General features: G+C 39.3%; 1 protein-coding gene, 1 non-coding gene and 1 pseudogene across 3 annotated transcripts; all 3 read left to right on the top strand.

The window, feature by feature from the left end:
• The first annotated feature begins 15,354 nt into the window (after window positions 1–15,354).
• On the top strand, window positions 15,355–113,475 carry IFT81 (intraflagellar transport 81). Of its 2 annotated transcripts, none has more exons than XM_068989927.1 (19): window positions 15,355–15,404; window positions 20,522–20,686; window positions 21,214–21,317; window positions 21,848–22,028; window positions 26,731–26,820; window positions 29,414–29,479; window positions 29,794–29,904; window positions 30,939–31,023; window positions 38,117–38,280; window positions 39,540–39,635; window positions 51,147–51,293; window positions 79,752–79,901; window positions 86,987–87,115; window positions 88,088–88,177; window positions 104,950–105,036; window positions 106,059–106,130; window positions 106,216–106,301; window positions 109,955–110,000; window positions 113,249–113,475. In XM_068989927.1, the coding sequence occupies exons 2-19, from the start codon at window positions 20,543–20,545 to the stop codon at window positions 113,429–113,431; spliced, it is 2,031 nt and encodes a 676-aa protein (XP_068846028.1). In that variant the 5' UTR covers window positions 15,355–15,404; window positions 20,522–20,542; the 3' UTR covers window positions 113,432–113,475. The 2 variants fall into 2 exon arrangements, with proteins under 2 accessions (XP_068846028.1, XP_068846029.1); XM_068989928.1 differs by having other exon boundaries at window positions 104,953–105,036.
• LOC138093975 (large ribosomal subunit protein uL6 pseudogene) lies at window positions 101,027–101,605 on the top strand (annotated as a pseudogene).
• Window positions 113,476–122,221: 8,746 nt separating the features above from the next.
• On the top strand, window positions 122,222–122,294 carry TRNAD-GUC (transfer RNA aspartic acid (anticodon GUC)). Its single transcript has one exon. It is a non-coding gene; the product is annotated as a tRNA-Asp (tRNA).
• Window positions 122,295–143,997: the final 21,703 nt, after the last annotated feature.

Consider the following 143,997-nt stretch of genomic DNA (forward strand, 5'->3'; position numbering starts at 1 on the left):
TCCGTGAACATCTGTTGAATCCTCACATGAACCTTATGAGATAAGGCAAGTTAATTCTATTACGCAGATGGGGAAACTGAGGCTCAGAGAGTGCTCACATCCATAGACTACAAAGTGGAACCTCAAGGCTGCACTCTTTACCTCTTCACTGATGGTACCCAAGTTGGGGCTGACTTCGAAGCTCAAGACATTGCAGGGAAAAAGGAACCCTTTTGCTTCAAGGATGCCCAGCTGGCATTGTTACCCACTGCATCTCCAGCGCCTTTTCAATCTCCTGTCTTAAGGAGAATGTAGCTACTGGGCAGCATTTCTCTGATGACGTGCCAGCCATGGAGTGCACTGCTCAGAGCTCCTTCAGGAGAGCTCTGCTTCGAAGAGCATGGTTGACCGACAGCACTAGTTATCCCTCTGGATCCACCAGGTTCATGCCAAGGTCATACCTCCCTGGGGCTGCTCCCAGCTAATGACAGTGCTAGTGAAGCCTCACGGCTTCCTGACCTGGAATCCCTCTTCCTGACTATGGCTGGGGAACTCCCGTTGAGCATGGCCAAAACTTTCTTAGAACCGTGCTGCTGTCCAAGGCTCTTCCTACCCTATCCTCCTGTCCCCTTCTCCTGCCAAAGGTATCAGACCAGCCTCACAATCTGAACAGTCTCTTGCCTTCCCTCCCTCCCTTCCCCTCTATCCTTCATAGGCATAAATAAATAAATCCTCAGTACGTCTCTTGCAAATCTATGCCCATCTTAGCACCTGCTTCTCAGGGGATCTGCACACAGATGACTTCCATTTTGTGAAATGAGCCAGTGACGTCTACAATCATACAAATCCAGAGTCATCTGTTAGAACAAGGAAATAGGATTTCGCACTGTAATGTTTAGGCCCATGGGCTTTGGAATCAGAATGATCAGGGTGTAAGCCCTACTCTCCAGTGGTATGACTTTAAGGAAGTTTTATAACCCACGCTGAGTCTCTACTTCCTCATTTGTTGAAAAAAGTGATTCTCAAAAAAAAAAAAAAAAAAGTGATTCTCAACCAGAAGTCATTTGTCCTCCAGGAATATCTGACAATGTCTAGAGGTATTTTTTGGTTGTTACAACTGGAGGAACTGGAGGTGGGTGAGTATTGATAATGACGTCTATTGGGTAGAGGCCATGCTAAGTCGCTTCAGTTGTGTCCAACTCTGTGCGACCCCATGGACTGCAGCCTGTCAGCTCCTCCATCCATAGGATTCTCCAGGCTAGAATACTGCATTGGGTTGCTATGCCCACCTCCAGGGGAATCCTCCTGACCAGTGTCTCCTACATCTCCTACACTGGCAGGCAGGTTCTTCACCACTAGCGCCACCTGGAAAACCCTGGGTAGAGGCCAGGGATGTTGGTAAGTATCCTACAGTGTGCAGAGCAGTCTCCCCAACACACACACAGCAAAGAATAATCCAACCCAAAATGTCCATAGCTCTGAGGCTGAAAACCCTGTATACAATGGAGATGGTAATGGTAGCTAATTCTAAAAGCTGTTGTAAGGATCCAGTGGGATCATATGTTCAATATCTGTCATTTCTGTTCCCCCACTCCCTTGTACACTCCACAATGGCAGGGACCGGATGATTTAAGATCAACATTCGGTATCACTAATGACTAGAACATGGAAGGTACTAAGTAAATTATTATGAATTAAAATGCTTATCAGATGAGTGCAGATCAACAAATGGTAACTGTTATTATTATTGATGTTGTTATTTTTACAATTATCATCATCATCAACACTGTCTTTTCAGACCCTGGCTCAATGCATGGGGCATAACTGGTCCTCAGTATTTGTTGAATGAGTGAATGAATGAATGCATGAGAAGTGAAGGGGTATTTACTCATTAACTGCTAATTTATGTGTTTTGGAGTGATATTGGAAACTCTTGGGAAACAAGCCCAGTCTTTTTTTTTTCCCCAAAGAGGAATTTCTGTTCGTCAAAGAAATTACTTGAGAGGACTGAGACCACAGCCAGCCAGAGTCACGGGCCTGACTCAAAGTCATGTAGAGTTTAGGACGCACATCTTGCTTGGCTTAGGCAAAAAAGGAAAACGGGCCAGGTTTTGTGCGAACTCGCTGTGAAACAAGAGCTGTTTTCAGGGCTCAGGAACACGCTCTGTCCCATGTTTAATTTCTTCCATCTGTCTGGTATCTGACCTCTGCTGCCCTCTAAGCCATTGCCACACATTGTCTGCGCACGTTCCCATATAAGGTGATCTCTCTATTTCTTTCTCTTCCTCTCTTCCCCTCGCCCTCTCTTTCTCAGGGTTGGGCTGCCGCAGCACTTCCTCCACCCTGCTCTCTCTCGGCCTTCCCTGGCAAGCTCTGCAGTGAGGATGGATGGCTGGAGAGCGGGAAGGGGCAGGGGGCTGCCAAGGAATGTGGCAGGTTTATTTTTGTTCGGGATGCATTCTTTGCCAGGCCTGCAGTCCCCAGCCACTTGGGGATGTCACATGCTGATAAGACAGTGGGGGGTGACTGAGACCTGCGGCTCAAATCTGCAACACCCCAGGTGTGAGACATCGTCACGGAATGGGGAGGGCAGGGAGTGGGGTAGGCAGGGACTCTGAGGTCATGGGACTTGCCTCTTCCCACTGCCCTGCGCCTGATTCCGGGAAAGAAGTCTAATCCTTCAGAGAAGCAATTGCAGGAGTTGAGATCTGTAACCACGTAGGGCCATCTCTGGGCAAAACCCAACATCTGTGGCTGAGTGGAGAAGAGCCAGGTGTCAGGGTGAAATTATTAGCTGTGTGACCTTGGGTAAACTGACTGACTTCTCTGACTCTCAGTTTCCTTATCTGTCAAAACAATATCAACAAATCTACTCGATAGTATTCTAGCATCATAGTGTAATATAAACTTCATGTGGCAGCAATTATTATCCTGTTCACTGTTGTTTCACCAGCACACAATAGGAGCTCAAGTGTATTAAACAAATTAAGTGACATAGTTCTTTTAAATGCTCAGCACCCAGTAAATGATAACTTATTATTATTCAACAACAGATGCTTCTTAAGCACCTGTCTAGACCCAGGGCCTGATAGGTACTGGGGATATAATGGTGAACAAGACAGACAAGGTCCCTGCCCTCAGAGAACTTATATTCTAATGGGAGAGATATGTAGTAAAGTAAATTAAATTCTGAGAGTACAAAGTGCTATAGAAGATATTAAAAAAACGAATGTGGAAGAATGTGGAGTTTTAAAATACATATATTTATTTACCTGGCTGTGTCAGATCTTAGTTGTGGCATGAGGGCTTCTCTCTAGTTGTGGGGCATGTGTTCCAGAGTAGGTGGGCTCAGTAGTTGCCGTATGCAGGCCTCGTTGCTCCACGGCATGAGGGATCTTAGTTCCCTGACCAGGGATCGAACCCAAGTCGCCTGCACTGGAAGGCGGATTCTTAACCACTGGACCACCAGGGAAGTCCCAGAGTGTGTTTTTTAAAACCTTTTGACTGTGACTCACAGTAAGAAATATGTTTATTCTGTGACTCAGTGAACACACGTGTACGTTTACTAAGCTGAAATAAAACTTTCACATAAATTGTGGTAGATTGTCTGTGAAGATGTCTACCAGGAATCTGGCGAACATCATTCCTGGTATGCACATGCCACTCCTGAGTCAAGAGGTGGAGTCGAGAATTCCCTGGTAGTCCAGTGGTCAGGACTCTGCACCTAATAGGGTCATGTGACTTCCTTTGACCAATAGAATGTGATGGAAATGACACTGTACTTGTTCTGGGCCTCAGCTTTAAGAGGCCTGGTGGCTTTCACTTTATTCCCCTTCTATACAGCTGCCATGTAAAGAAGCCCAGGTTAGACCACTGAATGATGAGGGACCACAAGGAGAAAGAGAAAGTCCACTTGAGGGAGAAATGGTAGCCAGTACTGAGGCCCCAGAAGGAATGGAAACCATCTTGGATGTTCCAGCCACCTCTCAGCCGAACTCAGTAACATGGTAACCCCAGGAGATACTACATGGAGCAGAACTGCCCAGCTGAGCCCAGCTGACCCACAGACTTGTTGGGAAAGGTGTTGTTTTTAAGCCAATAAATTTGGACTGGTTTGTTATGCAGCAAATAATATTTCTGACCAAAGAAGCATTTACCCTTATTCTGTGTGATATTTTCTATTCCGCTTCATTTCAGTTTTTTTAAATTTTAACCAAGACCCATTAACCCGGGTTTACCTGGTGGTCCAGTGGTTAAGAATCTGCCTCGCCATGCAGGGGACACCCATTCCACCCCTGGTCAGGTAAGATACCACATGCCCTGGGGCAGCTAAGCCCATGTGCAACAACTACTGAGCCTATGCGCTTGAGCCCAGGAACTGCAACTACTGAGCCTGTGTGCGGCAACTACTGAAGCCCACATGCCCTAGTGCCCATGCTTTGCAACAGGAGAAGCCACTGTAATGAGAAGCCCGCTCACTGCAACTAGAGAGTAGCTCTCTGCTCTCCACAACTAGAGAAAGCCCGCACAGCCGCAAAGACCCAGCGAGGACAAAAATAAATAATTTTTTTTTTTTTTATAAAGAGCTGGGCATCCCCCTTTCTTTAAAAGAAAAAAAAGACCCATTAAAGTGATTTCAATACCCACTAGTAATGGGCCATAACCGACAGTCTGAAAAACACAGTGAAAGAAAATGACCCATAGATGTATCACTTTAAGTAATGGCATCAGAAGAGGCCTCCCTGAAAAATCTAACATCTGAGCTGTGATCTGGATTGGGAGAAGGAGCCAGGCTGGTGAAGATCTGGGGAAAGAACAGCCAGGCGCAAAGGTCTTGAGACGGGGACAGGTTTGGTGTGTCTGAGCAACTGAACGGAAACCAATGGTCAGAAGAGCAGAGAAAGAAGGGAAATCTAGTGAAATCAGACCTTTAACCAGGCAGCACCTGAGACTTCAGCCATTGAGCGCAAACAGCTTGGAAGATGTAGGGTGACCTCCTAAGGGCCTGACTGCCCATCATTTTCTTTAAAAAATTGAAGTGAGATCCATGTAACATAAAACTAACCTTTTTAAAGGGAAAATGCAGTGGCATTGGGTACATTCACAATATTATGCAACCACTACCCTGGTCTGTTTCCAGATTTCTATCACTCCCAAAGGATATCCTGTCCCCAAGAAGCATTTGCTCCACAGTCTCTCTAGTTCCCAGCCCCTGGTGATCACCAGCCTGCATAGTGTCTCTACAGGTTTGCCTTCTCTAGATATTTCATATAAATGGAGTCATACAATAGGTGGCCTTTGGTGTCTCTAGCTTCTTTCACTGAAAGTGTTTTCAGGGTTCATCCCTGTTGCAACCTGTATCCATACTTCATTTCTTTTTGTAGCTGAATAATATTCAGCTGTGTGGTTATACCACACAGCTTTAGCCATCCATCCATTTGCCTGTCATTTTGATTCTATAATTCCATCTGTAGCACTCTTATAGACCTTGATTTGACGTCATCAGCCCAGAAAGGAGAAAAGGTCCTGGCAACATGAAGAGGCTTCATGCCCTGCTGCTCCTGGCCTTTTCTTGTCCCTCCCATCAACGTTTTCCTGCAAGATTCTGAGCTTTCTGATGGCCCAAAATGCAGCTTCACTGCTGGTTACCCTTAAATACTCCCCCTGAATTCTATAAATACACCAACACTCAGCTGGGAAAAAAAGAACTTGAAAGGCATCTGAAATGAAAATATACTTTTTTCCCATCATCAGCCAAGCATTTTCTCTCCATCTTCTCTCTCTCTTTGATTCCAGGATAAGTGCTTAGATTTCAAACCATTAGCCCTACCTGAGAAAGAAAAGAACTTCCTTGGCAAAGCCCTCGTAGGCAGAGAAAGCCAGACAGCATGTTAACCCTGGCCCTCCCATACAGAAAATCCCTTTGCCTCACACAGAAAATCATTTTGCCTCAACAGTGTGATTTATGGTCCTTCTTCCTGACTCCATTGATCTGGTTTTGAGCCAGTTTAGCCAGGCTGGTAACAATGGCTTTGGGATCAAGTAGACTGGTGTTTGAATCTTGGCTCGGCCAGCTGCTAGCTGTGTGACCTTGGGCCTTCTATTAACTCTCCAGGACTCAATTTCCTTCGTTACATGGAAAAAGCAATACTGTCCTTGCAAATCTATCGTGAAGGTTAAATGAGATGATGTGGGTGTGGGCAGTGTGCAGGAATGAAATTAGACCTAACTCAAGGAGATGCCTGGAACTTCAGCTGGAGAATCAGGGCAGCTTGGCCATGTGGGGGTGATTTGGTTGACCTGACAAGGCCTTTCTGCCCATCATTTTGATTGTATAATTTGCTTTATAATTCAGTCCATCTGCCCCTCCAGATCTCCACCCTGCCATTTTCTCCCTTGGAAGGCCAGTCTGCATGGATAATCTCAAGTGGTTGCCTGCTCCTTTGGTTCCCTGTCAGGTTTAGCCAACAGGCCAAACAGAAGATCAGAGGGTGGGAGGAGACTGAGGCCAAGACTAGCTGCACCTACAGGCTCCTCTTGAGCAACCTTCCCCCAACAGGGGCTGTGTTGGGCTTCTGGTACCTGGTCCCTTCTCTCGCTGCTTCAGGCTTAGGGACGCATGACTGCCTTTGTTGCTGGATGCTTGTTTGCCAGGGGCCAGCGTGAGGAACTCCGCCCATGGCAAAGGTCATGAGGAAGGAGGCTTGGCATACTCAAAGGCGTGATCAAGCCTCAGGAAACCCCCTGTTCCCGAGCATCTACCCCAAAACCAGAGTCTGTTTTATGCTCTCACCTACACCTCTGACTTTACGGGGGGCTCTCCCCCATAACCGTTTCTCTCGGAGGAGTAAACGTGTAGCTCCAAGGCAATAAAAATTCCTGGGTGTGACAAGAGTGTTTCAGCTTACGGACTCCTCTGAAGGTTATCTAGCCCACCAGTATAGGTTCATCCGGCCACATGTGATTGTTTACAGCCTCCCAATCTGAGAGGCATGAGATGATTTAGACTTACTAAAGGCAAATTCTTTTGGGGAGTTGGAAATTATTAGTATAGTGGGTTGGTTAGGAATTATATTGGTGAAGGGTTTTTCATTTGTTGTGTCAATAATTGCTGCTAATTCCCTCCTCTGGGTGGGACAAGGATGTCTCAGGTCAAACCTCTCTGCTGACAGACTAGCTTGTGTGACAGGATTATCCATACTCCTGCCACATGATTGTTTACTACCTCTTAACCATAAACAGCACAGAGAGTTTTGGAGTATTTTGAGAGTCTTAATTAGCATAGGGCTTTTTCTTTGTGTTGAGTCAATGATTGCTGCCAGGCCTCCATATCCTTAGGCACGTGGGAATATATTAATCAATGTATTTGGAATATAGTAAAGGAAATATAGTAGTTTTTGATGTTAGCAATACTAGACTTTTTGAGTTAATGGATCTTCTCTTTTGTTACAGATCACTGTGCTTTGTTATAAATCACTGTGTCCTTGTTATGTAAATATGTAACTTTATCACTATCTTAAGACTAAATAGATCTTAAGGGGAGCATTGGTGAAAGGATTTTCATTTGTTGGGCTGATGTTTGCTGCTAAATCTCCATGTTCCCTACCCTTATAATGAATATAACTAGCATATAGGAAGAAGTAAGTATTAACATTTAAGTATATAGGAGAAATAAGTATTAACCTTTAAGATTAATCATGTTAACCTTGGGTTAAATAAATTCCTTTCTTGATTGTAACTCACTACACCCTCACCCTATAGGAATGTAACTTTATTTGGAGGGTGGTGCCTGGTTTAAGAAAAAACACCCTTGGAAGAAATAAGTTTTTTGGTTATCAGAAAGAAAGGATCATAAAATCCCTAAGACCTTTTTATGTGAAGCACCTGATTTTGATAAAGGTCAGGACTGCTGACCCCCGTGTGACTCTGTATTCATCCCTATGTGTAACAAAAGGTATATAAGCAAACCCCAAAATAAAGAAATCGGATCAGTTTCCGGAAAGACTGATTCCCCCATGTCGCTTCTTTCTTCCTCCCGTTTCTCTGGCTGAATTCCCCTCTGGATTCAGCCTCCTTTTCTCCACTACACTATCTCCTACTACACTATCCGTTTCTAATCTCTCTATATATCTGTAATTAAATATGTATTTTTCCAAAGACGCCGACGCCGTCCCCCCACCTTCGAATCACCCTGGATTCACTGGGGCTGGACCCCAGCACTTGTTGGTTTCCCTAAACCCTGCCCACACCTTTATAAATAGTCCTTTGTTAAGCTCTCCGCCATTGCCCAGAATGTGCCATCTTTATCCTGCCAGGGAACTGACTGATACAGAAGTCACCCATTTTAGTTCATGTCTCAGGTTTGCCAGAGGAAGTATATTGTTTGATAATCAACTGAAATCCAACTCTGAGCCCCTGTTCTGTCAGTGGTGAGTTTCTCTCCCTCACACAGTTCCTGGGGGATGCCAGGGTTCTGGGTTCTTTCGCCATGACAAAAGCCTCAGAGAATCACTCATAGTCTTTTGTCAATGGCCCATCCTGGTGACTGACTGTGAGGTCACCCACCCATCATCCTGGGGTGCCTGGTCCTTTTAGGTTCAATGGAATTGATGCTTCCATGTGAGACCTGGGACAAGGTAAGCTTAGGTCACACTGGAAGCCACCAGATGGATGATGTGGCCTCCTTGGGGGTATTTCCACCTTCTTAAGAGCTACCCCAAACTTACCACCTGTGATGCTTTCCCAGTCTTCTCAGCATCTCGCTTCTCTGTTCTTACTCTGAACTTGCCTGTCCGCACTCACCCTGAGGACAACCATTATAAGCTCCCCTAAAGACTTCAGACCTTTACAAAAGATGTAAGGGCAACTTCTAATTTTGGCCTGTAAAACTCAAGGTGATGCAGATTGTTTCAAGAAGAGGGGAAACAGAAGGAGTACACACATAAATTAATATTTTAATAAATTCTGACACATACATGAATTATTTAACAAAGCTCCTAACATACAGTAAGCACTCAATAAGTGATGCTATACTTATTTTTTGAGCCCAGTAAGAATGTTAGGTGCATTCTATATTTCAAGCCATAATTATAATGAAGGAATTAATATGAATTACATATTATTTTGGCTTCTCTGCATTCCCTATTAATCTCACAAAACCCATTTTAAAAAACCACGTGACAAAAATGTCATACCAGGCATGCATTTAATAAGATCTCTGGAATCTCATCCATTCGGTTTAATGTTTCACATATGATTTACCTTTTAACCTTTCAGGAAAGCACATTCTGCTACTAAACATACCCACAAGATTAAATTGCCAGAGCAGAGACAATTTAGCCTCTCTGCAAAACTGAATAGGTTTCCATTTAAATTTAATTTCTTTCATCTCCAAATAACCTAGATGGCAAAGGCATTAAATGGATAACATTAATGGATAACAGAATACCCCACTTCCGAATTTGTTCCTGTGTCTGGGTCATTTTTCTCTGGTTTAAGAGAATGAGATAAAGTGGGCAGTATGCAGAGTAGCCCCGGATGGGATAGCATCTTGAAAACTGGCATTCACTGAATACTCATGAAGAATCCAGAAATATCTCATGGTCAGAATGAAAGGTCTAAATTTAATACCCAAAACAGAAAATTGGCTTGGCTTCCCTGTGCTCTGCACAGGAAAGTTCTTGTTGGAAAGTTCTGAAATGAGAAGGGGCTGGAGACATTAAGTTCATAGCATTGTCAGATTTTTATGGGGATGTTGAGGGTCTGCTGTTATTCCAAGATCTCATTTGGCCCATGCTGGAAGCCTGCATTGAAGGAAGATAATTTGTTGGAAGGAAATCAGGGAGAAGGTTTACACTGATACACAAACACCCCACAATAAGTACAGACTCATTTCTTCCTCTTCTGGTTGTGCTTACCTAGCTTTTAAGATTTAACCACCTTCCCAGACCACCTGAACAGGACATCTGTTGTTCTTGTATGCACAGTATTTATACCTCTGGTAAGAAAATCCAGCCCTTTCTTTTGGGAAACTGCCCTTACTGTTTATCAGAGCCATAACAATTGATTCAAGAATGATCAGGCACACTTAAGACCATTGAGAGTTTGCCCTGGGCATTTGCTGGAACCATGAAAGCAAAGATCCTCTTTTTTTTTTTTTTTTTTACCCCTGCCACACTGTGTGACTTGTAGGGGAATGGTTTGAGGGATTTTAGTTCGCCAACCAGAGATCAAATCTGGGCCCTTGGCAATGAGAAGACCAGGGAATTCCCCTAAAGATTCTTTTATTGAGGTTGCTAGATTTGAAGAATGTAAGCCTCTTGCTACTAACAGCCCATTCAGGGAAAAGTGGGAATGAGAGACAGTTAAGACGGAGTGAGAAAGAAAGTTAAGATGACATCATTGAGCTCCTAGATCAAGCCATACCTGATGGTAGTAATTTCCTTGGACTTCACAATTACATGAAATAATGACCAATCTCCTTATTTTTAATTTAATATTAAACTCAGTCTTGGAAAGGCACTTGACTAGGAGTGATTTTTTTCCCCTCTGAATAACCAGAGCAGAGGTGCATAACTGTTGATGGTCCTTATAGTATCTTCAAGGTAAAATAAGGGAGCTAGAAGGGCAGCTTCCAGTTTCTCTCTCATCTCCTCCACACTTCTTCCCATCTTCTCCTCCACTGGAGGCTGGTGATAATGCCAAATAATAGCATTTTCTTATCAGAGGACTTTGAGAAGCAGATTGGGAATTTTAGTGCTTTGATACCAAGGGAAGAGTAGGTTTCAACAACAGTCTGTTTTACAACCAAAAACTCTAAGGAATGTACAGCTTGGGTCCTATGGTGTGCGACCACAAGCAACCAAGAGGCCAAAATTAACAATAATTGAAAGGAAAAGACAAATCCAAAAAAGGGCACCCCTCCATTAACCCATGTCCCTGATGTGCATACCCTGCTTACCTGATTTAGCCAATGGAAGTGCTTTATCCTTGAGAGTGGAGGTATGTATATGCATGTTCATAGCAACACTGTTTATTGTAGCCAAAAAGTGGAAACAATCCAAATGTCTATTAATAGATAAACAGATGAACAAAAATCCATACCATGAAATGTTATTCTGCCATAGAATGGTAGTACTGATATATGCTGCAATATGAATGAACTTTGAAAATACTGCAACTAAGTGAAAGAAACCAGACACAAAGAACCACATACTTTACGGTTCCATTTATATGAAATGTCCAGAAAAGACAAATCCATAGAGAAGGAAAGCAGATTAATGGTTTCCAGGGGCTGAGAAGTGGTAGGTTTTTTTTTTTAATTGCAAACTGGGAGATAATGGCTAAAGAGAATTGATTTGATAGGGACAGTGAAAATGTTTTGGGGTTGGATAGTGGTAATGGTTGCACAACTTTGCAAATATGGTAAAAGCAATGGAATCATACACTTAAGTGAGTGAATTGTATGTATGTGGACTTTATCTTAATAAGATATTAAAAAAAGAGAGAGAGGGTCAGGGTAGGAGCAGGAATCTTTCAGAGAGGCTGTCTTGTGACTGAAACTTCCTTTCACCTATTAAAAATGTCAACTATAGTTCAGCCAAGTGGCATCTTCTTTACAGGGAAGACTCAATAGAGAACCTAAGGGAAAAAAAGAATACGTGTGGGTGGCTTAACTTGGGATATAATCAGCAATGCCTTCATGGTTGTGAAATTGTTGCTGATAGTTTCTTCTTGGATCCCTCAGTGAATCTTTTTATCTTAAATGTATCAAGGGTTGGTTGCAAAATCTTCCTTTGTCTTGTGTGTGGACCTGATAGATAGGCGGGGACCCAACATGTGCAAGGCTGCTCTATGCCTGTCTTCTTTGCTTCTAGTTGGAATATAAACTTCTCAGTATATGGATCCCAGGCAGCATGCAGACTGGCTTCAAATTCTTTCCTGTTTTTCAAAGCAATCACATTAAGCATAAAATCAATTCAAATTTGAGTACAAAGAGTAGATTCCATTGCTCACTTGAATTTATACAGGATTGCATTCTTGTTAATATAACTTTATTTATTTATTTATTGGCTGGATTTTGTTGCCACGTGGGCTTTTCTCGAGTTGTGGCAAGCCTGGTATGATGGCTTCTCATGGGGGTGGCTTCTCCTGTTGCGAAGCACGGGCTCTAGGACCTGTTGGCTTCAGTAGTTACGGTCTCTGGGCTCTGGAGCACAGGTTCAATAGTTGTGGCACACAAGTTTACTTGCCCTGCAGCATGTGGGATCTTCCTGGACCAGGGACCAAACCCGTATCTCCTGCATTGGCAGGCAAGATTCGTTACCACTGAGGCACCAGGGAAGCCCAGGATTGCATTCTTATAACTGAAATGTATAGTGTTTTCATAAGAGCAGCAATAGGCAGAGAAGGAACTAAAAACTACTGGAAAAGTCACTCATCTTTGTATAGCCTACGTCTGTAGACTATAGAAGGAGCAAATCTAACTATATCTTTTATTTATTTATTTATTTTAATTTTTAAAAAATTTATTTATTTTAATTGGAGGCTTACTTTACAATATTGTAGTGGTTTTGCCATACATTGACATGAATCTGCCACGGGTGTACATGTGTTCCCCATCCTGAACCCCCCTCCCACCTCCCTCCCCATCCCATCCCTCTAGGTCATCCCAGTGCACCAGCCCCGAGCACCCTGTATCATGCATCGAACCCGGACTGGCGATTTGTTTCACATATGATAATATACATGTTTCAATGCCATTCTCCCAAACCATCCCACCCTCGCCCTCTCCCACAGAGTCCAAAAGACTGTTCTATACATCTGTGTCTCTTTTGCTGTCTCGCATATAGAGTATCTTAAAAAAAAAAAAAAGTGGGGAGGGGGGAAGGTAAGATGTCCTTGTCTTGGGCTTCCCAGGTGGCACAGTGGTAAAGAATCCACCTGTCAGTGTAGGAACCTCAAGTTCGACCTCTGGGTTGGAAAGATCCAACCCAGAAGGAAATGGCAATCCACTCCAGTATTCTTGCCGGGATAATCCCATGGACAGAGGAGCCTGGTAGGCTACAGTCCATGGGGTTGCAAAGAGTAGGACACGACTGAGCAACTGAGCATGCTTGCATGTACTTATCTCTTCTAATATCAGGCACTGTTCTAATCTCAAAACCCATATCAACTCACTTAATCTTCACATCAACCCTTTTAGGAAAGAATTATATCACCACATTTTATAGATGAGGAAATGAAATCTCAAGTGAAGCCAAACAATGGCAATCCAAGCTCCAAATTCAGGTAGTCAGGAAAATCTAACATACCCAATAGGGTCAAGTAATTACATCATCCCTTGTATTCATCTTTTGGGCTTCGCAGGTGGTGCAGTGGTAAAAGAATCTACCTGCCAGTGCAGGAGGTGCAAGAGACATGGGTTCGATCCCTGGGTTGGAAAGATCCTCTGGAGAAGGAAATGGCAACCCGCTCCAGTATTCTTGCCTGGGAAATCTCACGGACAGAGGAGCCTGGAGGGCTATAGTCTGTGGGGTAGCAAAGACATGACAATGGCATGCATCTTTTATTGTTGTTTAGCCATCCAGAGTTAACTTTTCAAGGTTAACTGTCCAGAGTTAACTTTTAAGGTTTTCAGCGTTGCCTTCTTCAACTAGTCTTGAGCATCTGTGAGCTGGGACCTGTCTTAATTTCTCTCCAAGCGCCCTGCAGCCAGTGATGTACCCATCTTGGAATGTTCTGTTCCCTCTGCCCAAAAAAACCTCTCCCCTTTCTTGTTTGGCTACTTTTTACTGACCTTTAAACATCTTTTTTTCTGATGGAACCTCTCCTGACAGTACAATCCCTTCAGCTCCAAATAAACTTGAGACCCTTCATCTGGACTCTCCCATCATTGGATCCTTCTTTATAGCATTTATTCTTGTTGTAATGGTGTTGCCCATTCAGCTGTCACTCTTCCTGCAGACTGTCAGCTCCATGAAGTCAGGGGCCAGGTAATTCCCTGCCCTCCACTGCATTCCCAGAAGCCAGCACAAAGCAGGGCATACAGGAGATGCCTAATATGGAACTTGTTTTGTTTTGCTTTACTTTGTAAGTCTGATGCTAAATCCATAGTTGGTTTCTTCCAAGGTGTTTGAGCAGGCTACTAAGTTTTCAGAGTGTAAGGACTTTCATTTTTTTTTCTTCTTCTTCTCATTTCTTCACTGCTAGCTGACATCACGAAGTACAGTGGTGTCCACTCTGATAGGGGCAGTTCAAAATACCATTCACCGACTAAGTTCTCTCCTTACACCAGTTAGTAAAATCCTAGGGTTCTGCTTCTGTAGACTTCCTGGCCTCCTCTGTAATCTGGGCATTAAGATCTCCTCTCCCCTATCTCATAGAATGTGAACTCCTTGGAAAGGTAAGGAGGACTTTATTCATTTCTGCACGTACCTAAAAATAGGATTTCAGAAACCAAAGAGCCTTAGGCCATTTACTTTTTTTTTTTTTGGTCTCTCTCCATATTAAAGAAATTCTGGAAGAAAAAAATTAATTCCCAATACAGGCTATGTGGCCCAATAATGTGACAAAGAAGCAGAGATCTCTATGATGAATGTGTCTTTTGTTAATCCCACCGGGGACTCTACAATTATTCCATGTATAACCCAATTCGGAGATATTTATGTCAAAAACCTAAATTTGAAGCCCAGGCCAAAAGCTTCCTCAACCCAAATCCTGCTGGCCTTGCCTCAAAGAAGTCATCACCAGATGTTTGGTGAAGGAAGGAGGGAAGGCAGGAAAGAGGGAAAGGGCACAGGAATTTAAAATAGGTTAATAATGAAGAGAGGCTTCCCTGATGCTTCAGGGATAAAGACCCTGCCTGCCAATGAGGAGCGCTGGTTCGATCCCTGGGTCGGGAAGATATCGTGGAGAAGGCGATGGCAACCCACTCCAGGATTCTTGTCTGGGAAATGCCATGGACAGAGCCTGTCCATAGGGTCGCAGTCCATAGGGTTGCAGAGTCCGCAAGACTTATGGACTAAACAACATAATAATAATGAAAAGAGTATTTCGTAAACTGCAAACCGCAGAACATTTGCGAAACTTTATTGCCACCGTTCAGTTCAGTCGCTCAGTCGTGTCCGACTCTTTGCGACCCCATGAATCACCGTAACAACCCCCAATTCTCTAGGCTGTCTGCAGTGGCTCAGAACCTGCGAAACACTTTGAACTTGGGCCCCGCACTCTCCTCCTTTCGCATCCAGAACTTCGGCTTCACTGCGCGCGCCCGCCAAGGGCCTCGCGGAAACGCGCCAACCCTCTCCTCCGGAAGTGACGTGTCCACGGCCTAGCAACCGTTGCCAAGGAGCTCGTCTCTAGGAACCCACTAGAGCCTGGATGCCTCGTGTGGGGGTAAAGTGGTTTCGTGAGGAGAATTTGAGGTAACGGCGCCAAGTCGCGGTCGGAAACTCCCCTGAACCCCGGAATAGGAGAGAACTCCCTCCCCCTTCCCTTCCGCTTTCCAGTGCGGCACCTCCAGAGTGGAGGGGTCGCAGCAGTTAAATCCCCCACTTCGGGGGTCAGCTCCCGCAGTGATCCAGGCGGCTTCCCAGCAAGGTGAACCGTAGGGGAGCCCAGAATAGCCCTCGCGAGGTGCCTGGGTCAGACGTGGGGTCCTCTGTCCCCTCTCCCGACCCCAGGGGCGGGAAGCGGCGGGGGAACTATTTTGGGGAATCTTAGGAGGCTCTTGCCAGCCTGGGACCCGGACAGCGCTGTTTCTGTCCCGAGTTGTGCTAGATAAACGCACGTCCTGGTTTTAATTCTCCCCCACCCTCTCGGGTTCTTAAATGGGTGAGTGCTTGTGAATTAGTGAGGCGGCTTTCCGCTGGAACAGGGAGAGTAATTGCTTTTGCTAATTTTAGAGCGGAGAACCCACTGGGCATAGACAACCTACCTATTCAGTATATCTTTGTCCTTAGTGGGTGACCATCTGAAAGCTGGTGGGCAGCTAGGAGTGAAAATCAACTGGTTTTTTTTCCTCTCCTAGTAACGTTTTATGCGTTTATCCTAGTATTTTGGGTTTTGGAAGGGGAAAAAAAGAATATATGTGTGTATGTGTTATGTTTTATATACTTACAATTTTTACATATATATAATTTCTAAAGAATGAAAAATTGAGTATATCTATGTATGAAGGTTGTGACGTGAACTTTTACTTAAAATACTTTACACAGTGGAAAATTTGCATCTCCAGTGTGGATTTTTATTTCTCTAAAGGTTTTCCTTTTATAGCTTAAAGGAAACCTTAAAATTTTAAACCACATTGTTTTGTTTTTTTTTTTACCATCTTTTGGCTTATTTTTCAAAAATAATATAATCATTTACTCATAATTTTATCATAATTATGAGAAAATGATGACACTTTTATATTTTGATGTTTTCTAAGTATCCAACTCTACCTACCCAATTTAAAAAATCTGTTTCAGAGCAAGATGCATGCAGCTCCAACTAATGTCTTAAGTAAATTAGCATCTCTTCATTTCATGGTTAAAAACCATTAGGGAACACTGAAATATCTTTTTCCTTATTTCTTTTTTTTGGCAGTTCACTGTTAAATTCATTTTTTAAAACTGCTACTCTAAAAAACTGCCAGTCAGCAAATTTCTACCACTTTCCCCCATACTAAGCACATGATGTCTGCATGCAAGAAACACTAGGAGCCATGGTTAAGTTGTTTCAGCCATTAAATAATCAGATAATCAATTTTAAAAAGTTATAATCTTCCTCACTGCCACCTTGTTTAGGCTTATGCTAATTTTCTGGCATTGGGCCTGTGAACAAATTCATTCTAGTGGAAGAAGTCGCTGTTTTATATGCGATATTCAAAGATAGAATTAGGCACAGATCTGTCCTCAGGTGGGCTTCCTGGTGGCTCAGAGGTAAAGAATCAATCTGCCAGTGCAGGAGACTTGAATTTGATCTCTGGGTTGGGAAGATCCCCTGGAGAAGAAAATGTCAACCCACTCTAGTATTCTTGCCTGGGCTTGAACAGGGCTTGAAAAATGGTAAGGTTTTGCACCTCTGGAGATGAGGGAAAGGAAAAACAGCCCTAGGCAGAAAAAGCAGCATTAACTGAAGGCAAAGATGGAAAAACTATGTAGGGAGTAGTGCTTATTTCAGTCAGCTGAAGATTGAAAAGATGCAAGGAAAAGAAATGCAAAAAAGCAAAATGGCTGTCTGAGGAGGCCTTACAAATAGCTGTGAGAAGAAGAGAAGTGAAAAGCAAAGCAGAAAAGGAAAGATATAAACGTCTGAATGCAGGGTTCCAAAGAATAGCAAGGAGAGATAAGAAAGCCTTCCTCAGTGATCAATGCAAAGAAATAGAGAAAAATAACAGAATGGGAAAGACTAGAGATCTCTTCAAGAAAATCAGAGATACCAAGGGAACATTTCATGCAAAGATGGGCTTGATAGAGGACAGAAATGGTATGGACCTAACAGAAGCAGAAGATATTAAGAAGAGGTGGCAAGAATACACGGAAGAACTGTACAAAAAAGATCTTCACGACCAACTTAATCATGATGGTGTGATCACTCATCTAGAGCCAGATATCCTGGAATGTGAAGTCAAGTGGGCCTTAGAAAGCATCACTATGAACAAAGCTAGTGGAGGTGATGGAATTCCAGTTGAGCTATTTCAGATCCTGAAAGATGATGCTGTGAAAGTGCTGCACTCAATATGCCAGCAAACTTAGAAAACTCAGCAGTGGCCACAGGACTGGAAAAGGTCAGTTTTCATTCCAATCCCAAAGAAAGGCAATGCCAAAGAATGCTCAAAATACAGCACAGTTGCACTCATCTCACACTCTAGTAAAGTAATGCTCAAGATTTTCCAAGCCAGGCTTCAGCAGTACATGAACTGTGAACTTTCAGATGTTCAAGCTGGTTTTAGAAAAGGCAGAAGAACCAGAGATCAAATTGCCAACATCTGCTGGATCATGGAAAAAGCAAGAGAGTTCCAGAAAAACATCTATTTCTGCTTTATTGATGATGCCAAAGCCTCTGACTGTGTGGATCACAATAAACTGTGGAAAATTCTGAAAGAGACGGGAATACCAGACCACCTGACCTGCCTCTTGAGAAACCTGTATCCAGGTCAGGAAGCAACAGTTAGAACTGGACATGGAACAACAGACTGGTTCCAAATAGGAAAAGGAGTACATCAAGGCTGTATATTGTCACCCTACTTATTTAACTTCTATGCAGAGTACATCATGAGAAACGCTGGGCTGGAAGAACCACAAGCTGGAATCAAGATTGCTAGGAGAAATATCAATAACCTCAGATATGCAGATGACACCACCCTTATGGCAGAAGGTGAAGAGGAACTCAAAAGCCTCTTGATGAAAGTGAAAGAGGAGAGTGAAAAAGTTGGCTTAAAGCTCAACATTCAGAAAACGAAGATCATGGCATCTGGTCCCATCACTTCATGGGAAATAGATGGGGAAACAGTGTCAGGTTTTATTTTTGGGGGCTCCAAAATCACTGCAGATGGTGATTGCAGCTATGAAATTAAAAGACGCTTACTCCTTGGAAGGAAAGTTATGACCAACCCAGATAGCATATTCAAAAGCAGAGACATTACTTGGCCAGCAAAGGTCTGTCTAGTCAAGGCTATGGTTTTTCCAGTGGTCGTGCATGAATGTGAGAGTTGGACTGTGAAGAAAGCTGAGCACCGAAGAATTGATGCTTTTGTGGTGTTGGAGAAGACTTGCGAGTCCCTTGGACTGCAAGGAGATCCAACCAGTCCATTCTAAAGGAGATCAGCCCTGGGTGTTCTTTGGAAGGACTGATGCTAAAGCTGAAACTCCAATATTTTGGCCACCTCATGCGAAGAGTTGACTCATTGGAAAAGACCCCGATGCTGGGAGGGATTGGGGGCAGGAGGAGAAGGGGACGACAGAGGATGAGATGGCTGGATGGCATCACCGACTCGATGGACATGAGTTTGTGTGGACTCTGGGAGTTGGTGATGGACAGGGAGGCCTGGAGTGCTGCAATTCATAGGGTCGCAAAGAGTCGGACATGACTGAGCTACTGAACTGAACTGAACTGAACTGAAGGTAACAATTTGGAAACAAAACTGAGGAACACTAAATTGAGCTTGGGTTTCCCAGGTGGTGCTAGTGGCAAAGAACCTGCATGTCAGTGCTGGAGAGGAAAGAGATGTAGGTTTGATCCCTGGGTCAGGAGGAACAGAGGAAGGCATGGCAACCCATTCCAGTATACTTGCCTAGAGAATTCCATGGATGGAGGATCCTGGTGGGCTACAGTCCAGAGGATAGCAAAGAGTTGGACACAACTGAAGTGACTTCAGTCAGTTCAGGTCAGTCGCTCAGTTGTGCCCAACTCTTTGCGACCCCATGGATCGCAGGATGCCAGGCTTCCCTGTTCATCAAACTCTCTGAAGCTTGCTCAAACTCATGTCCATCGAGTCAGTGATGCCATCCAACCATCTCATTTTCTGTTGTCCCCTTCTCCTGCCTTCAATCTTTCCCAGCATCAGGGTCTTTTCCAGTGAGTCAATTCTTTACTTCAGGTGGCCCAAGTATTGCAGTTTTAGCATCAGCATCAGTCCTTCCAGTATGTGAAGAGCACATATTGTTTAGTCCCTAAGTCATGTGTGACTCTTTCATGACCCTATGGACCATAGCCCTCTAGGCTCCTCTGTCCATGGGATTTCCCAGGCAAGAAGACTGGAGTGGGTAGCCATTTCCTTCTCCAGGTGATTTTCCCGACCCGGGGATTGAGCCCACATCTCTTGCATTGGCAGGTGGATTCTTTACCACTGAGCTACCTGGGAAGCTCAAAGAAGGCATACCTAAGGCTGAAGTTTGCAACCTCTACCCAGCTTCCCTTGTGGCTTAGCTGGTAAAGAATCCACCTGCAATGCAGGAGACCTGGGTTTGATCCCTGGGTTGGGAAAATCCCCTGGAGAAGGGAAAGGCTACCCACTCCAGTATTCTGGCCTGGAGAATTCCATGGACTATGGAAAGAGTTGGACATGACTGAGCAACTTTCACCCACTCACCCAGCTTCAGTTGGTTGTGGCCATATAGTGGGTCCAGGGTTCCCAGATCTGATTATCTAGAGAATTTGGAAACTTGGATGAATGTGGGATGCTAATTAAAAAAAAAAAGTTGAAGCATGTCTACAGGCTGAGTTTTACCCCTGAGTAAAAGTTGTAGAGCTGAATGGAAGAAATGCTAATGTGGGTGGATTTTATATTCACTTGTCCATGTTAATTCAGATGATTGCTATCAGATGCATATACAAAAACGTGTCATTGAATATTATCAATATGTACTGTAGCATTCCTAATAAAGTCCGCACACTCAACAAAATAACTCTTTTTCACAGCATTTTGTATTCCATGTAGAATACATTCCATGCCTACTTCCTATGAACTTAATACTGACCTTCTGGTGACTGTATTTTGTTAATACAGAATTTTTGTTTCCAACATTGAGGAATTTTTTCCTGTATTTTTACATTGTAGTTTAAATTATAAGACCTAATTATGAGTGATCAAATCAAATTCATCGTGGACAATCTCAATAAGGAACCTTTTAGGAAGAACTATAATTTAATCACATTTGATTCCCTGGAGCCAATGCAACTGTTACAAGTTCTCAATGATGTTCTGGCTGAGATTGACCCAAAGGTAAGAGTTTTCTTTTTCTCTGTGATGAAAAGGGTGGCAAGAAAGCAAGTTTCTGCCACTAAATATCTGTGACTTCGGGGCAAATTATTTAACCTCTCTGGGCCTAGTTTTTCATTCCTATAAAGTGATAGTAGATGATCTTTAAGATTTCTCTACTAGCTCAAAAATTAAATTACCTCCTTGTACCTTACTTAGAAATTATTTGTGCAGTTCCAAACATAAATAGATTTGGTCCCGGAATGAAAATGCTTTTACAAAAGGTTTTATTGTGTTGCAAGTTAGCTCATGTCTCATATACACTGGTCTTTTCCACTGGAGACTTTCTTAAGCTTGGCATTCTTAGTATGAATCCTGATCTAGCTTGTATGTACCCTCCCTTGGAATCTGGAAGCCTCCATACTTAATCTGTTTTATGAAGAGACCATTGTGACTGTTATGTTCTAGTAGGACAATTTTGTCAGTGAGTTTCAATATTGTACTTTGCTATATTTGCATAATAACATTTTTTCAATTTCTTTATTTATTAGCAAGTTGTTGATATCAGAGAGGAGATGCCAGAGCAAACAGCCAAAAGGATGTTGAGCCTTCTTGGTATTCTTAAATACAAACCTCCAGGAAATGCCGCAGACATGTAAGAAGCTGACCAAGTGTTGCTTTCTTAGAGCTGTACTTTAATATCTAAACCTTCATAGTCAGTCTTTCTGGCAATATTTGTTTTCCCTAAGACAGTGGCCTCATGAAATCACTGAATTTCAAAATAATCTTGGTTTTTAATGTTATTTTGTCATGTAGGAGTCTTAAGTGAGTCAGTTCTTTTTCTTAATCAAAAAAGTCAGGCAAATCCATGTTTCTATTTAATCATTTATCTGCCATCCTATACAAAAGCTATAATTTAAACCTGTCCAGTCAGTGAAGTGAAGTATTAGGGCTGACCGGTTAATGGTTCCAAAATAACCTCCTCATATATTCCAGTGATGTATTAAGGGACTAATTTTATGATTATTGTCAATGTGCAGACTTACTTTAGAATAGCCTTGGTTTTATCTTTTTAAAATAGTTATGGAAAAGTGTAAATTGGATTTGAGCAAATGTTAACTCTTTTTAAGGTTTACTTTTAAGCCTCTGTGTGTGTGTGTGTGTGTGTTTATTTTCTTTTTATAGGAGTACCTTTCGTCAGGGTCTGGTGATTGGAAGTAAACCTGTAATTTACCCAGTGCTCCACTGGCTTCTTCAGAGAACTAATGAACTGAAGAAAAGGGCATATTTAGCTCGTTTTTTAATAAAACTTGAGGTACCAAGTGAGTTTCTCCAGGATGAAACTGTGGCTGATACCAATAAACAGGTATACAATATATAAATGGTATTTTTAAGCTATATGTAATGGGTTTCAAATATATATTAATCTCACTTTAGTTTATTTGCTGTTTCTGTATTTACATTGGAACCAAAAGGATAAATTGTTATCAATAATTTTCGCCTGTAATCACTCTATGAAAATATTGACTTCTGAACGCCAGTACCTTTTTGGTGATAGAGTATGTGGATAGAAAAAATCCTGAAATTAGGATTTTAAAGTAATTTATTACTTAGGAATTGTGCATAGTTAAATGAACTTTTTGACCAACTCAGTACCATGAGGGTGGGGGTTCAATAAAGGGCATGTGGACTTTCTTTGTACTGTTTCTTACAACTGAATCTGCCATTACCTCAAAAATTTAACGGAATTTTTAAAATGTCCTTGAACGAGTAAACACATGTGGATTTTTTAAAAAAAGAATTGTGGGTAGATAGGATCCTGGGCTTGGAACTGCGGAATACTTTGTTAATTAGTTAGATGACTATATAATTTGTCATCCAAATTAGAGAGGAGGGTGGTTATCATAATAATTACACCAGAGCAAAAGGTATAAATTGGCACTATACCAGGTGAATTGGGACTTGTGAGCACCTTCAAAAATTGTGTGTAGGCAAAGAAGCCAGGGTTATGATCTCAAAGGATGTCCTAATCAGGCAGAAGGTAGAGAAAGAACCAGGAATTTGCAATTTCAGTGTACTTTCCTCACCAGAGTTTTGATGTGATATTGGGTTTCTGGCCTTAAGACATTAAAGCTCTTAACTATACAGGATTTTGGCTGGTCTGGCTCCTGGTCCTGGGATTTCAAAGCATGTTGCTGATTGAAGACTGTCTAAACCACTCTATGGAAATAGACTATGGAAGTTAGAGAATTTAGGCTTGAGATTGCAGAGAACTTTGATTTAAAAGAAAAAATTTGCTTCTCTTTAGCATTTGTATTTTGTTTTATAGTAGGTTTTTAGACCAATTTGTGCCAGTTTGTTGTGAATTTTAATAGTTTGTCAATCTGTCTCTTCCAGTAGATTTATGAGATCTCTAAGGACAGGTATCATGTCTTATCCATCTTTGTTTTCCTCCAGGATTTTGTAGGGTTGCTTCTGTATGATATGGCTCAAAATTTGGTTAAATTGAAACAATCTACTAAATGTTTTTTATCCATATATTTTGTTATTTTGGGTAGCCATGACAGTAACTCAAAATAGAGTCAGTATTGATCTCTTAAGACATTTCAAGGGTTGAAAGTTTTATGCACATAATTATGTCAAATAATACAGTAGACACCTTGAGAAAGCACAGCACCATTGCAGCCCCTACCTTTGAAGGCTTTACGCAATGTAAGTAGTAGACAGTGTACACGTGAACTATTTTCTCCTCCCTACACTCCGCTATCAATAAATTTGATAGAAACTAATTCCTCTGAAGGAAGTTTATTAATAGTTTTTATCAAACATGCCAAACTAATTATTAATGGAAGAATTAATAATACTAAAGACATATTTGTTCTTGAAGCATGTTTGAAGTATATATATGAAATGATTTACATGTTTAGCCAGTCTTTTAGCGGAGAACCTAATAAAAAATTCACATTGTCTTTCTAAATGAAGAGTTTTAGAACAATTGATTTATAGACTTGCAGAATATATGTCAAGAAAAAAATATTAATTTTGTCATTATCCACAAAAAAAAACCTATTTTAAAAAATTTTGGGGTAAAAGATGTGACATTTTTCATTCCTTTAACTGCTTTTTTATTGAACACCTGTATCGGTTAAGTACTATGCTAGGCCCTAGGGATATAGAAGCCTCCACAAGTAATATGATTCTTGTCCTCCTGACTGTCAGTGTCCAAAGGTGGAGACAGATAGTTCAGTTGCTCAGCTGTGTCCAACTCTTTGCGACCCCATGAATCGCAGCACGCCAGGCCTCCCTGTCCATCACCAACTCGCGGAGTTCACCCAAACTCATGTCCATTGAGTCGGTGATGCCATCTAGCCATTCACCCTCTGTCATCCCCTTCTCCTCCTGCCCTCAATCCCTCCCAGCATCAGGGTCTTTTCCAGTGAGTCAACTCTGCATGAGGTGGCCAAGTACTGGAGTTTCAGCTTTAGCATCATTCCTTCTAAAGAACACCCAGGGCTGATCTCCTTTAGAATGGACTGGTTGGATCTCCTTGCAGTCCAAGGGACTCGCAAGAGTCTTCTCCAACACCACAGTTCAAAAGCATCAATTCTTCGGTCCTCAGCTTTCTTCACAGTCCAACTCTCACATCCATACATGACCACTGGAAAAACCATAGCCTTGACTAGACGGACCTTTGTTGGCCAAGTAATGTCTCTGCTTTTGAATATGCTGTCTAGATTGGTCATAACTTTCCTTCCAAGGAGTAAGCGTCTTTTAATTTCATAGCTGCAATCACCATCTGCAGTGATTTTGGAGCCCCCAAAAATAAAACCTGACACTGTTTCCCCATCTATTTCCCATGAAGTGATGGGACCAGATGCCATGATCTTCGTTTTCTGAATGTTGAGCTTTAAGCCAACTTTTTCACTCTCCTCTTTCACTTTCATCAAGAGGCTTTTGAGTTCCTCTTCACCTTCTGCCATAAGGGTGGTGTCATCTGCATATCTGAGGTTATTGATATTTCTCCTAGCAATCTTGATTCCAGCTTGTGGTTCTTCCAGCCCAGCGTTTCTCATGATGTACTCTGCATAGAAGTTAAATAAGTAGGGTGACAATATACAGCCTTGATGTACTCCTTTTCCTATTTGGAACCAGTCTGTTGTTCCATGTCCAGTTCTAACTGTTGCTTCCTGACCTGGATACAGGTTTCTCAAGAGGCAGGTCAGGTGGTCTGGTATTCCCATCTCTTTCAGAATTTTCCACAGTTTGTTGTGATCCACACAGTCAGAGGCTTTGGCATCATCAATAAAGCAGAAATAGATGTTTTTCTGGAACTCTCTTGCTTTTTCCATGATCCAGCAGATGTTGGCAATTTGATCTCTGGTTCCTCTGCCTTTTCTAAGACCAGCTTGAACATCAGTAAGTTCATGGGTCACATATTGCTGAAGCCTGGCTTGGAAAATCTTGAGCATTACTTTACTAGAGTGTGAGATGAGTGCAACTGTGCTGTATTTTGAGCATTCTTTGGCATTGCCTTTCTTTGGGATTGGAATGAAAACTGACCTTTTCCAGTCCTGTGGCCACTGCTGAGTTTTCTAAATTTGCTGGCATATTGAGTGCAGCACTTTCACAGCATCATCTTTCAGGATCTGAAATAGCTCAACTGGAATTCCATCACCTCCACTAGCTTTGTTCATAGTGATGCTTTCTAAGGCCCACTTGACTTCACATTCCAGGATGTCTGGCTCTAGGTGAGTGATCACAATAACGTGATTATCTTGGTCGTGAAGATCTTTTTTGTACAGTTCTTCTGTGTATTCTTGCCACCTCTTCTTAATATCTTCTGCTTCTGTTAGGTCCATACCATTTCTGTCCTCTATTGAGTCCATCTTTGCATGAAATGTTCCCTTGGTGTCTCTAATTGTCTTGAAGAGATCTCTAGTCTTTCCCATTCTGTTGTTTTCCTCTATTTCTTTGCATTGATCATCGAGGAAGGCTTTCTTATCTCTCCTTGCTATTCTTTGGAACCCTGCATTCAGATGCTTATATCTTTCCTTTTCTCCTTTGCTTTTTGCTTCTCTTCTTCTCACAGCTATTTGTAAGGCCTCCTCAGACAGCCATTTTGCTTTTTTGCATTTCTTTTCCATGGGGATGGTCTTGATCCCTGTCTCCTGTATAATGTCACGAACCTCCGTCCATAGTTCATCAGGCACTCTATCTATCAAATCTAGTCCCTTAAATCTGTTTCTCACTTCCACTGTATGAAGTGAAGTGAAGTCGCTCAGTTGTGTCTGACTCTTTGTGACCCCGTGGGCTGTAGCCTGCCAGGCTCCTCTGTCCATGGGATTCTCCAGGCAAGAATACTGAAGTGGGTTGCCATTTCCTTCTCCAGGGAATCTTCCCAACCCAGGGATCGAACCCAGGTCTCCTGCATTGCAGGCAGACACTTTATCCTCTGAGCCACCAGGGAAGATACCCCTCCACTGTATAATCATAAGGAATTTGATTTATGTCATATTTGAATGGTCTAGTGGTTTTCCCTACTTTCTTCAATTTAAGTCTGAATAAGGAGTTCATGATCTGAACCATAATCAAATCAGATAAGTAACTAGCAATTACAAGTTTATATGATATTTACTCTGATATCATGGTACTCATATAGAATAGGTACAGGGCTAAAGAAGGCTTCTTTGGGGACACTGAGATCTGAAGGATGAGTAAGTTATCCAGGAAAGGGATGATGGAGTCATAGAGTATTGTTCTCAGACAGAATAAGGTGTGTAAAGTGAAGGTGGATGGAATAGGGTGTGTAAAGTGAAAGTGGACTATACCAGGAATTTAAAGAAGGTCAACATAGCTGGCATATGGAGTGTTGGTTAGGAAAGTAATCAGGGAAGTCTTTAGAGGGCAGATTATATACACCAACATTTTTGTGTCCTGTATGAATATTTAAGGATATATTTTAATGGTGTTCTATACTGATTAAATAATGACTATAAGTTAATAGATGACCTGATTAAGGAAACCTACTGGATCTAGTCAGTTTATAATTTTTTAACTTGTTCTTTTAGTATGAAGATTTGATGGAAGCCTTTAAAACTTTGCATAAAGAATGTGAGCAGCTCAAGACATCTGGATTTTCTACAGCAGAAATAAGAAGGGTAAAGAAAAAACAATAATGATTTTGGTGGGGATTTGAATTAAATTCAGAATGTCTTAAGACTATAGAAACTAATGATAGCAAATGGCAAATTTTCTTTTGTAGGACCTTTGCTGATTCTTTGCTGATTCTTTACCGAAGAAATTAATGAGGCCAGGGTTAACTCACAGTTAATTCTTATGTACTGTTGTTATATAGAGCACTTTGTTGTTGTTCAGTCACTAAGTCATGTCCGACTTTTTTGCAACCCCATGGACCAGAGCCCACCAGGCTCCTCTGTGCATGGGATTTCCCAGGCAAGAATACTGGAGTGGATTACCATGTCCTCTTCCTGGGGATCTTCCCGATCCACAGATCAAACCCAAGTCTCCTGCATTGGCAGGCAGATTCTTTACTACTGAGCCACCAGGGAAGCCTGTATAGATCACTACCATGGATTAAAAGTAATTATGTTTTGGGTCTTCATCTAATATATATGTGTACACACACACACACATATATATATAAAGTCTATGTCATAGAAAAAAGAAAAACAGAAGGAAAAAAATCTAATTGTTAACATTTGTTGCACTATATCCTTTCAGATTTTGTGTATGTGTGTGTGTGTGTATGTATGTATGTATTTGGGATCACACTATACATAATTATTTGTATCTTGTTTTTTTAATCATTGCATTGTGAATATATTCCCATTGTTATCTTTCTACAATGTGATTTTCAATGAGTAAATAGTATTCTATTTACTATATTCTATTCTATATTCTAAAACTATGGATAGTTTTACAGTTTTTGGTGTTTTCATAATTTGCTATTATAGATAATGCTATAATTATCTTCTACATAAATTTATTTGGGGCTATCTGTGATTGTTTCCTTAGAATAAATTTCTAGAAGTAGAAAGCATATAAGGATTTTTGTGTCTTTCTTGATGCATGTTATTTAGTGTTCTCCAAAAAATATTTTTGAACTCTCACCAGACATATAAGTTCTTTCTCTAAAAAATTGCTAATTCTCGCTTTCTTGAATTTTATATTTTTAGAAATAACATCTTTATTTTCTCAAACAAGAATCATTAGAAGTTGCTTCCTCAGGGAGGCCCTTCCCTGATTCTCTAGATGGATTAGTTCACCTCAATTCTTTTTGTTTTGTAACACTCATTGTACTTACAATTATTTTAATGTCTGTCTTTCCAGACATTTTAAACTCTGTGAGGGCGAGGACCATGTCTATATATCTTATTTACCACAATATCCCCAGTGTCTATCCCCAGTCCCCTGCATGTAATAGGTCTCCAATAAGAGTTTATTGAATGTATTAGAAATGAAAGATGAAGTCACATCTAATAGAAAAGAAAGACCCATAAGTAGATACTTATCACAAAGTATGGAATAAGGGTGATAGATACCCATCTACTGTTCCTCCATTATGCCATGTTAGTAACCAGAAATGATAAAATAACCTAGAGTCTGTGATTTTAATTTTATTAATTATTACCGGAGTGTTTTTGAATATATTCTTTGTAAGGAAATACAATTAAGCAAAAAATAGAAACTAATTCACTTAAAATCCCCTGCTCTTGTGGTAACTTTTACTGCTATTTTAGTGAATATATGTAAATCTTTTTCTTGGTATTGTATTATATATAAAGGTCATAGTCTGCTTTCGAGTAATGCTGTATCATGACTTCTTCTCATGTTATCCAACATTCTTCTGAATAATTTTTAGTAACTTTCATTGTGTTGTGCCATAATTCACTTAATAATCCTTAGACATTTGGGTCAGTTCCAAATTTTAGATACAATTAGCATCTATGAGAATCCTTATAGATTCCCATGGGTAAAATTACTGATCCAGAAGGTATGCACATTTATTTTAAGACTTTTGAAATTATTCTTCTGTACAATACCACCAATAGTAACAGTCCCTGTTTCCCCAGATCCTGGCAATACTGACCACCATGTGTATTTTTCCTTTCATTATTACTGTGAGAGTTAGCCTGTTAGTTTTTGGGGTTTAGCAAGGATTTTTTTGCTTGTTTTGTTTTCACTAGAAAATATTGTGGAGCTGGTGGAAAAATTTTTTTGAGATCTTTTATTTTTAGAAAGGAAATTGGTTAATTGGCAAAACCAGACACAAATTTATATATTGAAAACACCATAGCCTTAAAAATAATTTTACTGGAAAACTGACAGAATATAAAGTTTGGTGTTTAACAGAGCAGGTGGGATGTCAGCAGCTGTTCACGTTTTTAGACCTGCACACTATCCATTATAAAAGATTTTTGAAAAATCGTGTGTCCATATTGGAATTAGAACACAAATGGGCTGCTTGGCAGCTTCACCTTACTATTTTATAACCTGTTGCCTTTCTAAATGAATACCAAGCTACCAAATAAATTACTCTGGATAAAGAACCCTGGAGAGGAAGGTTGGGTGGTAGATAGAAATGCACTTCTTCCAAAAGAGGATCTTTGTTTCTTAATGCTCTGGTTATAAGTGATGGAAGTGCTAAATGTGTAGTCATATAAAAACCTTATCTGAATTCTACAGACAAAGAATATTTTTCCTTATAATGTCTTCTTGACTGCTTTTTAGGATATCAGTGCAATGGAGGAAGAAAAGGATCAGCTTATTAAGAGAGTTGAACGTTTGAAGAAAAGGGTAAGGCAAGAATTAGCACTGTAAAACTTTGACCCTCAGTCCCAAGAACTTGCAAAGAATTAGGAATTGCAAGTAAAGATTAAGCAAGGCATAAGTGTACATCTGAAGAGGGAGTCAAATAATATGAACAGAAAGGGAATCTCCCTAGGCAGCAGCCCAAGGCTTTCAAGGACCTGGAGTGTGAAACTTTAGTGTCATCTCTAGGGAATGCTGTTTACCAAAAGGAAATGATAAGTGAATGTCTGAGTCACGTGACATGCTAATGTCTCTCTTAAATCTGACAGTAACATATACTACTTATTCCCTTACTGTAGGTGGAGACAGTTCAGAATCATCAGAGGATGCTGAAAATAGCAAGGCAACTTCGAGTTGAGAAAGAGAGAGAAGAATTTCTTGCACAACAGAAACAGGAACAAAAAAATCAGGTACCCACATGCAAGTTTATATGGTCATGATGAAAGAAATAGTTCCTTCTGACCATTCAGCTGTTACGAGGAAGATTTTTAGAATTGAGGATGTTCATGTTTCCCTTTGTTAACATAATGAAATACTCTTTTTAAGAGTATTGCGTGGTACCAACAGCAAAAACAAAACCATGTTTTGGGTTTCTATTCTTCATGCATATCTATGCACTGTCTCTTGGGCCGTGCTTAACTCATGTTGTTCCAGCATTACAGAATATCCATTGTAATGTAAAGCGGTAAGATTAACTGTTAATAGAACTTCTAGAATCTCTAAAAGGTGTCTTTAAGATTCAGACTGTATGAGAATGTCTATTTTATTCCACGAATCATGGTATTTTTTATGTTTTACTCCAGTGGCAAATAAGCAAATCATGAAAAGACTCAAAAATCACACATACTCCACATTTTTAGATTTTGCCTTAAAGAAAAAAATAATTTGGCCAGAAAGTATTTCTTTTATTTTATTAAAAATCTATCTTAAAACTGAGTGGACTTGTGTATTAGAATGATATTTCAAATCAGCGTCATTTCCTACTAAATGGGCAGTTTAGGTTTTTGGCTCTTCTGGAACTTGGCTTGGCTTCATAATATTAGTGCAGTAAGCTGCATTTGCCCGTGCCCTGAATGGTTACTTAGCTTCACTTTCTGATTCTCAAACATCATTTCTGAGAATGTTAGCATTTCTTGGAATTAAGAAAACCATGTTTTAACAGAAAAGCCTAGTACAAATATTTCTTTAACATGCATTTTTCCTTGATCACCAAATTCAACAAATAACTAAAGAAAACATTTCCGAAAGCTTTTTTTTTTTTAAAGTTTTACTTGAAAATGTATTGAGCAAACCAGTTACATTTTTGGCTTAGCTTAGTAATTTCTTAGTTATTATTTATTTCCTTTATAAGAATTATGTAGAACTTGTATTTTTCATTGCTTGTCTATATAAATGGTAGGTTTCAGCAGAATAAGCAAGTGATAGATGTAATTGTATTTTAAAGCTATTTCATGCAGTGCAGAGACTGCAAAGAATACAAAACCAGCTGAAAAGTATGCGACATGCAGCAGCAGATGCGACACCTGAAAGTAAGTGGAAATTGCTGTGTGATATAGGTGATCATATTAGTGAGAATATTAGTTTAAATCAGTAGTCTTCCTTACTAATGGGAACTGATGATTGTCAAGCAATAGGTCAGCATTTTGGGGCATCATTTCCTAGCTAGTAAGTGACAGCCTGGTGAAGACATCCTGAAGTGTTCACCTATGGTCTTTTAATTCCCTTTCAGTGTTTTGTCAGAGAGGGAAGGTAGTGGAAACCATGGTGGAGGGAGGTTCTCTGGTGTGTGAATGTGTAAAATACTTAGAATGGACGCTATGAAAAAGTTGGACAGAAAAAGTGTAAATATCATTTTACTGCCAGGGCTATAAAGAAAAAGAATAAAATGCTAGATCCTTAAAACTGAGTGCTTTTCGTATTTTGGGTTGTGCCAATGAAATGGCTATCTCTGGCTCTGTTATCACATTAGCTTTACATAGAGGATGGATGGCAGGAGAAGGAGGGGGCAACAGAGGATGAAATGGGTGGATGGCATCATCGACTTAATGAACATGATGAGACTGAGCAAACTCTGGGAGATAGTGAAGGACAGGGAAGCCTGGCGTGCTGCAGTCCATGGGGTTGCAAAGAGTTGGACATGACAGCGACTGAACAGCAATCCCAGATTATACCCCCAGCCCATCCTAGGCATTTTTAAGATGTTTTTGTTCATCAGAAGGGAGATGATGTAAACTGAAAGAGCAGTAAAAAATTCTCATTTGTACTGGAGAAATATTTCAATGTAAATATCCAGCTCTTGGAGGATATTTTTCAAGTGTTCTAGGAAACATTATACTCTAATATATAATACATAGAATGACTATAATAAAAAAGACAGTCAATAACAAGTGTTGACAAGGTTGTGAAAAAATTGGAACCTGCATATAGTGCTGGTAGAAATGTAAAATGATTCATCTACTTTGGGAAACAGTTCAGCAGTTCCTCGAAATGTTAAACCTAGAGTTACCATATGATTCAGCAATTTTATTCCTGGATATCTACCCAAAAGAGTAGAAAACATGTCCACAGAAAAACTTGTACACGCATGTTCATAGCAGCATTGTTTATAATGTTGCTAAGTCATGTCTGACTCTTTGCAGCTCTGTGGGCTGCAGCACACCAGGCTTCCCTGTCCTTTGCTTTCTCCCGGAGTTTGCTTGAATTCATATCCATTGAATCAGTGATGCTCTCTAACCGTCTCATCCTCTGCTGCTCTTCCTTCTCCTCTTGCCTTCAATCTTTGCCAGCATCAGGGTCTTTTCATAATAGCCAAAATATAAAGACAATATCAATGTCCCTAAACTGATGAATGAATAAACAAATTATAGCATAACCATACAGTGGAATTTTATTCAACAATAAAAGGAATGAAGTATTGATACATGCTACGATATGGATGAACTCCCAAATCATCCTAAGTGAAACAAAGACAACTTATTATGTGATCCCATTTGTATGAGATTTCCAGAATAAGCAAATACATAGAGACAGAAATCAATGATGAGTGCCTAGGGTTGGGAAATTATAGGCGAGGACAACTGTGTTGGTTGGTGGGTGAGTGATGGGGGATAGGAGACTGCTAGTGGGTATAGAGGCTTCTTTTGAAACTTGATTAAAATGGTATAAAATTGATTGTGGTAGTCATACAGTTCTGTGAATATACTAAAAGCCATTGAACCGTATGCTTTAAGTAGATGAATTTTATGGCTATATGGTAAATTATATCTCAATAAATCTGTTAAAGAGATAATACAGTACTTCCTTGATTCTAGACACATGATCTTTAACATTTTAATTGTTTTTGCAGTTGGGGTATATCTTGCACTTTATGTGTACATTTCATATGGTATTTGTTAATTTAGTTGATGTCTTATAATTAATAGCATCTTAAAATCAAAGAAATATGACACATTTAATTAATATTTAAGAAACCACAATAGTATTCCCCATAAAATGTATGGTTAATACATGTGAATTAATGACTTTCCATAGAATCTCTTGGGCTTCCTTGGTAGCTCAGATGGTAAAGAATCTGCCTGTAATACAGGAGTTTTGATCCCTGGATCCCTGGATTGGGAAGATCACCAGGAGAAGGCAGTGGCTACCCACTCCAATATTATTGTCTGGAGAATTCCATGGACAGAGGAGCCTGGTGGGCTACAGTCCATGGGGTTGCAAAGAGTCAGACACCACTGAGTTGTTTAACTGTATGAAATCTCTCACTCCTCTCAGTCATAAATTCAGCTTCAAGCAATACCTGGAAGTTGCTGTGCATGTAGTTGTTGGCATCATTTGATTCTTTATTCACTAGGTTTTCACTTTTTAGGAGAATGTTTAAGACAAAAGAAAATAATTTTTAGTGCTTTTTTACTCCTTAGTAGAATATACAGTATAACTTTTTAGTATATGTTCTCTGGATTTGATGTAGGTTCCTTCACATCTTTAGTGTAAAAAATTAAGGTAAATCTTCAAAAGAAATTCATTAAATTATACACATTTAAAAATGAATATCAACAAGAAATTTGTTTGCATAGGTCTATCTTTGCTAAGAAATTCTTAGAACTTACCATTAATAGTGAATTTTTGAAAATGAAAGTAATGTGTAGAAGAATTGAAAGATTTAGTAAGCAGAAAAATAACTTATTGATCAGCACAGTTTACTACAATTTAAAATGTTAGCCTGAACATGTGTTTCTTCAGTGTCTGTTATCCTCAATTTTATTAGGTTAAATATTTCTTGCTATTATGGCTTCATTCTGGTAACTAAGAATATCCAAAGGTATTTATAGTGTTAGTAATATTTCATTTTTTATTTAAGCAGATAGACTTTATTTTGCTTTGGCTTTATAGACTAAATAGAATTTTGAGGTCAGGAAATACATATTTAGTAATAAAATGGACAAATAAAATTTGTTCTCTTTGAGGCATCTCTTGAGATGGTTTAGTAGATCCTGCTAAATAATAAAATCAGTTGTATTGCTAAGTAGTAATAGAAATAATTGGCTCAGAACCAGTCCATTAATTCAGTGTTTATTGAACATCTGCTCCATGTCAGGTACTGTGCTAAGTACTGGGAATAGAAAGGAAAGCTATTTCTATTAAAGTGCTCACAGGCTAATGGTGAAATGACAAGCAGTAGACAGTGATAATGCAGCATGACAAATAAACTGATGGACCCCAGCTTCGATGAAAACAAAGAGGCAAAGAGCACCAAACTCCAGCACATTTGTTAGTTGCTCAGTCATGCCCGACTCTTTGCAACCGCATGGACTGTAACCCGCCAGGCTCCTCTGTTCATGGAATTGTCTGGACAAGAATACTGGCATGGGTTGCCATGCCCTCCTCCAGGGGATCTTCCCAACCCAGGGATTGAACCTGGGTCTCCCGCATTGCAGGCATTGCAGACAGATTCTTTACCGTCTGAGCTACTCTAACACAGTCAAATGGCTTCCTGGAGGTGTGGTGATTGAGTAACTTAATGCTGCAGAGGTGGAGGAATGGAAGACATTCCATGCTAAAGCACAGTGACTGAAAGAACAATGCACTGGGCTGAGCAGATGATGGAGGAAGTAGAGATAAAAGGTCAGGCTTCTTCTGACTGCTTGTCTTTGGAAAGAAGGCAAGGGAGGGAGTGTGGGAATGATTGAGAAATCTAGGCATAGACTGAGGGATGGTAGTGGTGTAGTGGTGTTTACTGAAGAGTCAGTCAGACCAAGGAAGATGTGAAGATTCGGGAGGAAAAGGTGAGAACTGGTAGCAATCTTTCCTGTGTGCTCCCATTGTATCCCAGCTATTTCACTGAATGTTCTACAGCAGTTACCATAACATGTTAATTGTTGGCATACCTGACTAGCTAACTCCGGGCTAGTCATGAAGTCATAATTATTCTATTTTCAGGCCTTAGCACACAGATTTGCACAGTAAGGATTTAGTAAATAATCTTAAACAGTTGGGAGGAGGAAGTAGAGACCCTAACCCTGCATAGGAAGAAAATTATCTTTTCCACAGGTAGCAGGGGAATCAAAGAAGAAAAAACTGCTAAAAATACTGAAATAAGGTATTATTTGTGCAGTATGTGTTTTTTGTGGGTTGACAGGGAATGGGGAGCAGGAAGTTCAGTCCCTGCTTTGTTGACATTGTTCTGGGAAGCAGAGTCTTAAGGATTATATTCAGCAGACTAGGAAAAGAGTAAATTAAACAGATGTTCAATTGCTTCAGGTATTTAGTTTAATAAGGTCCATCTAAATATTTTAGTAACAAAAAAATGGCTTACAAAAAAATTCTATTTGCGTAAATAACATGAAAGTATTTTTAGTGTCAGTGTAATTTGTATTTTTTCTGAGTAACAGCCATATTATAAAACATTCACTGAAGTTTTAATTTATCTTTATATTCTACATATTCCTGAGATTTGTTATATAAAAGAAGCTTCTTATTCAGTTGTAGTAGGATCAGCAGGATGTTTTCAGAGGGTTTTTAATCACAATGTTTGCTGAGATCTTAGTGACCTTATATTTATCTCATCAGCATGTTTTTATCAAACTTTTTGTTTTGTATTGGGGTATAGTCAATTAACAATGTTGTGGTAGTTTCAGGTGAACAGTGAAGGGACCCAGCCATACATATACATGTTCACCAGGATTTTGAAAGATAATCTTTTTTAAAAACTGCATAGAAATATGTCCACTTTTCAAAGTATAAGTTAAATTTTTTAAGAGAACGATTTTAAAATGTGACAGAAACTGTTTTTTGTTGACCTTATCTCAGCTTTACTGAGGTTAAATGGACATATGCTACTAAGTCACTTCAGTCGTGTCCGACTCTGTGCGACCCCATAGACGGCAGCCCACCAGGCTCCCCCGTCCCTGGGATTCTCCAGGCAAGAGCACTGGAGTGGGTTGCCATTTCCTTCTCCAACGCATGAAAGTGAAAAGTGAAAGGAAGTCGCTTAGTCGTGTTCGACTCTTAGCGACCCCGTGGGCTGCAGCCTACCAGGCTCCTCTGTCCGTGAGATTTTCCAGGCAAGAATACTGGAGTGGGGTGCCATTGCCTTCTCCAAAATGGATATATAATAAACTGCAAATGTTTAAAGTATACACTTGTTAAGTATTGACATATGTGTACCCTGATGAAACTATCACCTTAATCAAAATATAAATATTGCTATATCCATCACTGTAAAACATTTCCTTTGTAATATCTCATTTCTGTCCCTCTCACCCTCCTCAGACAACCATTGACCTGCTTTCTGTTACTATAGATTAGTTTGTATTTTCTAGAATTAGGAACTTTTTTAAACAGGCAAAATAATATTTAAGAATTTAAAATCTTTAAAAAACATTTTAGACTTTATTTCTTGCATCTCTGGGTTATATGCGGTATGTTTTAAGAACTTTCAGATGGAAAAACTGGTCATCTAACAGCCAAAGAAGCCAGGGTGTAGAGTTAATTGGAAACCATATAAGAATGATTGCCTAATTATAGTGATTCATGAAACACTCTCTTCACTTCCATTCTCCAGTCCCTAAAAAAGAGATGGGAAATTGTAGGGATGAATGGAAAACTTATGAATTTCCCATTAATAAATTTTTACTCATTAATACATGGTTAGCTCAGGAAAACTAAAAATAATTTTAAGGCTTTGGTCCAAATTTATTATGCAATCTACGTACGTAGATTACTTAAACCGGAAATCCGGTGTTTTAAAAAGTCCAGCCAGAATTTGTAGATGTGTAATGGAAAGATCCGAAATAAACTTTTTAAATCTCTCGAGGCTGGGAATTTATAACAAAATCATTATTCACTGAAAATCTGTGTATGTGTACAATTGTGCTCTCTGCCAGAATAAGAAAACTATCAAATCTTAAAAATATAATTTAAGTTGTCACTTAACTGTAAACTTAATACTTTGTAAAATCAAAACTACCAAATGTGGAAAACTGAAAATGTTTATGAATGTAGATAATTTCTCTTTTTCAGAATTTAACTTGTACCTTTAGTAATGTCTTCATTAGTTTAAACCTAAAAATTACAATGTATTATTACTGTTGTGAAGTATTAGAATAGAAATATAAATTGCATGCTGCTGCTGCTGCTAAGTCACTTCAGTCGTGTCCAACTCTGTGCAACCCCATAGACGGTAGCCCACTAGGCTCCTCCGTCCCTGGGATTCTCCAGGCAAGAATATTGGAGTGAGTGGGTTGCCATTTCCTTCTCCAGTGCATGAAAGTGAAAAGTGAAAGTGAAGTTGCTCAGTCATGCCCGACTCTTAGCGACCCCATGGACTGCAGCCTACCAGGCTCCTCCATCCATGGGATTTTCCAGTCAAGAGTACTGGAGTGGGTTGCCATTGCCTTCTCCGATATAAATTGCATAAGTACTGCAAAAGAAAAAGAATAAATGACTACTTACAGAGGAAGTAACCTGGATTAGATTTCATTTGTGTTGTCATTTGGTTCATGGGTTCCTTAAATACATAGAAGACAAAATATGATCCAGCAATATATTTGGCTCTGTAAATGTTATTTTTGCATAATGTGGAGTATAAAAGAATTAGATGGTAATTTGGGAATATCATAATATTACTTTTTCTGTAATTTAAATATTCTTCTATGTAAATTAAGACTTCCCTGGTGGCTCAGATGGTAAAGCATCTGTCTACAATATGGGATACCTGGGTTCGATCCCTGGGTTGGGAAGATCCCCTGGAGAAGGAAATGGCAATCCACTCCAGGACTATTGCCTGGAAAATCCCACGGACAGAGGAGCCTGGTAGGCTACAGTCCACGGGGTCGCAAAGAGTCGGACACTGAGCGACTTCAACTATAGTCTATGTAAATTGTCCTTTATTATCATTCTGATTAACCTCAAAAAGTTTCAGTGGCCAATCCTTTATTGTTCTGTAATGACAGCCCACTGCAGTATTCTTGCCTGGAAAATTCCATTGACAGAGGAGCCTGTGGGCTACAGTCCATGGGGTCACAGAGTCAGACCTACGCTCTCCAGGTTGTATATTTTAAAATGTAGAAAGCATCACTGTACCTACTCTATTGGGCTGAATAATCACTTATTTAATTTTCATAGGTTTAATGAAGAGGCTAGAGGAGGAGATAAAATTTAATTCATATATGGTAACTGAAAAATTTCCTAAAGAATTAGAGAACAAGAAAAAAGAATTACATTTTTTACAAAAAGTGGTCTCGGAGCCTGCTATGGGCCATTCTGATCTTCTTGAACTTGAATCTAAAGTAAGTAACAATCACCTTTTTTTTAATAAGCTCCCAATTTTATCTCATCTCCAGTCCCATGAAAATTATGTGAACTGCTTCTATAGTGTTCTGCTCTTGACTCTGAAATTAACCTGTGCTGAGTTGACAGCTCTTATAAGGAATTGTTCTTTATGAGATTATAACACATTATGTTGTTTCTTAATCCACAACTGATTAGAAAACTGGGTAACTTGGAGAAATAAATTAATGCATATGGTTGACTCATAGATTTATGTGTTTATAATATAATCATTTAGATAACAAAATTTAAAAAATATTTTAAATGATTACTTTTTATTTCCAAAAATAATATAGCAATTTTGTACTTAAAGCTAATGTTTTTTATTAGCTTTTTATGCCTGCTTTGGAATTATTAAACTTTCTTGTAATGTTCATTGAAACCTAATATCATAGCATTTTTGTTTCTTAAAAATAAAATACTAATCAAGTGTTTATTTCTTTAAATAATTAAATATCATGAAAATTGATTGAAGGATTTTGACATTAATAGGCTTAATAGCCACTACAATTAAATACATAATTCTTTTAATTTATGTATAGAAATTAGTTGTCCAACTCAGATTTGGCTTAAATTTAATGTCATAGGATTAGCAGGAAAATTCTAGTCTTTTCAAAGGATAGTTATACTGAAAGTCATATAATTTTTAAAAAAACTTATAGGACTGTATGCTTCTATTGCCTTTATTCAGTTTTATTACGTTTGAGAAAAGTTTAGATGAATGAATGGGATAAATGACAGCTATCTTAGAATCACAGATCATTCACTCGAACAGAAAGGGTTTTTAGATGGCATTCATGTCAACTCTCAGCTGGGTTTGTAAATTCCTTGTACTAAATCCCTGGGTAATATTAGTCCAGATCTGCTTTATCACTTAATTACTTGAAAAGTCACAGCCTAGGTAAAGGGGTAACTTCAGATTTTTAGAAATTGTCTTTTAAAATAATTTAAATACTTCATGTAGAATAGGATAATTTAGACATGGATGGTTAAATCCATGTAACTAATCCAATTCTGTACATACGTAGCATGAACCACGAAATGCAGATTGTCTCAAAGTAATTGTAACAACCCATCAATGGTATTAATAGGACTGATCCTCCTATCAAAATCACTGATAATAACAACTGTCAATTCAAAGCTTTGTTTGACCAGATGTCCCTTAATTTAGGTAATCACAGCCATAGTTTTAACCTTTTTTATTTTCATACTGTTTTAGATAAATGAAATAAACACACAGATCAATCAGCTGATTGAAAAGAAAATGATGAGAAATGAACCAATTGAAGGCAAACTGTCACTATATAGGCAACAGGTAAGACCTCTCTTTTTGGCTCACAAACCCACGTCTCCTGCATTGCAGGCGGATTCTTGATTGTCTGAGCTATGAGGGAAGCCCAGCAACACACTTAAGTGAAGTCGCTCAGTTGTGTCCAACTCTATGCGACCCGGTGGACTGTAGCCTACCAGGCTTCTCCGTCCATGGGATTCTCCATTTCCTTCTCCAGGGGATCTTCCTGACCTAGGAATCTAACCCAGGTCTCCCGCATTGGAGGCAGACACTTTAACCTCTGAGCCACCAGGGAAGCAAACACACTTAAGACCACTCTTTTTGGCTCACATACTTTGACCTGTAATCTTGTTGGTGAATATCTTTATAAACACCATGGTCTGTGTTATCGATAGTCTTAAAGTGAGAAGGAAATAAAGAAGAAATGTTCTTCTGTCATTGTTAATCTCCAGATTAAATCAGAGAATTTCTGGAAAAGCCACAAAGATACATGTTCAAGTCTGAAATCTGATATATCCGATAATGCTCAGCTTCCTCAATATCTGCCAAATGTGGTGATAGAGCTCTTTGTGTTTATATCTGAGTGTGAAATTTGATTTTTTTATGTGAATGCTTACCTCAAGTGATAAAAATAAATATTTATAATCTTTTTTTTTTAATATTTATAATCTTTAATGAACTAAAGTCAAAGTGTTAGCAGCTCAGTCATGTCCAACTCTGCAATCCCATGGACTGTAGCCCGCCAGGCTCCTCTGTCCAGGGAATTCTCCAGGCAAGAATACTGGAGTGAGTACCCATGCCTTTCTCCAGGAATCTTCCCGATCCAGGGATTGAACCTAGGTGTCTCCTACAATGTAGGCAGATTCTTTACTGTTTGAGCCAGAAGGGAAGTCCTAATGAACTAAAGGCAATATACTTTTTCAGGTTTAAAGTTGGCTTGAAAAAATACAGAATTACATTAAATTTTAGGGCTAAGGCATTTATTATTTTATACAGAAGTATTAAATCATCAGGATATATATATGTTGTTATGTATTGCTAAACAGCAGATTCAAATGATAGCCAATTTGAAAATATTGAGCTACATAACAGAGCATTATTTAAGGATGCTAGAATTTTTGGAAAACCTTTTTATAATGGAAAAATTTGACCATATACAAAGGTAGAGAAAATAGTCCAAATAAATCCTTGTGTGTCCTTTAGCTATAGCTATCATGGCCATTTTTATTTCATGTATAGCCCCCAGCTGCATCTGGATTATTTGAAGTAAATCTAAGATTTCATATTATTTCACATGTACATATTTCAGAATGTATCTCTAAAAAATAAAAGCTTTTAAAAAGCTTAACAACATACCATATTTAAAATTAATACTGGCAATTATCCAATCAATGTTCAGATTTCCTGATCTCTTTTTCTTTTTTTTTTTAGTTGCTTTGTTTTAATTAGGATCCCTTTGGATTTATACATTGGATTTGTTTGATGTTTCAGTTCAGTTCAGTTCAGTCACTCAGTCGTGTCCAACTCTTTGCAACCCCATGAATCGCAGCACGGCAGGCCTCCCTGTCCATCACCATCTCCCAGAGTTCACTCAGACTCACATCCATCAAGTCAGTGATGCCATCCAGCCATCTCATCCTCTGTCATCCCCTTCTCCTCCTGCCCCCAATCCCTCCCAGCATCAGAATCTTTTCCAATGAGTCAACTCTTCGCATGAGGTGGCCAAAGTACTGGAGTTTCAGCTTCAGCATCATTCCTTCCAAAGAAATCCCAGGGCTGATCTCCTTCAGAATGGACTGGTTGGAGCTCCTTGCAGTCCAAGGGACTCTCAAGAGTCTTCTCCAACACCACAGTTCAAAAGCATCAATTCTTCAGTGCTCAGCCTTCTTCACAGTCCAACTCTCACATCCATACATGACCACTGGAAAAACCATAGCCTTGACTAGACGGACCTTTGTTGGCAAAGTAATGTCTCTGCTTTTTAATATACTATCTAGGTTGGTCATAACTTTTCTTCCAAGGAGTAAGCGTCTTTTAATTTCATAGCTGCAATCACCATCTGCAGTGATTTTGGAGCCCCAAAAAATAAAGTCTGACACTGTTTCCCCATCTATTTCCCATGAAGTGATGGGACCGGATGCCATGATCTTAGTTTCTGAATGTTGAGCTTTAAGCCAACTTTTTTGCTCTCCTCTTTCACTTTCATCAAGAGGCTTTTTAGCTCCCCTTCACTTTCTGTCCTAAGGGTGGTGTCATCTACATATCTGAGGTTATTGATATTTCTCCCGGCAGTCTTGATTCCAGCTTGTGTTTCTTCCAGTCCAGCGTTTCTCATGATGTACTCTGCATATAAGTTAAATAAGCAGGGTGACAGCATACAGCCTTGACATACTCCTTTTCCTATTTGGAACCAGTCTGTTGTTCCATGTCCAGTTCTAACTATTGCTTCCTGACCTGCATACAGATTTCTCAAGAGGCAGGTCAGGTGGTCTGGTATTCCCATCTCTTTCAGAATTTTCCACAGTTTATTGTGATCCACACAGTCATAGGCTTTGGCATAGTCAATAAAACAGAAATAGATGTTTTTCTGGAACTCTCTTGCTTTTTCCATGATCCAGCAGATGTTGGCAATTTGATCTCTGATTCCTCTGCCTTTTCTAAAACCAGCTTGAACATCAGGGAGTTCATGGTTCACGTACTGCTGAAGCCTGGCTTGGAGAATTTTGAGCATTACTTTACTAGCGTGTGAGATGAGTGCAATTGTGTGGTAGTTTGAGCACTCTTTGGCATTGCCTTTCTTTGGGACTGGAATGAAAACTGACCTTTTCCAGTCTTGTGGCCACTGCTGAGTTTTCTAAGTTTGCTGGCATATTGAGTGCAGCACTTTCATAGCATCATCTTTCAGGATTTGAAACAGCTCTACTGGAATTCCATCACCTCCACTAGCTTTGTTCGTAGTGATGCTTTCTAAGGCCCACTTCACTTCACATTCCAAGATGTCTGGCTCTAGATTAGTGATCACATCATCATGATTATCTGGGTCGCAAAGATCTTTTTTGTACAGTTCTTCCGTGTATTCTTGCCACCTCTTCTTAATATCTTCTGCTTCTGTTAGGTCCATACCATTTCTGTCCTCTATTGAGCCCATCTTTGCATGAAATGTTCCCTTGGTATCTCTAATTGTCTTGAAGAGATCTCTAGTCTTTCCCATTCTGATGTTTTCCTCGATTTCTTTGCCTTGATCGCTGAAGAAGGCTTTTTTATCTCTTCTTGGTATTCTTTGGATCTCTGCATTCAGATGCTTATATCTTTCCTTTTCTCCTTTACTTTTCGCCTCTCTTCTTTTCACAGCTATTTGTAAGGCCTGCCCAGACAGCCATTTTGCTTTTTTGCATTTCTTTTCCGTGGGGATGGTCTTGATCCCTGTCTCCTGTACAATGTCACGAACCTCCATCCATAGTTCATCAGGCACTCTATCAGATCTAGTCCCTTAAGTCTATTTCTCACTTCCACTGTATAATCATAAGGGATTTGATTTAAGTCATACCTGAATGCTGTAGCGGTTTTCCCTACTTTCTTCAATTTGAGTCTGAATTTGGTAATAAGGAGTTCATGATCTGAGCCACAGTCAGCTCCTGGTCTTGTTTTTGTTTGGTTTTGTTTTGTTTGATGTTTAAATCTCACTTAATCTATAGACTCTCTTCCTTACTTATTTATCCATTTATTTAATAATTTTTTGTGATTTTTTTTATTGAAGAAATTTATTTTTCCTATAGCATTTCCCATGGTTGATGTTTTGCTGATTGCAACTGAATGGTGTCCTTTTAAAATGTTCCTCTGTGTCCTGTATTTCCTATATATTAGAAACTTGAAACAACTAGAAACTTGAACAGGCTTTTTTTTTTTTTTTAAGAATACTTTCTAGTTGGTATTTTGCCATTCCCTGGAGTATAGAGGAGTTGAAGTTAGGCCAACTTCTTTTTTATCTTTACTTTGCTGTCAGACAGGGCCATTCTGTCCAATATTTGTTTATAGAAAAGGAGTCTTGCTCAGTTATTTATGGCGAGCAGTCTTTTTGATATAGTTTCTCTGAATAAGACTAAATTCCACAATATTCATTCCTGCTGAGTAGATGGCCTCATATCAGAGCAGAGAAGCACGGCTCATGATTGGAGTAAGACATTGGCTCCTCAGAGAACAACTTTAGAGTGAAAGAAAGATGTAGAAGAGTATATAAAGCTCTATCCAGAAAATACTGGGTAATTATTATGACTCTTTTCCAAGCACTCTTTCGCTAACTGCTTAGAGGATGTTTGTCCTGCAGGATAGAGTGTGGAAAAGAGCCAGGATGATTAGGTTAATCTCTCTGTGGTTTATGAAATCCCACAGTAAACCCCACTTCCCGCTTGTTTGCTCTGGATGAAAAAGCCCCACCCACTTTAATGTGATGGTCCCTGGCCTCCTGTAGTGTGACCAACGATGGATATTCTTCATCCTTCATCCTTTTAAATTGACCCATGACTAGACACTGGAATCTGTGTCTTGAAAGTGCAGGGTTGTCTGTTCTCCTGGGAACCAAATCCCCTAATGGCATCAACATTATTCATCATTTGCTTTAATCCATATGTTACACACAAGTTTATTATTACACTAAAAATAATATTATATATACATATATTCATATATTTCCATCCTTAGAGAAAGCAGAGCATATTATACACACTTTTGTTCACAGTGCTTTTTTTCTCAATATATGCTATTGAATAGTATAGTAGAATAATCTTTATTCCTTTATAACTTTATTGAGATACAATTCATATACTATACAGTTCACCCATTTAAGGTGTAAATTCAATGATATTTAGTATCAGAGCTGTACAACCATTACCCAATCAATTTTAGAACATTTTTATCATGTCAAAAAAGAAACCCTGAACCCATTAGCAGTCACTTCCCATTTTCCCCCAGATCCTCAGCCCCAGTCAACTACAAAAGACCAAACTAGCTCTGTAAATTTCCCTGTTGTGGACATTTCATATAAATGGAATCATACGATATGTCGTCCTTTGTGACTGGGTTCTTATACTTAGCATACTGTTTTTAAAGTTCCTTCATGTATGATGACTCAGACAGTAAAGAATTTCCTTCTGTATAGGAGACCAGGGTTCAATCTCCGGGTCAGAAAGATCCCCTAGGGAAGGGAATGGCAACCTACTCCAGTATTCTTGCCTGGAGAATTCCATGGACAGAGGAGCATGGCAGGCTACAGTCAGTAGGGTTCCAAAGAGTCAGATTCACTTCATGTTGTTAACATGTATTTCTACATGCTTAAACCTTTTTATTACTGAATAATATTCCATTATACAGATATATCACATTTTGTTTTTCTGTTCATCAGTTAATGAGCATTTGGGTTGTCCCTACTTTTTTGGCTATTATGAATAATGCGGTAGGAATATTCTTATACAAGTTTTTGTTTGAAAATAAATTTTCACTTCTCATGAGTATACTTGTAGGAGTGCAATTGTTGGTTCAATGATAATTCTGTATGTAACATTTTGAGGAAATGCCAGCTGCTGTGTCACGTCAATCATGTCCGACTCTGTGCGACCCCATAGACGGCAGCCCACCAGGCTCCCCCGTCCCTGGGAGTCTCCAGGCAAGAACACTGGAGTGGGTTGCCATTTCCTTCTCCACGAGGAAATGCCAGACTACTTTCCAAAGAAGCTGTACCATTTTACATTGCCACCAACAGTGTATGAAGGTTCTGATTTCTCCACATTTGTACCAACACTTGTTATTATCTGTCTTTTTTGTATCCTGTAGTGGATATGCTTATTTCTGTTCACAGACATACTCCACTGGGTATGGAGTGGGTATATCACAGTTTATTCAACCAGTCTCCAGTTGATGAACATTTGGGTTGTTGCCATTCTTATGCTATTGGCAGTCATACATCGATAAATAGCTTTTTGTTTATGTCTTTGCATTTTTTGTCAGTGTGTCTTTGGGATATAGTCTCAGAAGTGAGATTGCTACATCAAACAGTAAATGTGTATGTAAGTTTGCTAGATATTGCCAAATTTCTTTTCATAAGGGTTTTAGCATTTTACATTTTGTGGCAGTATATGAGAGCGCCTATTTCCTTACAGCCTCATCAGTAGAGTATGTTGTCAAACTTTTAGATTTTTGCTATCCTTGTAGATAAGAAATGGTATTTTATGATAGTTTTAATGTTTATTTATCTTACTATAAACAAGGTTGATCATCTTTTCACATAATCTTACTATAAGCAAGGTTGAGCATCTGTATTTTCATATCATGTGTATTTTCATTTTTTAAACAGGGAGAATTGTTTAAAGGGTTTGCACTAAAGATTTCTCTCTCTTATAAAATCTGTTTGATAAAAGTATTTGTAATATTTCACTGGAGAAGACAGTTTGGCTAATGTCTTTCTTAAACTAGTACAGTCATGGTTCATTTAAGGAAATGCCCCACAAGTTGCTAATGCTACATTATCCATAAATGCTGCATTTATGGCTAAGAGCACCCATCTGGGTTGTGTAAACATTTGCATAATTCTGGTGAATCAGATGTTTAATTTTCAATTTGCATTTTATTTATTAGAATGCCCCAAATATAATAAATGTTTTAACATTTTATTTTAAGAGTATGGGTGTTGAATTTAGATAGGATGATCTGTATTGTAGTTTTGGGAATAAAGCATTCTTGTTTTATTCCTGTGAAAGGAAACCAACCATACAGAAAAACAGCAGACTTAGTGTTAGCTTCTGGGTTTACCTAGAAGATATTTTCATTAGCATTTCAATGTTAGTTGACAAGATTTTAATATTTTTTATTACTATTGTATTTCTGTTTCTCTGCTGATATATCCTATATTTTGCCTTCCAAAATGTTTTAAGGCTGCTATTTAATGCACATCGCAGGGGATTCCCTCGTGGCAGGGGGGAGTGGTTCAAACTTGGTGCTTTCACTGGCAGGCCCCAGGTTCAACCCCTGGTAGGGAAGATAAGATCCCACAAGCCATGTGGTGCAGCCAGATACATATATAAATATACATATATGTGTATATTATTGTTGTTGTTTAGTTGCCCAGTTATGTCTGACTCTTTGCGACCCCATGGACTGTAGCACGCCAGGCCTCCCTGTCTCTCAACATCTCCCAGAGTTTGCCCAAATTCATGTTCATTGCATTGGTGCTGCCATCCAGCCATCTCACCCTCTGATGCCCTGTTCTTCTGCCCTCAATCTTTCCCAGCATCAGAGACTTCCAATGAGTCGTCTGTGTGCATCAGATGACCAAAATACTGGAGCTTTTGCTTCAGCATCAGTCCTTCCAGTGAATATTCAGAGTTGATCTCCCGTAAGATTCACTGGTTTGATCTTACTATCCAGGGGATTTTCAGGAGTCATCTCCAGCACCATAGTTCGAAGGCATTGTAGTTCTTTGGCATTCTGTCTTCTTTATGGTCCAGCTTTCACAACCCAATGTGACCACTGGGAAGACCATAGCCTTGACTATATGGACCTTTGTTGGCAGAGTAATGTCTCTGCTTTTCAACGCTCTCTCTAGGTTTGTCATTGCTTTCCTGCCAAGAAGCACTTGTCTTCTGATTTCATGGCTGCAGTCACCATCTGCAGTTATTTCGGAGCCCAAGAAGAGGAAATCTGTCACTGCTTCCACCTTTTCCTCTTCTATTTGCCATGCAGTAATGGGGCTGGATACCATGATCTTTGTTTTTTTAATATTTAGTCTTAAGCAGGCTCATTCATTTTCCGCCTTCACCCTCATCAAGAAGCTCTTTAGTTCCTCTTTGCTTTCTGCCATTAGAGTGGTATCATCTGCATATCTGAGGTTATTGATGTTTCTCCTGCCTATCTTGATTCCAGCTTGTAACTCATCCAGCCCAGCATTTCCTGTGACGTGCTCACAAGAAATAGATTAAACAAACAAGGTGACAGCAGATAGACCTGTTGTACTCCTTTCTCAATCTTGAACCAATCATTTATTTCATACAGGGTTCTAACTGTTGCTTCTTGATCCACATACAGATTTCTCAGGAGACAGGTGAGATGGTCTGGTATTCCCATCTCTCTAAGAACTTTCCACAGTTTGTCATGATCTAGCGAAGTCAGTGAAACAGAGATAGATGTTTTTTCTGAAATTCCCTTGCTTTTTCTATAATCCAGTGAATTTGATCTTTAGTTCCTCTTCCTTTTCTAAACCCAGCTTGGACATCTGGAAGTTCTTGGTTCACATAATGCTGAACCCTAGCATGCAAGATTTTAAGCATGACCTTACTAACATGGAAAATGAGTGCAATTGTCTGTTGGTTAGCACATTCTTTGGTACTGGGTATTCTTGAGTATTGGGGTGAGAGGATTGACCTTTTCCAGTCCTGTGGCTCCTGCTGGGTCTTCCAGATTTGCTGACATAATGAATGCCAAGGGCTTCCCTGGTGGCTCAGATGGTAAAGAATCTGTCTTCAGTGCAGGAGACCCAGATTCGATCCTTGGGTCAGGAAGACCCCCAGGCGAAGGGAATGGCAACCCACTTCAGTATTCTTGGCTGAAGAATTCTATGGACAGAGGAGCCTGGTGGGCTACAGTCCATAGGGTTGCCAAGTTAGACATGACTGAGCAAGTAACACAGCTATCTGGGGCCAGCATGCTACATTTTCCCATCCCTTTGTCCTGAGGGAGTGGCAGCAGCTATATTGCAGGCATTGTTATGCAATGAATGCAAAACCTTGATGGCATCATCCTTTAGGGGTTTGAATAGTTCCGCTGGAATTTCATTGCATCCAGTAGCTTTATGGCACCCCACTCCAGTACTCTTGCCTAGAAAATCCCATGGATGGAGGAGCCTGGTAGGCTGTGGTCCATGGGATTGCTAAGAGTCGGACACAACTGAGCAACTTCACTTTCACTTTTCCCTTTCATGCATTGGAGAAGGAAATGGCAGCCCACTCCAGTGCTCTTGCCTGGAGAATCCCAGGGACGGGGGAGCCTGGTGGGCTGCTGTCTGTGGGGTTGCACAGAGTTGGACATGACTGAAGCGACTTAGCAGCAGTAGCAGCAGCTTTATTAACAGCAGTGCTTCTTAAGTTCCACTTGACTTTGCACTCCAGAATGTCTGGCTCTGGGTGACTAACCATACCATCATAGTAATCTGGTTCTTTAAGATCTTTTTTATACAGCTCTTTGATGGATTCTTTTCATTTCTTCTTGATCTCTTCAGCATCTACTCGGTCTCTACCATTTTTACCCTTTATTGTGCCCACCTTTGGGTGGAATTATTCCTTGATGTTTCCAGTTTTCCTGAAGAGATCTCTAGTCTTTCCCCTTTTGTTGTTTCCTTCTATTATTAAGCATTGTTCATCGAAGAAGGCCTTCTTGTCTCTTCTAGCTATTTTTTGGAACTCTGATTTTAATTGAATGTACCCTTCCCTCTCTCCCTTGCTTTTTCACTTCTCTTCATTCTTCCGCTATTTGTAAAGCCTCCTCATATAACCACTTTGCCTTCTTGCTTTTCTTTGGGATGGTTTTGTTCACTGCCTCCTGTACAATATTACGGACCTCTGTTCATCGTTCTTCAGGCACATCGTTAGCTGGATCTAGTCCCTTGAATCTATTGGTTACCTCTACTGTGAATTCATATGGATTAATTCATATGGCTGGCCTAGTGTTTTTCCCAGCTTTCTTTAGTTTAAGCCTGAATTTGCTATGAGAAGCTGATGATCTGAGCCACAGTCAGCTCCAGGTCTTGTTTTTGCTGACTGTATACAGCTTCTCCTACATCTTTGTCTACAAAGAATGTAGTCAATTTGATTTTGGTATTGACCATTTGGTGGTGTCTATGTATGTGTAAACTTGTCTTTCCTGTTGTTGAAAAAGGTTATTTGCTATGACTTGTACATTCTCTTGGCAGAATTCAGTTAACCTTTGCCCTGCTTGATTTTGTTCTCCAAGGCCAAGCTTGCCTGTTACTCCAGGTTTATCTTGACTTCCTACTTTTACATTCCAATCCCTGATGATGAATAGAATATCTTTTTTAGGTGTTAGTTCTAGAAGGTCTTCCAGGCCTTCATAGAGCTAATCAACTTCAGTTTCTTCAGCATTGGTGGTAAGGGCAGAGACTTGAATTACTGTGATATTGAATGGCTTGCCTTGGAAACAGAGATTATTCTGTCATTTTTGATGTTGCACCCAAGTACTGTATTTTTGACTCTTTTGTCAATTATCTGGGCTACTCCATTTCTTCTATGGGATTCTTGCCCACAGTAGTAGATATAATGGTCATCTGAATTAAATTTGCCCATTCCCGTCAATTTTAGTTCACTGATTCCTAGGATGTCGATGTTTATTCTTACCATCTCCTGCTTGACCACATCCAATTTTCCTTGATTCATGGACCTAACATTCCAGGTTCCTGTACAGTACTGTTCCTTGCAGCATTGGATTTTACTTTCATCAACAAATACATCCACAACTGAGTGTTGTATCTGCCTTGGCCCACCCTCTTCATTCATTCCAGGTCTATTGGTAATTCTCCATTCTTCCCCAGTAGCATATTGGATACCTTCAGACCCAAGGGACTCATCTTTTGGTGTCTTATCTTTTTGGTCTTTTATACAGTTCATGAGGTTCTCACGGCAAGTATACTGGGATGGTTTGCCATTCCCTTCTCCAGTGGATCACTTTTAGTCAGAACTCTCTGCTCAGATCTGTCCATCTTGGGTGGCCCTGCACGGCATGGCTCATAGATTCAAAGTTATGCAAGCCTCTCTGCCATGACAAGGCAGTGATCTGTGAAGGGGATATGTGTATATGTGTGTGTGTGTGTGTGTGTGTATAGCATCAGTTCAGTTCAGTTCAGTTCAGTCGCTCAGTCGTGTCCGACTCTGCGACCCCATGAATCGCAGCATGCCAGGCCTCCCTGTCCATCACCATCTCCCGGAGTTCACTCAGACTCACATCCATCGAGTCAGTGATGCCATCCAGCCATCTCATCCTCTGTCATCCCCTTCTCCTCCTGCCCCCAATCCCTCCCAGCATCAGAACCTTTTCCAATGAATCAACTCTTCGCATGAGGTGGCCAAAGTACTGGAGTTTCAGCTTCAGCATCATTCCTTCCAAAGAAATCCCAGGGCTGATCTCCTTCAGAATGGACTGGTTGGAGCTCCTCGCAGTCCAAGAGACTCTCAAGAGTCTTCTCCAACACCACAGTTCAAAAGCATCAATTCTTCGGTGCTCAGCCTTCTTCACAGTCCAACTCTCACATCCATACATGACCACTGGAAAAACCATAGCCTTGACTAGACGGACTTTAGTCGGCTTATACTAAATATAAAACTCGTGATAGCAGGTGGTAGGGCAAAGGGTATTGTCAGGAGAAGTCAACCTGATATTGAAAATTTAGCTCAGTCAGTAAAATCTAAAAATTACATAATTTCAGAAAATAATAGAAAGTTGACTGTCTCATTTTTACATTTTTATTTAATGCTTAATTAGGCATCTATCATTTCTCGTAAAAAAGAAGCCAAAGCTGAGGAACTTCAGGAAGCAAAGGAAAAGTTAGCCAACCTAGAGAGAGAGGTGTCAGTGAAGACAAGTCAGACCCGTGAATTTGATGGCACTGAAGTTTTGAAGGGAGATGAGGTAAGTTGAGATATCTAATGGGAAGAGAATATGGTTATTGCTTTTGTTGGAAACCATTAATGTTTTTTACTTTTTAGTTTGTCTGTCAGTAAACGGGACATTCATCATATTGATGTTTGGCAGAAATCAACACAATTCTGTAAAGCATTTATCCTTCAACTAAAAAATAACTTTAAAAAAGATAAAAAATAGGAAGTTCATTTATTCTATGAAACTTATTTATTTAAAACTGAAAACTCTGCGACTTCCCTGGTGATCCAATGGCTAAGACTCCATGCTTGCAGTGCAGGGGGCCCAGGTTCAGTCCCTGGTCAGGGATCCCACATGTGCAACTAGATTCTGCATGCTGCAATCAAGATTCTGCATGCTGCAGCTAAGACCTGATACAGCCAAATAAATAAAATAAAAATAAATATTTTTAAAAATAAGAATAAAACTGAAAACTCTTTTCAATAATATTAGATATGCTTGATATATAATGACAGAGATTTTAGTGATTTTATGAAATAATGTTCCAAATTTTCACTTTTTAAGTGAATTTATTTTGGATTTAGTATACGTATTAGGTTATAAAAGTAAAACTGAACGAGTAGGAACTGTCAGGTAAGCAAATATTCATATTTTTTGATAAATATAATTCCATAAAGAGCTGAGAAAGTATCACTAAGTTGCTTCATCAATAATGTGTACTTGGCCAGTGGGACTGGCATCATTAAAATGACTTCATTAAAAAATGCTTACAAATTTTAAAAATATAATTATGTCTTACATTGCTGTCTCTTTACATTTTGAACAATGATTTGGCAGCTCTTATTTTACTTATCCTTCTGTCAGACTCATGAAATGAGTAGGACAAGTAATATTGTCATTTATAGATGGTTGAAGTTCAGCATCAAAAATATAAACCCCATCCTCCTTTTTATGAAGTTATCTCAAGAAAGTAAATAAATGAAGCAAAATATCTTGCCTTCAGCTCAGTGCTTTTTTTTTTCTTTTAGCAAAACAAGTGATAGGTCATATTTTAATTCGTAAACATTGCATCTCTTTACCACCTCTAACAGCTTTTTTATGTTATATTAGCTACTGCTGCTGCTAGGTCACTTCAGTCGTGTCCGACTCTGTGTGATCCCATAGACGGCAGCCCACCAGGCTCCCCCGTCCCTGGGATTCTCCAGGCAAGAGTACTGGAGTGGGGTGCCATCGCCTTCTCCGATATTAGCTATTGCTGCTGCTGCTGCTGCTGCTGCTAAGTCACTTCAGTCATGTCCGACTCTGTGCGACCCCAGAGACGGCAGCCCACCAGGCTCCCCCGTCCCTGGGATTCTCCAGGCAAGAACATTGGAGTGGGTTGCCATTTCCTTCTCCAATGCATGAAAGGGAAAAGTGAAAGTGAAGTCGCTCAGTCGTGTCCGACTCTTAGCGATCCCATGGACTGCAGCCTACCAGGCTCCTCTGTCCACGGGATTTTCCAGGCAAGAGTACTGGAGTGGGGTGCCATTGTTCTCAGCAAAAGCTACTTTGAGGCACGGGTGGGTGCTAATGACGGCGAGGGCCGTGCGGAGACGGGCGTCTGGAGGCGGGCGTGCCAGGGGCCCGGCCGGGGCCCAGAGGCCACCTGGCCGGCAGATGTGGGGAGCTGTTGAGAGGGGTCACCAGGAAGCCCTTCCCAGGGCGAGAGCGTTCTCTGCATGGAGTGGGCTCGCAGGAGAGACGCCTCTGGGGCCTTCCCGGCATTAGGCCTGGCGCCCGTGGGCGCGTGAATGTGCGCGGGCACCAGTGCCTGTGGGGGTCTGTGCGGACTCCTGTTGGAGAGTCCCGCGGCCTACCCGCCACCCTCTCCACCTAGATAACGTGGCTCCTTAGAGTTTCCCCTGGGCGGACAGGTGTCAGCGTGTGCATTTCAGTGCCAGCCGTGTGTGGCTGACTGGTGAAATGTAAGGTCTTGTGAAACTCGAGCGTGAAACTAGTGAGATCCAGAGTTTAGATTTAATGGGCTCGAGTGAACCATAATCAAGTTGCGGCCTCCACGCGAGGTAAATGATTGGCTCCTCTTCAGGTAAACCTGAGGAGAGGGCTCATTCCTTTTAAGTGACCCAGATGGTGTTGTGGAGACCAGTGGTCCCACTGGGTGCCCTGGCCCCTTCTGCTGTGACTTTTTTTTTTTTTAATAAAACGTAACCCACTGGTCGCCTGGAAGCACTCTGGAAAAAAAAAAAAAAGCTACTTTGAAAAGCTGCTCAGGTCCAAACCTCATTTTTGGCTTTGAAAAGTTATTGAATTCATACTGTTACAAATTGGCAGTGAATCTTCACTATGCCAAACACAAATGAATTGTTTCCATAGCACCACTTTCCTCTGGTGCTTTTGATTGTAGCCTCTCTGTATGGCTTCTAGTTTATTGGGGAGGTAGAATTCATAAATCAACACTTGATTGAAAAACTTTGGCTTTTAACATCCACTTCAGGGGAATTCCCTGGCAGTTCAGTGTTTAGGACTGAAGGCTTTCATTGCAGGGGGCACGGGTTCAATCTCTGGTCCGGTAACTGAAAACTGCCTGCCGAATGGTGAAGCCAAAAAAAAAAAAAAAAAAAAGACATTAACTTACAGATTGCTTTAAGAAATGAGAGTATTTTACACCTAAAACAGCTGGAAAAAGAACTTAAAAACGCCAAAATTAGCAGAAGGAAAGAAATCAAAGATCAGAGCAGAAATAAATGAAAAAAATGAAAGAAACAATAATAAAGATTAATAAAACTAAAATCTAGCTCTTTGAGACGATAAACTAAATCGACAAACCTTTAGCCAGACTCATCAAGGAAAAAAGAGAGAGAAGAATCAAATCAACAAAATTAGAAAAGAAAAAGGAGAGGTTACAACAGACAGTTCAGAAATATAAAGGATGATAAGAGACTATTATGAACAATATGGCAATATGAACTATATGGCAATAAAATGGATAACCTGGAAGAAATGGACAGATTCTTAGAAAAGTTCAATTTTCCAAGACTGAACCAGGAAGAAATAGAAATTATGAACAACCCAATTACAAGCACTGAAATAAAAACTAATCAGAAATCTCCCAAAAAACGAAAGCCCAGGACCAGATGGCTTCACAGGTGAATTCTGTCACGTGTTTAGAGTAGAGCTAACACCTATCCTTCTAAAACTCTTTCAAAAAATTACAGAGGAAGGAACACTTCCAAACTCATTCTACACAGCCACCATCACCCTGATACCAAAACCAGACAAAGACAACACTAAAAAAGAAAACTACAGGCCAATATCACTGATGAACATATATGCAAAAATCCTCAACAAAATTCTACCAAACATAATTCAACAACATATTAAAAAGTTCATACACCATGATCAAGTTGGGTTTATTCCAGAGGTGCAAGAATTCTTCAATATATGCAAATCAATTAATGTGATTCACCATGTTAACAAACTGAAAGATAAAAACTATATGATAATCTCAATGGATGCAGAAAAGGCCTTTGACAAAATTCAGCACCCATTTTGATTAAAACTCTTCAAAAAGTGGGCATAGAAGTACCATTTACTCAACATAGAAAAGGCCATATATGATAAGCCCACAGCAAACATAATTCTTAATTCTGAAAAACTGAAAGCATTCCTCCTAAGATCAGGAACAAGACAAGGGTGTCTACTCTCACCACTATAATTCAACATAGTTTTGGAAGTCCTAGTTACAACAATCAGAGAAGAAAAAGAAATAAAAGGAATCCAGATCAGAAAAGAAGTAATGTTCTCACTGTTTACAGATGACATGATACAGATGAGAAGAAAAGATACTATCAGAAAATTACTAGAGCTAATCAATGAATTTAGCAAATTCACAGGACACAAAATCAATACACAGAAGTCACTTGCATTCCTATATACTAACAATGAAAAATCAGAAAGAGAAATTAAGGAATCAGTCCCATTCATCATTGCAACAAAAAGAATAAAATAGGAATAAGCCTACCTAAGGAGAAGGAAATGGCAACCTACTCCAGTATTCTTGCCTGGAGAATCCCAGGGACAGAGGAGCCTAGTGGGCTGCTGTCTGTGGGGTCGCACTGAGTCAGACACAACTGAAGCGACTTAGCAGCAGCAGCAGCAGCAGCAAGGAGACAAAGGAACTGTATACAGAAAATTATAAGACACTGATGAAATAAATCAAAGACAACAGAAACAGATGGAGAGATAGTCCATGTTTCTGAGTAGGAAGAATCAATATTGTAAAAATAACTATACTACCAAATGCAATCTACAGATTCAATGTGATCCCTATCAAATTACCAATGGCATTTTTCACAGAGCTAGAACAAAAAATTTCACAATTCACATGGAAGCACAAAAGACCCTTAATATCCAAAGCAGTCTTGAATAGCCAAAGCAGTCTTGAGAAAGAAGAATGGAGCTGGAGGAATCAACCTTCCTGACTTCAGATTATCCTTCAAAGCTATAGTCATCAAGACAGTATGGTACTGGCACAAAAACAGAAAAATATAGACTAATAAAACAACATAGAAAGCCCAGAAATAAAGCCATACACTTATGCTGCTGTTGCTAAGTCACCTCAGTCGTGTCTGACTCTGTGCAACCCCATAGACAGCAGCCCACCAGGCTCCCCCATTCCTGGGATTCTCCAGGCAAGAACACCGGAGTGGATTGCCATTTCCTTCTCCAATGCATGAAAGTGAAGTCACTCAGTCGTATCTGACTCTTCGCGACCCCATGGACTGCAGCCTACCAGGCTCCTCCGTCCATGGGATTTTCCCGGCAAGAGTACTGGAGTGGGTTGCCATTGCCTTCTCCACATGCACCTATGGGTACCTTATTTTCGACAAAGGAGGCAAGAATATGCAATGGGGCAAAGACAGCCTCTTCAATAAATGGTGCTGGGAAAACTGGACAGCTACATGTAAAAGAATGAAATTAGAACACTTCCTAACACCATACACGAAAACTCAAAATGGAGTAAAGACCTAAATGTAAGACCAGAAACTATAAAACTCTTAGAGGAAAACATAGGCAGAACACTCGATGACATAAATCAAAGCAAGATCCTCTATGACCCACCTCCTAGAATAATGGAAATAAAAACAAAAGTAAACAAGCGGGACCTGATTAAACTTAAAAGCTTTTGCACAACAAAGCAAGCTATAAGCAAAGTGAAAAGACAACCCTCAGAATGGGAGAAAATAATAGCAAATGAAACAACTGACAAAAGATTAATTTCCAAAATATATAAGCAGCTGATACAACTCAATACCAGAAAAACAAACAACACAATCAAAAAGTAGGCAAAAGATCTAAATAGACGTTTCTCCAAAGAAGACATATAGATGGCTAACAAACACATGAAAAGATGCTCAACATTGCCCATTATTAGAGAAATACAAATCAAAGCTACAGTGAGATATCACCTCACACCAGTCAGAATGGCCATCATCAAAAAGTCTACAAACAATAAATGCTGGAGAGGATATGGAGAGAAGGGAACCCTCTTGCACTGTTGGTGGGAATGTAAATTGATACAGCCTCTATGGAAGACAGTATGGAGATTCCTTTAAAAAGTAGGAACAAACCACCATATGGCCCAGCAACCCACTCCTAGGCATATACCCTGAGGAAACCAAAACTGAGAAAGACACATACACTCCAGTGTTCATTGCAGCACTATTTACAATAGCTAGAACACGGAATAAACCTAGAGGTCAATCAACAGATGAATGAGTAAAGAAATTGTGGTACATGTACACAATTGAATATTACTCAACCATAAAAAGTACCCATTTGAGGCAGTTCTAATGAGGTGGATAAATCTAGAGCCTATTATACAGAGTGAAGTAAGTCAGAAAGAGAAAGATAAATATTGTATACCGATGTATATATATAGAATCTAGAAAGATGGTATCAAAGAGTTTATTTGCAGGGCAGCAATGGAGAAACAGACATAGAGAACAGACTTATGGACATGGGGAGAGGGGAGGAGAGGGTAAGATGCATGGAGAGAGTAACATGGAAACTTACATTACCATATGTAAAATAGATAGCCAATGGGAATTTGCTGCATGTCTCAGGAAACTCAGAGGCTCTTTATCAACCTAGAGGGGTGACTACGGATGGAGAGGGAGATGGGAGAGAAGGGATATATGTATACCTATAGCTGATTCATGTTGAGGTTTGACAGAAAACAACAAAATTCTGTAAAGCAATTATCCTTCAATTAAAAAAAAAGCAACCCCAAACCAAGAAAAAACAGAAATGGGAGTATTTTAAATGATACTTGGAAGCCAACAGAGTGTGCTTCATGATACCCTTGCTATCCAGGAAATAAAGATTAATTATCCAGCAACTTTGCTTTATAAGAGAACAGTCTATCTCCTTGCATTTTTATCTTTTCTTAGGAAAATACTGCCTATTTGACAAATACCAATTGCTATGGCCATATTTGGCACTGAATAGTGCTTATAACTCAGTATTGGATATTCCCTCTATGCAAATGTGACGGAAAAGAACCTCATGCCGAGCTATTAGCTTTTATCTTTGACAAATTATAGTGAATAGGAAAAGTATCTGATGACAGAAAAGAGCACATTTTTTAAGGAGAAAAAGATAATTTTGGATATGGATAAGGTCAACTTAATTTTTAAACAATGTTTGGTCAGAAACTAGAACAAATCAAGTAAATCATTTGGCAGTTACCTAAAAGAACAGAAGGTATTGGGGAACATTAAGCATAATTTTATAAAGAACAACTCTTGGTAGACCAATTTTGTTTTCTACTCTGATAAAGTGGTAGACCATATGGACAAAAAGGAGGAAGTTTGTTCTACTTAAAATTATATAATATAGCTGGACTTCACTGAGATTTCACTTGGTATCACATGGTAATTGCCAAAAAATCATGTTCTTTGCCACCCATCTGTTAACACAGTTGGTGAGAGGGTATCAAGAAATAGTAGCATGGTGTTCAAAAAGAGTATTGTGCCCAGAGTCACAAATAGAAGAATGAGGAAAGGGAGGGCTAACATTTATTGAGCAACTTTTATGCAAGGCTCTGTGCTAGATGATTTGCAAACATATATCTCCCTTCTTGAAAGAGAGATTACTATTATTTCCATTTTACAACTAGTTGAAACTCAGGAAAATTATAGATTTACACAACTAATAAGTGGCCACGCAGGATCCAGGTCTCTGTCACATGTTCCTGTTGACCTTAAGCAAATCACTTCTCCATTTATAAAATAATGGATGTCCAAGCTTCTGAGAAACTCAAAGGCTAAGTCAACATGTAACATATGGCATCCAAAAGTGATCATTCCTCTGGGACCCATGTTGCTGCACCTGGAAGAGGCAGGGTGGCAGACTAGTTAAGTCATGGTCTCTATAACTTGGTCTGAGTGCACATCCTGGCTTTCTCAGCCTACTTACTAGCTGGGTGACCTTGGCCAGCTTCCTTAATGCTTAGAGACAGTAAGTAACTTGCCAGAAGTCACACAGTGAGTTGCAGAGCAAGGATTTGAATCCAAATCTGAATGTCTCTGCATCTGTGTTCCAAAATGAATACTGAACTATTCTTCAAGGTACTATTAGAATGAGTTAATTTTAAAATTCATATTTGACTCTGAATAGGACCACATTGTACACAGTCATTAACTGGAAACAGTAGTTTGCTAGAAACTGTATGACAGCCATTTATTTGGAAATAAACTTTCATTCCTTGATTGTCCATATGTAGTTGTTTGACTAATCTTTTCTTGGAAAGATTGAGGAATGTGACTGTGTTAGGATGAATGGAACAAATATTATACATATAGTAGTTTATAGTCCTTTGTCATTTTTTTCTTTAGAGATCAGTTCATTTTTAAAATTCAGTATCAAAGTGTATATTTTGATGCTTCCTACTGCCATTAAAGTCAATATTCCAGATGTTACATTTTGTCTAAGAATTTTAGCTCTTCTAATTGCAGATGACAAGTGCTACAGGCATTTGTTCTTTACTAGATTTTTCATTTGTGTTCCTTTGATTTTTCTTATTAAAAAAGATGGGGACCTCCCTGGCCATCCAGTGGATAAGACTCTGTGCTCCCAGTGCAGGGGGCCTGGTCAGGGAGCTTGATCCTGAGTGCCGCATCTAAGACCTGGAGCAGCCAAATAAATGCATATTTTAAAAAAAAAACAGGTGAAGAGCCTAAAAACACTTGTTTTTTTCCTTATACTTTGGTTAACAGTTTATTTTCAATGATGGCCTTGTAGGCCATGTATAGGGATGAGCACAGCAAAATCTTATTCTGCCAGACTTCTGACATAGGTAGGAATTTCTTGCACAGTTGGAAGTATCTTCTTAGTGACAAGAGATTTTCTTGCCAGTCTAGTCTATCTTGATTTCTTTCTCTTCAAACAAGTGTTCGGTAGGTGATAAAGAGGTTAAGTTTAGAGACTACAGTTTCTAACATAACTGAAAATTGATAATAATGAGTCTCTAACTCCCCTTTATATCTTGAAGTTTTCTGTACTGGATTTAAGTATATAAAGTACATATATAAGTACATAAAGTAGAAGTCTCACTGAATGATATTCTCAAAGAATTTTGATTGCTTTCATCTCTGAGAGAAGTCACCCCCAAAATGCCATGGAACTTTGCCCTTGATCCTAACCTGCTTATTATTCTCATCAATAATTTAGATTAATAATGTTTATTATGTAATTGAATGTGCCAGACACTATATTAGGTTTATTATATACATTATCTCATTTGTTTCACTGAACAACTCTATGAGATAGGTATGATTATTATTCCTAGGTTTTACAGATAAAGAAACCAGCACACAGAGGGCTTAGGCTAACTTATCCAAGGTCATATTGCTAGTAAGTTGTGGCACCATGATTTGAATTGAGGTAGGTTGCACAGAGTCAGACATGACTGAAGTGGCTTAGCATGCATGCATGCATTGGAGAAGGAAATGGCAATCCACTCTAGTATTCTTGCCTGGAGAATCCCAGGGACAAAGGAGCCTGGTGGGCTGTTGTCTATGGGGTCGCACAGAGTTGGACACAACTGAAGTGACTTAGCAGCAGCAGCAGCAGTCTAGCTCCAGAAACCTTAATAATTTTCACATAGCAGGAAGCTAGAAGGAATAGTCAGTCTGAGACAGATGATAGCATTGTAATTCAAAGTCATCTTGGTAGTTAGGAGACTTGTGCTTAAGTAAACAAAATGTCATTAATGGGATTATAAATAATAATAATGTAGAATCTGAGTTTTATCTGCAGCTCAAAAATTATCCATTAGTTGTTGTTGCAGCCTGTATGGGAAGGGAGTTTAGGGGAGAATGAATACATGTATATGTATGACTGAGTCTCTTTGCTGTCCACCTGAGACTCACAATACTGTTAATCAGCTGTCCGTGTATGCTCAGTCGCTTCAGTTGTGTTCAACTCTTTGTGACCCTATGGACTGTAGCTGTTAATCAGCTATACTCCAGTATAAAATAAAAAGTTTTTAAAAAATCATCCAGTTGTAATGCGGCTTTAAAAAACAAAATGCTATGGGATCTAATTAAAATTAAAAGCTTCTGCACAACAAAGGAAAATATACGCAAGGTGAAAAGACAGCCTTCTGAATGGGAGAAAATAATAGCAAATGAAGCAACTGACAAACAACTAATCTCAAAAATATACAAGCAACTTATGCAGCTCAATTCCAGACAAATAAACGACCCAATCAAAAAATGGGCCAAAGAACTAAATAGACATTTCTCCAAAGAAGACATATGGATGGCTAACAAACACATGAAAAGATGCTCAACATCACTCATTATCAGAGAAATGCAAATCAAAACCACAGTGAGGTACCACTTCACACCAGTCAGAATGGCTGCGATCCAAAAATCTGCAAGCAATAAATGCTGGAGAGGGTGTGGAGAAAAGGGAACCCTCCTACACTGTTGGTGGGAATGCAAACTAGTACAGCCACTATGGAGAACAGTGTGGAGATTCCTTAAAAAATTGCAAATAGAACTACCTTATGACCCAGCAATCCCACTGCTGGGCATACACACCGAGGAAACCAGAATTGAAAGAGACACATGTACCCCAATGTTCATCGCAGCACTGTTTATAATAGCCAGGACATGGAAACAACCTAGATGTCCATCAGCAGATGAATGGATAAGAAAGCTTTGGTACATGTACACAATGGAGTATTACTCAGCCGTTAAAAATAATTCATTTGAATCAGTTCTGATGAGATGGATGAAACTGGAGTCGATTATACAGAGTGAAGTAAGCCAGAAAGAAAAACACCAATACAGTATACTAACACATATATATGGAATTTAGAAAGATGGCAATGACGACCCTGTATGCAAGACAGGAAAAAAGACACAGCGGTGTATAACGGACTTTTGGACTCAGAGAGAGAGGGAGAGGGTGGGATGATTTGGGAGAATGGCATTCTATCATGTATACTATCATGTAAGAATTGAATCGCCAGTCTATGTCTGACGCAGGATACAGCATGCTTGGGGCTGGTGCATGGGGATGACCCACAGAGATGTTATGGGGAGGGAGGTGGGAGGGGGTTTCATGTTTGGGAACACATGTAAGAATTAAAGATTTTAAAATTAAATTTAAAAAAATTAATTAATAAAAAAAAATAAATGGTGAGATACACCATGCTCAAAAAAAATAAATAAATAAAAATAAAAATAAAAAAATAAAAAACAAAATGCTGAGAATTCCCTGACAGTCCAGTGGTTAGGACTCAGTACTGTCACTGCCAGGGCCCCAGATTCAATCACTGGTAGGGAAACTAAAATCCCATAAGCTACCTAGCTTGGCCAAGAAAAAAATTTTTTTAAATTATACTCTGTTAATAAAAATGTAATATCTCATTTATGTGAAATTATGCTTAGAATATTATTTTACATTTTTGGCTTCATGTTTTAAGAAAGACATAATCAAGCCAGAGTCCACATGAAGGTGACCAGAACAAATGAAAAGTCTGGAAACATTCATGGAAAGAATTCATTATGAATTAGCTGAGAACAAAAAGCTAGGATTATGGAAGGATCTGCAGAAAAGAGTTAAAACAGTGGACCTAAATCTGCTATTTTTAGAAAAACTTGCTTGCAAGATTGGCCCTTGGGTGGCGTCTGGGAAGTTGGATTTTAGAAGAATTCCCACCATTCCTTGATAAGATTGGCTCATGTGCCTAAACTATATGTACGAAAAGTGTGGTTTATGTTGAACACCTGCTTTCCTTCTTGGAGTCTGGAATTTTGGTATGGGCTAGGCAGAATATGCCTACGTGATCAGCCCCCAGTAAAAACTCTGGGCTCTGAGTCTCTAATGAGCTTCTCTGGTTGGCAGAATTTCACACAGGTTGTTATACCTCCTTGTTGGAGGAATTAAGGGAGAAGACTCTTGGAAGCTTGCCCCTGGTTTCCTCCTGACTTCACCCCATGTGCCTTTTCCTTTTGCTGGCTTTGCTTTGTACCATTTCACTGTAATAAAGCACAGCCAAGAGCATGATTTTATGCAGAGTCCTGTGAATTCTCCCAGCAAATCATTGAACCTGGGGGTTGTCTTGGGGACCCCTGATTCAGATGGATTAGTATTACTCTTGTTTTGGGATGGAATGTTCTTGCTAGATCTATTAAATCCATCAGGTCTAATGGGTCATTTAAGGCCAGTGTTTCCTTATTAAATTTCTGTCTAGATGATCTGTCCATTGATGTAGGTGGGTGGTAAAGTCCCCTACAATTATCATGTTACTGTCAGTTTCTCCTTTCATGTTTGTTAATATTAGCTTTGGATATTTAGGTTCTCCTGTCTTGGATGCATCTATGACTATTGTATCTCCTTATTGGATTGATCCCTTTATCATTATGTAATGTCCTCTTTCTTTGTTTTAAAGTCTATTTTGTCTGATATTAATGTTGCTACCTCAACTTTCCTTTTGTTTCTATTTGCATCGAATACCTTTTTCCATCTTCACATCAAATTGAATTCAACAACATAGTATACATCATACACCATGATCAAGTACGATTTATTCCAAGGTATATAAAATAATAATAATAAAATAATATTTTGAAAATCAGGTGCAAGTAATATCTGAATACATTTTCATGAAATGAAAAGCAAGCAGTACACATAAAGCAGAAGTCCCCATTGATTACCTTTTACCTCCAGTCCTTGGACTCTTTGTCAGAGAGAAACCACTGCTACTAATTTTGTAAACCCTTTTAGTCCTTTCTCTGGAGATAGACACAGATTGGATAATACTGCTTTGTGGGTTTTAAAAAATGTGAATGGTATTGTACTGTGTGTTGTGCAACTTATTTTTAATAACGTGTCAGAAATATTTCCATGTCAGTAAATGAAGAGGCTTTTCTCTAGAGGTTTAGAAAATCAGCTCTGGAGGCAGAACACCTGTGTGCAGATCTCAGCTTTGCCATCTCTCAGCTGTTCAACCTAACAGCTAATGTCAGTAGTTACCTAACTGCTCTGTGCCTCAGTTTCTTTATCTGTAAAGTGGGAACAATAATAGTACTCACCTCGTATGGTGGCTGTGAGGGCTAAATGATTTAATATAACTAAGCAGTATACAATAGTGGCTGGCTTATAGGAAGTAATTCATAAATACAAACTACAGTCATAATAATTATTGTCATGTACAAAATTTAATTGCTATATTGTGTTCTGTAGAATGTACAATTTTTTTATTCCAACCAAGAATGTACAAAAGGATCTGTTTCCTCTGTTATTTAAAATAGCACTTGATCCTCATTCTCTTAATTTCCTTCATTCTGACAGTATTATATTTTAATTTTCATTTCTCTTAAGATTGAACAGCTGTCCACATACATGTTTGGTCATTTATATTTCTTCTGTCATTTGCCCTTTTACTATCTTTCTTCATTTTTTTCTAATGGAGTGAATGTTTTTTTATCTCTTTATCATATTTTTACCTGGATTTTAGTTGTTAATCTAGATAATTGTTCTAGTCTGTCATTTATCTCTGAACTTTGTATATGCTGTCTTTTGTCACACTGAGGGTTTCCTCCCCTTTTTTTCCAAATAGTTTTATTGAGATATAATTTATGATAAAGTACAAATTGTTGCTCTTGTTCCACGCTATGATAACTTCATATATTGGAACAGAATTTTAGTAATAAGTGACCTTGGTTTTCCATAGTTTGAGGTGCTGTTAAAATGTTTACATAGAATTATCTTGCTTTAAGCAAAATTCAGTGTTAGAAGAGACTTAAAAAGTGTTAGAGCAGAGTATAATAGTAAATGTTCATAATTATAAATCTGAGTTGTCAATAAAAGGTTGATGTGATCAGTACGATTTTAAGATAACAAAGCTGGAATAGCATCTCTCCCAGGAATCATACCATGTTATTATTTTCCCAGCTCACACCCCACAACCCTGCAACATTCCCATACCACTCTGTTCACATGTGTTCTAAGATGTGCATGCTCAATCACTCAAGTTATGTTCAACTCTTTGCAACCTCATGGACTATAGCCCTCCAGGCTCCACTGTACATGGGATTCTCCAGGCCAGAATACTGGAGTGGGTTGCAGTGTCCTCCTCCACATGGTCTTCCCAACCCAGGGATTGAACTCATGTCTCCTGCATTGACATGCCAACTGTTTACCACTGAGCCACCTGCAAAGCCCAGGTTCTAGGATACAGCTCACTTAAGATCACTTGTTAAATTTCTGCCTCCTCTAAGAAACCAGTAAGCTCCACTATGGCAGGGCCATATCTCTTTTTTGCCACCATTTACTTAATAGCTGGCATGTAATAAACACTTGGTAAATGTGTAGAAAACCTGAATAGAAGTGTATGATCTAATCCAGATACAGATTTTTTCATTAGAAAATTAATATTTTAAAATGTCATGGCACTTCAGTTGATAAGAAAAATTATTTTTATAAAGTCTTCATCCTAACCATAGTTGTTTATTACATGAAGTTATTTTTAAATACCTGACCAAAAACCTAAATTTGCCATTTAATACAGTAGTCCTCAGTCAGTTCTTTTGTTAAATATGATCTTTACCCTTTCATAGGCAATAATCAGCTTGGTGACTTTGTCTCACTGATGGCAAGAGCAGAGAATAGAGGCTGTACCTAATGTAGTAGTGCCACATAGCTTCCAATCTTTACCATCTTTGCCACCTTGGTATCTCTGAATCTCTGCTTTAATTATTTGAAAAGTAAAACAAAAAATTAGCCACAGTAATTCAGTGCTAGTACCCTTCTCAGAGCTGTCATTCAAATGAATGCATGCCTTTTGAATCTGAACTTTTTTATAGCAACAACTGAACCTTTGGTTAAGTTTCCATTGGCATTTCATGCATTGAAAGGTCACTCCTGGTTTATGGTGTACGGGTTTAGAGTTCATTATATTTTCTTCCCTAACCATTAAAAGAAGGTCAGCTGTTTTGCAGTTAATGGCTACTTTAAAAATGTGCTTGATCAAATAATATGTATAAGTAACTTTAGAAAGAGCCAACCGACTCATTCTACAGCTACTGACGGAAATCCTAGAGCTAAATTGCAAAGATTATGAAATCTTCTTTAAATACTTCAAAGAGAAGCACAATGAAGATAAGGGAATCCTGGCAAGATTAGCTGCAGCTGTCAGATCCTGAAAAATTAGGAATCAAATTTTGACACTTGTAATTGAATCATCCACCCTTCTAAGTGAGTCCAGGCAAACTTGTGATATTTTTAGAACCTTTCAAATCACATTACCCTCTTTAGAGTTCATAGCAGGACCTGAGGCCCCTAAAATTTCCCAGGAGATGGAACAAAACAGAATCAAATAAATTTGCCTCATTTCACTACAATAGAAGGTAGGCTATTATATATGCAGTCCATGTAATCCCACAGCTTTAACTCCAAATGTGAAAACTTTTCATAGAAAATTTTTTTGAGAGTTAACTGCTTGGACAGCAGTTGAAAACCCCATTAGAGATATAGTAACAGCTGTGTGGTGGTGATTTGATTTATAATAGAAGCACAGAGACCTTGGATGGTATGATTAACTGTGTTTCCCAGATGGATATTCCTATGCCCCAAGTTTCTATTAAGACAGATTTCTACTAGCATATATCACATTGCTTATTATAGACCCTCCCAAGAGAATCAGCACTTAACTATCCACTACCATATGTAGGTAATTATGTTGTTTATGCTTGGCTTAGTGAGATTTTCTAATTTAAAGTTGAAAACATTAAACTAACAGGTTGGAAAAGGTTAGAATAGTGTTTGTATATCTATATTTATATATTGTGCTAGTTATGATGAGTGATTTCAGAAGACTAACATTTTAGCAGAAAACAAAAGTTGCTTAAAAACATTTTTTTTCTTGTCTTAAAACAAATAACCACTCTGATACCAGACTTCAGGGAATCCAAATGATTTATGACATGAAGCATGACTTGAAAAGATGGCCTTTTCAGGTTTTCTGCAAGTCTGAATTCAGACAGAATAGAAGTGGCCAAAAAAATTATGGCCATTTGGGCATATTCATTCTACTCTTGAACAGTTGGTGTTATCCATCTCACATATAACTTTCTTGGGCCTATTTCTATAGTTTTCTATGGTTAAACATCATTTGATAAAATAACTGACAAAGATGTGATTTAATTAAGAAGTGGAAAATAGCATGGATAGTGCACTAACAGGATTTGAGGACACAAGTATTCATTCTAATCCAGTTTTTTTCTAACTTTCTGAACTTCAGTGAGTTGTTTTAATTTCTCTATAGGTTTTCTCCTCTGTAAAAGGAGAAATAGTGTTAAAAAATAGCTCTTTGTAATTCTTGACCATATAAAGTGCTTATTATATGGTTGTCTTATAATGTCTTCACAGCTTAAGTACTGTGAAAATAGCTTCATGCCCGATATTGAGTTGGAAATTTGCAACATAAGCAGAGATTCTTGTTTCCACATAAATATCCAGAATGATATCTGGAATCCAGTAATACTTCTGAGTTCCAGATAAGCTTGAAAAATATTTGTAAATGATTACATACATAGGGAAATAAGCTGCCTTGTCCTTTTAAAAAGCTTGCTCAGATTTTGACCATTACTATTAAAGGTTCCAAAACATATTAAATGGGCAAAAGGAGAAAGAAGATCTGCCAAATTCCATTTTTATCACAAAGGAATTGAGTCTGTAAAATTGGTCCTGAAGCCAGAATCTAGCACTATTAAAACATTAATCTTACTAATCTCAGCATCTGAAATGATGGCTGCTCTTTCATAGATGACAAATTTAGATTACAGTTGTGTATTGGACCAAATGATTAGTAATAGCTGCTATAATGGGCCTTCCTGCACAGTGGCAATCTTTATAGTTTACTTTCATGACAAATTGACTTGATTGGCCTGCTCTGTGTAGTGCACTGTTGAAAGCTTTTTCCTTAATGTTCCAAGGATTTATTGTTTATCTCATGCCAAAGTTCCTTCAAAATATTTTTAATTTTTAAATATCTAAGAAATAAATCTCAAAGAATTCACATATGACCCTACATACCCAACACACATTTATCTTTATTTCTTCATTCTTTCCCAATCTCAGTTTATAAACATACATACAAAAATTTTAGTTGTACTCAGAGTATGTAGATTTGTAGTTTCTTGCAGCAGTGGTTGTTCTGTTTTACTTCTAAAGAGCACTATATCACACCTAGATCTTTACTCTTCTGTTCATTCTAATTATTTGACATTTCTTTGTTCCTTAGTGTTTAAAAGGAATAGTAAATTATCTCATCTTCCATGTAATCTTTGTTGTTATTGTTCAGTCACTAAGTCCAATTCTTTGTGACCCCATGGGCTGCAGCATACCAGGCTCCTCTGTCCACTATCTCCCAGAGTTTGCTCAAATTCATGTCCATTGAGTCGGTGATGCTATCTAACCATGTTATCCTCTGCTGCCCCTTTCTCTTTTTGCCTTCAATGTTTCCCAGCATCAGAGTTTGTTCCAGTGAGTCGGCTCTTCACATCAGGTGGCCAAAGTATTGGGATTACAGCCTCAGTAGCAGTTCAAACAAAATGATAGACATTATTAATCATTATCCATCATTCAATTTTATAGAACATTAGTCCATTTTATGGATCTTATTTAAATACCTCCCCAAAGGCAATGGCACCCCACTCCAGTACTCTTGCCTGGAAAATCCCATGGGCAGAGGAGCCTGGTGGGCTGTAGTCCATGGGGTCGTGAGGAGTCGGACACGACTGAGCGACTCCACTTTCACTTTTCACTTTCATGCATTGGAGAAGGAAATGGCAACCCACTCCAATGTTCTTGCCTGGAGAATCCCAGGGACAGGGGAGCCTGGTGGGCTGCCGTCTCTGGGGTCGCACAGAGTTGGACACGACTGAAGTGACTTAGCAGTAGCAGTAGCAGCAAGGTCACTTTAAGTGGTGGAGCAAAGATTTGAAATTGTTTCTCTGATTGCAAAGCCCATGATCTCAACAATTCTCTGAACTGCTTCTGTGACCCTGTTGTACTTCTCCTAGGACTTTTAGTGATTAATTTATAAGTTTATAAATTTTTGCCCAGATAAGTCATTATAACAGAATTATGAGTAAATTTAATTTTTAATACTCAAAGTCTGTTCAAATTAAAGTCTATCAGCTGTAAGGTTTTTGTTGGTGATGGGCTTTTTTGAGGTGGAGTGTTCTTTTCATTATAATTTTTTAGAGTAACACAAATATGTAGTTTAAAAACTAAAACAGGGGACCTCCCTGGTGGTCCAGTGGCTAAGAATCTGCCTGCCAGTGCAAGGGACACATGTTCAATCCCTGGTCTGGGAACTAAGATCCCACATGCTGCAGGGCAGCTAAGCCCATGCACCATGACTACTGAGCCCACTCACTGTAGAGCCAGTGCTGTGCAACAGTAAGCCCACACATTGCAGCTAGAGAGTAGCCCCCACTCACCACAGCCAGAGAGAGCCTGCGCGCTACAGTAAAGGCCCAGTGCAGCCACATAAAAGTGCAACAGTAAACAAAGCTTGTAATGAAAATAATGATGCCCTTCCATGCTCCCAAGTCATGCCTCCATCCACTTTTAATGCTTTTACTTGTTTCTTCTAATATTTACCTTTGTATTTCTAAACAACAAAGATATTTCTTTGTATATTTCTTAATATTTAAAAAAATTTTGGACAGGCTATGACCAACCTAGACAGCAGAGACATTACTTTGCCGACAAAGGTCCGTCTAGTCAAAGCTATGGTTTTTCCAGTAGTCTTGTATGGATGTGAGAGTTGGCCTATAAAAGAAAGCTGAAAGCCAAAGAATTGATGCTTTTGAACTGTTGTGTTGGAGAAAACTCTTGAGAGTCCCTTGGAATGCAAAGAGATCCAACCAGTCAATTCTAAAGGAAATCAGTCCTGAATATTCATTGAAAGTGCTGATGCTGAAGCTGAAACTCCAATACTTTGGCCACCTGATGAGAAGAACTGACTCACTGGAAAAGACCCTGATTCTGGGAAGGATAGAAGGCAGGAGGAGAAGGGGACAACAGAGGATGAGATGGTTGGATGGCATCACCAACTCAATGGACATGAGTTTGAGCAAGCTCCAGGAGTTGGTGATGGATAGGGAAATCTGTCATGCTGCAGTCCATGGGGTCACAAAGAGTTGGACAGGACTGAGCAACTGAACTGAACCATAGGAAATGAGGATTTAGCTCTACTTTCTCCATTCCCTGTATACCCTCCATATCCATCCTTATGTTCTTTATAGTCTCCCAATATAATTATAATTTCTGGTTATGTCACTATTTACTATATACATTATGATGATTATATAAACATGTTATTTATAGCTAAGCCACACAGCATATTATGATTACATATCCTTTCTTGTACACTTCTGTTTTTTTCTCTTCTTATACTGACCTCATTTTTTTGTTTTTGTTTGGTTAGTTTTTTAAGTACCTATCACTCACCTAACTCTAAACCTTCTGGTAGAACTGTACAATTTCTCTTAATATGGCATTATGGTCATCCACAGTAATCTAGTAATTATATTTCTTAAACCTTGGGACTAATTCTTTCTGGAGCCCCTCTCATTCTTCTGTTCCAGTGTAGGAAAATTAATTTCTAGGCTTGCTATACAATGGTAATCTCAGGCTTCACAGTTGTTATCCTGAAAATTTCTCTTACCACTCTTTTGTTTTGGATCTCCTGTTTCCAAACCTCAAGTCTTCTCTTTCTTGGTTTATTTCCTTGTTATAATAGAGAATGTTCCTGAAAATAGGAACATGGATAATATGTTTTTGTGAATCTTGCTTGTTTCAAACCGTCTTTTTTCCGTCCTCATACATGATCAATAATTTGACTAAATAATGAATTCTGGTTGAAAATCTTTTTCCCTGAGAAATTTGAAGGCATTATTCTATTGTCTTCTGGTATTCATTGGGCTTCCTGGTGGCTCAGTGATAAAGAATTTGCTTGCCAATGCAAGAGACTAAGAGACTGAGGTTCGATCCCTGGGTGGGGAAGATGCCCTGGAGGAGGGCATGGAAACCCACTCCAGTATTCTTGCCTGCAGAATCCCATGGACAGAAGAGACTGGCCGGCTACAGTTCAAAGGGTCCCAAAGTGTAGGACATGACTGAAGCAACTGAGTATGCGCACACTCGCTAGTATTCATTGTTGGTATCTGAGGCTGTTCTGATTCCCAGTCCTTTGATGTGATCTTTCATTGTTATTATTGTCATTTACCTCTTCTTGAAACTTTTAGAATCCTCTCTTTATCTCTAGTTTTCTAAATTTTTAAGATTGTATACTTAAGTATAGCTCTTTCTTTCATTGAACTGTGCCTTCTGTTGGCTCTTCTAATTTAGAATCTTTTGTTCTTTGGTTTTGGAAATTTTTCTTGTATTATTTCTACCTTTTTTGTTTCTATTGTCTTCTGGAACTCATTGGTTAGATTTGGGACCTTCTTGATTGATTGTTTAATGTTTATTTACTTTCAAAATGTTTAATTTTTAAAAATTATGTTAAATAAGAGTAGTGAAAGTTTGTGTGTGCGTGTTGTATATGAAAGGCATTCCTTATGGCTCAGACAGTGAAGAATCTGCCTGCCGTGTGGGAGACCTGGGTTCTGTCCCTGGGTTGGGAAGAGCCCCTGGAAGAGGGCATGGCAACCCACTCCAGTATTCTTGCCTGGAGAATCCCCATGGACAGAGGAGCCTCAGTTCAGTTCAGTGGTTCAGTCATATCTGACTCTTTGCAACCCCATGGACTGCAGCACTCCAGGCTTCCCTGTCCATCACCAACAAAACTTAGTGCACGCCAGGACTCAGGAGAAAGGAGCAGTGACCCCACAAGAGACTGAGCCTGTGAGTGTCCAGCAGTCTCCGGCAGAGGCATGGGTCGACAGTGGCCTGCTATGGGGCCAGTGGCACTGAATACAACAGTCCTGGGAACCTTGGGGCATGCTGGCATAAGTCCTGTTGAAGGAGGACTACCATTACTGCCATTACCCCTACCACAGTTTGGCCTTAGGCCAAACTACAGGAGGGAAAAGTGTCCTACCCATCCACAGAAAATTGGATTAAAGATTTACTGAGCATGGCCCCACCCATCAGAGCAAGGCCCAGATTCCCCCACAGTGAGTCCTTCCCATCAGGAAGCTTCCACCAGCCTCTTATCCTTATCCATCAGAGGACAGACAGAATGAAAACCACAATCACAGAAAACTAACCAAGCTGATCACATGGATCACAGCTTTGTCTCTCTCAATGAAACTATAAGACAAGCCATGCAGGGACACCCAAGATGGATGGGTCATGGTAGAGAGTTCTGACAAAATGTGATCCACTGGAGAAGTGGCAAACCACTTCAGTATTCTTGCCTTGAGAACCCCACAAACAGTATGAAAAGGACAGGGACAGAGGAGACTGGCAGGCTACAGTCCATGGGGTTGCAAATAGTTGGACACGCCTGAGTGACTAAGCACATACTTTTATTACTCAGCTTAAAAAAACAACACTTTTGAGATTCCTTTTGTGCCTCTACATTATCCCTGCCTACAGCCTGAAGCAGGTATCTTCACTGCTCAGAGGAGTTCAGGGTTCCCGTTCTCTGGGTGGAGGCAGCCATCTAGGGTTCCCACCCCTGTGGCCAGGGTTGGCTGGGGCCATCATTCCAGAGCTGGGTGAGCTTCTGACCCTGTTTACTGCTTTCCTCCAAGCAGACACTGTAGACAGTACTGACAGCTGGGGACAATCTAAGCAAAGGGACATTTAAATGTTTTGCCATTCCTTAATAAAAACACCCAGAAAAGAAAAGCAAGCAAGCATAACCTCTAGATAGAGAGGAACTTCTCACAGACACTTTGCAAACATCACATGCTCTCTTTCCTCGCTGCAACACCTAGATTGTCTTCTGAGAAAGATCACAGATCTTGGTGAAACCTACTTAAGAATAAGAACAAGTGAAAAGATCTTTTTTCTACCTGTTTCTCACAGGAAAGGGGGGGAAACCATTGTGGGAGCTGTCAAAGGGGCCTCAGAGCTTTCCTGACTGTCCCCGTAGCAGGACTCTGACCTCACAGTCAGGAGACGGGGGTAAGGAGTGATGTGACTGTGGACAAAACGCTTCCCTTCCTAGGCACCATTGGCACAGGGAGGTGACCCCAGCATTCCTCTGTAGAGGTTGGAATTAAACAGGAGTAGTAGGAGGTCTCGGAGAAGGCAATGGCACCCCACTCCAGTACTCTTGCCTGGAAAACCCCATGGACAGAGGATCTTGGTGGGCTGCAGTCCATGGGGTTGCTAAGAGTCGAACACGACTGAGTGACTTCACTTTATCCCATCCAGTTTCCACCCCTCTCAGAGGATACTCCATCATGAGTTAGGTTTTTATCCTTCTGTGATTTTTATTTACTGTTTGACCACCCATTTGTATCCCTAAACAGTATATTATTTAGTTTCCTAAGCAATACTGCTAATGGGAGCATTCTCTGTTTATTCTGTAACTTGCTTTTTTGGCTCTACATTATTTCTTGAACCTATAATTGTTTATTTTGATTGTGTATACTATATTGTATGAATATAAAACAATTAGTTATGGCATTTTTTCTGACTTTTTGCTATTGCAGGTTTCTATCAATATTATTATGTATGTTTCCCTGTGACTATGAGCAAGGATTTTTGGAGGGTAGTGTTTCCTAACTTTTTTCACAACATGGCAGTTAAAGTAAATGGTTACTGTTTAGCATACTGAGATAAAAGGACAAGGCTGCTTATAGCTGAGGATTACTGGCCTGGGAATTCTTTATAATATCTTGCCCAGCTGCTGCAGAGTCTAAGTGGATTAATATGTGGGCACACCTATACTGTTTGTGCCACATGAGTGTCCTGGAGCAGACCCCATTTAGGAAGACCTGCTCTGGAGCAGTGCTTCTCAAAGTGTGGTCTGAAGACCTGTTCTAGTACACAAACTGTTAGTTACTAATCCACAACCATGTAAATTAGGAGGAAGCATTTAAGAACATCTAAATAGGAAGTCAAGAAACACCTGGAGTAACAGGCAAATTTGGCCTTGGAATGCGGAATGAAGCAGGGCAAGGCTAATAAAGTTTTGCCAAGAGAATGTACTGGTCATAGCAAACACGCTCTTCCAAAAACACAAGAGAAGACTCTACACATGGACATCACTAGATGGTCAACACCAAAATCAGATTGATTATATACTTTTCATGCAGCCAAAGATGGAGAAGCTCTATACAGTCACAAAAACAAGACTGGGAGCTGACTGTGGCTCAGATCATGAACTCCTTATTGCCAAATTCAGACTTAGATTGAAGAAAGTGGGGAAAACCACTAGACCATTCAGGTATGACCTAAATCAAATCCCTTATGATTATACAGTGGAAGAGAGAAATAGATTTAAGGGACTAGATCTGATAGAGTGCCTGATGAACTATAGACAGAGGTTCCTGACATTGTACAGGAGATCAAGACCATCCCCAAGAAAAAGAAATGCAAAAAAGTAGATGGCTGTCTGAGGAGGCCTTACAAATAGCTGTGAGAAGAAGAGAAGCGAAAAGCAAAGCAGAAAAGGAAAGATATAAGCATCTGAATGGAGAGTTCCAAAGAATAGCAAGGAGAGAGAAGAAAGCCTTCCTCAGTGATCAGTGCAAAGAAATAGAGGAAAACAATAGATGGGGAAGACTAGAGATCTCTTCAAGAACATTAGAGATACCAAGGGAACATTTCATGCAAAGATGGGCTCAATAGAGGACAGAAATGGTACGGACCTGACAGAAGCAGAAGAGATTAAGAAGAGGTGGCAAGAATACACAGAAGAACTGTACAAATAAGAGCTTCACAACCTAGATAATCATGATGGTGTGATCACTCACCTAGAGCCAGACATACTAGAATGTGAAGTCAAATGGACCTTAGGAAGCATCACTATGAACAAAGCTAGTGGAGGTGATGGAATTCCAGTTGAGCTATTTCAGATCCTGAAAGATGATGCTGTGAAAGTGCTGCACTCAATCTGCCAGCAAATTTGGAAAACTCAGCAGTGGCCACAGGACTGGAAAAGGTCAGTTTTCATTCCAATCCTAAAGAAAGGCAATGCCAAAGAATGCTCAAACTACCGCACAATTGCACTCATCTCACATGCTAGTAAAGTAATGCTCAAAATTCTCCAAATCAGGCTTCAGCAGTACGTGAACCATGAACTTCCAGATGTTCAAGCTGGTCTTAGAAAAGGCAGAGGAACCAGAGATCAAATTGCCAACATCTGCTGGATCATGGGAAAAGCAAGAGAGTTCCAGAAAAACATCTATTTCTGCTTTATTGACTATGCCAAAGCCTCTGACTGTGTGGATCACAATAAACTGTGGAAAATTCTGAAAGAGATGGGAATACCAGACCACCTGACCTGCCTCTTGAGAAACCTGTATCTAGGTCAGGAAGCAACAGTTAGAAATAAACATGGAACAGCAGACTGGTTCCAAATCGGGAAAGGAGTACATCAAGGCTGTATATTGTCACCCTGCTTATTTAACTTCTGTGCAGAGTACATCATGAGAACCACTGGGCTGGATGAAGCACAAGCTGGAATCAAGATTGCTAGGAGAAATATCAATAACCTCAGATATGCAGATGTCACCACCCTTATGGCAGAAAGTGAAGAAGAACTAAAGAGCCTCTTGATGAAAGTGAAAGAGGAGAGTGAAAAAGTTGGCTTAAAGCTCAACATTCAGAAAACGAAGATCATGGCCTCTGGTCCCATCACTTCATGGCAAATAGATGGGGAAACAGTGGAAACAGTGTCAGACTTTATTTTTTTGGGCTCCAAAATCACTGCAGGTGGTGATTGTAGCCATGAAATTAAAAGACGCTTACTACTTGGAAGGAAAGGTATGACCAACCTAGACCACATATTAAAAAGCAGAGACATTACTTTGTCAACAAAGTTCTGTCTAGTCAAGGCTATGGAATTTCCAGTAGTCATGTATGGATGTGAGAGCTGGACTATAAAGAAAGCTGGGTGCAGAAGAATTGATGCTTTTGAACTGTGGTGTTGGAGAAGACTTTTGAGAGTCCCTTGGACAGCAAGGAGATCCAGCCAGTCCATCCTAAAGGAGATCAGTCCTGGGTGTTCATTGGAAGGACAGATGTTGAAGCTGAAACACCAATTCTTTGGCCACCTGATGTGAAGAGCTAACACATTTGAAAAGACCCTGATGGCTGGGAAAGATTGAAGGCAGGAGAAGGGGACGACAGAGAATGAGATGGTTGGATGGTATCACCGACTCAATGGACATGAGTTTGGGTAAACTCCAGGAATTGGTAATGGACAGGGAGGCCTGGCATGCTGCAGTTCATGGGGTTGTAAAGAGTCGGACATGACTGAGTGACTGAACTGAACTGATCTGATAGATTTGATACTGTATAAACATTGTTATTATTTTATAAGAGTATCCAGTTCACAAACAATTAGAAAGTTTGAAAAACTGGTTAATCACCATAGATAAGTGTGAGAAACCCTGCTGTTTGTGGGCGTTGGTGGTAGATGGGAGGTACATGGTCAACCTTAGTAGCTATGCCCAGTTGACTTCCAAATTATTATTCCAAATTTATATCCCTCACTCTCAGTGGTGTATAGGTGTTCTACTTCCTCCACATCTTCAGCAACGCTTAGTATGGAAGGGCTTTTTATTTCTACTACTCAGATGAGCATAATAATGGTATCTTACTATGGTTTTAATTTGCATCACTGATTATAAATGAGGTCAGACATCTTTTAATATGCTTATTGGCCACTTTAGGTTTTCTTTTCTATGAAGTGACTATTCAAGTATTTTATCCATTTTTCTATTGGGTTATTTGCCTTTCTCTCATTGATTTGTGGGTTTAATTTATGTATTTTTGGATTAAATTCTTTATTGGATTAACATGTTACAAATATATTCTTCCCAACTTGTGAATTATATTCTTAATCTCTTAATATATATTTTGATGAACAGAAGTTCTGAATTTTAGCAGTCAAGTTTATCAACATCCATTTTCAGAAATCCTTTCCTATCTCAATAATCATAGTGATATTTTCCTATATTCTAGATTTTTAGTTCTCGTTTTCAAATTTAAGTCTATATAATCCAGTTGGTATTGATTTTTTACATTATGAAGTAAGGGCTCCATTAATTGAGCATTTTATTCTTTTCTTAAATTGAAGCAGAGTTGTTAGTTTCAGTGTTAGTTTGTTGTATAGCAGAATGATTCAGTTACATACATATTTTCAGATTCTTTTCCATCATAGGTTATTACAAGATATATTCAATATATCCCTGTGCTTTAGTAAATCCTTGTTATTTATCTGACCCTGACTACCTTTCCCCTAGGTAGTTTGTCCAGTGACTGTCAAATAACCAATCAGCATAGAGCACATTGAGTAATCAGTAGGTTTGTTCTTTCACAAAACATTTATAGCTTTTAGCTTTTAAAAATAGTTCCAGAGCACAGCAAGACAGAGAAAGGGAAGATTGGCCTAGATAATACAGAGGATAGCAGATGAACAGGATTGATTTCATTTTGGGCACTTTGCCCAGGACACTTTTAATAGAACATATAGTTACTCTGAGGATTCTGAATCTGTGGTTGTGTCAGGCTTACACATTTATTCTTTTAAAGGAAAAATTGCAAGTTATTAGATTCTAGGTATATTGGTTTGACTTAAATTTTTTTAAACAGTTTCTGTAATCCAGCCATTGATAATTTTGCTGTGTGTGGGCTAGATTCCTTAATATTAAAACTAACTCAGTCATGGATAGAGAAATATTTTGAACTTCCTTCTTCTAAATCACAATGTGTTCATCATTTCTTTCAAAGTTTAAGTCATTTAAAAAGATGTCTAAACGATGAATTAGTGGGTTATTTTTATGTGAAGAATTTTTAATCTTATGGGTTTTAAGGACTTTCTTTGTGTATTCAGGAATCAATCAAGTCTTTAAAGAAAAAAAAAACCCTATATTTTAGAAACGTTCTCCTTCCTGTTTTGCTGCCTTACAGTTTATTGGGTTGGCCAAAAAGTTTGTTTGGATTTTTCCGTAACATCCTACAGAAAAACCCAAACTAACTTTTGAACCAACCCAAGAGAATTACTGACCTTAGATTTAGCCTATTTTTAGGAGGTAAAATACCACATGGTCATAGAGCTTGCATTAAATGTGGCTTTGAATGAATTTTCCTTTTTTTCTGTTTTCTAAAGCTTCAGTAATACATTCATTTACTTTTATTACTTATAAAATTATTTATTACCTCCCTCATTATCCTTATAAAGAACTGGGCATTACAAAGTTTAAGATTATTAAAGAATTTTCACATTATAGGTAATAAGGAGATTTACTTTTGTTTTGAAGTGATGCATTTAAGTATAATAGGCCAGATTCTCAGTATGGACATTTTTAAAAGAATGTAGTTAAAAGGTTGGAGCAGAAAAATTATTTTATGTAGTAAAAAAAATCTGAAAATTCTTAGTACTAATGGTGCATAAGAGAAAGAGATTTTTAAAAGCATTCTGTTCTGTTTTAGAAATACCAGAAAATTTTCACATTTGTTATGTTGAGCAATACTTTTAATGAGCCAGTGCCTCAGGATCTTTACATCTGCTGTTTCTACTACTTAGAATGCTCTTCCTTGCTTCTTTCTCCTTTTTCTAACATACTCCTGCTACTTCAGTCTTGCTTAAATTATTTTTGAGAAATTTGTCATAACTCACCTCTCTAAAATTCCAACACCCCCCGCCCCCCCACCACTACTTTTTCTGCCTTGGTCCCAACCCAGGTTAAACTCCTGTTATTTATTTTCAGGGCCCCTTCACTGTTTCATAATGTTCGCTGTGGTTGTGAACATCAGTTCAGTGTTTATTTTCCCCACTATTTCTTAAGCTTGTTAAGGGCAGGATGTGTATCTTGTTTAGAGTTGTATTCTCAGTGTCTGCCCAGTGCATATGTAATAGTTAATAAGTGGAAGGCTGCAGTCCATGGGGTCGCTGAGGGTCGGACATGACTGAGTGACTTCACTTTCACTTTTCAGTTTGATACATTGGAAAAGGAAATGGCAACCCACTCCAGTGTTCTTGCCTGGAGAATCCCAGGGACGGGATAGCCCGGTGGGCTGCCGTCTATGGGGTCGCACAGTGTCGGACACAACTGAAGTGACTTCGCAGCAGCAGCAGCAGTACTTGATAAATTAATTCCTTTAAGTATTCATTTCATGTGCTTTTCCAAACTCTAGTTGGTATTGTTTAATAATGGGGTCTTTCCATTAGAGTAGTTACAATTATTAGTAGATCAGCAGCTGAATTAAGCAACTATGAGTTCCCACTAATTTGGAGTATTTTTAGCTTTTGAACATTTGGGATGAGTTTCAGATGCTTCTTAGGGTATATGGTCACAGTACCTTTCTTAAATGATAAATGGTAACTGCAAATGTTGACCGTTCTGCTTGGTTATAATAATCCCAGTAGATCCAGGGTCACCAAAATAGTACAGTACATAAGAGATAAAATGATAAAACCATAGCCAGAATTGGTCTTCCACTTTTTTCTTCTTCTTCTTTTTAACCTTTTTAACTTGTATAGGATTGAAGTTGCTGTTTTCCAAATCTTTATTATAAAGCTCACAATGAATGCTTTTATATAAGGATTTACAGTATTTAATGGGTCCAAAAAATCAAAATGTACACAAAGTATTTTAATTGAGCAGTTAGTTTTTCCAAGTTTTTAATAAAACTAAGTTATTGTTCTGTGTTTGTGACACACATGTTGGACAGTAGAAAAGAAAATGCTTGTAATACATTGAGGTTATATATAATATTTAGCAACTACTTTTCTACTTATTAAACTACACTTGTGTTCTTTTGCAGTTCAAGCGATACGTCAGTAAACTTCGAAGCAAAAGTACAGTTTTCAAAAAGAAGCATCAAATAATAGCCGAATTTAAAGCTGAATTTGGTCTCTTGCAGAGGACAGAAGAACTTCTTAAGCAACGTCATGAAAATATTCAACATCAACTGGTAATACAGAATTATATTGAGGTTCTAAAAGTACAAATGCCTAGAGGTTTATAAGTTGTAGCTTCCTACTGAAGTCATTGTTTTTATTAGAAAAACCATAAAATTATTCATTTTTTCTGGTTAATTATAAAGGTGACCTATAAGCTGATTCATGTACTTTACTGTAACAATGAGTGTTTTTTTATGTGTGCTGGACTTTGGGATAATTAATAGAAGTTGAATTCCAAGTAGCTTTTTCTTTTGGATAGCTAACTAATATAACAAAAATAATCATACCAGGAGATTGACTGTAATTTATTTATTTATCATGGCCTACTAGGCAGAAATCTAAGAAGCCACTTCCATGGAGCTGTGGAAAGATATATTCAGGGAAGATTCTATATGGAAGTTTGCCTGCAGGCTTGGTTCCCTATATATTTGTGCCTTGGTTGTCAAAAAAAGTTCAAGCCAGAGAAATCTCTCTAGCAACAAAGCTGTTCTTGTTGTGGGTACCAGTTTCTCTGAGCTTTCTTAATTTGGCTTTTTTTCTTTCTTTCACCCATGTGGAAATTATGTCATCATATGATGTTGGCTGGCATGCATGCATGCTAAGTTGCTTCAGTCATATCTGACTCTTTGCAACCCCATGGACTGTAGTCTACCAGGCTTGCTGTCCATGGAATCCTCCAGGCAAGAATACTGAAGTGGGTTGGATGTTGGCTTACCAGCAAGCAATAATCTGTTAGAGGTTAATGAAATTTCAACCAGTTGTGGTTAGCTGGCAATATGAACTTTTCTGTCTCATGCTGTTGAATATTGTTTACTTCTAGGGAACTAAAGATTGAACATTTACAGTACATCAAACATAGATTCTAACAGCAGTAACTTAAAATTGATACGTAGCAACTGTATTATTGCTCACTTCAAAATATTTTCTAATTTTCATTGTGATTTCTTTGACCTATGGTTACTGCTTAAAACCAAACATTTGGGGATTTTCTAGTTACCTTTCTGTTATTGATTTCTAGTTTATTTCTGCTATGACCAAAGAACATACTCTGTGAGTTCAGTTCTTTGAAAATTTTGAGTGTTGCATTATGGCCTGGCATGTGGTCTATATTGATCATTGTTCCATGCACAGTTGAGAAGAATATATATTATGTTGAGGATGGTGTTCCGTATATATCAATTCAGTCCAGTATGTTAACCACGATACTCAAATCTTCTGTGTTTCTATTGACATTTTCATCTGCTTTTCCCATCAATTATTGAGAAAGATGTTTTACAATATCTATGATCTTTCTCTTTTTCGTTCCATCAGTTTTTGCTGTACATCTTTCCTTAAGCTTCTTAGAAGCAGAGCCTCAGAAGGGAATACTTGGTACAAGTGATTTTCTGAGGGAGGGAGTACCTTCAGAAAAAAGGGAATGAGGGAGACAAGTGGAGCAGTAGAAAAAAGCCAAACAAGGGTGTATTTTTTAATTTTATTTTTAATTAGAGAATAATTGTTTTACAATACTGTGTTGGTTTCTGCCATACATCAACATGAATCAGCCATAGGTATACATATGAAGGGTGTATTCTTGACTGAAAACAGCTTCATTTTGATCCTGTGAGGAACATTTGGGCACAGATTGTACCATGGAGTTGATTCCACCTTGAGGTAAGGGGTCTGGCCTTTTATACTCCCATATCAGTCAGTCATCAGCTGTGGTAGGGTGATGAGGCCTAGATGAGGCAGCTCCCATTGGGCCAAGGGCATGTTCTGAAGAAGGGGCAGCTGTGAGGCATTAGCAATCAGCACTCTTGCAGCACTCTAGCAGCTTGCAGATGAGGTCTGAGTGGCACACCAACAACATCCTCTATAACCCGTCCCTTGCACTGAGATCTGCTTGTTTCTCATGTTAAAGTCACTCCATCCTGGTATTTCTTCCATAGGATTACAGTTGGTCAAAATTTCTAGGACAATTTAGGAGAGTTAGTGGGACAAGTTAAAACTCTCTTTGCTGCATTTGGTCCCAAAGACATAACTAATACTCAGTATCTCCTTCCTCTACCATCCATCCTAGATTCCCCACACCTTTAGCTAGTACCTCCAGTGGTCTAGATGACTTACTTGGTGGGATGACTCAGTCCCTTATTCCTCAGAGCTATGAGATTCTAGTAACAATGCCCTTCTCAGGCTGTGGTTGCTAAACCTACCCATTTACTGGTAAAACTGGGCAGGAGAGTACCAAGATATGCCATAATGGATCACATGAATGCCAAATATATTCCTATCTGTCCCCCATTAATAGCAACATCAGTATAGCCTTAAGGTATCCTGCCAATAAATCACTCCTTTTTTCGCCCACTGGTCTTTGGGCATGAGGAGCCCATGCGACAGGATGGTGGCCAGAGGATTAAGTTTAGAGGGCCTGTCAGTGTGCCTTCTGGTAAAAGCATGCCCATCCTGGAAATTAGAACATTTATACTCACAGAGCCTAAAGTTGTGCCTCTTCTGTTGTGGGCATTCTCAAGTGGGTATATACATGTGATGAAGAGATCTTCACACTTAGTGTTAATTCTTATAGCTTGGTCCTCATGCCTTCTCCCCAGACCTCCTTGTCCCTGGTCATTCAGTCTTGCTCTCGTTTCCTCCAGGCCCCTGACCAACAAGCTAAGCCATTTGTCACTGCCCAGAGGATACAAGATAATCTGGGGTTTTAAGATTCTCAAGTGAATCTATCCAGTTATCCCCCTTTCATACTCAGCACACATTCTCTTCCCTATCACAGCCCTGACTTTGACATGGGATATAGTCAGCCTTCTATGAAGTTTTGCCAGGATTAAGTCCTGTCCCTTGTTTTCAGCTTCCTCTGCTCTGTAGCCATAGGAAATGAGGGTTTCTTTAAACCTTCTAAGGAAGTTCTCTGACCTTATTGCTTTGCATTAAATCACTGATTAATGGATTTGAGCCTGTCAGTTGAGCTTAGCAACAGCCACCCAGATTTCATAGTCTTACAGTGACTGTTTATGCTTCTCAAATACCAGCAACATTGCACCAGCTAGTACCTTCCTGTGATAGTTCAGGTCCTCCAAGAAGCATCATCCAGATTGGTTTAAATGTACAAGAGATTTATGAAGGAAGTATTTGTGAAGGGTAGAGGGAGTTGGGCAGGAGGAGGCAGGGAAAGATGTTAGGCTCTAATGCAAGTCTGATATCTATGAAGGAAGAAGGAGGAAGGAAGATTGGGGAGGAAGAACCTCAGGCTATAGGATATTTTAAGGACATTTTGGTTAGGAAGATGGGGAGTTCCTGAGCCACTCACCAGTAAGAGGAGTTCCCTGTCAGGAGGGAATGGGTTAGCCGCTGGTAACAGCCTGGGGGAAGCATGGCCTTGGTATGAGCATGATGGTGGAGACAGAGGGCCAGCAGCAATGGCTGTCATCCAGCTTTGTTCCTCTCAGCAAACTCTTGAAGGAGATTCAGGCAATCCATTGTTATGACCACTATAATTCCTTCCACCTATTTTCTGCCCTAGTTGACAAGCCTTAACAATTGTACTGCTATAACATGCCCAAGACTATTACTCTACTTGCCCCCAGTCAGAAGGCCCTCTGCCTCGTTCATCCAGTGAGTGATCCAACCCTAGAAGCCAGGTTTGATCAGGTTCTCTAGAAGCAGAATCTGAAACAAGAATTCTTGTTCTTCTTACATGATTAATTCAGTGAGTGCTCTTAGGAGGAAGGAAGGGAAGGAACCAGGATGAAGCAAAGAGGAAGAAGTAGATTCAGTTGGAGTCCAGTTTCATTCTGATTGCACAAGGAGCTCTGGAGCATAAGTTGCATCACAAAGTTGGTCTCATGTTTAGGCAAGAGGGCTGCCCGCTTTGGGCCCCTGTGTCAGTCAGTCATTTGCTGTGGATCCTCTTACCACTCCACTGTGTGACACAGTTCCTGTTCAGCCAAGGGTACACCTTGAGGAAGGGACAACTGTAAACCATCAAAATACCAATTCTCACAAGATGTAGGGGCTGGGTACACTGACACAGTAAGCAGATCAGGGCAGAGCACCCACAGTATCCACTGCAGGTATCCTGAGATTAGTCCATATGAATTTATTATAGTTACCTTCCTATTGGCAGTGTTTGTTTGACATGATAGATAACTCCCTCTTCCTGTAAAATTGTTCTTTACTTGTCTTCTAGCACACTACACTCTCCTTGTTTTTCTTTACTAACACTACTGTTCCTACTCCATGGCTGATTTCTTCCCACTTCTTCAAAGCCTAGATGTCGGAGTCCCCCAGGCCTTGGGTCTCTTCTCTGCCCTCAGTCCCTTGGTGATCTTATTCTCTTATGGCTTTAAAGACATTGTCTGTGCAGACAACTCACAAATTTGTATCTCCAGCCTAGATCGCTTCGCAAATTCCAATCTTGTGCATGTAACATCTTGAACTGTCTATTGGATTTCTACTAGAGAGTATAGATTTTTTTTCAACACGTCCAAACTTAAAATTCTGACCTTCACTACTCCCTCACCTGTCCTCCTGAGTCTTCCTCATCTCAACAAATAGCAACTCCATTCTCTCAGTTCTTCAGGCCAAAACCCCCTGGAGTCATCTTTACCCCTCACTTTCCTTCACATCCTAACCTGTCATAATATCTTTTGGGAGGGACTTCCCTGGCAGTCCAGTGGTTGAGAATTCACATGTCAATGCAGGGAACTTGGATTCAATCCCTGGTCTGGGAACTAAGATCCCACATGCCACAGAGCAGCTAAGCCCATGTGCCACAACTACTGAGTTCGAGCTCTAGAGCCTGCGAGCCGCAACTACTGAGCCTTTGTGCTGCAGCTGCTGAAGCCCACATGCCATAGAACCTGTGCTTCACAATAAGAGAAGCCCGCATACCACAACTGGAGAGTAGCCCCGGCTTGCCTCAACTTAGAGAAAGCCCAGGCGCAGCAACAAAGACCCAGTGCAGCCAGAAATTATATGTTTATATGTATATACACACACGTCTTGTTGGATCTATCTTCAAAATATATACAGAACCACTTCTCATCACCTCTGTTGCCCCATACGCTTCATACTACCATCATCTCTAACTTGAATTATTGGAATTGTCTTCTGACTGATTTCTCTGCCCCTCCCCTTGTCCCTCTATAGATTGATCTCAGTCAGCATAGATGTTAAAGTTTTCACTAAAAAACTCCTTTACTCTGAACCTTCTAACAAGTCTCCCTTTCTATTTAAAGTCCAAGCTCTTTCACTGGCCTAAAACACAACACTATAATTAATCATCAAAACTAGGACACTTTTCAGAATGCAAAGGACAATAGATGTAAACTGATGCTGTCTCAGCTAACCAGCTAAGTCCTATATGATCCCTCCCCTATCTCCACCTCTGTTTTAAGCTCCTCCCCGCCCCAACCCATGTAGTTGTTTATTGAAAGGGCCAAGCATGCTCCTGTGCTGGGCTGTTCTAAGTTGTGTCCAAGATTTTAGTCCCCCGGTCTCCAGGACTGTGACCCCAAGGACTGTAATTCACCAGGCTCCTCTGTCTGTGGGATTTCCCAGGCAAGTATACTGGAGTAGATTGCCATTTCCTACTCCAGGGGATCTTCCCAAGCCAGAGATTGAACCTATGTCTCCTGCATTGGCAGGCGGATTCTTTACCGCTGTGCTACCTGGGAAGTCCCCAAGTACGGACCTACCTCATGTCTTTGCTCTTGTTAATCCCCTGGGTATCTCTATGACTTGCTCCCTCACTTTCTTCAGAGCTTCACTTAGGTGTCATCTTCTCAGGGAGACCTTATCTAACCCCCTTGTTACTTAAGATTCCAACCCTACTCTTCCCTCACACTGTATGTATTTTAGTTGTTAACCTATTGCCCATTTGCTCTCACTAGAAGTTAGCTCTGTGAAGGAAGGGATTTTTTTCCCTGGTTTTTTCTTTTTTTCACTGCAGTATATCTGGTGCCTAGAACTGTGTTCTTGTTCAGTTTCTAAGTTGTGTCTTGCTCATTGACTGCAGAACACCAGGCTTCCCTGTCCTTCACTTTCTCCCAAAGCTTCCTCAGGTTCATCTCCATTGAGTCAGTGATGCTATCTAACCATCCATTCTCTGCCACCCCCATCTCCTTTTGTCTTCAGTCTTTCCCAGCATCAGAGTCTTTTCCAATGAGTCAGCTCTTTGGATCAGGTGGCTAAAGTATTAGAGCTTTAGCTTCAGCATCAGTCCATCCAGTGAATATTCAAGGTTGATTTCCTTTAGGATTGACTGGTTTGATCTCCTTGCAGGCCAAGGACTCTTAAGAGTCTTCTCCAGCACCACAATTCGAAAGCATCAATTCTTTGGCACTCAGCCTTCTTAAGGTTCAACTCTCACATTCATACATGACTACTGGAAAAATCATAGCTTTGACTCTATGGACCTTTGTTGGCAAAGTGATGTCTCTGCTTTTTCATTCGCTGCCTAGGTCTGTCATAGGTTTCCTTCCAAGGAGCAAACGCCTTTTAATTTTACAGCTGTAGTCACCATCCACAGTGATTCAAGAGCATAAGAAAATAAAATCTGTCACTGCTTCCACTTTTTCCCTTTCTATTTGCCGTGAAGTGATGGGACCAGATGCCATGATCTGTGTTTTTTGAATGTTGAGCTTTAAGCCAGCTTTTTCTACTCTCCTCTTTTGCCCTCATCAAGAGACTGTTTAGTTCTTCTGAAGAGCCTAGAACTATACTTGGCACATTAATAAATACTAGATAAGTGAGCAGATATGTACAGTTTTTCACTTGAGATCATTCATTCACCAGATATTTAATGAGTGCATCCTGTGTTTTAGCTTCTATGCCAAGTACATAGCATTATGCTGAAGTCTAAAATTATAATTACTTCCTATGTCCCTGAAAATACTATAGTAAAATTTAGTATAAGTTTATAAAATATAAAGGAATATAATTATTGTTGAAGTCAGTGAAGATTGTTGACTAAATTCCTTTATTTTACTTACAACTTTATTGTTATGTTTTAAATCTATGTACTTCTTATGGAATCATCAAGGTTAGACATCAATTTTGTGGACTCTTGTTTTTTACGCCTATTTTTATTCTTTACTTTCAGCAAACTATTGAGGAGAAAAGGGGTATATCTGGATATAGTTATACCCAAGAAGAACTAGAACGAGTGTCTGCTCTGAAGAGTGAAGTTGATGAAATGAAAGGACGGACACTGGATGACATGTCTGAAATGGTGATTACACAGGCTTTGTTTTACACACAGGCTCTAAGGCAGATATTTTTGTGTTTGTTCTGTTTTTAGTGCAACATTCAGATTTTCATTTCTGTGTATTGCTTTCATTATATTCTTTCATCTGTCTTTATCACTCTCTTTAAAATTTTTCCATTCTTAGGAGGTTGTTCAATTTGTAATACTTTACACATTTTGTGGTTTTTGAAGTGTGTATAAGTTACACAGCATTAAAGAAATATTTAAGATAAAAAAATAAGTTTTTCCAAATTATGCTACTTAATTCAGTTATTTCATTTTTGTGTATGTCCTTAGTTTCTTTCCATGGTCAGGACTGCTATTCAACCAGAATGCACAGACAGAGCTTCATCAGACTTTAAAATGTTTAAATCTTTCATTATTTATTGGTAAATAGCTGCTGCCCCAAACTCTTAGAGTACCTACCTCTACCTATCTTGTCCACATTGTTCCCAAAGCCCTCTGGATTTCACAACATCCTAACTCCTAAAAAGATTAACATTTTGCACAGCAGATGCCTCCAAGACCTGATTCATCTCTATGGCTGGTGTCCATTGTGATTGGTCATTGCTATACCTTTTGGGTTATTAAGTAGTTTGACTATCACTGCATCCATGTTTATGTGGATTTTATATAACCTACATAATTTATATACTTTTCATACTTAATACAGAGTTGTATATCAGCAACTTTGTAATTTGTTTTATCTTTCAGCTAGATTATAAATATTTCCCCATAATGATTTGCAGTCTTAATAATTGACATTTTGAATAGTTAAATCATATTCTATCTTACTGAGAAGTCAATACTTATTAAATGACTTCCCTTTGGTTGGCATTGAAATAATTTATAGTTGTATTCACTTAAATAAATACTTCAGTAAATGTCTTTGTACATATAGTATTTTTGTTCTTTTGAATTCTTTCTTAGATGTCATATATTTTATTTAAATGGCAGGTAAAAAAACTAAATTCCCTGGTATCTGAAAAGAAGTCAGCTCTAGCTCCAATCATAAAAGAACTACGACAATTGCGTCAGAAATGCCAAGTAAGATAATTTAGTTTTATGATACTTTTAATACTCTCTCTTGTTCAAATGTATTAGTTAAAATCCTAGATATTTCACTTGGATAATTCCTGGCAAACAAATCATTATTTCTATATGATTCTGTGAAAAAGAGTAATAATGTGACCATCAATGGTTTTTGTTTAATTTATGTTGTTTTGTCAAAAATTTTTGTGCTGGGAAGAGAAGGAGAAGGAGTTTAAGCTACAGTCAAAAGTGTGGCCAAATGAGATTTGTGCTTTAAATAATGTTCATGTCAGAGCTATAAATATGAAGTCACATTCTTCAGTGGCCAGGTGAAAGTTCAGATTGTGCCAACAAGTGGTGACAAGTTAATGTTAGATTAATGAACATGCTTTGCTGGGGAGCAGGATGGGGGGCAAATCATGATAACTTATGCTTAAGTGATGAAATACAGTTACTTGGAAGCTAATTCTAGACACTGCTTTAAAGATAAACTGTAAGAAGGTAAATGCCCAGATCAGGTGGCCTTCACCATTTGACATTAACAATGGTTATTTTCTCATTCTCCATGTAGTAATTTTAGGTTTGAATGTGAGCAGTACTGCATGTACCTAAGGATAAACTATAAAACTCTTCATAAATGCTATCCATCAGAGACAAGAGAAGCACAGTGAGAGATCACATGGACCTTGAAATCAGATAGACATTGTTTCCTTTTTTATAGAAAATGCCATGGAGTCTGAGACAGGTTTCAGTTCAGTTCAGTCACTCAGTTGTGTCCAACTCCTTGCGACCCCATGGACTGCAGCACACCAGGCCTCCCTGTCCATCACCAACTCCTGGAGTTTACTCAAACTCATGTGGATTGAGTCAGTGATGCCATCCAACCATCTCATCCTCTGTTGTCCCCTTCTCCTCCTGCCCTCAGTCTTTCCCAGCATCAGGGTCTTTTCTAATGAGTCAGTTCTTCGCATCAGGTGGTCCAAGTATTGCAGTTTCAGCTTCAGCATCAGTCCTTCCAATGAATATTCAGGACTGATTTCCTTTAGGATGGACTGGTTGGAGTCCCTTGCAGTCCAAGGGACTCTCAAGAGTCTTCACCAGCACCACAGTTCAAAAGCATGAATTCTTTGGCGCTCAGCTTTCTTTACAGTCCAACTCTCTGGTGACAGGTTTAGTGACTTGTCCAAATAGAGAAGGAAATGAGAGAGTTGGAGCTTCACTCTAGCATCTCTAGCATATTTTACATCTTCTGCTTATTTCTGGAACTCTGGAAGCAGAGTTCCATAGAATAGCAAGGAGAAATAAGAAAGCCTTCCTCAGTGATCAATGCAAAGAAATAGAGGAAAAGAACAGAATGGGAAAGACTAGAGATCTCTTCAAGAAAATTAGAGATACCAAGGGAACATTTCATGCAAAGATAGGCTCAATAAAGGACAGAAATGGTATGGACCTAACAGAAGCAGAAGATATTAAGAAGAGGTGGCAAGAATACACAGAAGAACTGTACAGAAAAGATCTTCACGACCCAGATAATCACGATGGTGTGATCACTCACCTAGAGCCAGACATCCTGGAATGTGAAGTCAAGTGGGCCTTAGAAAGCATCACTATGAACAAAGCTAGTGGAGGTGATGGAATTCCAGTTGAGCTATTTCAGATCCTGAAAGATGATGCTGTGAAAGTGCTGCACTCAATCTGCCAGCAAATTTAGAAAACTCAGCAGTGGCCGCAGGACTGGAAAAGGTCAGTTTTCATTCCAATCCCAAAGAAAGGCAATGCCATAGAATGCTCAAACTACCACACAATCGCACTCATCTCACATGCTAGTAAAGTAATGCTCAAAATTCTCCAAATCAGGCTTCAGCAGTACGTGAACCATGAACTTCCTGATGTTCAAGCTGGTCTTAGAAAAGGCAGAGGAACCAGAGATCAAATTGCCAACATCTGCTGGATCATCGAAAAAGCAAGAGAGTTCCAGAAAAACATCTTTTCTGCTTTATTGATGATGCCAAAGCCTTTGACTGTGTGGATCACAACAAACTGTGGAAAATTCTGAAAGAGATGGGAATACCAGACCACCTGACCTGCCTCTTGAGAAACCTGTATCCAGGTCAGGAAGCAACAGTTAGAACTGGACATGGAACAACAGACTGTTTCCAAATAGGAAAAGGAGTACGTCAAGGCTGTATATTGTCACCCTGCTTATTTAACTTCTATGCAGAGTACATCATGAGAAACGCTGGGCTGGGAGAAGCACAAGCTGGAATCAAGATTGCTAGGAGAAATATTAATAACCTCAGATATGCAGATGATACCACCCTTATGGCAGAAAGTGAAGAGGAACTAAAGCCTCTTGATGAAAGTGAAAGAGGAGAGTGAAAAATTTGGCTTAAAGCTCAACATTCAGAAAACTAAGATCATGGCATCCGGTCCCATCACTTCATGGGAAATAGATGGGGAAACAGTGGAAACAGTGTCAGACTTTATTTTTTGGGGCTCCAAAATCACTGCAGATGGTGATTGCAGCCATGAAATTCAAAGACGCTTACTCTTTGGAAGGAAAGTTATGATCAACCTAGATAGCATATTCAAAAGCAGAGATATTACCTTGCCAACACAGGTCCATCCGTCTAGTCAAGGCTATGGTTTTTCCAGTGGTCATGTATGGATGTGAGAATTGGACTGTGAAGAAAGCTGAGCGCTGAAGAATTGGTGCTTTTGAACTGTGGTGTTGGAGAAGACTCTTGAGAGTCCCTTGGACTGCAAGGAGTTCCAACCAGTCCATCCTAAAGGAGATCAGTCCTGAGTGTTCATTGGAAGGACTGATGCTGAAGCTGAAACTCCAATACTTCGGTCATCTCAAGCGAACAGTTGACTCATTGGAAAAGACCCTGATGCTGGGAGGGATTGGGGGCAGGAGGAGAAGGGGACAACAGAGGATGAGATGGCTGGATGGCATCACCAACTCGATGGACATGGGTTTGGGTGGACTCCGGGAGTTGGTGATGGACAGGGAGGCCTGGCGTGCTGCAATTCATGGGGTTGCAAAGAGTCGAACATGACTGAGCGACTGATCTGAACTGAGGCAGTATGCCTATAGGTCTTTCATTAAATCCATTTACATTTTAAATGGAGAGAGTTATTGAAAGAGCATTTAGTTCATTAAAGGAAATGCTTCCTGGGTAGCTCAAATTGTCAAGAATTCGCCTGCAGTGTGGGAGACCTGGGTTCAATCCTGGGTGAAGAGGATCCCCTGGAGAATGATTGGCAACCCACTCTCGCATTCTTGCTTGGGAAATCCCATGGATAAAGAACTACAGTCCATGGGGTCACAAAGAGTTGGACATGGCTGAGCAACAAACACACACACACACACACACACACACACACACACACACACACACAAAGGAAATGCACTGTTATGGAAATCCAAAGATCAAAACTATAGTCTGTCTGGAGCAGTTGGAGGTACTACTGCCTGAGCATTTGGGTTCAGGGAAGCTTCAGGGACTTTAGTGGGAACTTGTGGATAATATCAATGTATGTGATAATAAGAGGGTTTCTCAGGTGGCGCAGCATTAAAGCATCTGCCTGCCTATGTAGGAGACGCGGGTTTGACCCCTAGTCAGAAAGATCCCCTGGAGAAGGAAATGGTAACCCACTCCAGTGTTCTTGCCTAAAAAACTCATGGACAGAGGAGCCTGGTGGACTCTAGGAGCCTGGTGGACTGTAGTCCAGGAGGTTGCAAAAGGGTCGGACACTACCTGGTGACTGAACAGCAGCAACAGCAGCAGCAGTGATAATAAGACCGTTTATCAAGTGCTTTCTGTGTGCCAGGCACTATTACGTTTTTCATTCAGGCCGTATAACCACCCAGTTAGATAAACCACCCTTTACACAAAGAAGCAGATAAAAGCACACAGGGTAAAGGACTTGCCCAAGATCACACAGCTGGTACATAGCAGAGCAAAGTTCTAAAGAAAGGGAACCCTGTTACACTGTTGGTGGGAATGCAAACTAGGACAGCCACTATGGAGAACGCATGGAGATTCCTTAAAAAAAATGGAATTAGAACTGCCATATGACCCAGCAATCCCACTACTGGGAATACACACTGAGGAAACCAGAACTGAAAGAGACATGTATACCCCAGTGTTCATTGCAGCACTGATTACAATAGCTAGGACTTGGAAGCAACCTAGATGTCCATCAGCAGACAAATGGATAAGAAAGCTGTGGTACATATACACCATGGAATATTACTCAGCCAGTAAAAAGAATACATTTAAATCAGTTCTAATGAGGTGGATGAAACTGGAGCCTATTATACAGAGTGAAGTAAACTGGAAAGAAAAACACCAATACAGTATACTAACGCATATATATGGAATTTAGATGGATGGTAATGATAACTCTATATGCAGGACAGCAAAAGAGACACAGATGTATAGAACACTCTTTTGGACTGTGTGGGAGAGGGCGAGGGTGGGATCATTTGGGAGAATGGCATTGAAACATGTATATTATCATATGTGAAATGAATCGCCAGTCCATGTTTGATGCATTAGACAGGATGCTCGGGACTGGTGCACTGGGATGACCCAGAGGGATGGGATGGGGAGGGAGATGGGAGGGGGGTTCAGGATGGGGAACACATGTACACCCATGGCAGATTCATGTCAATGTATGGCAAAACCACTACAGTGTTGTAAAGTAATTCACCTCCAATTAAAATAAATATATTTTTTAAAAAAAGAACTCATACTACACCAGAACATGACTCACTTCATATTGGCTTCTCACTGTTCCTGCCACAGTATGTGTCTACCTGTGTGCTGTTTTTTTTCTCCATTTTTTAGTTTCTCCTCATTCTTTGGATTGGCATAGTTGTAACCTTAGCTTGCTTATGGCTCCTCAATGTTCACATCTCACACTGTAGCCTTTTTCTACATATGTGTTGAAGTTGTGAACTTATAATTCCCATTTTCTCTGCATTTTCTAATTTAAATTCCTGGTGCAGTGCCTCTCTTTGGAGAGCAGTTTTCCATGCCAGACCAACTCAGAGATTACTGCTATCCTCAGGTCAGATCAAGGATCCATCCTTAGTTGAACCAGCTATGCTTGTGGGTAAGGATCAGAAGAAAGGAGGGTAATATGGAACTAAGTATAGCTGCCTAGAGAATTTTCCTTCTGGAGAAGCTACAGAATCAGGCAGACCCTAAATAACCTTAGGTAGATGACTTCATCTCTATATTGTGTCTGCACCTATAAACCAATCCCTTCTTAAGAGTGGTAATAAAATTATGAAATAACACATGTAAGGTACTTTGCAATCAGTTCAGTTCAGTTGCTCAATCGTGTCTGACTCTGTGACCCCATTAATTGTAGCACGCCAGGCCTCCCTGTCCATTACCAACTCCCGGAGTTCACCCAAACCCATGTCCATCGAGTTGGTAATGCCATCCAGCCATCTTATCCTCTGTCGTCCCCTCCTCCTCCGGCCCCCAATCCCTCCCAGCATCAGGGTCTTTTCCAATGAGTCAACTCTTCGCATGACATGGCCAACATATTGGAATTTTAGCTTTAGCATCAGTCCTTCCCGAGAACACCCAGGACTGATCTCCTTTAGGATGGACTGGTTGGATCTCCTTGCAGTCCAAGGGACTCTCAAGAGTCTTCTCCAACACCACAGTTCAAAAGCACCAATTCTTCGGCGCTCAGCTTTCTTCACAGTCCAACTCGCATCCATACATGACCACTGGAAAAACCATAGCCTAGACTAGATGGACCTTCGTTGGCAAAGTAATACCTCTGCTTTTGAATATGCTATCTAGGTTGATCATAACTTTCCTTCCAAGGAGTAAGCGTCTTTGAATTTCATGGCTGCAATCACCATCTGCAGTGATTTTGGAGCCCCAAAAAATAAAATCTGACACTGTTTCCACTGTTTCTCCATCTATTTCCCATGAAATGATGGGACCAGATGCCATGATCTTAGTTTTCTGAATGTTGAGCTTTAAGCCAAATTTTTCACTCTCCTCTTTCACTTTCATCAAGAGGCTTTAGTTCCTCTTCACTTTCTGCCATAAGGGTGGTATCATCTGCATATCTGAGGTTATTAATATTTCTCCTAGCAATCTTGATTCCAGCTTGTGCTTCTCCCAGCCCAGCGTTTCTCATGATGTACTCTGCATAGAAGTTAAATAAGCAGGGTGACAATATACAGCCTTGACGGACTCCTTTTCCTATTTGGAAACAGTCTGTTGTTCCATGTCCAGTTCTAACTGTTGCTTCCTGACCTGGATACAGATTTCTCAAGAGGCAGGTCAGGTGGTCTGGTATTCCCATCTCTTTCAGAATTTTCCACAGTTTGTTGTGATCCACACAGTCAAAGGCTTTGGCATCGTCAATAAAGCAGAAATAGATGTTTTTCTGGAACTCTCTTGCTTTTTCGATGATCCAGCAGATGTTGGCAATTTGATCTCTGGTTCCTCTGCCTTTTCTAAGACCAGCTTGAACATCTGGAAGTTCACGATTCACGTATTGCTGAAGCCTGGCTTGCAGAATTTTGAGCATTTTTTACTAGCGTGTGAGATGAGTGCAATTGTGCAGTAGTTGAGCATTCTATGGCATTGCCTTTCTTTGGGATTGGAATGAAAACTGACCTTTTCCAGTCCTGTGGCCACTGCTGAGGTTTCTAAATTTGCTGGCAGATTGAGTGCAGCACTTTCACAGCATCATCTTTCAGGATCTGAAATAGCTCAACTGGAATTCCATCACCTCCACTAGCTTTGTTCGTGGCGATGCTTTAGCAATAGCAATGACTAATACATAAGAACTGTTTTGAAAAGTTATTTATCATTATAACTATTAGCAATAGTTTTAAAGGAAGGAATACTATTGCCTTTCAAAAAAATTGATTTTCTCAGTAAAACCATATACTAGATTAAATTCTATAAAGTCATTTATTATAAAATATAACCAAAACCTGAAATTCATTTTTATGTGTTTTAACTGGATTTCTCTGTATGTCAAGTACTTCCTGCCTGTTCCATTTCAAAGAAATATAGCTATCTCACCACCATTCCCAGATAATACAGTTCTTCAGTTCTTAACATATTCATCAAATCAAAGGGGCACTGAAGTCCTGTAAGCTTTTCATCTCTGTCTTCTGCCATGTTGAAAAGTAATGGGGACAGTTTCAATTTTAGAAGATGGAAAGAGTTCTGTAGATAGATAGTGGTGATGGTTGTACAGCAGTGTGAATATATTTAATGCCACTGAACTGTGCACTTAAAAAGGGTTTAAGTGGGACATCCTTGGTGGTCCAGTAGATAAGAATCTGCCTTCCAATGCATGGGTGTGGGTTCAATCCCTGGTCGAGGAACTAAGATCCCACACGTGGCAGGGCAGCTAAGCCCGTGCACCACAACTAGAGAGGAGTCAGCTTGTCACAGCTGAGACCTAACACAGCCCAAAAATAATAAATAAGTATTTTTATTTATTCTGATTATTTTTATTTTATGAGTATTTTACCACAGTTTTAAAAGTCTAAAAAAAAGAAAAGAGTATAGAACTTGCCCACGTTTTTATCAACCATTTGGTTTTTTTAAATGTTTGAGTTCAATGACCTTATTGAGTCCCTAATGTTCATCTTGTTTATCTCCATATGTCAATTCCTACATCCCTGTATAGTTTATTTTTACCCAGAAACCTTTTGTAATGAAAAGTATACTGAAAAAAAAGCTACTTCATTGACTTTGAGCTATTTCCAAATAGTAACTGAAATTCTTAATTGTTCTCTAGTTTGAATGGTATTTATTTTTAACTTGTATAAGTATATCTAACACTTGAAACTACATGGATGTATTATCATTTTTTAAATAATTTAATTTCTTTCTTTATAGCTGTGCTGGGTCTTCGTTGTGAACTGGCTTTCTCTAATTGTGGTGGGAGGGCTTCTCATTGTGGTGGCTCCTCTTGCTGCCGAGCACCGGCTCTAGGGAGCACAGGTTTCAGTAGCTGCAGCTTGTGGGTTCAGCAATTGTGACTCCCAGGCTCTAGAGCACAGGCTCAACAGTTGTGACGCACGTGCTTAGTTGCTCTGCCGCAAGTGGGGTCTTCCTGGATCAGGAATTGAACCTGTGTCTCCTGTATTGGTAGGCAAATTCTTTACCACTGAGATACCAGGGAAGCCCCTCTCATATTGTTAAAGTGCAGGAGTACTTAAAAAATACTTTACACTTCTTGTTTTAATGGACAACTCTCAAAATTTAAGAAAGTTTACAGTGAAGTATTAATACAGTTCCCTTCTTTTGTATTTGCATTTTGTTATAAATTGAATATTCATAATCATTTGAAAATTGGAGCATCACAACTTAAGATGTACAACTTATATTTCTCTAAATGTTTTATAATTATCTGGAATTAGCTAGCATCTTGAAGTTTCATGTTTGTTTTTTAGAAGCTGTTCCTTAAATTATATGTAATTAAATGGCATAATACATGTAATTGCTAAAGCTAAAATACTTGTTTTAGAGTATATAATATGGTAATTATTGATTTCACTGAAATATTTCTTATTGATTGTTTTTTCTTATAGAAGTAAAACCATGCTCTTGGCAAGAATTCAAACTCTAAAGAATTATTTAAGGGAAAGAATTGAAATTATTTCTCTCTCTACATCCCACCCCAGCACACTCCCTAGAAATAATGTTAACAGCTCTTTGTGTATTTTCTAGAAATTTTCTGAAAATTAATGAATAGGTAATTATTTATTGGCTTCCTGAAGTTTGCTCTCCACACCTTTGTTCTACTGTCTTAGAAAAATACAAAGGCTTTTTGGGGTGAGGGGGCAGAAGTCAACTCTGACGTATTAATGTCTTCTTCCTTTTGTTTTCATTGTACCTGCTATCCTTTTGCCCATCTTTTGCTTTCAACTTTTAAAAAGCTGCTTTGTTTTAGGTATGTCTCTGAATAGATCTTGAATTGTGTTTTGTTATATGATATAATCTGACAGGTTTATTTTAATAAATAAGTTTAGCCAGTTCATATTTATTGATATGCAAACATATTTGGTCTTTGTGTACTTTATTATGTTTTGCTTCTGACTTTATAGCCTATAAAAATAAATTCCTCTGTTCATTCTCGGTCTCTGTCTCTCTCTCATATTTTCTGGCTTGTGGTTTTGCTCTACTGGTTGTATCTGTAATGCTGCCATTAATATTTCATTACTTTGATAGTATCTATTAATTCCCACTATGAGTAATGATGAAATTGATATTTTTCCTCTAAACTTCTTCTTCCCTCTCCTTTAGCACCTCATTTTGGTCTTTTGTCTTTCTTACTGTTTGCCTTTATACATGTAATATGCTTATACTATGACTTGATTCATCAGCTTTAAATTACAACCTAGATGTCCATCAGCAGATGAATGGATAAGGAAGCTTTGGTACATATACACGATGGAGTATTACTCAGCCGTTAAAAAGAATTCATTTCAATCAGTTCTGATGAGATGGATGAAACTGGAGCCGATTATACAGAGTGAAGTAAGCCAGAAAGAAAAACACCAATACAGTATACTAACACATATATATGGAATTTAGAAAGATGGCAATGACGACCCTGTATGCAAGACAGGAAAAAAGACACAGCTGTGTATAACGGACTTTTGGACTCAGAGAGAGAGGGAGAGGGCGGGATGATTTGGGAGAATGGCATTCTATCATGTATACTATCATGTAAGAATTGAATCGCCAGTATATGTCTGATGCAGGATACAGCATGCTTGGGGCTGGTGCATGGGGATCACCCACAGAGATGTTATGGGGAGGGAGGTGGAAGGGGGTTTCATGTTTGGGAACACATGTAAGAATTAAAGATTTTAAAATTTAATAAAAAAAAAAAAAAAAACTCCAAAAAAAAAAAAAAAAAAAAAAAAAATTATATCTGTTGCCCTTCCCCTACCATCCCCAGCAATGGAAAACCGCTTACTGAGGAAACCAGCTTACTCATTCTACCTTCCACCTTCTTTTTCCCTTCCCCTCCCTGCAGATTTTACGTATCATGTCTACATTGTCAGAGCGTATTACATTTACTTTCTGTTCTGTTGTACTAGTTTTCCCTTTTGGCTTTAGTATTATACCTGTACTTGTTAGACTCAGTGCTCATTACTAATCCTCTCACTACCCATTTTCCTACTTTTTATTGTCTCTCATTTGTTTTCTAATAGAGTCCTCAAAGCTTAGAAGAACAATATTCCCTGATGAGTTCTTAGGTTTCTAGAGTTTGTTGCCTTAAATATTTCAATCACTGCTTGATTGGGCATAAAAATCATTACATCATGCTTTCTTTCCTTGAGGATTTTTAAAGAGTAGCTCCACAGTCTTCAGGAGTTAAGGGTGGCCATGGAGAGAGCTGAAGCCAACATAATTTTTTTAATGACTTGATCTGGAAAAGAATATATTTTCCAGTTGTTGAGTACTGAGTTTTCCATGTGTTTATCAGATCAAGGTTCTTGAATGTGCCTGTTAAAAAATTCCTGGTGAATAGGGACTTTTGGTGTAATGGATGTAGAGTTTAAGTTTTGCAAGATAAAGAGTTTTGGAGATTGGTTGTACAATAATGTGAATGTTTTAATACTTTTGAACTGCAGCCTTAAAAATAGTTAAAATAGTTAAGTTTTAGATTATGTGTATTTTACCACAATTTAGAAAAAGATTCCTGGTTTAAAAAAAATACTTCCTGGTAAATTATTCATTTTATCATTATTTTATGACTCAATTCCTTGTAGTGCTTTTTTGTCTAAGGGTCTTATTTTGTTTGCTATTAATATAAGTGTGCCAGCTTTCTTATGTTTAGTATTGCTTGGTATGTCTTTCTTTAATTTCAGCTGTCTGCATCCTTATTTTTGTCCTACATATGTCTCTTAAATATCATATAGGGGATTTCATGTAGATATAGTTTCTTACATCCAGTTTGAGAACTTGTCTTTTAATTAGTGAGTTTAGTCCTGTTTATATTTTCTCTTATTATTGATACATTGAAATTTATTTATGTTTTGCACATTCTATTGACTATGCTTTTCCTATGGTTTCTTTTTCTATTTTCCATTGTACCAATCCTGTTTTCTTTATCTTCTTTTTTCCCTTTATTTCCTTTTCTACTCCTGTTCTGGTATTGTTTACTCTTATATTTTTAGCACATTTTTCTTGCCTAAAGTTAGTCAGCTGAACAATTGTTAATCTCCTGAACAACACAAGGGCCTCAGAATGATTTCATACCCTCTCTTGCCTTACACATGTGTTCTTATCCTCTGGTATTTAATTTCCATTTTATTTCTTCAACTCTAAAAGTGGTTGTCATGGTAGTCATTACTGTTATAATAATTACTACTTCATACAGTCATTTCCTGTTTAGTTTACCCACATATTTAGGAATTCTTACCATTGCCTCATGTACTTTATTCCTTACTTCTGGATTCAGTTTCCTTCTTCCTGAAATGAAATTTCCTTGTTTTGTTTTCTTTTAGTAGTTCTCTCAGTAAAGAATCATTGCCAAAAGTAAACCATCTTTGTTTTTCCTCTTCAGTAGTCACTTGGTCAGAAAAAACTATTTTCATTGCTTTCTCTTTTCTCTTGTCGTGTTGAAGGATATGCTATTCATTTAATTCTCATTTCTTTTTAGGTAATATCTTCCCTATAACTGGTTTCAATTTTTGTTCTTATATTCACTAGTTTGTTTTAGACTCCACATATAAGTAATATCATATAGTGTTTGTCTTTCTCTTTTTGACTTATTTCAATAAGCATAATACCCTCCAGGTTCATCATGTTGTTGTAAATGGCAAAATTTCTTTGTTTTTAATGATTGAGTAGTATTCCATAGTGTGTGTGTGTATGTGTGTATCTCACATCTTCTTTTTCCATTCATCTCTTGATGGACATTTTGGTTGCTTGCATATCTTGACTATTATAAATAATACTGCTGTGAACATTGGCGTGCATATATCTTTTCAAATTAATGTTTTTGTTTTCTTTGGATATATACTCAGAAATGGAATTGCTGGATTATATGGTGGTTCTATTTTTAGTGTTTTGAGGAACCTCCACACTATTTTCCATGGTAGCTGCATCAATTTACATTCTCACCAAATGTGTACAGATTATTTGTGGTCTTTTTTGGTGATAGCCATTCTGACAGGTGTAAAGTGGTTTTGATTTGTATTTCTCTGATGGTTAATGATGATGAGCATCTTTTCATGTGCTGTTGACCATCTGTATGTCTTTGGTAAAAACCTGACTCTTCAGGTCTTCTATTTTTTAACTGGGCCTTTTTTTTTTTTTGATACTGAGTTGTATGAGCTATTTATATATTTTGGATATTACCTTTTATCACCAATAAATTTAAAAATATTTTCTGCCACTCAGTAGGTTATCTTTTGTTTTGCTGATGGTTTCCTTTGCTATGAAAATGATTTTAAATTTAATTAAGTTCCATTTGTTCATTTTTGCCTTTGTTACCTTTGTTTGCCTTTGTTGCCTTTGTTACCTTTGTAACTTCCCTGGTGGCTTAGACGGTAAAGCGTCTGTCTGCAATGCGGGAGACCTGGGTTTGATCCCTGGGTCGGGAAGATCCCCTGGAGAAGGAAATGGCAATCCATTCCAGTACTATTGCTTGGAAAATCCCATGGACAGAGGAGCTTGGTAGGCTACAGTCCATGGGCCCGCAAAGAGTCGGACACAACTGAGCGACTTCACTTTCACTTTCACCTTTGTTTTAGGAGACAGATCCAAAAAATATTGCTATGATTTATTAATGTCAGAAAGTATTCTACCGCTGTTTGCCGCATCTACTGAGAAAATGAAGACCATTCTCAGCAATCAGACTGTCGACATCCCAGAAAATGTCGACATTAACTTGAAGGGACGGACAGTTATTGTGAAGGGCCCCAGAGGCACCCTGAGGACGGACTTCAATCACATCAATGTAGAACTCAGTCTCCTTGGAAAGAAAAAGAAGAGGCTCCGTGTTGACAAATAGTGGGGAAACAGAAAGGAACTGGCCACTGTTCACACAATCTGTAGTCATGTACAGAACATGATCAAGGGTGTTACACTGGGCTTCCATTACAAGATGAGGTCAGTGTATGCCCACTTCCCCATCAACGTTGTTATTCAGGAGAATGGTTCTCTTGTGGAAATCCGAAATTTTTTGGGTGAAAAATATATACACAGGGTTCGAATGAGGCCAGGGGTTGCCTGTTCAGTATCTCAAGCCCAGAAAGATGAGTTGATTCTTGAAGGAAATGACATTGAACTTGTGTCAAATTCAGCTGCTTTGATTCAGCAAGCCACCACAATTAAAAACAAGGATATCAGAAAATTTTTGGATGGTATCTATGTTTCTGAAAAAGGAACAGTTCAGCAGGCTGATGAATAAGATCTCAGTGATCCTGCTGCAGATGGGATAGCAGATGGTTCTATGGACTCAGTTGTTATCTTTTAAAGAGACAATAAAAACTCTTGATTTGAGATTTAAAAAAAAAGTATTCTACCTATGTTTTCTAAGTTTTATGATTTCTTACATTTAGGTCTTTAATCCATTTTGAGTTTTTTTTGTACATGGTGTGAGAAAATGTTCTAATTTCATTCTTTTACATGTAGTTGTCCAGTTTTCCCAGCACCACTTATTGAAGAGACTGTCTTTTCTCAATTGTATATTCTTGTTTTCTTTGTCATAGATTAATTGACCATAAGTGTGTGGGTTTATTTCTGGGCTTTTTTTCCTGTTCCATTGATCTATGTGTCTCTCCTTGGTGCTAACATCATACTGTTTTGATTACTGTAGTTTTGTAGTATAGTCTGAGGTCAGGGCGTATGGTACTCCCAGCTATGTTCTACGTTCTGAAGATTGTTTTGGCTATTCAGAGTCTTTTGTGTTTCCATGCAAGTTTTATAATTATTTGTTCTAGTGCTGTGAAAAGTACCATTGGTATTTTGATAGGGATTCCCTTGAATCTATAGATAGTTTTAGTATTTTTATCTTTGTTGGTGGTGGTGTCCTATTTCACTGACATGATCTAAGTATAGATTTAGTATTATTTGCTCTGCTACAATTCATGCTTTTTGTCTCTCATTAATTCTGGACATAGTCTACATGTCTTCAAATATTCTCTCTCCTGGTCTTTCTGGTCTGTTCTTCAGCAATTCTGTTAGATATATGTTAGATGTATTTATTCTGTTCTCTGTTGTTTAACCTCATTTTCATATTTTCATCTCTTTGTCTCTTTGTGATGAATTTTTGATAATTTCTTCAGCTCTGTTTTCTAACTCATTCTATCTTCTGAGCTAATCTTATATTTATGTTGCCTACTTAGTTTTAATTTCAGTGACTTCTTTTTCATTTTTGTCTGTTTTTTTACTCACTGTACCTTTTTCAGTCTTTTGTTTTCAGTTCCTCCTTTAATAAAATATTAAGTATACTTATTTAATAGGTTTATTTCTAGTATTCTCCTGCTAGAGGAGGTTTACTCCTACTGTTTTATATCTTCTAATTCTCACTCATAATGGATTGATTATTCCCTGCATATTTATAGTTTTGGATTGTGAGCTTACCTTTAGTAGGGTTTTGTCTCTTGAATCCTGGCAGCTAGGATGGAGGGTGTGTCCCTCCAGGGTGTTTTTGCTGTTGTTCTGCTTGTATTCTCTGTTCTGAATGTCACAAGTTTGGAGCTAATTTTGAGTTAATGTCTCAGCTTGGAAGTTCTTAGGTCACGTACACAGGGTAAATCCAAATCCCAAACTTGCTGAGGACAGGCACCTTTGTTCCATCTGCTTCTGAAGCAACATAGCTACATTTACTGATCAGTTTTCCATCAGACTCACAGACAAAAAAAGTCTTTCATCTACTATAGTATCTTTTTTTTTTTAATTTTTTTTTATTTAATTTTAAAATCTTTAATTCTTACATGTGTTCCCAAACATGAACCCCCCTCCCACCTCCCTCCCCATAACATCTCTGTGGGTCATCCCCATGCACCAGCCCCAAGCATGCTGTATCCTGCGTCAGACATAGACTGGCGATTCAATTCTTACATGATAGTATACATGATAGAATGCCATTCTCCCAAATCATCCCACCCTCTCCCTCTCCCTCTGAGTCCAAAAGTCCGTTATACACCGCTGTGTCTTTTTTCCTGTCTTGCATACAGGGTCGTCATTGCCATAGTATCTTAATCTCATTTACAGGCCCAGCAGCTACCCAAGTACATAGCCTCTGTTGCCCCTTCTCCTATTTGGTGTGTATGTGACTGTCAACCACGAGAGCCTCAGATGTCTGTAGGTCACTTTGATACATAAAAACCATGGCATCTTTTTCCCACCAATCTTTTATATTTTGCTAGTCACCCCAACCCAGATGCAATCCCATCTAGCAATAGAAGCACCACACAACATTACCCAGTAATGTTAACTCTCTTGTTCCCAAGGAAACTGTGCTATGTAAAACCAAGGTCATTCCCAGGCTGGCCTGGTGTTAACCCTTTACTCACAGATTTCAAGGTCTTTTCCCCTGCCTAGCCATTCTAATCATTCTGTTATCAAGATTGACTCCCAACTCCCTTCACCAAGGGTATCCACAGGCTGTCATCCTTTGTTTCTAACTCTGGTAATTCGTTTTAATTCTTTGAGAGTTCAGTTAGCTCTTGATTTGAAAGGATGCTTACCCTATCTTATTAAGCATTTGTTGATACTTTTAGCATTTCTAGGTGTTGGTAGCAAATTTTCAGATTATCTGCTTCAAAATATTATTGGAGAAGGAAATGGCAACCCACTCCAGTGTTCTTGCCCGGAGAATCCCAGGGGCGGGGAAGTCTGGTGGGCTGCCATCTATGGAGTCGCACAGAGTCGGACACAACTGAAGTTACTTAGCAGCAGCAGCGGCTTCAAAATATTACATTAGAAAAAAGCGTGAAACTACTCAAACAGCCTGAGTTCAAATTCTAACACCTCTTTCCAGCCATATAATCTTTTGCAAGATACTTGTCTGTGAATTTTCTCTAAGCACAATGTGGGGTTATTAGTATTTACCTTAAGAGGTTGTTGTGAGATTTAGTTATTGTCAAGGGTAAAGCTCAAACGCCCTTAACATGGTTTACAAAGTTCTGATCAGGCCTCTGCCAGAGTCTTCAGCCCCTTCTCACACTTCCTAGATATGCTCCAGTATAATAAACTACTTACACATCCTAAATTGTCCTTCTCTCTAATCTTCCAAGACTTCATACATAGTGTTCCTTTTTTCTGAACACTCTCCTCCTTGTCTGTCTCCTAGTCTGTCTAACTATTCTTACTAATCCTTGGTACCTCAGCTTAGATATCAGTTTCTCCAGGAAGTTGTCCCTGCTGATCCCCAAGCCTGGGTTAAGTCCAATGAGAGTTGCATGTGCTCCTGTAACACCTTGCATTTGTCTCTTGTAGCACTCAGCCTGTTTACTTGTCTGAGCATTACTTGGAAGGAAGGATTTTTGACTCTTTTGTTCACTCTTGTATCCCCAGCTTCTAACAGAGAGCCTGGCACACAACTCAATACATGGCAGCTATTCTTTTTATCAGCACCTTCATCTGTCATAATGCTCAAATATCTGGTTGTTGTATAAATAACTCGTTAGTATGCCAAGAAGCTTAGAGTTAAGTTACAAGACTGACAAGGGCATGTATTGTTTCAGAGTCACCTTTTAGGCCTTCGTTTTTTTTTATTTATTCAATCAATCACTCTTTTCATACTAGGAGTTAACCCAAGAGTGTGATGAAAAGAAATCCCAGTATGATAGCTGTGCTGCAGGCCTTGAAAGCAATCGGTCCAAATTAGAACAGGTAAGAAGATAGTTCTTATTTTAACAACCTAGCAGAAACTGACTTTGTATGCATATTTCCACTACACCAATGTCAAAAGATTCCCAGATCTTTGCCTTCATGCCTTGAGTCTGTCTACCAAGTTGCAGAGATTTTTATTTCTTCAAACGTGATGTACACACCCTAAATTCTCCATCTGCACCCCTACTGCCAGAGTCCAGGCCCCATTATGTGTTTCCTTGACTACCACAGTAACCTACAACCTCCTCTCCCCTTCCACACTTGCCTTTCCCTAAGGTTTATTCTCCATAGAGCAGCCAAAGAAACCGGTACAACACTTAAACTACCTTCTACCGGCTTCCTGTTGCACTTAAAATCTAACTTCAAAACTTTGGTTTTCAAGACCCTACCTGCTCCATGAACTTCATATCCACATGCTCTCCTCCTCACCTACAGACCCCAGACATACTAGCCTTCTTCTTGCACTTCAAACAGGCCAAGCTTGTTTTCTCCTCAGGGGCAGATTTGCATATGTTTTTCTCTCTCTGGGATACTCTACCACCAGCTCTTTGCCTTTCTCTCTCTTTTTCTTTCACCATTTTAGGTCTCAGCCTAAATGTTACCGCCTCCTAGAGATCTTCTCTAATCACCTGTCTAACTTCGCCCACTCAGTACCCCTATCACATTGTACTGCAGAATTTTCTTCATAGCACTTACCCCATCTGCAACTGCCTTCATTACACATTTCCTTGTTTATATCTGTCTCCTCTACTTGAATGAGAGCAGGGACCTGTCTTGTTCACTTCTCTGTCCCCAGCACCTAGCACAGAGCTAGGCACACAGTAGTTACTTAATAACTGAACTTATAGGTTGTAGAGTGGTATGCATGTCTCTAGAAAAGATTGCAACCTAGTCTGATACAATAAAGTTTTGGCGCAGAAGAGGAAATACTCTGATAGTATTTCTTTTGTTGTGCATTTGGTTATCCTTTCTGTATCTAATTATTATTTCGATAATATTGCCCATTTAAAACTATCTTTTAGGAAGTCAGAGGGCTCCGTGAGGAGTGTCTTCAAGAAGAAAGTAGATACCATTATATAAACTGTATGATTAAGGTAAGACAAAGAAAATTGGATCAGAAACTTTTCTGAGATTTTTCTGTATCAAGGACTTAACCTAAAACATAATCTTTCCACTTAGAACCTAGAAGTACAACTTCGTCGTGCTACTGATGAAATGAAGGCATATGTCTCCTCTGATCAACAAGAAAAAAGAAAAGCAATTAGGCAAGTAATTTTGTTGTTTTTATACTGAGTTACTTAATGTTTTCATCTACAGAAGATAAGATGGAATTATACAGAGTACCTAAATAAGCAAACAGTAAGATATTATTTAGAATTAAATCTTGTTGAACATCCTCTGGGTAGTCCAGCCCTCCTGACTAAGTAAGAATACATATAATTTTTCTTGCTTGCTTGCTTACTTTTTATTGTGGCAAAAGACATATAACATAAAATTTGCCATTTTAACCATTTTTAAGTGTATAATCAGTTGTATTCATTACATTCAAAATATTATGTAACCATCACTATAGATTACCAAAACATTTTCATCACCTGAAACAGAAACTCTTATAGCCATTAAGCCACTTAATCCCCATTACCCCCTCCTCAGGAATACGTTGAGCTTCCCAGGTGGTGCAGTGGTAAACAATCTGCCAGCTAATGCAGGGGACACAAGAGACGTAGGTTTGATCCCTGGGTTGGGAAGATCCCTTGGAGTAGGAAATGACAACCCAGTCCAGTGTTCTTGCCTGGAGAATTCCATGGACAGAGGAACCTGGAAGGCTATAGTCCATGGGGTCACAAAGAGTCAGACACAGCTGAGTATGTATGCATGTAGCATTACGTATAATTTCATGGTTGCTTTTTTATAAGCACTAAATTTGGTCTATTTTTAAAGTCCCACGTAGCCTGGACTCTGGTCATTGGTGTGCTCATTGCTGCAGTGTGAGCAGCTGCACTTCAGCTAGAAATTCTATGATTACAGAGTGCCAGCCTTTGAAACGAAGAATGTATAAATACTACTAGCCCTAATATGGTGATTTTTTTCTTTTTGTATTTCTAGCATACTATAACATAATAAATGCTGCCTTAGAAATACTTTTATAGTTGAATTGCTAGCTTTGAAAAAAATATGTAGTAGTGAACAAGATAAACTTTCTTTGCCCTTAATCACAATTCAAATGCTTTGCTTTTACCATTCAATAAGAACTCAAATGAAGTGTAGGATTCACATTTATTCAAGATTGCAGTTGAGATTTTTAGTAGCTTATACATTGATATTCATGACTCAATAGACATGAGTTTGAGCAAACTCCAGGAGATAGTGAAATGGGAAAACCTGGCATGCTGCAATGCATGGGGTCACAAAGAGTCCGACGTGTCTTAGCAAGTGAACAACAACAGTACATTGGTATTATAAAAAGGAATCTAAGAAGTAGAATGTTTTGCAGAGTCTAATTTCTTTATATAATGCAAGCCAGGCTGAAAACATCCTATAAATAGGATATTATTTTTAATACTCTAGCATATTAAACATACTGAATGTATTTATTCAAATTATTTTATTGCATGTAAATTTTGCTCACTAAATCTATCTGGTCGATACTAATGTTCACTAATGTGAGAAGTAATTTTGTTCTTTAAAAATAAAAGTTTTAGAAATTGTTTCTTTTCTTCCAAAGTTATCAATGCAGTTAATAAAGAAGGAAACATTGCTCCTGAGCTATTGGTTTTCTGATCTGTTTTCTAGATATTCCGCTTCATCATTTTTATTTATTTAATTTTTTGGCCACACAGTGCACCATGTGGGATCTTAGTTTCCCAACTAGGGATAGAACCAATGCCCCCTGTGTTGGGAGTGAGAAGTCTTAACCACTGGACTTCCAAGGAGATTTCCATTATTTTAAAAATCATTGTAAATCTTTACCATTCCTCAGTTTTCCAATAGAAAAATATTGCACCCTGACTAGAGAAGTACATGATAAGAATATTTAGGAATAAAATGGAGTTATACTCTAAACTCACTGATACATATGTAAAATTTATTACTAGTGTAGACACAATATTTTTTATGTCATTTCATTTTCTACTTTTATGGCACTTTCTGGTAAGGCCAAAGTTCTAGAAAATTAGCTTGTTTTTGAAAGATCACTTGTAAAATTTAAACAGGCAGCATGTTATATATCAAAGTTCTAGAAAGGGACTCAATAAAATTTTGTTTCTAACCTGATTATTCCAGTTCCTAGTTTTGTGATCTTGGATATATCACTTTTTCATCTATAAAATAAAGAGAACAATATATGCCATAGGAGCTCAAGTTCAATGTAATGTTTGCAGCAGTATTTTGGAAATGATATAGTATGAGTTCCTGAAGAGTGAGGACCTTGTCTGTCCCTGTTTTCTTCTTGAAATCCCAGGACATACTTGGTATAGAACAGGTGCTCTGTAATTACTACTTGAGTAAATCAATTGAATAAAATTTCATATTAGTGTTATGAGCATGCGCCTATTGATTTCTTGATAAAATGGAAATGGAAATCCTAAAACAATTTGGACATTCCTCAGACCTGGGGTAATAAATGAATTATTTAAAGTTCTCTTAATTATAATCATACATTATTCTGAGTAATATGTCATTTATATCCTCTGAGCTATTTTTCACTGGAGAGCTAGAAAAGCAAACACTGACTTAGTGTCTCATAAATTTTATGGGCAAAATGAAGGTTCATCCAGACTGGGTCTGTTCCCTTTAGCTTTTATCCTTGTGCACAAATTCTACCCTCACTTCATCTCTGTAAGGACTTCGGATACTTCTGATCGCCTTTCTTTCTGTTCTAAAGACGTTAACCTCCCTTTTTTACACAAATGCAAATCTTTCTTCACTTAACCTGCTAGAGTTTGTCTTTGTGGTTTATGATTTCTTAGATTCCCAATTTTGTGTTATGTAATTTCTTCTTGAGTACTGCTGTGTAGCTTTTCACAGAAATACAGTCTTTTTCCATACAAATTTGAGGTCTAAAGTTTCTCTTCTTATCATTGGTTCCATTGTCTTCATTCTTCAGTTTTTGTCCTTAACACTTTAAATCTTACTTTTTGTCTTAAAATATAATTATACTTTTGTTTAAAAATACCATATGATATTATTTATATTTTTTACATTAAAAATTTATAATTTTTTAGCTTACAAAAGAAATATTTATAAAAATAAAAAGTAACCATTATCAGGTATAGTGCACAAAAATTAAATGTTGTCTACATTGCCATACCTCATTTATCTAGAATTCTGTCCAGTTTAGTATTATAAATCTACCTCATTCTTTTTTTACAACTCTGTATTATTCTTTTGAATGGATGTACCATAATTTATTTAAACATTTCCCCATCTATCAACATTTAGTTGATTGTAGATTTTTACTACAGTAAGCAATGGTGAAGTGAATAGTCTTTGCTTTTATTTTTATTAAGTTTTAAGAGTTTTTCTGTAGGAAGGCTTCGTAGAAGTTGGATTGCAGGGTTAGATGATATTTATTGTGGTTTGTTATTTTTTTAATGTGTATCCTCTCTCTTTTCTGCAAGCCTCTTCCAAAAAAGTGTAATTTAAGCAAATGTATTGCTATTGTTTTAAGTGTAGATTAACCACAAATAGTACTTAATTTCTTACATGATATTTTGCCTTGTTTTTTTACTTATATTATTGTTTATTAGATGAACTAAAGATTAGAAAAGGGAGTATTTGATAATGGGTTTCATTCTGACTCTAGTACTCTAAACTGTATTAGCTAATATATTTAGATAGATATGTTGATTTATAATTTAGTTGTATGATCAAATCAATTGAAGTAAATGTAAACTATATCATTATATTGACTCCCTAGGGAACAATATACCAAAAATATTGCTGAACAGGAAAATCTTGGAAAGGTAAGAATATTTGTTTGTTTTTTAATGTGTGCATAATTCAGGTTTACAGGACATGGTTATGTCATTGTCAGTTTTTTTTAAGGTTATAGGGGAAATTGGAACTTTCTTACTCTCTTTGAAAAATGAAGAGTCTTCCTTAGAAATTTATTTTTATAAAAGTGAAGGCACATAGATTTTGGGGGAAAGGGAGAAATCTAGTTTTAAATAAAAAGTTCATACATAACAAAATGCCACATGTAATGAATGAACTACAAGTTTCACATTATTCCCAGGTATCTCTGTTTATAAGATAAGTATAAACTTACTCATTTATTTTATTTAATAAGCACAAAGCTCTTACTATGAGCCAGGGCCTGGTCTAAGTCCTTTACAAACATTGACTCAGTTAAAAATAATCAAAAAACTTTTCTTAAGATATTCACTTCCTACCTGCCAGTCTTATATGAGGACTACTAAAAATAGGAGTGTATGATTGAGCTTTGTTTTTTCAGTTCCCTGAGACACTCCTAGTGGAAGAGGTGGTAGGGGCCTTGACCATCAGGATGTAAATGACTAACTGATTTCTCTAACTGATTCTAATCTTCAATGATTTTAAGACCATGTTACATAGTGAACGCTAACCATGCTTCACTATACACCATTTTATCTGTTTCTTACTGAGTTTCACTACTGAAAATTGAAGTTTCCTCTTAGTTTTTCTAATAGGAGTGTCTAGTTTGTATTATCATTTGTTAGGAATTGTTAGCTGCAGTTTTTCTTTTAAAATACTAACTATATGTCAGTGTTTCATTTCAGTGTTCAAATATTATTGAGTCTGCAGCCTGGAAATGATTTTATATAAATATAGGCTTTTCTGTTCTGGATGTAAAAATTAACAGTAGGGCTTTGCTTCAATCAATACATTGTACAGTTTAGCTACTGGATACTTTCATGTTCAAATGTATGTATTTGAATCAAGTTGTACACACATTCGTACAGTATTTTAACTAGAGATTTTGGGGGCTTTAGGATTTAGTATGATTGTCAATAATAGACTTTCATCCAGATATTTTTTTAGTGAAGTAATGCACTTTTTCATATGACAATATTCCTCCACTTCATTTGTTTAGTATCTGAATGGATGTTGTATATAGAGAAATATTTGCCAAACCTTGAATCCTTTCATAGACTCAAACTTAATGGCTAAATATGATTAGTTTTTCCCCTCCCAGTGTAGTGTTTTATTATACTGCAAGATTTGAGGGGAAAGCAGTAGCAACATTCTGACATCAAGCATGTTTGAGCAAAATGAGCCATTGATTAGCTCATGCCCTGATTGTCTGGCTGTATCACTTAAGCAAGAAAGCTTATTGATCCTCTCACTCTTAGAATAGATCTAAATTTTCAAAGCAAACACAGAATATACCTAGGCTTTCAAACTGACAATAGCGTAAGTCTTCCAAACCAGCAGACTGGACATCCACAGACCTCCTCAGGCCAGCTTGAGTTTCTGAAATGAGACCAAGCTATAGTGCTACAATTCACACTATCGTATACTAGACTTTGCCTTACCAAGTGCCGTGGAATATGATGCTCAAAGTTGTAACTTTCCCCCTCCTGTACCACCTCTTCCTTTTAAGAACAATGAAATCTGTGACAAATATTTTTTGTGCATTACAACTATCCATAAAATAAATCTGTAGTACATGACAGTAACATTAAAAATAAATTATAAAGTCAGTTGTATTCATAAAGTTAAAGATTTCAAACACATATGGTTATTAAGAAAATTAAATTTAATATTTTTGATACAGACAATGCCTGAATTCTGTCTTTGGTTCTTTAAATAGCTTTTATTGGTTGTTAGGATTTTTGAAAAAGAAATTATTCCAATAATATAAGAAAAGTTACAGTTAAGTAGTACCTTAATCTTAAAATCATGTTCAATACTCTTAAAACTCTGGATCTGACTTACTACTTTTGTTTTAGTTTATAAGGATAAAAATATTTGTTGTAAGATACTTTATTTGTAACATAGAGTTAAGTAGATGTATTTGCATGCCAGGCATTGTGTCAAAAAATTTGCTGTTTATATTTAAATTATATTTTCTTCATTCTGTTTCGTTTTGCTGTCTGCTGTTAACTTTGCTTTTCTTAGCCATAGGAGGGAAGGGCAGTCTTTAATAAGCATTTTGAATCTGGCCTCAGTTTAGTTTAGCCTCTTATTTGGGCAAGTACCGACCACCAGCCTTCTCACTTGTGTCCTTAGATCAACTGTTAGATCAACCCTGCATACTGAAAGAGGAAAAGATGGGGATGTTCCCATGTAATCTTTGCTTGTTTTTCTGCCCTTCTTGGTGATTTCTGACAGTCTGTGTCAGTGAGTGTATTTCTGTTACTCTCTGCTTCCTTATGTGCGTGCTGTCATCTCTGTTTTTTTCTTCTTTCCTTCCTACTTTTCTTTCCTCTCATTGTCTCTCTGACTTTGTGCGATCTTTTCTTTGTCACTCTTCCTTGATTTGCCATAACACAGAGCCAAAGAACAGTTTGCAGTTTACTGAAAAATGTTCCTATTCCTGTTTATAATTTTAGTCAGTAAGTAGAACAGTATTGGAAGGTGGAACTATATATGTAGGCTATTAGTAACAAAAATAATTCTGATAGGATCTGAGCCTTTTAAAAATAGCACTGGACCTTCTCCTTGAAGAATAGTTGCATACAATTTGATTTATTTGGGCATAGAGCATACCCTTAGAGTATACTGATTTAGGAAAGAATATAGTATTTAATAATAATAACATATATAACACATGATAGTTTGTAATTATTTCTATATCTATTGTCATGTGAAAAAAATAGTATTATAAAGCAGATACTTTTATAATTACTCCTATTATTAACCTTAATTGACAATTGAACAAACTACAGTCCAGAGAAATTGTCTTCCTTATGGCTAGTGACAAAGCCAAGGTTGGAACTCAAGTCTTCTGACTTCCAAAATCTGCATTTTTTATATACCATGATACTGCTCCACTTTCCTGATTTCCCTTATTTTCCCCTTCTTTTCTATTTTTCTGTTCTTTTTAGCTTCAGGTTGTCTTAGATCTATGGTAAATTTGATTAACTTTTATCATCTTAGCTTTCATATATCATCTGGTTTAGCTATTATTTATCAGATGTACAAAGCATACCATATTCTTCTGATTAGAGCAGTAGAAGTAAATCCCTATATGATATTTAATTATTCTTATTATTTTTTTTAATGCTAGAAACTCCGGGAAAAACAAAAAGCTGTACGAGAAAGTCATGGTCCAAATATGAAACAAGCAAAAATGTGGCATGATTTTGAACAATTGATGGAATGTAAGAAACAGTGCTTTCTGAAACAACAAACCCAAACTTCCATTGGTCAGGTAATTCAGGAGGGAGGAGAGGACCGGCTGATACTCTGAGTTCATTTGCCGTTGTTAGGGGCGTTAGTTGATGCTGCTAGCTATAAGCAAAATCCCATGGTGTGTTTTTTTTTAAGTGATTTGTTCAACATTTTGCTTTCAGATTAGCCATTCTCTATTAAGTTTTCATGGAAAATAATGCTAAGGTAGATTAAGGTTTTAAAAGTTTCTAATATGAAAAAGAGGCTTTTATTATTTCGCTTAGTTTATACATCAGTGGCGTCTTCTGTTTTATAAGACAAGAGACTGAGTTAACTATCTGTAAATGTAAACACATGTCCATTAAGAAACATGTAAGTTTTTGTTTGAACATAATAACCCAGTGGCTTAATGTTTTTCTTAATCTTTTTTTAACTTTAGAGAAATCTTTTAGGAACTAATATCTCTTGTTTTGAAGAAACATTTATCTGAAGTTCAGCAATTCCTACAGTTTCACTTCAGTTTCTTTTTCTTCTGTACAATTCAAGAACATTTAATATTTTGAATCACATATTTGTTCTATTTGTATTGTTTAAAGGCAAATAAAACTTGGTGCACATATCATGGCTATTTAAAATTTATATAGTATAAATTTTAATCTTTTTTAAGTAAGTATTCATGTATAGTACTATACTAAATTTAAGATTATTGCTTATTTTCACCAAAAATCTAACACAGTAGGTTCTGGGCATTATTATTTTAAATATAGGAAACTGTCAAAGTGCCTCCAATCTCTGCTTCATTTGAACAAGGTATCTGAAGATGTCTTTAATTTTTCCTTAAAGATACTAAATTCATATGCCACCCTTTACTTCATTTCAGTTTCAATATACTTTTCAAATTTTCTTTATTTTAGACTTGAAAACTCAGATTTCAAATGGTTAGCATGTCCTTCTTGGGTTCATTCTTCTCAGCTTTCCTGGAGAAAACAAAGCAAAAACATTTTGATGAAAAAATTTGTTTCCACCCTTGCAAAATATACAAACTTGATAAATGGCCTTGGGTGTCTGTTCCCAAATGTGTCCTACCCTTTTTTTGTCTTTCTTGATAATTGGAGAATTTCATTAGCATGGAAATTACTTACATTTCTAGGAGCTATCACCAGAATAGATAAGATCCATCCGAGTATGGAAGAACTTACCAGGAAAGTATAGATAGAAACTTCTTTTAACATATTGTAAGAAAAAAAAAGAGAAGTATCTCAGAGTTATTAAGTGCTTTGGATCTGGTCCTCAGCTTACTTTAACTACTTATTTGGACAAATATCAGTTATCAGAATTTTCACTTGGCCCTTAGATCAACTATTGGATCAACCATGTACTAAAAGAGCAAAGACTGTGTTCAGTGTGTGGAAACAAACCCTTACTAATTCAATAATCAGTTTTTGGACATTGTATTTGTTCAGAGTTGGCTACTGGCTTGTTATTTTTAAGCCAGTAGTAAGTGATGTTCCTTTTAGAGTATGAATTCCTTTAAAAATATTTGAAAAAGACTAGATGCCCTTCCCAGAAACAGCATTTTATTCCCCAAAGGAATGTCAATTTGTAAGATTATTAAGCCTAGTGACTAGTTTTTTCAGTCTTTGCTATCTTTGGTGCTCTTAATTTTTAAAATTGTTAGCAAGAGATACGTCAAGGAATGCTTATAATTCTGATTTGATTACTGCTTGCTTTCATTCCACACAGAAAGAGTTATGTGGATTAAACACTAAGGCAGCTCCAAAATTATTTTATTCACTGAAGCAGAACATCATTACTACTTCAAGAAAAGCAAATTGAAAAAAAGGCCTAAAAGTGCAAAGCTATTTATAGTTTTTATGTAACATTGGACATTTAGTAACATAGCTTAATGGGTTTTATACAGTGACTTTCCACTCATTTTATGATTTGATTGGAACAGTAAAAAGCTTTGACTAACTTTGACAGTTTTTGACAGGTGGCACTTACAAAAGAAGAGCTTATTACATTTTTCCTTCAGGATTGATACTTTAGCTGGCTAATTGATGAGAATGCCTAATCATTTTGGAAAATAATCTTGTCTTCTACATGATGACCCAAATTAAGGAAAAAAATGTAGCCTGTGAAATCTACTTCTTTGTTCACAGATTTTCTCCTCCTAGGACCCAGTATTGCCAGCTGTTGCATGGGACTGACTAAACCATAAATTTCAAAAAGCCACTGCCTATCTTGTTTCCTGTATTAGTTAAGGAAAAATACAACTTTAAAGGTTGTCCTTTAAGAAGAATTTTATAATATAAAATTTTATAGACTTTTATAATATAATGTCTTTTCTGTTATAAATCTGTTAATAACTGAATCTAAGGTCATGTGTTTTCCAGGTCTAGAAAGTGTTAGCAGAATTACCTTAGAGCATTGTTCAGAGGCATATGGAAATTAAACCAACTCTCAGGAAATTGTAGAATATTTAACTTTCTTCTTTAGATTAATATTTTATATCATATTGCTTTAATGCAGTGGACAGCAGCAATGAAAGAAACCATTTCATTAAACTATCACGTAATCAGTTTATATAACATATATAATTTTGGGGGAAAATTTTTAAGCTCTGTGAATTTTCCAGGTGTCTTTCTTAAATTTTTAGGCTAAACATGATACAGAGTACCTTTTGGTAATTTGAGTAAGAGACTAAATATGTTCCTTAAACTAAAAATACATGAATTTGCAGAATTCTTCTGCAAATTGAAAATATATGTACAAATGGGGAAATTGCCAAAGCTGCATTTACAAAAGCAGCAATCAAATTTGTATTGAAAAATGACTTTGTAGGGATATGATATATAGAAGCCTCCTTGTCTTACACAGGCTTTCACCCAGTATTAGTGACTAATGAGTGTGAATCTAAGACTTGTTTCTACAAAAGGTTTTAGGAGCTTACATCATTCCTCTTGCTTGGCACCAAGGAGTGTTTAGCCTCAGGGAGTGAGTAACTTAGCACCCTGATGATTAACTTTCATTAAACTTGGTTATTTCAATAACTTCTCCATTGTTGTAGTAAAGGTGAGATCTAGATTATATATACAATGAATCCTTCTCTTTTAAACAATCCATGGCAGCCAGGAGAGAAAGTTGCACTTTTATTAAATATGTGATTGCTTCCCTACTCAGGAGAACTGCTGGCCTGAGCTCCTCCTTCCTTTCTTTTTAATGAGAGCAGTTTGGTTGGAGCTGTTTGATGTGTGGCAGCCAGGCATAAGGTGAATGTTTTGTCTGGGGAAGATAGAAAGAGATCGTTTAAAGTTATGTGTCTATTTTCAATCTTGGACCTTTCTGTCTTAAGATAGTCTTAAAAAGAAAATATTGTCTGTAACTGTCATTTAGTTTCATCCAATCCTTGCAAAAGAAATAAAAAACTAAAATACAAAATCCAAACAAACATTTTTTTTTTAAGACTTGGACAAATGTGTTTTCTGCTCCCATGCTCCCTCTTTTGGCAAACTGTAAGTACTGTCTCAGCAAACAGCGATAATTTCACAATTTCCTCTCTAGAATTGCTGAGAGACTTGAGTCACCAAACGTGGTTCACTGCTGTGGAAATGCATTGTTCAGAAGACAGAAAGAAATTTAAGCTTTCTGCTTTTCTGTGACAGTATTTGTTTCCGCCTCAGTTCAGAGTGTGAACTGCAGGTTCTTGGCAAGACTGCCGCTTAACATTGCATGTGAGAACCTGGTGAATAGGCAGAGAATTTTGGAGCTTGAAAGGAACCTCAGAATGATTCATATGGTCATTCATTAAATTGGGACCTTTGAGGGATCTCTTTCAGCCTCTCTCAGTGCAGAAATCAGGACAGGAGTGCTTGTGGCAAATGGCTTTCCAGCCTCAGTAGAGTAACCGCAATGCAGTTCACTCCTCATGAGGGAGCCGGTCCCATTGTTAAAGAGCAAAGACTGGTTTATTGGTTCTAGAAGCAAAGCCAACTTACAGAGGAAGGGAAATTTCTTTAAACAGCAGTTCGGCAAAGCCAGATTGAACAAATTTTGCTCCCTGAAAAAAATTTTACTTCAGGGGAGTAATATTATTGTGGTTATTATAATAATCAGAATCGTGAGAAAGATGAAAATAATAATATGCTAGCAGCTAGTCCATTAGTAAGCACTGATTATGTACCAGACACCGTCCTAAGTGCTTTATGTGTATGAACCAGTGTAACTCTCAAAATAACCCTATGAGATGGATACCATTATCCTCGCTTTATAAATGAAGAAACTGAGGCACATAAAGGCTTTTACAGTATTACACAGCTAATAACTGTAGCAGGTGGAGCCAGGGTCCAAAACCTGTGCTCTTAACTACTGTGCTGTCCTGCAATGTGACCCATAGTTGTATATATCCATAAAGGTTGCTGTCCATTTATGAACTGCAGTATATGTGAAATTATTTTTTTTGCATTTATAATGCATTTTCAATAATATATTTCCTTATCTATAGCTGAAAAACAAACTTTACTACTTTACTAAATGATTAAAAATAAACTCTGCTGGGACTTACCTGGTGGTCCAGTGGTTAAGAATCCACCTGCCAGTGCAGGGGACATGGGTTCTATCCGTGCTCCAGGAAAATCTCACATGCCTTGTGGCAACTAAGCCCATGCACCACAACTATGGCACACAAATCTCAACTACTGAGCCTGTGTACAGCAACAAAGACTTTTTCGGCACAGCCAAAAATAAATAAAATAAATCAATAAATATTTTAAAGTAAATAAACTCTACCAACCAGATGAGGGAATTATAGTAAAAATGATTGTCGAGTAAATGCATAAAAGAAGTGAGTAATAGTTTTAGGTAAAGAGAGAGTAGAAACTTTATAGGTTATAATTTAAAACTTTCTCCATGAAGAGTTTCAGTGTGGGATGATGAAAAAGTTCTGGAGGTAGATGGTGGTGAAAAAAAAAAAAAAACAACTTTCTCTGTGAAAGTCTTAAACTCATATATGTCTCCTGTTGCTGGACATTTAGATTGATTCCAGTTTTTTACTTTATAAACAATGCTGCCATCAAACTTAAAGATTGAGATAAGCTAAAATATTAAGCAGAACCACAAAATTTATTTAGTCAAATCCAGAATTCATTGAATAGTTTTATGGACTTTTCTCACCTTCATCTGTGAAAATGCCAAGGCTAAACCAAAGATATTAACAAGCTGTTACTTGAATAACTGGAGAATAAAATTGTAAGTTCATTCATTTATTTATATGTGAATATTTATTGAGTATCTTCTGCATGCTTGACACTGTGCTACATGCTAAAATAGAAAATGAACATGACCTGGTTTTTTCTCTCAAAGAGCACACAGTCTAGAAGATTCTAACATTAAGCAGCAAAAAGAAGAGGTTTTTTTTATGTATAAAACAAGGAGCTCAGAGGAAGAAACAGTTAATTTTGACATGGGGGATTGGAGAAAGATTAATGGAAGAGGTGGGACTTGAGCTGGATTTATAAGAATGAATTAAGATTTTGATAGTGTAAGACAAGTGGAAGACATAAAGGCATTTAAGTACATGACATGTTCAGGAAATGGCAAGTCTAGAATGGCTCAGTAAGTTACCTAGTTGTGTGAGGCCAGGGTAAGGAGTTCCTAATATGGGCTAAGCTCGTGTGCTCTGTAATTTGACATGCTGGGCACTCAGCTGGACTCCATGTAAAGGTACAGTAAAAGGATAAGACATGGCCCCTGTCATTAACCAGACTAACAATACCATACAGCAAATACATTGAATCCTAAAATCTAGTGCTAAATTTTGTGTGCTGTAGAATTTCAGTCAAAACAGACTGCTACTGCTGCTGCTGCTGCTGCTAAGTCGCTTCAGTCATGTCCGACCCTGTGAGACCCCATAGACAGCAGCCCACCAGGCTCCCCTGTGCCTGGGATTCTCCAGGCAAGAATACTGGAGTGGGTTGCCATTTCCTTCCCCAATGCATGAGAGTGAAAAGTGAAAGTGAAGTCGCTCAGTCATGTCTGACTCTTCGCAACCCCGTGGACTGCAGCCTACCAGGCTCCTCTGTCCATAGGATTTTCCAGGCAAGAGTACTGGAGTGTGTTGCCATTTCCTTCTTCCAAAATGGACTAGGGAAGACTAAAAGGTCAAAGGGGAGTCCAGGAGGTTTCATCAAAGAAGAGGGAATGATCTGGGCCTGGAAAGATGAGTAAAATTTGGATAGGAACCAGCGATTGAAGCAATTTACAGCACTGGATTATCAAACAAATATACCCCAATATTTGATATTTCAGAAATCAAAGAAGTTTTCATTAGAAAAATCAAAACTCACACTTCCTTACACTCTCTTTAGAGTTTAGGGTCTCTGAAAGTTTCAGTTTAGCTGTTTGGAATGCCATCAAGAGTTACTAGTCCAATGGGAATTCAGAGGGGAAAAAAACACTGTGGGCTGGAGCAATCTGGGCAGACTGGAGAAAGAGATGGTACAAGTTTAAAACCACTCTGGAAGCATGGGTAGAATTTGGCTTAGGGAGGGAACAAGAGCTCCACGGGATTGAGGAAGCCCCAAGAAAGGAATGCCCTGAGGTACGAGCCAGGCAAGGCTGCAGAGAGTAAGAGAGTTAAAGCTGGAAAAGGAGCTGGAAACCAAATCGATGAGCTGTTTCGTGAGTTGGTGCAGTTGTTGGAGCTGTTCTTAATATCCTAATTCCTTTTGGACCCCCAATGAAATGAGAGATTCACTGCATTGTAGGGAATCACAGATTATCATCTCCACAAGAGACTGCTATCATGGACTAAGTTTGATTTGTTTTTTATGACAAAAGAGAGCAGTATAGGCAATAAGTCAGTTGTTTGTTTCATCATCTTTGGGGGAATATTTTTTTACACTAACTCAGAGATTCAACATTTTATTCTTTGATTCAGTTTAAAACTCTTTGTCATCTCATTTGTACAATCACTTTTTTGTTTCATGTCACATTTTCAGATATGTGGAAAAGATTTGCTAATTTGAAGAAATTTAGATGAGAAACAGAAGATTTTAAAGTTACATTTTTTGTTGGGAGACATTTTTATAAGTTTATTTGATTTCCTATGTATCCAGAAATGTGAGGGAAAAAATTCAAAGCTGGTGTTTAACAGTCCTTGATTGCTTTTTGTTGAGAGTAAGAAAAAGAACTGTTTTACGTTGTAATAATTGCCAAGTAGCCAAGGAGAGCCTCAGCCCTTGAAGAGACCCACTTGCTAGTGACTTGGCAGTGTCAAACAAATGTTCAACTTTTATTCTGACACTTCTTGAAGAATTTGATTGAAACTATATATGTCCAGATAACACTCAGCAAAGTGCCCTTCTTGCATTTGTTTCAAGATATATTTGGAAACAAGAGAGATGACCTTGGACTCAGCTGCTTTTCCAATTTAGGACTTCTCTCTGGGTCTACTGAATAATATTCCTGAACATTGAAAATTCAACGAATGGAAAAACATTTTAGTTACTATATGCCATAAGTCCTGTGATAGAGAATTTTTTTCCCCCAGCAATATGTTCTGCCTCTAAAAGAATGATATATTTAGACTGCAAGCTCTATATTAGCTTTCTAACCATCTACTTCAAAATACATTTAGGAACACATTTGCTTTTCATCAGAGTGCCTTTTTTATAATCTAAATCGAGCTGTCCTTGCTTTTTAAAATATTTTAGCATGTAAGAAATTTTGAAAAAAAAATAATAAGCAGTTAACCCTTCGCCTTTGCCTTTTGGCATTCAAAGTTTGTTCAGAAGCCAGGGTTCATTGTAGCTTGATGTCAGATCTAAAAGAAGACTTCGGAGGCTCTGACATCCCCGTCTAAGGTTATTGCCACCTGTCCAGATGACAATAGAAGTCCTGCTAGTCTAACCTCAAGCCTGAAAGCCAAGGTTAGCTTCCAAATGCATCTACATTTAGCCCATGGAGATGGATGGTTTTAACTGTCATTAAAGCGATATTCTTTCAGTTACCATTTTGCATATTTTGGAGGTTTAAGCAGTTCCATTTTTAATCTGTTGTCACAGTCACAGGACAAGACTTAGGTAACCTTTCTGATAAAGCAATTTTACTTTTAAGCAAATAAGTAACTATGAGTTATAGTTTGATCATTGTCCTCCATAGCATATTATCAGGGAGCATAGTGCTTTTTATTTTCACATGGTTTCCTAAGCTGTCATAGTCAATCAGAGCATTTATAGAGATGATTACGTTGTTAGCAACAGCCTCCAGCATGCACAATTCATTAATTCCCAGGAAAATGTTGTGTTACACACATGCACACATTTAACATGCACATGTAGAAATAGGAAAACACATCATATTATAATACTTCAAAGCATATCTTGTTCTTGAGCATTCTTTACTTGATTTTTTAAAATTTTATTTTATTTTTAATTGGAAGATAATTGCTTTACAATGTTGTGATGATTTCTGCCATACATCAACATAGTCAGCCATAGGTATACATATGTCCCCTCCCTCTTGAAGCTTCCTCCCACCTCCTTCCCCATCCCACCCCTCTAGGTTGTCCAGAGCACTGGCTTTGGGCTCCCTGCACCCCACTGGCTCTCTGTTTTACGTATGGTAATGCATATTCTCAGTGCTACTGTCTCAGATCATCCCACTCTCTCCTTCTGCCCCTGTGTCCGAAAGTCTGTCCTTTATGTCTTGTTGCTTGATTTTGAATCAAATATTGTGTCAATTGTGAGCCACAAGGTGAGTGATTTTGCAACTGTTAACACTTAAGCTACTTTTAAAGATGATTCGTACTATCAGATAACAGATTGATCTTTAATTTTTAATTGTTATAAATTATTGGACCAGCAGGAATTCCCTGATGGTCCAGTGGTTAGGACTCCCTGCTGTCACTGCTGAGGACTCAGGTTCAATCCCTGGTCAGGGAACTAAGATCCTGCAAGTTGCCACACAGTAACTGATAGCTCAGTTGGTAAAGAATCCGCTTGCAATGCAGGAGACCTGGTTTGATTCCTGGGTCAGGAGGATCCCCTGGAGAATGGGTAGGCTACCCACTCTAGTATTCTTGGGCTTCCCTTGTGGCTCAGCTGGTAAAGAATCTGCCTCCAATGTGGGAGACCTGGGTTCGATCCCTGGGTTGGGAAGATACCCTGGAGAAGGGAAAGGATACCCACTCCAATATTCTGGCCTGGAGGTTCTATACAGTCCATGGGGTCTCAAAGACTGAGCAACTTTCAGGAGGATTGCCAAAAAAAAACTATTACATCACTGTTACTTTGTAGTTTCCTAATTCAAAACTGGTGACCTTTTTTAACCTCACATTTACTTCTTTATAAAAACAGGTTTTGCATGAGTGTGGGTATTTTGCATACATTTCCATTATTTTATTAATGTTGAACCAGATCAGTTGCTACAGTCTCCTCAGTGCCCTAATTATTATAGATAAGAGCTCATTGTACCCAAGCTAATTGATTCATAGGATAATCAGTAAAGTTCGCCTTCCTGGTGCCAGAGAATCCTCTAACCTCACAACTTTTGAACTGCATTTTTAAAGATATGAAAGAGGAAAATAGGTGATATTCTACAAAGTGTTCCTAAGATCTGTAGTACTCAAGGAAGATTTTAATGAGGGAAAAGTCTCAGAGAAAAAGTAATTTTAAATAGTACAGAGATGAAATGTGAGTTTTGCTGAATGTTTTCATAAAATATTATCTTTCAAATGTATGTTTTCTCATCCTTCTTCTAAAAACATATATAAAACTTTGAGTCAAAGAGTCAGAATGAATATTTCTACACAGTGTTTGTTTATTAAGTTTATGTTTCAGGAGCTCTTTTTCTACCCAAGTCTTCATATTCTTGGGTATTCTCATGTAAATCAGACCACTGTTGAGTTCAGTAAGTGTTCATTGCTCTGCTGCTGCTGCTGCTGCTGCTAAGTCACTTCAGTCGTGTCTGACTCTGTGCGACCCCATAGACGGCAGCCCAACAGGCTCCCCCGTCCCTGGGATTCTCCAGCCAAGAACACTGGAGTGGGTTGCCATTTCCTTCTCCAATGCGTGAAAGTGAAGTCACTCAGTCGTGTTCATTGCTCAAGACTTAGTATTTCTCTGCCATTTTCCTAAGAGGAGAGATTTCTAGCAACTACGAAGTAAATATATTTCTCTAAATTCTTTTTATCTGTGTCTTCCATAGATGGAATTCATATCCAGCTGTCTGCAGATTTATATAGAATCTGGTTTATCCAAATATTTGTAGTACCATCAAATCAAGGATTTCTTTCTTTTTTCTTATCATGCCTGAATGTCTTACCTTGATCTTGTTCTTACAGAATCCAGATGTGTTGATTTAATGAAGGGAGATCTAATACATCCCTAGTTAAAACTCAGTTTAACATCTTTATTTATTTTCTGTCTCAGATCCTTTCCATCATTTTTTTTCTCCTTGTTTTTGTTTATCATTCCCTTACTATTCAAACTTTTTATTTTATATATTTACTTGACTTCACCAGGTCTTGTTTGCAGCATGTGAGATCTTTAGTTGCAGCATGCCACCTCTTAGTTGCAGCATGTGGGTTCTAGTTTCCTGACCAGAAATCAAACCCAGGCCCCCTGCATTGGGAGTGCAGAGTCTTAGCCTCTGGACCACCAGGGAAGTCCCTCAAATTTTTTTCTGATCCTATCTCAGACACGCATTGTCTTACTACTACTAAGTTTACTTTTAGAGCATTTTTCAAAATGTTTTTCATTTAAAAAATTACACACTGTGATAATCATTTTACAACTCTGTGAATATGCTAAAGAAATAATGAATGTGTACATACACAAAAATCACTTTAAATTGGTGAATTGTATGGTATGTGAATTATGTGCCAATAAAGCTGTTAGAAATACAAGCTCAGTGTAACAATTTCAGATAATATCAGTGGTTTAAAAAAATAAACCCTCACCTGTCTCAGTTTTCTCACTTCTCAGAGATGTTTCCACAGTTAGGTTTTAGAATATTCTTCCAGACATTTTAATTGCATACACAAACACATGTATGTATTTACAGCCTTTTAAAATTATGTACAAAAAGGGTTATATTCAGTTTTCTGAAACTTCTTGTTTGCACTAAACAGTAAATTATAATCATATGTACATATGGAGCTATCTTATTCTTAATAGTTTCAGAGTATTCCACTATATCCACTACATGAATATAGTACAGTTTAACAAGTTCTTTATTGAACATCCTTCCACTTATATCTTTGTACTGTTATGCAAGTATATCTTCAGAGAAAAATATCTTAGAATTGTTGGATTCAGATTTGCATTTAAATTTTTAGATAGATATTTTAGATCAGTATTGCCAAATCACCCTGCAAAAAGCTGGTGACAATTTGTAATCCCATCAGTCATGTGTCAGTGCCTGTTAGCTGTCCCCTTACTTATACTATGTATATTAGCTTCATAACATCTTTATCAATATGATAGGTTTAAATCATTATTTTAATTTGCAATTTTTAATTATGTGACGTTGAGTTTTCACAGTCTCTTTTTTAATTGCTTAAGTAATATTTTTTATAATTGTATTTGTTTATTTTTGGCTGTGCTGGGTCTTCATTGCTGTGCCAGCTTTTCTCTAGTTACAGCAAGAGGGAGCTACTCTTTGCTGCAGCACGCAGGCTTCTCACTGCAGTGGCTTCGCTTGTTGCACAGCACAGGCTCTAGATGCTCTGGGCTTCAGTAGTTGTGGTTCCTGGGCTCTAGAGCACAGGCCAAGTATTTGGGGCCCTGGGCTTTGTTGCTCCATGGCATGCGGGATCTTCCTGAACCAGGGGACCAGCAATCAAACCCGTGTCTCCTGCATTGGCAGGCAGATTCCTTACCACTGAGACACCTCAGTAATAGTTTTTTTTTTCTAAATAAGAAGTCCATAATGTCAACTGTAGAAATTTTGAATACAGAATGTAATTAAAATAATCTGTAATCCTACCACCCAGGGATTATCACCATTTACAATTTTATTTCTAGTCTTTTGTCTGTGAAACTTATCTCATGATTATTTTTAACATTGGTAAAGGAGCTTATTTTTGTATTTAAAATACAAAGTTTACAAAATGAGGTTATAATACAGCTGCTTAGAATACTGCTTTGAGCTGTTTTAATCAAGGTGCTATATAAATATTCAGTGGACTGAGCTCCCCTCTGCCAAGGTTTTGGGATCAGCTAGTGGAAAAATCATTAGCATTCTTTCCTTGACACTGTCCTGTCACTACCAGGGCTCAAACTGGAGGTGATTTCCTAGGAGCCAATAGGTCTCTTAGTGGAGGAAAAGGAGCTGTATAATCCCTTAATGGCATGGAAGATAGAGGAGTCTGAATATATATAATCATTGTTCTCTCTCACACACACATAAAACAGGAGATGAGATTAGTGAGCCAGGGTAAGAACCTTCAGGAAGTATGGTAGACACTTGGAGAACAGTAAAATATGTAACAGACAGGGTCAGCCAATTAAAGGTACAAGTCCTGTATGGTAATCATACATATCCTTACCTGATTCTCCTTTGGGACTGTACGAGCATGACATGCAGAACTGGTTTCCGTTCTCAGCTGCATTTCCTGTGCCTACTTGCACATAAGCAACTTTGATCAGTAAATACTAGTTAAATGAATAATGAATGAGTGAAAGTAAAAGAGAGTGACCTTAAGTAAATTAATTGCTTTGGACCTTAGTTTCTTTCTCTGAAAACTTCAAAGGAAAGTCACCCTTCAGGTAGAGCTTACTGTAGTAACTGCCCGAGTGTCATCTTGATTAACCAGGTAGAGAATAAAATAAATATAACATAGCTCTATAATTAGAAATAATTGTCAGTATTATCTGGAGACTCTGACATCTTAACCACTGCTTCATTCTCATTATTTAAGAGTATGTTGTATAATTCTAGTATAATACTAAAAGACTCATCAGACTTAGGATGAAGGTTATAGAAAATGAATGTTATCAGGCCTTTAACACACTTAGAAATGCATCTGTATGATTACTGTCTAAAAGCAGAGAGGATAACTAAGGGATGCACATAGTACAAGTATGGAATAGTTGGTCACTGTTCTCAGAGTGACCCATTGTACATAATGAACATCTGTAATGAACATCTGTTCTTTTTGGCTTATCTTGTATCAAATTATCATAGACAGTTCCAAGCAATGGTTACATTTTGGAGTTAATGTGATGAAACTTTTAAAATCTATGAAATGTTTTATGTCTTACTCAAGATAGATTCTATGACCTTTTAAGTTTGTTGAAAGGAAGCTAAATTAGCGTCACCTCATAGTTCTTAAGGAAGATTCCTTACCTTCCAAAATTAAAATTTATTTAGAAATAAATCTGTATAAAACTTACGTAAGTAGAAATATCTCTTAGTCCATTCCTCTTTAATGTAATACCATAAAAATATTAGCACATAACCTTTTTTTTTTCCTATTTGCAATCAAAGTAGTACATAATCAGGCAGGAATCAGGAAGTTAAAATAATCACAAAATTAAACCAAGTGATCTGTTTTCATTATACTCCAGGAGGAGTAAAAGGTAAAGATAAACACAACCAACAAGTTTCTTTATCAAATTTGAAAATTCTTTCCAAGTCAGTCACATCTTAATAGAATAAAAATGAAAATTTATTAAGGCTTATAACTCAGCACTGTCCTATTTTAATTTTTTTAAATTATGGTGAAGAATTTGTTGTTATTGTTCAATCGCTATTGTTCAGTCTTCTCCAGTACCACAGTTTGAAAGTATCAGTTCTTTGATGCTCATCCTTCTTTATGGTGAAGAATACATAACCTAAAATTTACCATCTTAACCACCTTTAAATTGGACTGTAAAGAAAGCTGAGCACTGAAGAACTGATGCTTTTGAACTGTGGTGTTGGAGAAGACTCTTGAGAGTCCCTTGGACTGCAAGGAGATCCAACCAGTCCATCCTAAAGGAGATCAGTCCTGGGTGTTCATTGGAAGGACTGATGTTGAAGCTGAAACTCCAATACTTTGGCCACCTGATGCAAAGAGCTGACTCATTTGAAAAGACCCTGATGCTGGGAAAGATTGACAGCAGAAGGAGAAGGGGATGACAGAGGATGAGATGGCTGGTTGGCATCACTGACTCAATGGACATGGGTTTGGGTGAACTCTGGGAGTTGGTGATGGACAGGGAAGCCTGGAGTGCTGCAGTTCGTGGGGTCGCAAAGAGTCAGACACGACTGAGCGACTGAACTGAAGTGAACTACCTTTAAGTGTATGGTTTAGAAAATTCACATTGTTGCACAGTAGATCTCCAGAACAAACTGAAACTCTATACCCATTAAACATTTAACTCTCCATCCTTCTCCCAGCTAGCAACAGCCATTCTACTTTCTGTCTCTGAATTTAGATATTCTAGGGTCCTCAAGTAAGTAGAATCATAAAGTATTTATCTTTTGTGACCAGGTTACTTCACTTAGCATGTCCTCAAGCTGTAGTATGTGACAGGATTTCTTTCCTGTTTAAGGCAGACCCCTGTCCCTTTTTTATTTTTATTTTTTAATTTATTTTTGGCTATGCTGGGTCTCTGTTGCTGCTCAAACCTTTCTCTAGTTGCAGAAAGTGGGGGTTACTCTCTAATTGTGGTTCCTGGGCTTCTCATTGCCATGGTTTCTTTTGTTTCAGAGCACAGCCTCTAGGGGACTTCAGAAGTTGTGGTTCTCAGGCTTGAGAGCACAAGCTCAAAGGTTGTGGCACGCAGGATTAGTAGCTCCGCATGTGGGATCTTCCTGGATCAGGGATTGAACTTGTGTTTCCTGCGTTGGCAGGCAGATTCTTACCACAGAGCCACCAAGGAAGCCCCACTGTCCTTTTCAGGGTCATTTTTATGGTACAGTCTATTCTACTCTTAAACGTCTTTGCAGTATTGTCTGTTTTAATGTCCCAGACCTGATCAAATACAGAATGATGAGAAGCAAGTTGAAATACACATTTGAACTTCCAAATTATCTTGTCAAGAAATCAAAAGAGGTTATAAAGTGATTAAACAGTGTAGGGCTTAGTTTGAGAAAAACGTTAAAGAAAGACCTTTTGCAAGCCCCTTGTATTGAAGGTTTTTAGTTTTCTTTTTCTAAAAATGTATTTGACCTATTACAACTTTTTTTGAAGTATCTTTAAAAAAATCTCTGCTGCTGCGTTATTTTTTTCTTTCCAGCCTGCAGATATTCTAAGTTCTTCAGCTGAGTTAGCTGTATTCCTATTTGTGAATAACACTTCTCCTGCATTCTGTCATAGCGACAGCCTCATGTTCCCACAGTTCATTAAGATATTGTTAGATCACAGAACCTAACAATAATAATTTTTTAAAAAAAGAAGCAGTTCATTCATTTTCAGTCTGCCCACCTTAATTTTTTAACAACTTTATTGAGATGTAATTCACATACACACAGTACACCCATTCAAAAACTCGGTGATTTTCAGTGTATTTCCAGAGTTGTGCAGCCATTACTACATTCATTTTGAGAACATCTCAGTGCCCTGAAAAGAGACCCTGTACCCATTAGCAGTCCCTCCCCATTTCCCCCAGACACCTCAGTCTGGGAAATGACAATGTCTCATTTAAATGGTACCATATAATATGTGGTCTTTTGTGTCTAGCTTCTTTCCCTTAGTATAAGGTTTTCAAGGTCATCCATGTCACAGTATGTATCATTACTTTTTTTTTTAATTGTGGGAAAATACACATAACATAAAATTTACCATCTTAACCTTTTTATTTTTTGGCTGTATAGTGTGTCTTACAGGGTCTTATTATAGTTCCCCAGCCAACTGGGGATCAAACCTGGGCCCACAGCAGTGAAAGCATGGAGTCCTAACCACTGGACTGCCAGGGAATTCCCTTAACCATTTTTATTTATTTGACTGTGCCAGGTCTGAGTTGAGGCACGCAGGATCTTTGACCTCTGTTGCAGTATGCAAGATCTTTGCTTGCGGCATGTAAACTCTCAGCTGCAGCATGTGGGATCTGACTCCCCAGCCAGGGATCTAACACAGACAGCCTGCATTGGGAGTGCCAGCCACTGGACCACCAGAGAAGTCACTATTAGCCTAATGGCTAACATTCTTACATTTATTGGCCATTTGCATATCTTCTTTGACAAAATGTCTATTCAGATCCTTCCTTATATTTTTATTTGTCTTTTTAAAATATTTATTTATATATTTGGTTCGTTGGTTGTGCTGGGTCTTCGTTGCGGCTTATGGGATCTAGTTTCCTGAGCATGGAGTCTTAGTCACAGACCTCCAAGGAAGTCCCTTCCATTTGTCTTTTTTTAAATTAATTCATTAATTTGACTGCACTGAGTGCTTTCTTTTGTTGCAGCGAGTGGGAGTTGCAGAGGCTTCTCACGGTGGTGGCTTCTCTTGTTGCAGCACACAGGGTGTAGAGCACGTGAGCTTCAATAGTGCTGCATGGGCTTAGGTTGCCCTGTGGCATCATGCGGAATCTTCCCAGCCCTTGATCAAACCTGTGTCCTCTGCACTGGCAGGTGGATTCCTAACTGAATCACCAGGAAAAGTCCTCCATTTGTCTTTTTCTTGTTGAGTTGTAGGAGTTTTTTTATTCTAAATACAAGTCCTTTGTCAGACATATGACTTAGAAATGAAACGTTTTCTCCTGTGCTGTAGGTTGCCTTATATTATACTTTCTTAATGGTGTCCTTTGAAGTACAAAGATTTTTTACTTCAATGAAGTCAAAGTTACTTTTTCTTTTGACACTTGTACCTTTGGTGTGATATCTAAAAAGGCTTTTGCCTAACCAAAGAGCACGATGATTTACTCCTATTTTCTTCTAAGAGTTTTTTTATAGTTTTAGCTCTTGTATTTAGGTCTATGATTCATTTTTAGTTAATTTTTGAGTATGATATAAGGAAGAAATCCAACTTCATTATTTTGCATGTGGATATCCATTTGTCCCAGCACCATTTGTTAAAAGACTATCATTTCCCCCAATGAATTTTCATAGTGTGTGCCTGTGTGCTGTCACTCAGTCTTAGCTCTTTGGGACCCCATGGACTGTAGCCTGCCAGGTTCCTCTGTCCATAGGATTTCCCAGACCAGAATACTGCAGTGGATTGCCATTTGCTTCTCCAGGGGATCTTCCCAACCCAGGGATCAAACCCGTGTCTCCTACATCTCCTGCATTGCACGTGGATTCTTTACCATTGAGCCCCTGGGGAAGCCCCTGAATTATCTTAGCACCCTTATTTAAAGTCAGTTGATCATAACTCTGATGGTTTATTTCTGGACTTCTCAGAGTTAACCTTGTAACTGGTTCTGGTTCTCATCTGATCCTTTGCCCTGGGTCCCAGTCTTCCTGTCTCACTTTTCCTCACCAATAAAACCCAATCCTGTATCCTGTCATCCCTGTGTATGCATAGTTGTAGCATAAGGCAAGGAGACTCAGGGGCATTGGTTATTTTTCATGTAGGACTAATACAAGGTTTAGGGACAGTCAGTCAAACCCAAACCCGGGGGACTTCCATGGTGGTAGACTAGTTAAGAATCCACCTTCCAATGCAGGGGACACGGGTTCAGTGCCTGGTCGGGGAAGGAACTAAGATCCCACATGCAGTAGGGCAGCTAAGCCCAAGTGCTGCAACTACTGAACTCTCGAGCTCCAGAGCCCGCACTCGGCAGCAAGAGAAGCCCACATGCCACAACTAGAGAGGAGCCCCTGCATGTCGCAGTGAAGACCCAATATAGCCAATACATAAATAACTAACTAAAAAAAGATCTGAGTCCATTAGTAGCCCAGATTTTAAAAAGCACTAGCCAGGGAATTCCCTGATGGGCCAGTGGTTAGGACTCTGAGCTTTCACTGCCAGGTGCCCCTGTTCGATCTGTGGCAGAGAAATTAGCCCCCTGTGTGTGAAAGGCCAGTAGAATGGTGGAGTTTGTGTAGAGCTTGTCAGCAGTCACGCTGAGCTGGGGCATCTGTAGATCTGGCTCTGAAGCCAGAGTCACCGTTTCAGTACAAGCCAGTGCGATCCCTTTGCGGTGAGCTTGGTAAGTCTATTAGATTTGCTCCTCAAGTTAGATTTCAGGCTCTCTCAGAAGAATGGTCGGAGAAGGAAATGCCGCCCCACTCAAATACTCTTGCCTGGAGAATCCCACGGACGCAGGAGCCTGGTGGGCTGCAGTCCATGGGGTCGCTAAGGGTCGGACAGGACTGAGCGACTTCACTTTCTCTTCACTTTCATGCATTGAAGAAGGAAATGGCAACCCACCCCAGTGTTCTTGCCTGGAGAATCTCAGCGATGGGGGGAGCCTAGTGGGCTGCTGTCTATGGGGTCACACAGAGTCGGACACTACTGAAGTGACTTAGCAGCAGCAGCACCAGCAGCAGAATGGTAGAGGGAGGGAGAGAAAGGACAAATGAGAGAGAAGCTAGAAAAAGATTTCTTTTGATGGTAGAAAAAAATGAAACCTCATCTTGAGTTTACTTAGGTAAGGTAAAGTGCACATACCTTGACCTGACAGTTGTTTCAAACCCCTAACTACCTTCCAGATTCACACACACACACACACACATACCAGACATACAGAGCAGTTCCTAGCTCTGTTCTGGTCTGGAAAATCTTTCCCCTGGGGCGTCAGTAGCTTGCCATGTGATGACAGGCTTAATGGTTTGATATCTCTGCATTCCACTGAGACCACCTACCCAGAGGCCACACCCTCCTGACCTGGTTCACCAGGGCCCGAGACTAAGCATGAGGACAGGAGGGCAGCGCCAGTCTAGGAGTAGGGGGAGCTGTGTTCTGGTTTGGGCAAATCGCTTCTACTTGCTGGGTGACCGTATCTGTGTTGCTGCCCTTTCTGTAGTACTCAGGGTCCCAAAATATAAAATGGGGGCCAGATCGATAGTTCTTATCTCCTCGAAATGTCATAAGACAGAGTGAGTTGCTGTCTTCCAGTACTTATGCTTCTAGGAGGCATGGAACTAGGGAAATTCTGCGCTTTTCTCTCTCTTTTTCTTTTTTTTTCTGTTTTTGAGATAGGGTTTTCTAGGCACTCTGTGCAAACCCTAGGAAGACATTTAATCAGAGAATAGTCTGGAAAAAAGCAAAACTGCTCACAAAAGAAGAGAGCCTTGAAATTTCTGAAGTGTTTCCTTCAAAGAGGTCTAAGAGATTCTCTTCTAGTTTCTGGCCAGCTTCCTGGAGTAGAGATATAGAGGTGGTTCATTTTTCCTTCTGCCAGTTTGCCTTTCTAGTCTGGTCTGAGTGATGCTGGCTGGGGTGGGGCCACAAGTAAAGGGAGAAAACCATGTCCCAGCTGCTCAAGTCTGCCTACTGGATAATGGATTGATCAGCCTGCAGTGTTGATGGGTGAAAATAAAAGAGCAGCCTTTTTTGTTTTTTTGTAGTCTTCGGCTGTGTTGAGTCTTAGTTGTGGCCCCGGGATGGTGCAGGGCCTCTGCAGTTTTGGCATGCGGGCTCTAGAGTGCGTGCACTCTGTAGTTTGCAGCATGTAGGATCTTAGTTCCTCAACCAGTTCCTGCATCCCCTGCATTGCAAGGTGGATTCCTAACCACTGGGCCACCAGGAAAGTCCCCAAAGAGCAGCCTTTTCATTAATTTGTGTTTAATTGTGAATCAGCCCACCTGATTCAGTGCCCTTTGATGATCTGGTCATCTGTGATAAATACATCAGGAAGGAAACACCTTGGTTTCCCAGTCATCTGCCTGCAGTACTAGAGTGTGGAGGACCCAAGAAGGAAGGCTTCTTGTTCTTGGAAAAGATCCTTGGATTCTCACCTGCTGTATTAGTGACCTGTTGTTGCTGTAACAAATTATCACAAACTTAAAACAACACAAGTGTATTTTCTTAACTTTTTTGGAGATCAGAAGTCTCATGAGGCTAAAGTTAGGGTGTCAGCAAGGCTACGTTCCTCCTGGGGCTCTTGGAGAGAATGCAACTCCTTGCCTTTTCCAGCTTCTGGAGGCCGCCTGCATTCCTTGGCTTGTGGTCCCTTCAACTGTCTTCCAAATGCATCATTCTCACCTTTCCTTCCATCATCACATTACTGTCTAACTGAGCCTCTGCCTTCCTGGCACAGGACCGTTATGGTTGAGCCTGAGCCCTCTTCTTTCTTGGGTTTCTAAGGACTTCTCAGGAATAGAAGTTGCAGTCATTGTCAGGGCTGGGAGCTAGTAGGGAAGTACATTGATTAGAATCACTGTAACTTTCGTAGGACAGGAGACAGCCTGCTATTACAGGCTTTTTGAGCATCCTTCCTTCCCTCATAAAGGTGTTGCTGACCATAGAAAGAACTAAGTCCGGTATGTGTGGATTATAAGAAACTCAGTGAAGGGCAAAAGCTGGCAAATGGGCTAACGTGACATAACAGCAGCTTAGCCGACAGCTTTCTCCTTCACCCCAGTTTTGGAATTACTTCCCCAAGATACCACCATGCTTTCAATCCTTCGATGCCTGTATTTTTAGTTTGGGGTATTTTCTATTGTTTGAAGGTTGCCTTGCAACCCATTTGCCTGGAGGGTTTAAACAATATAGAGTTTCTTTGCTGAGCAGCAACAGTAGCCAAGAGAGACTGAATATAAACTTTTAAGTCTATTTTCTCAGAGTTCGTACATCAGCGATCACTTTAAACAGAATAGCTCATGCCCCCTGGCTTGCCTCTCCTGGGGGAGGGGAGAAGGGTGACTAGTGGAGAACATTTTGTGTTCTCTTATCTTTCATACTAGTGGACGGGGATAAGCACCAGAATAGGAAAACAAAATATCTGGCTATTAATATACCCTAAGTCCTCTAGCACATGGATTGGATTTGTTTATTTGTGAAAGAGAAGGATGCTTCTCTCTGACCGTGGGCTCCGCTGCCAGCTGGACGGGAACTAGCAGGCGTAGTGCCCTCCATAAGGTGAAGGGGATAGGCAACCGGGGCCTAACTTCTTACTCCAAAGAGCAAACTTTCAGACTTTTTCTCAAGAAAAATTGACTTTCCGGCCCAACCTGCCTCAACCCCCAGCAGCATCATTCAGGGAAACTAAGAAAGAAAGGGAAAAAAGAAGGCAGATTTACCCTGAACGAACCAGAGAGTACCCCCACCTGCCCACTAGACATGTGCGTTCCTCACCCTCCTCGTGTCCAGCCTGGCGAGCCAGAGGACTGGAGGACCTTGCGGAAGAAAGAACACAGTTTCCTCAGAACCGGCACTTAGCTGACAGTGCTGACAGTGAGCATGGCAGCAACAGGAGCGTTTCCCTCCCCGGGGGACAAGCCCTGCAAAGAGGAAGGCAGTCCTGCTGAGCTCAAAGTCAGGGGCACTGACCTCTAATCTGTTCCCTTGGATCCCTTAGCGGTCTGAATGAAGGAGTGCCCAGAGTGGATAGTTTTCTAGAGGAGTAAATGGCTAGTTAATGATAAGCCTGCTAGCTGGGAGAAAGCCAGAAGGGAAGAGATTTCTTTCAGGAGCAGCACATGCACGCCTAGGAGCCCTGTGCCTGCCGTGTCTGGACAGAGGTTCAGAGCGCCCTTTGGCTGCCAGAAGAGGTCTCTGCTTGCCACCCACAAGGGTCAGGTTTTCTGAGGTCCCTGAGAACATTGTGATTAGCAGGAGTGCCCAGCGGCCACGGAGAGAAAGAAGAGAGCAGCCTTGGCAGGTCCACCCTCTCCCAGAGCAAACGGGGACAAAGGTCGGTGTACTTACAGCTGCCTCTCCCAGCCTGCCCGCCCGTCTGCCAGGCCAGATGCCCCAGGTTGTCCCGGTGTTGCTACACGATGTAGGAATCTGTCATCTCTGTGCCTGCTGGGTCACCCATTACCCCAGATCCAGTTCCCAGGCAGGGATGGTTAGAACAACCTGAGCAGAAGCAGAGGAGTTGGCATTCAATAGCTTTGTCGTGTCTTTACCTGTTCAGTTGGGAGCAAAACCATGTTTGTTACATTTGTTATGGGCGTGATGCTACTGTTGTGGAATAACCACGAGAAGAAAGAATCTATGAGCCTCCCATGTGAGAGGAGGGCTCTCCGTGCAAACCACAGCGCTTCAGACACTCTTAGAATGTGAACACACTTTCTTTGATTTCTTATCCTCCATTTCACTGCCAGCTCAGCATGTCTGAATTTGTCTCTGCGTCAGCAGGTCTAAGTATCCATTGGGATTCTCTGAGAATTTAAACAAGTTGGAGGCCACTGAGGTTGCCAAGTATAACCAGGTCTGTCCCAGATTTGGCTTGAGAGTGAGCAGGAGACAGAAGCCTTGTGTGTTGTGAAATCACTGAGGCTCTAGTCCACAGCCCTTCTTGTTTGGGATTACAATTAGAATTGCTATTATGTGTTTGCGTTTCTTCTTTGTACCAAGGAATGGCCCTCAAACAATGACACGATAATATAGAAGCTAATATTATTCAAGACACTGAACTAAGCACTCTCTTTGAATTATCTCCCTTAATTGCCACCTCAAACCCACGACATGATTCCTCATTTAATGGTGAGGATCCAGATTCAGCGAAATTGAGTAGCACAGTTAAGGTGATCTGCTGTATTCCTCTGATTATGACTTGCTGGCACCCTGTTCTGAACATAGAGGAAGAAAATATGAGGACAAGTATTTCTGAGGGCCTCAGTTGTGTACAGGTTTCTCTGAAGCCAGGGCCCTCTTGATTTATGTTCCATGGGGCCATCTGAGGAAGTTGTTTAGCTTCAGAGGTGATAGATGAGGGCTGGGTCACTTCTGTTTGCAGAGCGAGGGTTGAAGGGTAAGTCAGGACAACATTTCTTCTCTGGTCCCCATCAGGGACTCCACGGGCCAACCTCTGTGGCTGTGTTTATATCATTATTTTTAAGGCACCAGCACAACGGCTCTAAGCTCTCTCTTCCTTTAGCCATCCTCCACGTGGAAAGAAGCCAATGGGAGAATTTCCCCAACCGTTTCCCTTCAGTGCAGCTGGTACCAACTTGAAACCTAAGACATTTAATGCTGCAGCCTGCTGAAGCCTGGCTAAGCCGTATTTCTTTAGACACAGCGGGAAGCCATTCCGCGCCCCAGTATCCAGAACCAACTCAGGGCCCAGGGGGGCTCTGCTTCCTTGGTTTGACCCCAGGAGGTCAGCTGGCTGATGCAGCCCATCAGAAGTACTCCTGTAGTCTGGGACTATCAGCTGCAACTTACTAGAAGAGAGGGGAAAGGATACCCAGGATTTTCATATTTAATTGAAAAGTAGTGTCTTTGGGAAAGGCGGCTGGTAAAGGAGTTCTTGAGAGAGCTCCCTCCACTTGTTGCTGACAGAGGGGAGTGTTGACCCAATGGCTTTCCCCACCCTTACTAGGATTCCTCCAGCTGCTTCAGAGCCATTCACTATCATTCATCCTGGTGGATGGAACTCCCCTATGAACAGACAGTGTTGGTAGTGAACCCCTGGGCCTCCTGCCTGCCCCCACAGGCCATAGGACCCTCCAATCTGATGGCCCAGCGTGCTGACCAGAGTCTGGTTCCATCCCCCGTCACTCAGACAGCACACATCATTTTGCTCCATTCTGCACTTGTGAATTCCACTCCCTGGCAACCGGCACTGGCTCTCCCCTCCCAGTGCCCTGATATCCTCTGGTTAATAAGCAGCTCACATAAAGACACCAAGAACTATTGCAAGAGGGGGAAAAAAGCTGAGGCTCTCCGAACACAGGCCAGGAAGCCCTGGACTTGTCCCAAGAACTCTCTGGCTGTTTCTGTTCTCTGCCCTTTGCTAGCCGTGCTCACAGGTTGTAGAAGGAAGAGAAGCATGAATGCTTCCTCTAAAGCTGTAGTGGACCATAAAGCAATACGGTGTTTGTTTAGCAATGAGAGACTCTTGCTGAAGCCTGAGGTCCCTTCCTAGAAGATATTAGTCCTCTCCAGAAGAGGCGAACTTTCTGCCCTTTATCCTTTCAAACCTATTTCTAGAAGAGTCTTAGGTCCCTGTAATGAAAGGACTAAGCTCTCCCCACTTCCCTCTCTCTCCTGTCTGTCTTCCTGAGCTGCTCAGGTGGCACTCTTCTCGCCCTCACCTTCATCTGCCATACTGTGCTTTATCCCCCAAGATTGGGAGGTGTCCTTGAGACGTCCCTGTGGAAGGAAGCAGTGGGAGCATGTGCCAATCCCCCCCTCATTGTCACTGAGGTCTAAATCCAATCCTTCCAGGAGAGCTGGAGCCCTCTCCCTGGGCCTACCCATTGTCAAGGTCCTGGTCACCTTTAAAGCCTCCTGTAGGGATTCCCACTGCCAACGGATCCTTTTCTGAAGCCCAGCACTGTGACATTTTAGCCTTGGAAATCCCTAGACAAATATGTCTCACTTAATCCTCACCACGCTGGCCCTCGGTGGAGACTCTTGCTTGGCCAAACTTAACAAGTACCACTAGTTCTTGCGGCAAACGTTCCCCGTGTTCCAGGCATTGTGTTCAGGGACTGGGTAAAGGATAAACAAGGTAAAGTCCCTGTCCTTGAGGATCAACCAGCTATTAGAAGAGACACATGAAACAGGAGCCCCTCCCCAACCCCCAAAATACCTTATACCCCGTGTTCCTTTACTTTCCCAGGCTCTCCAAGACCCTGCTCTCTCACCATATATCTGCTCTGTAACTTTAGCTCAGTTGCTTACTCCAAACCTCAGGTTGCTCATCTGTAAAATGGGGTTATTAATAGTATCTACCTTGTAGAAATATCATGAAACCACTTCTTTGTAAAGCACAAGAAAATAAGTGCTGGATGTAAAGATAACACTTGCCAAGGAGAGTGGTCAAAGCAGGGAGGGCTGGATTTGAACCCCAGTTTCCCCACATCCCCCTGACATCGTCTGCTTACGAGCAAAAAAACCATTCTCTCTGAGCATCAGCCTCATGGGCGATAATTTACTTCGTTAGAGTAGATTAGTTGATATATGTGAAAATTCCTCCCTCATAGCAGTTCAACATATTAACCCCTTGGAACTTCTTAAGGATCTGAAGACCCTGAAGCTCCAGGAATCCAGAAGAGAGGGAGGAAGATGCTAATGCCTCCTTTAGCGAATGGAATGTCGCCCACTCTCCCCATTAACCCTTGAAGCTTGCCCCTCCCCCTTTTGATTCTCCTGAAGCCAGAGACGCTGCTCCGTGATCAACCGTGTCCCTCCCTCTGTCCTCTGTGCCTCTGTACTAAGTACCTGGAGGCCCTTGTCCTGTCCACACTCAGGCGTCACTCCGCCTGAGATAGCCATTGAGCTCCTCTAATCTTTCCCCACAACTCAATCTCCCCCTCTGCTCACCCCCCACTTCATCCCTTGTTCCCCTAGCTTCTTAATCAAATTAAGGGAAAGAAGAGGATTTAGATAGGGTTACTAAATATATTCCTGTTCAGGGGGAGGGAGAAACAGAGGACTTTGGAGGAGGAGGCATAGTGTGAAATTCCTTAATGGAATGTGCTCCGAGAGCCTCCTTTCTCTAGAATAAGCCCCAGAATCGCCTATCTGGATAGAGTTTTCTCTTTGGCAAAGTGCTTTCACAAACATTATCTCATTATGATACAGGCCCAGGTGGCAGAGTGCCCACTCCCCGGAAAGGTCTGCCGAGGCCATCGTGCCTCGCAAGCTGCTGTGACCCTGGTCTATATATTTCACAGGACACCCTGGCCCCACAGGGGTGACTCCACTTTCTGCAGAGCGTGACACCCCCAGAGGGGCCACTCACAGCTGGAGGTCACAGTTTTCCCTTCTGTGTGCTTCCCACATCAGATTCAGAATCTTTGACAAATTTTTACTTAAAAAAAAAAAGATAAAGCATTTATTGTAGAATTTTTTGAAAACACACTAACTTATAAAGGAGAGAAGAAAAACTACTGTAGATTAGGTTGTAATCTACACCCTAGCTGCTGGTAATATTTTGAGGTAGCTCCTTTAAGTGTTTTTGAAATGCACTTTGTGTATATGTGTGCATTTGCAAAGTGGAATTATGCATTATTTGTAGTCTGCTTTTATATTTAATATGATTTTTGTTTCCCATTTCATCAGAAATTCTTCTAAAATATTGTTTTAAAATAGCATGAACTATAATTTTTTTCCTTATTAAAAAATTACACATCTGCTATGAGATAATCATTGCTCATATTGGTTGAGTCTCTTAAATAGCCAGAAACCCTGGTCACAGAAACACATTTAATTCTCATAACAGGTGTCCTGGGTAGATATTGATAAACCCATTTTACAGGTGAAGAGACTGAGGCCTTGGAGAGGCAAAGAACTTGCCCAATTAGCAAAGACTTAAAATATCCATGGGATTTCACACACATTTTTGGACCAAATTGCCTATACCAATGACCACATTTAATGACTTATACCATATTGTCCAAAGTGGATTAATTATAATTAACTATTCTCTTTTGCTGGACATTTCAATTTTTTTGTTGTTATAATGAAGCAGTGATCATCTTTGCATACAGTCATCTTTATTCACATCTCTTGTTATTTATTTAGTCATTTCCTAGAAGAATGACTGAATCATCATTTTCAAGTCTTGTTACTTAATAACAAGTGACTTTCCAGAAAACCAGTATGCCCTCCCACCAGCGTGTGTCAGAGAAGACCCTCTTTAAAGACTGTTCAAGTTCCTCTTTGATTTGATTTACATTTCCTTGATTGCTCACCAGGTTGAACTTTTCTCTCACGCACTCATGAGTCAGTTGTAGATTTTTGAGTCAGCTTCACAGAGAGCAACTCACCCTTCCTGCTGGCCCTTAACTTCTCTCCTGCTTTTTACTAGCTGTTTCTCTTTGAGTTTCATTTTGGACTGAGATAACTTAGGGATGCATCAGCAAGAAGAAATTGTTTCACATTCAACACACCCAGGAGGACTTGGGTCTTGATGAGCCTTTGGGTCCCCATCTTGCCCCCCACTTCCTCTCACCCTCAGCCACAGGTGTAGCTCCCTCAGAATTGCCCCACCTCCGAGCAAAGGTGAGAGCTTAAGATTTCTCAGACCCTTCTAGAGACAGTATAGTTTTGTTCTCTTCCCAAGAAACTTCAGTTCCTGTTGTTCTTAGGAGAGGTGAGAAAGGGATGGGGGCAGGAAGAAGAAACCCCTGGGCTGAGGCAGCCTGTGTCTCCCCTACTGAGCTTTGTGACAGGGACCAAGCGCCCCCTGCCACCCCACCTCCTGCGTCTTTGAAGAGCCCTTTGATCCTCTGAGTTAGGGAGGAATGCACTGTCATTTCCGATAGGTTGTGTAATCCCCTCTTCTGCCCAGAGCCTGAGAGGCACAGAAGGTGCAGCCAGCACTGAGGAAGGGCAGGTGCCAGCGGGTTAGTCACGTGTGCCCTCAGCGTCCAGGAGTTCCTGGATTTGGGCTCCAGCCTGAAATGCTATCTGACAGGTGTGTTCACTTTGGGTTCAGTCTGGCACTGCAGTCACCCGTCGCACCTCCAGATGCTGCCTGCCACGCTCCATGTTGGGTTGTCCTCTGGCCACCAATTTCTCTTCTGTGGACTCGCTCTCCTCTTCCAATCTCCAGGTTTTAGCCCCCCACGTCCCCCATCCTCACCTCCACTTAGATCTTCCACTCAGGGTGTTGCACATTCAGTTCTCTCAGGTGTTCTCTACATGGAGCCAGAGGAGACTTCGAGTCACTCTAGGCAGGGAAAGTGGAAAAAGCAGAAGTCTGGCCTAAGGACTGGACAATAATACCTTTCCTCAGCCTCTTGACATAACTCCATTTGCTTTTACATCAAAATCATGTCTTTGATTCAATTCCCTATTTGAAGTTGATGTTACAGAAGGCTTCCTTCTGTTATTCTAGCATATCTGAGCCCCAGCACATGGATCGGGATGCTCCACACCACGAAAAATTGGCACTTGTGAAGGGACAGGAATTATGAAAAGCATCAGAAAGCCCAAAATAGCATTCTGCTTGTGCTGATAGAATTGCAGAAGCAGCACCTTACAGCAGTTAGGATTAGGGAAACAAAGGTTTAGAAGTCATGCTTCTGACCCTTCTGGGGTCATAACAAGATAAAGTTGGACTGCAGGCCAAACAAGCGGTCACCCACAATGCTGTATGAATTCAGAGGAGGGGGCACCAACAGAACCCAGGCAGCCAGTAAGGCTTCACAGAGGCAGCTATTCAAGCTGGACGTTAAAGACAAGACATAAGATTTGAAAAGTGGCCTCGTGGAAGAGAACATTCCAACAAGGGGTATGGAACAAGCTAAAACATAGAAGTGGAAATGCAGTTGGCACATTTGGAAATTGCAAGATTCATTTAGCTGCTCCAGAACACATGTGCAGGGTACCGTATCCATCAGGGTTCCACCAGACAAACAACTAGTGAGTGAAGTAAATGGAAGTCTCTCAGTTGTGTCCGACTCTTTGCAACCCTTGGATTATATTGTCCATGGAATTCCCTAGGACAGAATATTGAAGAGGATAGCCTTTCCCTTCTCCAAGGGATCTTCCCAACCCAGGGATCGAACCCAGGTCTCCCACATTACAGGTGGATTATTTACCAGCTGAGCACAAGGGAAGCCCAAGAATACTGGAGTGGGTAACCTATCCCTTCTTCAGCGGTTCTTCCTGACCCAGGAATTGAATCAGGGTCTCCTGCATTGCATGTGGACTCTACCAACTAAGCTGTCGGGGAAGCCCCCCAGTAGGATATACAATAAACACATTGCAAGCAACTGGTTTCTGTGATGGGGGCCATCTGGGAAAATCTAAAACCCATAGGTCGGGCTGTCAGGAAGGGGAAATGGAAGGAAACTTTCACACAAGAAGTGAAGCTACTCTTCACACGTGGAATTTCTACTTCAAGGAAGCCTCAGCTTTGCTCTTAAGGCTTTTCAACTGATTAGATCAGGAGTATCCAGATTATCTAGAATACATTCATTTACCTAAAGTTAGCTGATTCTTTTTTCAGCTTTATCGAGGTGTAATTGACAAATTGTTAGATATTTAAAGTGTACATCATGATGATTTGATTACTGTATGCATTGTAAAAGGATTCCTTCCCATCTAGTAAGTTAATACATCTATATAACACCATATATACATGTATATATATATAGTGTGTGAGAGAATATTTGTTGTTATCAACTATAGCTTCCCTGGTGACTCAGATGGTAAAGAATCTGCCCACAATGTGGGAGACCCAGATTCAATACCTGGGTCAGGAAGATCCCCTGGAGAAAGGAATGGCTACTCACTCCAGAATTCTTGCCTGAAGAATCCTATGGACAGAGGAGCCTGGCAGGCTGCAATCAGACACAACTGAGCGACTAACACTTTCACTTTCATAGTTACCATATTATACATTAGATCCTCACACTTTACTAATATTATAACTGAAAGTTTATACTTTTTTACCAACCTCTCCCTGTTTCTCACACCCCTCTCCCCCAGCCCCTGGCAACCACTTTTCTACTCCCTGTTTCTTTGAGTTTGACTTTTTTTTTAGATTCCACATATAAATGATATCACATAGTATTTGTCTTTCCCAATCTGGTTTATTTCAGCTAGCATAATGCCCTGAAGGTCCATGCATATTGTTGAAAATTGCAAGGTTTCCTTCTTTCTCATGGCTGGATAGTATTCCTGTGTGTGTGTGTGTGTGTGTGTGTGTGTGTGTGTGTGTGTGTGTTGCCACATCTTCTTTATCTGTTCATCATCCACTGACTGGCACTTAGGTTGTTTCTTTCTCTTGGCTATTGTGAATAACGCTGCAGTGAACGTGGGAGTGCAAGGAATCAATATCCTGTTTTCATTTCCTTTGGATATATACCCAGAAATAGAGTTGCTGGAGCATATGGTAGTTCTATTTTCAGTTTTTTGAGGTGACTCCATACTGTTTTTCATAGCGGCTGCACCAATTTACACTCCTACCAGCACTGCCCCAGTGTCCCCTTTCCCCATATCCTCATCAGCACTTGTTATCTCTTGTTGTTTTGATGACAGCCATTCTAAGAGGTGTGAGGTTAAAGTTCAATATGGTTCTGACTTGCATTTCCCTGATGTGAGTGATATTTGAGCACCTTTTCATATACCTGTTGGCCATTTGTGTGCCTTCTTTGGAAAATGTCTGTCCATTTTCAAATAGGGTTGTTTAGTTTTTTTTTGCTGTTGTGTTGTATGAATTCTTTATATAATTTAAAAATCACTCCTCATCCAGATACATGATTTACAGATATTTTCTCCCGTTCTGTTGCTTGCCTTTTCATTTCATCGATGGTTTGCTTTGCTGTACAGAAGCCTTTTGGTTTGATGTAGTCCCACTTGTCTAGTTTTGCTTTCATTGATTTTGCTTTTGGTGTCAAATCCAAAAAAAATCATTGCCAAGACCAGAATGTCAAGAAAATAACCCCCTTTGCTTTATTCTATGAGTTTTACAGTTTCATGTCTTAAATTTAATTCTTTAATCCATTTTGAGCTGATTTTTGTGTGTGATACAAGATAGGAATTCACTTTTATTCTTTTGCATGTGGCTCTTCAGTTTTCCCAGTACCAGTTACTGAACAAATTACCCTTTCCCTATTGTATATTCTTGATTCCTTTGTTGTCAATTAATTGACCATTTATCCACAGATTTATGTCTAGGCTCTCTATTCTGTTCTGCTGAT

Source organism: Capricornis sumatraensis, chromosome 17 (genome assembly GCF_032405125.1).
Source record: "Capricornis sumatraensis isolate serow.1 chromosome 17, serow.2, whole genome shotgun sequence".
Lineage (NCBI taxonomy): Eukaryota > Metazoa > Chordata > Mammalia > Artiodactyla > Bovidae > Capricornis > Capricornis sumatraensis.

Bases quoted from the DNA above. Each gene is read 5' to 3' on its own strand.
- IFT81 (XM_068989927.1), top strand. From the start codon at position 20,543: ATGAGTGATCAAATCAAATTCATCGTGGACAATCTCAATAAGGAACCT. The intron at 51,294-79,751 runs GTAAGTTGAGAT...GTTCTTTTGCAG, and splicing joins AAGTTTTGAAGGGAGATGAG to TTCAAGCGATACGTCAGTAA. The intron at 106,131-106,215 runs GTAAGACAAAGA...CTTTCCACTTAG, and splicing joins ATATAAACTGTATGATTAAG to AACCTAGAAGTACAACTTCG.